General features: G+C 32.2%; 12 protein-coding genes and 1 non-coding gene across 20 annotated transcripts in view; 9 read left to right on the top strand and 4 right to left on the bottom strand.

The window, feature by feature from the left end:
* LOC130804723 (vacuolar cation/proton exchanger 3) overlaps nucleotides 1-10793 on the bottom strand; it is a 13528-nt gene extending 2735 nt beyond the window's left edge. Inside the window, exons 1-7 of the mRNA XM_057669278.1 lie at nucleotides 10417-10793; nucleotides 8546-8613; nucleotides 3098-3126; nucleotides 2205-2401; nucleotides 1911-2123; nucleotides 1527-1649; nucleotides 874-990 (exon numbers count right to left, since the gene is read on the bottom strand). Of these exons, the coding sequence (XP_057525261.1) occupies nucleotides 874-990; nucleotides 1527-1649; nucleotides 1911-2123; nucleotides 2205-2401; nucleotides 3098-3126; nucleotides 8546-8613; nucleotides 10417-10698 (1029 nt within the window). The 5' untranslated portion in view covers nucleotides 10699-10793. The remainder of the gene's footprint in view (nucleotides 1-873; nucleotides 991-1526; nucleotides 1650-1910; nucleotides 2124-2204; nucleotides 2402-3097; nucleotides 3127-8545; nucleotides 8614-10416) is intronic.
* A 9436-nt stretch (nucleotides 10794-20229) lies between these two features.
* On the bottom strand, nucleotides 20230-21665 carry LOC130804548 (uncharacterized). The gene is made up of 3 exons (XM_057669017.1): nucleotides 21644-21665; nucleotides 20844-21539; nucleotides 20230-20264 (listed from the first exon to the last, which is right to left on the bottom strand). The coding sequence occupies exons 1-3, from the start codon at nucleotides 21663-21665 to the stop codon at nucleotides 20230-20232; spliced, it is 753 nt and encodes a 250-aa protein (XP_057525000.1).
* A 14851-nt stretch (nucleotides 21666-36516) lies between these two features.
* On the top strand, nucleotides 36517-41887 carry LOC130804722 (outer envelope pore protein 16, chloroplastic). The gene is made up of 6 exons (XM_057669277.1): nucleotides 36517-36748; nucleotides 36823-36874; nucleotides 37030-37061; nucleotides 37683-37716; nucleotides 37810-37877; nucleotides 41182-41887. The coding sequence occupies exons 1-6, from the start codon at nucleotides 36653-36655 to the stop codon at nucleotides 41320-41322; spliced, it is 423 nt and encodes a 140-aa protein (XP_057525260.1). The 5' UTR covers nucleotides 36517-36652; the 3' UTR covers nucleotides 41323-41887.
* Nucleotides 41888-44380: 2493 nt separating this feature from the next.
* On the bottom strand, nucleotides 44381-47970 carry LOC130804721 (suppressor of disruption of TFIIS). Of its 2 annotated transcripts, none has more exons than XM_057669275.1 (8): nucleotides 47814-47970; nucleotides 47593-47648; nucleotides 46779-46844; nucleotides 46601-46698; nucleotides 46079-46204; nucleotides 45758-45958; nucleotides 45403-45468; nucleotides 44381-44860 (listed from the first exon to the last, which is right to left on the bottom strand). In XM_057669275.1, exons 1-8 carry the CDS (start codon nucleotides 47822-47824, stop codon nucleotides 44705-44707), a joined length of 780 nt encoding a protein of 259 aa, XP_057525258.1. In that variant the 5' UTR covers nucleotides 47825-47970; the 3' UTR covers nucleotides 44381-44704. The 2 variants fall into 2 exon arrangements, with proteins under 2 accessions (XP_057525258.1, XP_057525259.1); XM_057669276.1 differs by having other exon boundaries at nucleotides 47593-47713; nucleotides 47814-47968.
* Nucleotides 47971-48124: 154 nt separating this feature from the next.
* TRNAL-UAA (transfer RNA leucine (anticodon UAA)) lies at nucleotides 48125-48207 on the top strand. The gene has a single exon. It is a non-coding gene; the product is annotated as a tRNA-Leu (tRNA).
* Nucleotides 48208-56289: 8082 nt separating this feature from the next.
* Nucleotides 56290-70538, top strand: LOC130804720 (WAT1-related protein At4g19185). 2 transcript variants are annotated; one of them, XM_057669274.1, is made up of 8 exons: nucleotides 56290-56648; nucleotides 60789-60851; nucleotides 60942-61058; nucleotides 61133-61415; nucleotides 65358-65513; nucleotides 66654-66805; nucleotides 67026-67215; nucleotides 69353-70538. In XM_057669274.1, the coding sequence occupies exons 1-7, from the start codon at nucleotides 56446-56448 to the stop codon at nucleotides 67213-67215; spliced, it is 1164 nt and encodes a 387-aa protein (XP_057525257.1). In that variant the 5' UTR covers nucleotides 56290-56445; the 3' UTR covers nucleotides 69353-70538. The 2 variants fall into 2 exon arrangements, with proteins under 2 accessions (XP_057525257.1, XP_057525256.1); XM_057669273.1 differs by having other exon boundaries at nucleotides 56291-56648; nucleotides 69409-70517.
* A 12561-nt stretch (nucleotides 70539-83099) lies between these two features.
* On the top strand, nucleotides 83100-88359 carry LOC130804719 (uncharacterized). Of its 4 annotated transcripts, XM_057669267.1 has the most exons (9): nucleotides 83100-83826; nucleotides 84943-85150; nucleotides 85669-85746; nucleotides 86008-86371; nucleotides 86665-86777; nucleotides 86870-87034; nucleotides 87153-87292; nucleotides 87882-87974; nucleotides 88056-88359. In XM_057669267.1, exons 1-9 carry the CDS (start codon nucleotides 83693-83695, stop codon nucleotides 88213-88215), a joined length of 1455 nt encoding a protein of 484 aa, XP_057525250.1. In that variant the 5' UTR covers nucleotides 83100-83692; the 3' UTR covers nucleotides 88216-88359. The 4 variants fall into 4 exon arrangements, with proteins under 4 accessions (XP_057525250.1, XP_057525251.1, XP_057525255.1 ...); XM_057669268.1 differs by lacking the exon at nucleotides 84943-85150 and having other exon boundaries at nucleotides 83688-83826; XM_057669272.1 differs by lacking the exon at nucleotides 84943-85150 and having other exon boundaries at nucleotides 83688-83826; nucleotides 85669-85792.
* A 5896-nt stretch (nucleotides 88360-94255) lies between these two features.
* LOC130804718 (uncharacterized) lies at nucleotides 94256-100700 on the top strand. Its single transcript, XM_057669266.1, has 4 exons — nucleotides 94256-94864; nucleotides 95521-95574; nucleotides 96960-97085; nucleotides 100119-100700. Exons 1-4 carry the CDS (start codon nucleotides 94472-94474, stop codon nucleotides 100302-100304), a joined length of 759 nt encoding a protein of 252 aa, XP_057525249.1. The 5' UTR covers nucleotides 94256-94471; the 3' UTR covers nucleotides 100305-100700.
* A 1629-nt stretch (nucleotides 100701-102329) lies between these two features.
* LOC130804716 (glucuronoxylan 4-O-methyltransferase 1) lies at nucleotides 102330-103530 on the top strand. Its single transcript, XM_057669265.1, has one exon. It carries the CDS (start codon nucleotides 102495-102497, stop codon nucleotides 103347-103349), a length of 855 nt encoding a protein of 284 aa, XP_057525248.1. The 5' UTR covers nucleotides 102330-102494; the 3' UTR covers nucleotides 103350-103530.
* Nucleotides 103531-105624: 2094 nt separating this feature from the next.
* On the top strand, nucleotides 105625-110767 carry LOC130804715 (superoxide dismutase [Fe], chloroplastic-like). 2 transcript variants are annotated; one of them, XM_057669264.1, is made up of 9 exons: nucleotides 105625-105864; nucleotides 105993-106045; nucleotides 107394-107465; nucleotides 107897-108085; nucleotides 108175-108346; nucleotides 109062-109147; nucleotides 109268-109318; nucleotides 109432-109577; nucleotides 110472-110767. In XM_057669264.1, exons 1-8 carry the CDS (start codon nucleotides 105804-105806, stop codon nucleotides 109531-109533), a joined length of 786 nt encoding a protein of 261 aa, XP_057525247.1. In that variant the 5' UTR covers nucleotides 105625-105803; the 3' UTR covers nucleotides 109534-109577; nucleotides 110472-110767. The 2 variants fall into 2 exon arrangements, with proteins under 2 accessions (XP_057525247.1, XP_057525246.1); XM_057669263.1 differs by having other exon boundaries at nucleotides 109029-109147.
* A 2511-nt stretch (nucleotides 110768-113278) lies between these two features.
* LOC130804714 (F-box protein SKIP31) lies at nucleotides 113279-120759 on the top strand. Its single transcript, XM_057669262.1, has 9 exons — nucleotides 113279-113600; nucleotides 114425-114643; nucleotides 114751-114824; nucleotides 116499-116574; nucleotides 116684-116794; nucleotides 118072-118246; nucleotides 118330-118445; nucleotides 120188-120254; nucleotides 120334-120759. The coding sequence occupies exons 1-9, from the start codon at nucleotides 113523-113525 to the stop codon at nucleotides 120402-120404; spliced, it is 987 nt and encodes a 328-aa protein (XP_057525245.1). The 5' UTR covers nucleotides 113279-113522; the 3' UTR covers nucleotides 120405-120759.
* Nucleotides 120760-123437: 2678 nt separating this feature from the next.
* On the top strand, nucleotides 123438-125604 carry LOC130804713 (glycine-rich protein A3). Of its 2 annotated transcripts, none has more exons than XM_057669261.1 (3): nucleotides 123438-123565; nucleotides 124652-124972; nucleotides 125104-125604. In XM_057669261.1, the coding sequence occupies exons 2-3, from the start codon at nucleotides 124666-124668 to the stop codon at nucleotides 125367-125369; spliced, it is 573 nt and encodes a 190-aa protein (XP_057525244.1). In that variant the 5' UTR covers nucleotides 123438-123565; nucleotides 124652-124665; the 3' UTR covers nucleotides 125370-125604. The 2 variants fall into 2 exon arrangements, with proteins under 2 accessions (XP_057525244.1, XP_057525243.1); XM_057669260.1 differs by having other exon boundaries at nucleotides 123478-123618.
* Nucleotides 125605-126825: 1221 nt separating this feature from the next.
* Nucleotides 126826-144179, bottom strand: part of LOC130804712 (arabinosyltransferase XEG113) — a 21450-nt gene continuing 4096 nt past the window's right edge. Inside the window, exons 3-13 of the mRNA XM_057669259.1 lie at nucleotides 143664-143869; nucleotides 138959-139064; nucleotides 137983-138239; nucleotides 135976-136111; nucleotides 135467-135561; nucleotides 135333-135386; nucleotides 129546-129659; nucleotides 128658-128756; nucleotides 128454-128573; nucleotides 127413-127499; nucleotides 126826-127320 (exon numbers count right to left, since the gene is read on the bottom strand). Coding sequence (XP_057525242.1) covers nucleotides 127153-127320; nucleotides 127413-127499; nucleotides 128454-128573; nucleotides 128658-128756; nucleotides 129546-129659; nucleotides 135333-135386; nucleotides 135467-135561; nucleotides 135976-136111; nucleotides 137983-138239; nucleotides 138959-139064; nucleotides 143664-143869 — 1442 coding nt within the window. The 3' untranslated portion in view covers nucleotides 126826-127152. The remainder of the gene's footprint in view (nucleotides 127321-127412; nucleotides 127500-128453; nucleotides 128574-128657; nucleotides 128757-129545; nucleotides 129660-135332; nucleotides 135387-135466; nucleotides 135562-135975; nucleotides 136112-137982; nucleotides 138240-138958; nucleotides 139065-143663; nucleotides 143870-144179) is intronic.

Raw genomic sequence — 144179 nt, 5'->3', positions numbered from 1 at the left:
TAATTTTAATTTTGAGTTTTTAAAAATTCTAAATAGTTGATATTTAAAAAATATATATTGAGACGAATCTATCAAAATTCCACATGAATATGTTTTTTTATAGATCGATAAAAAATCATAATCAAAGTTTGATACTAAAATTCGTAAATTTTATTTGAAAAGATCATATGAAGACGAAAAAAATATTATTTTTATCTTTATTTTGTTTCCTAATTTAATCTTTCAAATACGTTACTCCTATTATTTTTGTTAACAAACACCCATGAACACTCATTAGCTTTTGCCTTTTGATGATTTTTAAACTATTATATTGTTATATAGCATGATGAGTATTACTACTGAAATATTACACCCAACAATATTTTCTGTATAGTATATTAATTAATATACTATATATTACATTATCCGTTTTATTTTATTTATTACATTTATTAAAAGAGAAATTAATTTAACATAATTTTTCATAAATATATGAATTTAAATATGTCAATTAATGTGAAATCTTGCTATATTTGCTTTAAAGTATAAAATTCTAATATATTACTTTTATAATTTTTATAAAACTTATATACTAGGAGTAATATTAAGACTTGAATAATAATTTGAAAATTGTGAAAACAAAAATAAAAAACAAAACAAAACAAAAGGAGTAAAAGAAAAACCAGAATGACACGCAATATATATACTCTTGGAGTACAATTTTTTTCTCAACCAAATGTTACAAATAACTATTTAAACCTTTTAAAAAATTTGGATTTTATATTTCAAATTTTATACCAATATTTGATCACACAAAAAATTTGGTGGATCTCTAATTTTAAGTATATATTTTGTTAGAAGTTCCTAAAAGGTGTAGAAGACAAGACTGATTACCAATTTATTCTTGAAGGCAAAAATGATAGCTCCGGCATGTTCTGCTGCATTTCCTACAATTGGCAGCAATATTATGCTGATAAAACTTACTGATACTCCCCATGACTCTGAAGCATTCTGTCACCACAATGAACAACAAATAATTACAAATTTATTAATTGCCTTTTTGTTAATCAATATGTTAAGTAATGTTCACAACTCTTATAATAGCAATGGCGAATGTAACGTGATGTCACTTACTCTAAATGAGTAGGTTGGTGTATTGTATTCCACATATGTAACCAAGGGTCAAAATCTAATAGGTGCGTTTTACTTATACTGACATTACTTTTTTTTTTTTTTTTATGGATCTGCCACAGTATAATATGTATAGTATTTCAATTGAAGTCATTGGGTCCATTTATGTCATGTGTTTACGGTCTGCAATTACAATCGAGTCTTGTATCCTTATTGGTTTTTGCATTGTTGTAACTCTGTTTTTAAAATCGGGTTTTAAGTCGAATTAATAATATAAGGTCATATAAATATGAGATTGAGTCTATTTTAAACACTTGTAGTTAATTAGTATTGTTTTTGTTTTTAGAGTAGCACTTAAAAATAACAGCATTATTCTTAAATACTCTAAAAAGTAGGTTGATGAAGAATAAAATTACCTCAATAGTACCAACGATGTATTCAGATAATAATGCAATTATAGCAGTCATTCCCACTAACCATGCAAACCCACTCCAAAAACCAATCACAGCTTCTTCTTCTGCTTCTTCATCGTCAGAATCCTGCTTGTTTTACCATTATAATACCATAAATCAACATATATAAATTTATATTAATCGATCAAAAATTTATATTTCTTTGATTAAAATCACTATATTATCTGTACTTTTTATTCATATGAAATCGTACATAATACATACAAGTAAAATTACATATATTCATCTTTTAAATTATCGTATGCATTTAGATAGGAGCATTAGGGTAACGAAATATTATCGTATAAATAAAAGTAATAAAATCAGATATAAAAAGAAAATGATAACCTGTTGAGCTTCAAAGAATTGCCTATGAGTCCATAATTGGAAGACAAGATAAGCACAATAAGCAACCAGCATTACAATACTGCTTACTCTTGATAGACTCAGCGTTGGTACACCAATTACTTCACTTGATTTTGCACCATACTTGAACAACAATGGCAATATGTGACAGAACAATCCCAACAGCAACAGGAAGCAATTAACATCTGCTTGCTTCTGTTAAATTAATTATATATTATTAAATAATTATTAATTAATTAATTAATTAAAAAAATAATAAAAAAAAAAAATATATACCCTATCAAATTTTTGTTCCTTGTTGAGGTTGGCAAGACCACCACAGAAGAGAGAAGTACCAAGAACCAAAAGAAGGTTAGAGAGTATGGAACCAAGAAGGGAGTATTTGACCACATCTATTTTGTTTTGGCTTAGGGCAAATATTGCTATGATTAGCTCTGTTGCATTTCCACATGTTGCATTCAAAAGCCCTCCCACTGTATCATATAAATCCACCAACTTTATGAGTATGAAATATATATTATTATCAGTAAATTAATCAAATACATGATTTTTGTAATTTAAAAATTAAATACTGATTTTTTAAATTATTTATTAAACACATTACTTTTTCATTCAATTAAATGTATCAAATTAAATTTTAATTTAAGTATGTAGAATAGTTTTAATAAATTATATATATACTTTGCCTAATTCAGCTCCAATTTAAAAAAAATATTTTTTAATTAGATAAATATTATCATTTAATCAACTATCATCCTCTAAAATAATCTCATTTGTCAAGCTTTCTAAGGTTGATATTTATCATTTTTAAGCATATTTATTAGTTTGATATGATGATTATCAAATTATATATGTATGAAGTTGCAGATATTTTATACGAACGATAATATTAGTGGGAAAGCATCTATTTTCTATTATAAGTATAAAGTTTTGTATAATTTGACCTCATAATTCCACATACTAAGAGCCAATTAATAATATTTAGGATAGTTCTACTAAAAAAATATTTATATATATATGTACAATAAAAAAATGTCTAAATAAGATTTGTTCATACTAGTTCATATATATTATTATTATCCTAGAATTTTTATCAACATAATTATATATTTATATTTAATAATGATCAATTACATAGAATTCATGATTATGATTATAGATTAATATACCTGTTGGACCAGTGAAATAAGCAATTTGTCTGCAAAATAACAACCACAGTTTAAATTTAATTGACTATAGAAAATAGAAAAATATAAATTCAGCGCCAAAAACTTTGATCTACAATTATACTCGGTAACAAAAGTGGCACTTACTTTTCAACAGAGAAAAGATATAATTGATCTCTATACTCCAGTTCGGTTATCGGATCGGTTTCGGACGGGTGTAATTCGGCTCGGTCGGATTTTGAATCCGTAAATTTTCGGTTGTATGCAACAACGGGTCATACTTGGGTCAGATCGGTTAGTTACGGGTCGGTTTAACAACTGTTGTTCGCATTATCGGGTTCAAACTGGTTTGTTATCGGTTGAAATTCGAGTCGCGTGTCAATCGAGCTCGGGTTGTCATCAGTCTAACATTAGTTCGGTTTTTTCGGGCACAAATCGGGTTCGAGCTTTATTTTTCGAGTAGTTATCGGTTACGGACAACTATTGATGGGGTCAATATCGAAATAAGTTAATAGTCGGGTTTTTAATTGATGTATGCAGTATACTCATTTACTTACAAAAAATAATTATCCATTGTTTTATCTAATATGGCAGATCAATTTATTTCAATTAGTTTATATATATATATAATATATATATATATATATACATATATATATATATACATACATATATATATACATACATATATATATATACATACATATATATATATACATATATATATATATATACATATATATATATATACATATATATATATATATATATACACATATATATATATATACACATATATATATATATACACATATATATATATATATATACACATATATATATATATACACATATATATATATATACACATATATATATATATACACATATATATATATATACATATATATATATATATATATACATATATATATATATATACATATATATATATATATACATATATATATATATATATATATATATGAGACTATTATTTAACAATGCATCATGTTGCTACTTTTGATAATTGATTGAATATTAAAACTCGATAATTGAAACTCGATTTGTTTGAATGAATAAGAATAATCTAAACTATCTTATAGGCTATTACATACTTAGACAATAGTGTTATTGAGTACTCTAAACTAATAGTCCCTCAAATTCAGAATAATTCTGTCGATTTCTTTTTAGGCTTGTAATTAAATTATTAGAAATTTAGAATATATTACTAGAGAGAGAATTTATGCAAATTCCAAATGAGACATTTGTTTTTAATTAGAGGAAGTATAAGCTATTAGAATATACATTACTCTATTACACTAATAATCGATCGTATTTCTAAGTTTGATAATTGAAACTTATTATAACAAAGTGAATTAGATTAATCAAGTAATCATAACCATTTTATATGATATTATGTATTTATACTTATTAGTGACCTTGAATACATTAAACTAATAAATCTATTACACTAATAATTGATTGTATTTAATTTAAAGCTTAATAATGTTCGAAACTAGACCTAATGGAGTGAATGAAACTAATACAAACTATCTTATAGTTATAGACTATCATTGACAGTTAACTCAACGTTATTACTTATTTCTTAAACTGATCTTGAATATTCTAAAGTAATTTATAGGCTATTATTAATAATCGATCGTAATTCAAAATTCACTTATCGTAATTCGATCTATTATAGTAAATGAAACTAATACTCTACCTTTTTTGTTACTTTGAATTAAATAGCCTAAATTATGCAATTTGACCAAATTCAATAACAAAAATATAATATTTGATATACAATATTTATATTACTCAAATAAATTATTTTAGATAACTAATTGTCCAATTTGATGAATATATTACTCAATTGATACATTATTTATTCTAAGTTGTTGATCATTGTATATAGACGTGTGAGATCTTACCATCTTAGCAATCTATGAGTTGTACTTGCACAAAATGTTATTGGTTATTAAGATAGCACACGGATAAGGTGTTTTAGGCGTTGGATTTATAATGCTAATATCAGATCAGCAATCAAGAAATTGTCATGTCACTCTCAATTGAAAAAAAAAAAAACTTCGTTGGCTTCTTCAACCTGAAATTGTGAAATGAAACCCTTTCCCATATTTTGATATTCATTAAAACTTCCCAAATCCCGCTTTAATAAACTCTAACCTAACTCTCTCTTCTTCATCCTCTCACTGTAACTGGCGGCCCTGTTACAATCCCATCTGTTCTCTTCCAATCCGGCCGGTAGAACACGTTCATCTCCGGCAGCCTGTAGTACCGTAGCCTGTAGGTATGAAATTCATGTTTTTTTTTCAGTTTACACTTCACACTCTCGCAGCCCAATTACCCAACAATCTTAAGGCAGTCGAAGAAACCCTAGTTTCTTCACCTTCACCGTCATAGCCACACTGATTGAGTTTTGCTTTGAGTAAATTGCTTTGAATTTTGAGTTTTGTTTTGAGTAAATTTCTTTGAGTTTTGACGATAGCCTTTCATAAAATTTATACCAGGTACTTTCGGATAGGATTGATCTTCCATGTATGCTTGTGAAAGGGAGTTTATTCACAGGCATTGATGAGGGGGCTATGAACTTGATTAAATTTGGTGAAGGGAGGTAAGGGCTGATGCTGTTGTCTTTGAAAGTTATATTCATTGGGGTCAGTTTTTACTTTCTTGGTATGCTTGAAGTCTGTATTTATGAAGATTTAGTTCAATTCTCTTCTATATGCAACCTTATCTGCTTTGGAAGGAGCCCCATCGTGTAATTGATGTCTGTATTTATGAAGATTTACTTTCTGTATGCAATTCTCTTCTGTATGCAATCTTGAATATATATTAGTGTATGATTTTGTTCGAACAATGTTCAATACTTCTTTTGAAATTTGAAGATGGTTTTGAATTTGTTCAATTTCTCATTCTTAATTGTAGGAAGATGAATGCTAATGAGGCAAATAAAGCTAATGGTTTTCAATTTGACAATATTTCTAACACGAGTAATTTGTTAATCTAATGGTTTAAGTACCTTATATGTTTTGTGTACTTTATCATTGTTTTGCATTGTGTTCAATATTGAGATAAATTACTAGCATGTGTATTATTTTTGTTGAAATTAACAGCGTTTGAAGAGTTACAAACTAGTGTATCCACTCCAAGGAATGTGAACCCGAACCCTAGACAAGTTGTCCAAGTAATTTAACCTTACAAGTCACATGGAAACTTGATAGTCGTTGGGTTGGGTGAATGTTATCCATGAGTCTTAGTTTTATAGGCAACTTTCTAATAGCCTTGTTTACTTGAGATCAGGCAATTAGAAATGTTTCCTTAGCTATGATTCATGTTGGTAGCTTGCTGAACATGCGGCGTTTGTTGACCTTGAGAGGCATTACAATGATCTCACCCGACATGTGATACATATTCTGGTAGCAAAATTTTAGGCGTTTCTTTTTTGTATCTTTCTTATAAGAATGAATTACTTTCTTTTAATACTTTTTTTGTTTGTTTTTGTTCAAGATTGAAATATGGTACCACAAGCAAAGCAGCAGTACGTGAGAGATTTTTGTGCTCGTTGTCGACTTTTATGTTTCATTTTGGAGAAAGTATTTAATGGTGGACATACTCACGTACATTTGATGGATGATACTTATATGGTGGATATATAACTATACATAGTTGCTGATTGAATGTTAATTTTTGGGGTTAAAAACATGATATTTGTATATTTACATTAGGTGGATGTATAAGTGATGGATGTAAATTTTTGGGGTAAAAAACTTGATATTTGTATATATAAATTTGGTGGATGTATAAGTGATGGATGTAAATTTTTGGGGTTAAAAACTTAATATTTGTATATTTAAATTTGGTGGATGTATAAGTGATGAATGTAAATTTTTGGGGCTTAAAGCTTGAAGAATTGGTGGATTACTAACATGAAATATATAATTATTAATTAGCAATAGAAAGCAAGATAAGTCTAGATTGAAGTGTTGAAGAAACATCTAAATTTTTGTGTTGTTCAACTTCAGTATGTTTCTAAGGTTTTTGTAATGTGCTTATTGGTTTATAATTGATATTAACATCATGGGGAATCTTATTTATTTATATATAATCTTGTTTACAATGTTTTAATATTAGAAATTAGTTTTCAAATATTCAAAAAATCATAATTAGAAAACTGGAATTGGACCTAATTTGCTGAAATTAGGTGAAAAATTGATTCGGATTTATAACAGTTTGATAACAATTGGTTCGGGTTTGTATCAGTTCGGGTTAAAAATAGTTCGATTAATAATCGATTCGGGTTTGTATCAGTTCGGGTTAAAAGCAGTTCAATCTTAATCGGTTTTAGTCAGGTTGCATTCGGTTACGTGCATAATTCAGGTCGGATTTGACTCGGGTCGATCACTGTTGAGTTCGGGTAACATCGGTTAACGTTTATATGTCGGTTATAAAATTCGGTTGCAGTTCGAGTTCGATTTCGCCCTTTTCAGTTATCAAACGGTTCGAGTGCAGTATCGGTTCGGATAATTTCGGTTCGGTAAACCTAAAAAATTAACATTTTTTCGGGTCGAATTTTCGGGTTGGGTTAGATTTGAACAGCTCTAACTCCATGAAATTTTAATAAGATATATACACCAAAACAAAATTAACTTTTTGTCACATAGTTAAGATTTATTGACCTTAAAAAATATAACTAATTTATATTTTAATGTAATAATTATTTATTTTTATTTTAAGTTTTATTATTATAAAGTGATTTAGTAGCACTTTATTTGACTTTAAAGACTTGTATCATTGTGACTAATTTATAGTGGCATTTATGAGAAATATCATTAGATTTTATATCGTGAAAAGTTCTAGTGTGATTTTTATTATAGTGCTAAATTTATTATGTATACCATTAGAAATTTAAAATAGTGACATTTAAGTTAAATGTCAATAAAAAATAAATCCCACTGAAAGCATATTATCTTGTAGTGATAAAAGCTTATATATAGTACATGTACTTTCAATGTCATTTTAAATTTGCTACCGATCTGATATCTATATTTTTTTCTTATAACATACTTCCTCTGGTTTTTAATAATTGTTAGGCTTCTTTTTTCACGCTATCCAATATACGATTTTGATCTTTAGTATTTTTAATTTAATATGATAAAAAGTTTTAAAAAGTTAATATTATTAAATTTGTATTGAGCCGAAATCTTACTTGACCATATTTTACATTAATACATGGAGAAATATATACCATATAAGATCAGTATATAAATTGTAACTGTGGTTATTAAAATCCAGAGGGAATATCATTATTAGTTCATTAAAAGACATAAAAATAATTTAAAACTTAACTATATCACTATTAATGACAATCTTAGTTAGTTCATTAATTCTCAAGCAAGTAGAAGAACATGAAAAGGTAAGCAAACTTACTCAGTCAAAAAGCTCACTCGCTCCGCGAGTGGGGCAAGGGCAAGCAAGCTCAAAGCAAAAACCCATTCCTGCAATTATAAATTAATAACCATATGAAAAGTTCTTTACTTATGTATATAATAATTCTAACTTAAAAATCAAAAATAAATTAAAAACACAAAAACTTAATTAAAAATAGATCTTGTCAAAAAATAAAATTAAAAATAGATAAATTTAACATTAATTAAAAACACAAAGCATTACATGCACTTTTTTTTTTAAATATTTATAGCAAGTTTGATTATTGATATTAAATGGTGCTATTGAAAAAATAGTGTAATTTTGGTTGAAAAATTTATTCAGAAGTTTAATAGTCATGTTTACTCTATTAGAATCATTTTATTTTCTTTACAAATTTCATTATAATGCATTATTATTTCACAAGTCATAAATTGTAATTCTTTTTATAATCAAAAGTTTAATCTCCATAAAAATGACATTGTATCTTCACAATAACTTGCATTAGTTTTATTTTCCCTTACATATATTCTAAAATAGGATGGAGAATATCTAAAAAATTCTTGCTTTATCAACTCAATTGCTTATAATCGTTTAATTGCTCATAATTGTTAGACGAACAAACTCAACCAAAAGTTTAAACTGATGGTTGAGCCCAAGATATGTTATAAAAGTATACTCTAACACGCTAAATATTCCACTTTAAATAAATGGTGGTTGAGATTTAAACCCGTGACCTCTTATTACGTTAGCTTTTGATACCATGTCAAGGAACCAGCTCAACTAAAAACTTAAGCTTATAGTTGAGGGCTCAAAATATGTTATACTCTAACAATAATTAAATATGAAAATCCACAATATGCTAGTTTGTGTTGTTTTATGTAGCTGATCACAATTTTTCGGAATTAAAACTTTGACATTATTATTATTGTTGATGACAGATCTTTTTATTGATGGATAGGATAATTTAGGAGTCATATATATTCCTACGCGTGTAATTTTTTCCCGTGCATGTAAATATAGATAGTAGAAGATAAGTTGTTGCCATACTTCTCATTCATGAGCAATGTAGAAGATAAAATAAATTAAAAAATAGTTTTATATTATTACTCTCCTAATACTTAGTGTATTATGCTCTTTCTAATTATTACTACTCTCCCTTTAATTATTTTTTATGAGAGCGTTTTTATCAAATCAAACAAACTTTAAAAACGAAGAAAGTAATTATAATTACCAATACTATATTTACTATCCTTATAATTAGGCAAATATCGCTTTTATTTAATATATTTACTGATCAATCATTTTAAGTGCACGGGGAATTTGTAATGGACAACTTAAAAAATACTCCCCCTATTTACCTACTTATTCCATTTATTTTTGGACGCTATTTATTTATCACTCTTAATTTGTACTTTACTCTTAATTTATAAGTTAAAACATAGTCATGTGGGATGTTTGATTCGTCTCAGTACAATGATTATTAATATCAACTTTTTATAATTTTTAATTAAGAATAATTTGAGATATTAAGAGTTAAAATATTGTCTCGACAAGTGTGAAAAACTAAATGGGACAAGTAGGGTGAATAGGAGGGAGTAATAAATATATTTAAAAAAGTAATAATGAAAAATAATAAGCAACCCTAAAGATGGTCTCTCGGTTACACGATCTTAAAAAAATTCATATTTTTATAATATGCATAAGATAGACTATTTAACTTATATATAATACGTTTCTATCAATGAGACTGTTTCATACGACAATTTGTAAAAAATAATTAGTATAAAAGTGTATATCATTATCATCATCACCCTATCCAATATATCGTGGCAAAAAAAAGTCCCCAACTCGAATAGTATAAAAGTATATACCTTTCCAAAACTATAGAATTGAGCAGTAATAGCTAAAGGAATAGCAGGAAAAAGGACAGAAAGTTTGGTCCCCAATATAACTTCTTGAAGATTACTAAGAATATTTCTCATAACTCCACTCCGAACTTTGGATATGAGTTGAAGATCCGACTTCTTTCGGAGCGAAGAGGAGGACATACTATGAGCTGTTCTTCCGGGTCGGGTCTCCTTATTATTCCCCTTAAATTCTCCATTTTCAATACCCACGGAAACTTCCAGCAAATGGCTACTTCGCGAATCCATTTTCTCTATTTTCCTTTTCTTTTCTTACAAATAATAATAATAATAATATGGTTGAAATAATATGAGTATATTGTTCAGTATATATATGCACTTTTCTATGATGTTTCCTCGAAATTTCTTTTGATTTGTATGTATATATAATATATGTATGTCTGAGTATTAGATTATATATAGCAGTTACATATATAGCAGTTACATGTATAGCAGTTATTTAGTATAGTAATTAATATAACAGTTATTTTAGAAGCAGTTTTTTGAACTCCTATATATATTATCACCATTACAGTTGAATGAGATAACACACAGAATTATTAATCCAAAATAAGTGTTAAACCAGAAATCATGGCATCAGAGCCGATGGTTCGATCAAAAACAAAAAATGGTAGGTCCGAAAAGAATGACGATCCTACTCTCACATACGAACTTGATGGGGGTTTGCATGTGAAAGGGGGGTTGGGATGATTTATCCCGCATCGACAAATTGAACATGGTGTGCACACTTGATAAGTTATTGAAGTTCTTCTTCCCATAGCCATATGGTTTTGGGGCGGTATATATCTCTTTGGCTTATGAAGTGTGTGCACCTCGTGTTCACTCGTTAATATGCTGACATTCACAATAAATCCAGCCTAATTTAACATAAGTTTTTTGACACTGTGGTTCTGCAAGTGATTGTGAATTATAAGTTTTTGTTATTTTGTTAATCGATGTTACATATTATGCATTTATTAATGAACGTAACATCCTACTAAACTTGAAGTGAAAATAAAAATTACTTGATTTATAATAAAAAGTAGATGACATTACTATAAGCAGTTTGATCAATTATTACTTTCGCTATCACAAATGACACGTAACATTTTGTATAATGGTAAAAGTACCATTGACCAATTCACATAAATATATGCAATTCATATATTTATTTAGAGCTTGCAATGGCCAAATTATATATAATTTAACAATAAAAGTCAAAGTAATAAAAACAAGAATAATAAGACTATCACATTTTAAAAGTCCATACATATAAAATTATTTTTTAAAGCAAAATCATGTTTCATTAGCATATGTCTAATACATATGAGTCCATAAATAATTAACTCTATCGTTAAAAAATTATAATAATACATTATTGTTCAAGTTAGTATTACTACCTCCGTTTCTTTATATTTGTCCACTTTATTTTTTGCACAAGCAAACTTTGAGCCTTAATATCTTTGGATACGCATCACAAAAAATTGTAAAAATTATACATTAAAAAACTTGCATCAACACAAATCTGACAACATCCCACATAAATATATTTTATCTTCGATATATACTTCAAAAATCAAATTTAAATTTCCCTTTCCTAAAGTGAAAATACGTAAAGTGGACAAATTAAAAGAAACGGAGGGAGTAGAATGAATGCATTATCTTAATTGTTTGAACTTTTAAACTATCACACTTTTTAAGGGAAAAATAGAGTATTAAGTTATTAATTTAAAATAAAAGTAAGTATAAAAAGTTAGTTTAATGGTTTGTGTGGAGACTTAAACTTTAAACTATATATATTTTGGATAACAATACTCTAATCACTAAATTATCTTTGTTTTGTGATGTTTGAATTGTCTTAATATATAACGGCATAAATTAATTAAAGGGGTACACGTGTTTCGATCGAGGGGTGGGTCGGGCCTCCTCCAGCCCCCTCTCCCTTCGCACAAAGCACATCCAAGATTAATTGAAATATATTTGGTTGATTGGGTTGACTTGCCTTCAACATATTATTACTTGACGATGAATTTAAGTTGGTAAGTGGTTGTATTTAAAATATAGAATAATTAATAGTGGTTTATATTCACAACAACAAAACTTAATTATACCAAAATAAAACTCTACATATATATTACGTTACTTTCAATTAGAAATACAACGTGCTCATTACACCTGTATTTCGTTCTCTATTAGGGTTCAAGATCCTATCAACGCTTTGTTAATTGACTGATCATGATGCTATCCTTCTAGATTATTGTCTAATCTCAGCTTGACACATTATAATTCATATCTTTTGTAATTAAAATTCTATCATTCTAGTTATTAATATCTTTGTAAACATAATTAGTTTTTTAGGTTATAGTAATTCTTTCATTTATATTTTTTATTGGGTAGACTAAGGAAAAAAGGATTAAAAAGGACGACAACCAGAAATTCTTTAGGGAGAAAACGGTGCATACTCCCATTAATACAACTTTGTTCTCTCTTTCTTTTCATGTTGAGATTCTCTAATATTATTAAACACATAATGAAATATAAATCTTTAACATGCATATAAATCAAGTCAAACATATCAATTATTCGGTGGTATTAGACACTATTATTCACAACTAATTTTATGCTAAGATCAAAATTTAATCTTTTAACATGCATATAGATCATTTGTTTCCATTACTTATGAAACTCTTTTGCATGAATGGTAAAAAAAAATAATTAATTAATATACAATCAAGTGCTTACTTAAGTTGAGAATCGACTCTTAAATTATATTAATTGGAGTAAATATCATTATAACATGACACTATACGTCAATAGTTAAAGTTTTAGTTCGATTCTCATTTAATCTTCTTTTTTCCCGGCCCAACCTATTTGACAGACATCAATATTGAATTTTCTATATAAACATATACTTTATATATTGATTTAGATAGAGAATTCATGTGGTAATCATAAGACTTATATGTATTGATTAATGTAACAGATTTTTATATGTCTTTTATTTTGATGAGGCTAAAGTGTTATAGTATATTATTTAATTTTGTATTTATAATAAACTATTGTAAAGCGACTTATTAAATTATATGCATTTTTTATTTATATGAATTTATAAATGATATTTATTGGCTTGTTTCCAAGGGTCAATAGATACAACATATTTGTTATCACTAAAAAGTACGATTATGTTTTATATGTCTGATCCTTTAAACCTCACTCTAAGTCAGAGTCACTTAATAACATTAGATTATACAGGCAATGCGCCTTGTTCGATTTAGTGAGTAAGATTTACGAACCCATATTATCTGAGCCTTGAGGAGATATGCTAGTTCCTATTGGAAATGATTTTTGCTTGCCATTTCATTTCATGAGAATAGAATATATACAAAATACAATCAAGAATTTTAGGAAACTAAATATTTGCAAAATAATATCTAAGATATGAATTTTTACAAAATATTCTAATAATTCTATTCTAGTAATGATAATATTCTAGCACACCCCCGCAGTCGAATCGGGAGGTTTGCGGACGCTGAGACTGAAGCGAAAGTCATCGAAGAGGACTTGCGGAAGACCCTTGGTAAAAATGTCGGCAATCTGAAACCGAGAGAGAACATGAAGAACGCGAACAGCACCACACTTGAATTTTTCACGAACAAAGTGGATATCCATCTCAATGTGTTTAGTGCATTGATGATGAACAGGGTTTTCTGATAAATAAACAACACTAACATTGTCGCAGTAAACTAGAGTAGCCGTATAAATAGGACAATGGAGCTCGAGTAGTAAGTTGCGAACCCAACAAGTTTCAGAGATAACATTAGCAACACCCCGGTATTCCGCTTCGGCACTGGATTTAGAGACTGTAGGTTGACGAAAAGATCAGATTATTATTCAAGAAAACACAGTAGCCAAAAGCAGAGTGGCGGGTATCAGGACAACCACCCCAATCAACATCAGTATAGGACAAGAGAGAAGAGATGGGTGACTTATATAATTGTAGACCGTAATTAAGAGTGCCTTGAATGTATCGAAGAATATGGTGAATAGCAGCCATATGTTCAACCCGAGGATAATGCATGAATAGACAAACTTATTGAGCAACATAAGAAATATCTGGGCGAGTGAAAGTAAGATACTGCAGGGCGCTAGCCAGACTTCGATACAAAGTGGGATTATCGCACGGAGAACCAGCATTGGCACAAAGTTTTCCAGAAGTAACAGCTGGAGTAGGAGCAAGCTTGCATTGAGACATGCCAGCTTTGTCAAGGATCTCAGAAGCATATTTGTGTTGAGAGAGAAAAAGGCTTGCAGAATTCTGAGAAACAGCAATACCCAAAAAATAACTAAGAGGACCCAAGTCCTTCATTGCAAATTCTGAACTCAATGTAAACATAATGGACTGACGAAGAGAATCAGATGAGGCAGTAAGTATAATGTCATCCACATATAAGAGAATATATGCAATGTCAGAGCCATGGAAATAAACAAATAAAAAGTTATTAGAAATTCTATTACGAAAACTGATGGTAGCCACAAAATCAGCAAACTGTTGATACCACGCTCGAGGGGACTGCTTTAGACCATAAAGAAACTTACGAAGTAGACACACATGATCAGGTCGAGTGCGATCCCGGAAACCCAAAGGTTGATGCATATACACAGTTTCATTCAAGTGACCATGGAGAAATGCATTTTTAACATCCAGTTGATGAATAGGCCAAGATTTGGACAAAACAATGCTTAAAACAATACGAATAGATATGGGTTTGACAACCGGGCTAAAAGTCTCAGCACAATCAATTCCCTCCTCTTGAGACTTACCGTCACCAATAAGACACGCTTTATAGCGCTCAAAAGTACCATCAGACTTAGTCTTCACCCAGAATATCCATAATGACCGAATAATATTATCATGAGGGGGCTTAGGTACAAGCTCCCAAGTACGATTCTCAAGTAAAGCATCAAACTCTTCCTCCATAACCTGTTTTCAGTTTGGGTCCTGAAGGGCATGGACGAGATTTTTGGGAATGGGAGAAAAAGAAACAGATAGGGCTTGGGAGATATATTTGGGGTTGGGTTTAAAAATACCATGCTAACTACGGGTAACCATGCCAGGAGGGGAGGGAGGAGTGGGAGGTGATGGGGGGGATGGTGGGCTAGAGGGAGATGGGGTTTGGCCATCACAAGCAGGCCCAGCAGGGGTATGGGGGATAGGGAAATTAGGTGGGCTGGATGGAGGTGGGGGCCCAGAAACAAAAGAAGGAGGAGAAAAGAGGAGTCCGGGCTGGGTTAGTGTCCGCTGGGCTGGATGCTGGCCTAGTAGGTGAGGATGGGGGATGGTATGTGTTGGGCTGGAGCTGTGCTGGTGCTGGGCCGGATGAAAGAAGCAAAAGGGAAGGAGGATTATTATCTAAAAAATTGTATTGGGAGGTAAGAGTGTGTATTAATGGGCCAAAGTAAAATAGGCCTCATCAAAAAGCACATGACGAGAAATGATTATTTTGTGCGAGGAGAGATCATAGCACTTGTAACCTCGATGCGAAGAGGGATAACCCAAAAAGACACATGGAGAGGAGCGAGGTTGTAATTTATGAATTTTTGTGGAAGAAATAAGGGGAAAACATAGACACCCAAAAACCTGGAGATGAGAGTAAGAAGGAGATTTGCGGTAGAGAAGATGTGTGGGAGTTAAATTTGCAAAGCAACTTAGATGGGAGAATGTTGAGAAGATAGGTGGCCGTATTTAAGGCGTGAGGCCAAAAGGATGGTGGAAGAGAAGCATGACATAATAAGGTACGAGTGATGTTATTAATGGTGCGAATTTTTCATTCAGACTTTCCATTTTGAGATGAGGTTTGAGGACAAGAATAATGAAGAACAATACCCCGAGTAGCACAAAATTGGTGACAAAGTTTATTATCGAATTCACCTCTATGATCACATTGAAATGATTTGATTTTAAGATCAAATTGAGTATTGACGAATGTATTAAAATTCACAAATTGAGATTTGCGGAATAAAGGAAAAGTCCATAAAAAATTAGAATAATGATCAAGGAAAAGAACATAATATTTGTAACCTGAAGGACTTGAAACTGGGAAAGTCCATATATCACTATGAAGAATCTCAAATGGTTGAGTGCTTAAAAATTTAGAGTTGACAAAAGGCAAGTTGACATGTTTTCCCAAAGAACAAGAATGATAAACAAAAGATGGATTTTTATTACATTTAATAGAATTTGAAGAATACAAGAAATCTAAAATTGCATTACCCGGATGACCCAAACGAGAATGCCAAATACTAGAAGATAAAACAGAAAAGGCTAAAGATGTGGTTGATGGGATGGAAGCTCCATGTGTTGGGTGAAACGGATAAAGATCACCAGTGCTGTTAGATCTCAAAACGATGTTCCCCGTGGCCAAATCCTTCACAGAAAAGCCAAAAGGATGAAATTCAATAGAATTCATATTATCATGAGTAAATTTGCGAACGGAGATGAGATTTTTAATAAGACAAGGGGCATGTAAAATATTGTTAAGGGTAAGGGATTTAGGAGATGAGGAGAGAGGGAGATGCCCGTGACCATGAACCGGAATCATGTGACCATTAGCAATAATAATAGCATGACTTAAATGACGCTTGAAAGGAGAATAATGCATTAAAGTACATTGAGAACGAGTCATGTGGGAAGTTGCACCGGTGTCCATATAGAATTGCTCATCCGGAGAAGATAAGGAGAGGGTGTGCATGGCTTGATCAATATCCGTAAGAGAGTAGTTCATAGACGAAGTAGACCCCGAACAATAATTTTGGGCTGGTCTTGGACCAAGAAGCCCAGCAGCTGAAGTATTGGTATGAGAACCTTGCTTTGGAGGAGTCCAAAAAGAACTAGGAAAAGGGGGAGGAGACTGGGCCCAAGGGGGAAGCCCAGTAAGGCCAAGGGCCCTGCTACCAAGGAAAGAAATGTGGGCCTGAAGAGTAAGAGTTAGAAAATTTGAAAAAAATAAGATTATTTAACAACTTTATTCAAAAAACAAACTTCGTTTAAACTTTATTCCCAAAATAAGCGTCCTTGCCTCCAAACCTAGGCTTGGTGTATACTCGCACTTACTAATAACGAAATGTAACAAAATGGTCAAAAATTTATTCCAGGGTCAAGTCGTTGTTACTAACAGTGACTTCATGCGTTCTAAATTTGTGCTGAAGCTCCTTCTTCCTCATTTCACTTACTTCGTTGAGAGCCCTAACAACCCACGAAAATCTCCCTCTTCTTTCCACCATTAAAATAAACTTCAATCCTTCAATTAATCTCATCAAATTTCAAGTTTGTACTACCAATTAGTCCCGTCATCTTACTACATTCACTTCAGGTAATATTTTTTTTTCTTTTTTCGAAAATTTAGGGTTTATATTTATTCATGAAGTTTCAATTAAATGCAGGTTCATAAACTTGCAAATTACTACTCCTTGGTGATCTACAGCTTATTAAGGTACCTTTTTATTATAAATTTTTTAGTTTTTTTTATTTTTTAAAAGTATTTCATTTAAAGTGGTCATCTATACTTAAACTCTATAAATATGTCAAATGTACTTGTTATTTGTTATGATTTTCATAATGTGGTTGTTTGTTCATGAATTTAATGTAGAAAATGTTTGAATTTAATGTAGAGAATATTTGAATGCAAACCCTAATTTTGAACAATATACTTGCTTTCTTATGAACTTGATGGTGATGTTGATTTTGTACGTATTATTGTAGAAATGGCTTCATTTCGTGTGACTGTTGTATGTTTTTGGAATAGTTCAATTCTATCAAGTAGTAGCAATGTTAAGTATGTTGGGGGAAGACGTAAACTGTTTGCATGCAACTCAAACATGGATTTGAATGAATTTAAACATCTTATATGCTCTAAGATTGGCATTGACACTACAAGAAGTACTTTTAATGTAAGTTTTAAGTACACTATGAGTGGAGAATTGTTAGCTCATCCGATTGAGGATGAGGAGGCTATAGATGTAATGTGGGAGTATTAAAAGTCTACCTCTATTCCTTCTTTAGAGTTATATGTAGACGCTTTACATGTTAACTTTACATGTTAACGATTTTCTCTTAATTTGTTTTTGAGAGTCGTTTACTCACTTATATATGCAATTCATAGCTTTGGGCGTGGGAGCACGTTCTCATTGGGCAACCGATGAGGATTGTGGGACGTAGTGCATTTTTGCCACCAATTCTTCCACCCCCACATGTGCCGTATGGATCGCGGTGGTCCTTTGATAGTCGTACAAGGACCCACAAAAGATCAGGCGTGGGGTTCTACCGCGATCAACTCGATCTACTTCGAGCTGACCAGGTAAAAACTTCACTACAACTTGTCTTGTAACTATCATATTGCGTAATTTATTAATTACACTTTCACGTGTAGTTTCGATGGGACCCTTACCCCGCTGAGGCATACGCTGCATTGCCTCAGAACTCAGGGATCTTGTCAGGGGCGTGAAGAGCCTCTGTACCTTGGATATGCTTCGACATAGTCAAAGTGCATCTCCCTGAGCGCGTACTGCGCCAATTCGGGATGGTACAGGGCATCCCGCCGCCTTGTGACACAATGGCGGATCTCCATCACAGCTCACGCAAGGGTAAGGAGCCCAAGAACTGGTTGGAGATCAACTGGCGCCAGATAGCTCGTTGGGATCACAGGCTGGAGCTGTTGGCCCAAGGTGCGCCGATCGAGGCTATAGGCGCACCTACTTCAGCGGAATACATACCGTGGTTCCTCTCCATCACTCGTCGATGGATGACACCACGAGGTATCATCGTGGCAGCCCAGTACGCTCCCGCAGCACCGACGATGACACACTTTATAAGTATTCGTCAACGTTGATTATTATCCTAGGGACTTAATGCAAGCACAGGGCATTGCATCTGTCATCAGTTTTAATGCAAACACAGTTTCAGAACTTCATTCCAGAAGTCGCTGTGCCCGACACCACTATGGACGAGCAGGGGTCATCTTCTTATCATGCCGACATTCATCTTGAGGAGGTAGACTTAACGTGCCCCGACTATTGTGTCAGGTCCTCACAAGGTGCTGGATCATCACAGTATCAATCACCTCCCCTACCCCGAGCATCATGCGACGGCCTCTTACTATCGTAGGAGGCGTCGTAAACCGTCACAGTTAGACAGGGTACAGGAGGAGGATTAGCATTAGTATACTGTTTGTATATATTAAACATTAGTGACATTTTGTATATATTGAACATTTGTGCATATTTAATATTTGTAACATTTGGACTTTTGTGTATAATTTGTAATATACATGTAGATGTATATATTTTTATCGTATTTTCACACATTTATTATGAATGAAATGATGTTAAGTACTCAGAGTTTTCGGCAATGAATCATTCCGCCAAGAATGCAGTATGAATTTAATCAAAAACAAACAGACAATCATATTCAAATAGGGAAAATGCTCTCGAAAATTCAACACAATTTCATTCATGTTCTACGAATCCACATCAAATTACATAGTTCATTCGTTAAGTTAAACCACCGCCGTTAACTAATATTGCTTCTTCAACTTTCTCATAATTCTTTCAGTCTCTTCTTTCCTATGTTCCATTTCATCTATTTGTCTCTTGAGATTCAATACCTCATCTTTAAGCTCTTGTTTTTCATTTTCAAGCGATTTGGTACCCTTCGGAGCAACCCACCTAAAGTACGTGCATCCAAATCCTTCATCCAAGTAGAAAGGACAAGCAACAAAATCACGGCTAGGATCGACGTCGCTGCAATCTGTACATCTCAACTTCATAACCACAATCACAAAACTCTTCAATAGAATGCTCCTGTGACATCTACGGAACACATATGATATAGTAACATAAGTAAACATTCAAAAATAATATTAATATTTATAAATTGAGAATAATACTAACATAATACTTTATATTACCTTCAAAATCGATTAACTAGAACAAGAATGATGGAGTTTTGATACAATGAAGTAGGGAGATGATGGAGTTATTTATAGAACATAATAACAACGGCAATTTTCAACTTCATAACGGCAATTTTTCAATTTTACAACGATTAGTTTAAATCATACAAAAAGATCAACAAAAGTCAAACCAAGTCAAGGGATATGTTGCTGTTAGTAAAAGCGACATTATGTTTGACCAGTCAAACATTAGGTCGCTGTTATTAACAGTATCTCTTGACTAAATTTTTGACTATTTCTTTTAATTTGCTGTTAGTAGTGCGAGTATACACCAAGCCTAGGTTTAGAGGCAAGGACGCTTATTTTGAGAATAAAGTTTGAACGAAGCTTTTTTTTTGAATAAAGTTGTTAAATAATCTTTTTTTTTCAAATTTTCGTAAGAGTTACGGCTGGGCTTGAGAGGAGGCTGTTGATTTTTGTATCTTGGCCCTTGATGACCATAGTTGCTGGGGTTGAAGCCGTGGTGGTTGCCTCGACTGTTCCGGTCACCACGACGGTGGTGGCGGGGGCCACCACGGTGATGAAAGCCACCACAAGAGTCATAAGTATCGGAACGGTCCACTGATGGTTTGGAAGTAGTGACGAGAGCTAAGTCATGAGGGGAAGAGACATCTTGGTGGTGAGAATGTTCTTCCAATTCTAACATAGAGCGAAGAGTATCAAAGGATGGCACGGGACTCATGTGTTGTACCAAGGAACGAAAAGTACGGTAGTTCCGAGTCAAACCATGGAGAACTTGAAGAGTCAATCGATTGTCGGAGATAGAAGCACCAAGATTGTTAAGAGAAGTAGCAATATTCTCAAGTTCATTACAATAGGCCTTCACAGTGGGGAAGTTAGCAAGAGAAATATCATTGAATTGAGACTCAAGGTGAAGAATACGAGAAGTTTTGTTGTTTTGAAAATTATTCTCAATGCGAGTCCAAGCATCAAAAGCATTATCATTGGGACGGACAATCGATTCAAGAAGGGAGGGACTATTAGTACCATAAATCCATGTACGAACAATATTATCAAGACATTGCCAATCGGAATTTTTGGTGACCGATACTTTAAAAGAGTCATCGGGAATGATATGAGAATCTACAAGATTGGCCCGACAATAAAGTTGAAAGAGGCTGACCCAAGTGTAGAAGTTGGAACCATCTTCATCAAGTTGAATAAAAACACAAGTTTTTATATGTTACTGACCAAAACAGCGGGATGCATTCTAATGTATTCGATAGCGGCTGGTTTTGTTTTTGTTTAAAGAGGAAATGTAGTTAAGAAGCCTTACGGTGGGTCCCACTTGCGAACTTTCATCGAAGTTTCATTCATGCATAATGGTAACTCAAGTGGCGGTTAAAGAAGTGTATACGTACTACACTACTATGACTATCATCTCCGCCTCATTTGTTTTGCTATATTTTTTATTTTAATACTTAATTTGTTTTAAATTACTTGTAATAATATATTTATTATACTATTTATTTAGCATTCTTAAGTTGTAATTAGTTTTCAATCTATGAATTAAAATATATACAAATGAGATTTTATTTGATTCGTCTCAATACAAAGATTATTAATATTAAATTCTTAAATTTTTTTTATCATACATAATTAGATATATGATGAATTGAACTAATGCATTGAATTGCGTAAAAAATCAAATGTTACAGATATTTTTAAACGTGGAAATTATGTCTTATAAAATTTGCTACATTTTTATTTTTAAGTCATGATCCACAATTTTTATTTAATTCCCATCTATAAATTTTATTTATCTTTTGATCTAATTCATAAGTATTTCTGCTATTTTTCATAAATCACATTTTTTCACTTTTATTTTTTTTGGTTTATAGCAAATGCTACCGACTTAGGAGTAGAGGTGTTCATTCGGGTGATCAAGTCGGTTTTGGACGGGTGTCATTCGGTTTGCTTGTATTTCGGATCGGTTATTTTTCGGGAGTATGTTACAATGGGTTACACTCGAGTCGAGTCGGTTAGTCACGGTTCGATTGGAGATCAATTATTCAAGCTATCGGGTTAGCATCGGTTCGGTGTCGGTTGAAGTTCGTGTCGAATGTCAATCGGTCTCAGGTTGTCATCGGTTACTAATTGGTTCGATTTTGTCGGGTACAAATCGGGTTCGGATTTTTTTTTTTTGAAACAGAATTCGGCTACGTATTACTAATTACAATCGATCGAATCAATATCAAATTAAGTTGTTAGTTATTTTTTAATTAATAACAAGATTCCCTTTACTTAAAGCAAAATAGTTAAAATGCAAATCAATTAGTAATCATTATTACTTTGTTACTTTTACTTATTTGACTGGAAATTAAAATTATAAGCTCTATCAATTTTCATCTAATTCGATTAAAAGTAGTTAAATAAACATTGACCATTGATTATTAACTCTAAATATATGAAACCATGTATTTATAAAATTTAATTTATTAAAATATCTAACACTTTATTAGATTAACTAATAAGATGATTAAATATGAGTCTATCATATTTCTATGTTAAAAATTGGTTCAGGTTTACAGCAGTTCGATCTAAAATTCGTTTGGGTTAAGTCGGTTTTAGCAGGATCAAATTCGATTTCGAGCATGATTTGGGTCGGATATGACTCGGAACGGTCAATATTAGGTTCGAGTAATCTCGGTTAACGGTTATGTGTCGGTTACAAAAATCGGTTACAGCTCGGGTTGAGCTTTCCAATTTTCGGTTGTCAACAGGTTCGGGTACAATTTCGATTCGACAACTGTCGGTTTAATAAACCTTAAAAAGGAACACATTTTCAAGTCGGTTTACTTTCAGTTTCAGCTTGAATTTTCGAATCGGATCACTTTTGAACAGCTGTACTTTGGAGTTTGTATTTATCTTTGCAAGGGGAAAAAAACAAAGAAATGAGCTTACAATAAGAAGCCATAATCACCTCTTCAATATTGTTATAGAAACAAATTATATTCACATGGTTTCATCTTCTTTCAGCTTTCATTTGTCATTTGTCACTTGCTCCATTGCAAAAATGTCAGAGAATCTGTCAATCCCTTGTTAAAGCTGGGAAAGGAAACCACATTGTATTTTATGAATTAAAATTTATGAGTGCTTTTTGATCGGTTATATGGTGAAAACTTAATATATAAAATGTAAACTTAAAGAGATTGAGGGTTGAGAGAATATTACGTTAGAGGCTCAACATATACTCTTTTGTCTAATTATTTATGGCCCGTTTGGTAATCGATACTAAATGGTGGAAATGATAATGAAAAGTTAGTGTAATTTTTATTGAAATATCTCTTAAAAAATTTAATGAACATGCTTATTTTCCTTCAAAAATCTCATTTTCTTCACAAATTCTATTCCAATGCATTACCATTTGAATATTTCGTATTAGGTGGTAATGAAAATTTGTAAACAAAAAAACTTTTTTACGATCAAATTTTCATTACCATGGGAATGACATGATACAAATCATGAATATTTACATTACAAATTATTTCTATTACCACTAATTAGTACCTTTAACCAAACAGGCCGTTAGTCCTATTAATTTTGTTTTGGCACATAGATAGAAAATTGGGAATAATGTATTAAGCAGTGGGGTATTAAAAATAAAAGAGTAAGAATGTAGAATGTATAAGTGATGGGTCATTATCTTAAAATATAAATAAAACAAATTTATTGGAATAAACTAAAATGAAGCAAATTAAATGGATTATAAAAGTATTGTACATATATGAATGCATGATCCAATGTTAAAATGTTCAAAATAGGAAATTTACATGGGGTATCCCAAAGTACTTGACATGTTTCTTTGTTTTGGCAAGTTTTCACCCTTGAACGTGATCAACAAACATACTCTTTGAAGTGTATTAACAAACATACATAATTGTTCATTCCATCTTAACATATTACTCGAGCAAGGGCAGGTTAGGTATATCAGTATATGTGCATAGAGTCTATAAAATATTAGATAAAAATTGCTTTTTGAGGAATTTAAGTTGAGACCTCATTTACTTAAGTTATACTTTTAATCACCCATCAAACTTAATGATAATTATTATCTTATTTAGTAATTATAGAATTAAAATGCACGATTATCAAACAAAAAGTGGATTATATAGAGCTCAATTGTTGAACTTGAATTAGTAATTAATATTTCTATTTTTTTTTTGTTTTTACTTTTTCTGTGATGAATTCCCTAAATATATTTTTCAATATTTTATCCTTTTTTCGTAATGGTGTACTTTTATTTTTATTTGATCGATTTTATGTTTGTTGGTTTTAGCAAATCAAATTTGTAAGTGTTACATATTTTTTCTTCATTTTTATATGAATAAAATGAATAAATAGAGTTCTTTTGGAGTTGCTTGTGTAATTTTAGAAGATCATACTTAAGATTTCAAATACTCCCTTCCTTCGTCATTGATTAATTAGATTAATTATCTACGTTTAAATCTTTTTTTTTTTTTTTACAGATTTTTGGTCCAAAATGGACAATAAAAGAGGAAAAAAGGAATATATAAAATGTATAATTTTCCCCTGCCTAGTGTTAAAGCAATTTTAAGTTATGCATCTACAATTTTCAAATCCTAGATCTATTTTTGATGTTGTAAGTATTTGAGGTGGAAAAGTTTTAGGATATTTGTCTTGTCCTTTTTAATATAATGGAAGTTATTTTATTAAAATTAATTTATACTTTTCAATTATTAGTGTTGGAATATTATATTAAATCAAACATTGCTATTACTGATTTTGTATAAATCTTATTTGAATTTGTATTATGTGTTTGTGAAATTTCTTTCGACATTATAAATTTTCTATTTATTAACGTATATTTATCAAATGATCAGTTATAATTTTTAAAAGAAATCAATTTTGACCTTTAAAGTATCAAATACGACCATAAATTGATCAATTATATTAAAGGAATAAATTATGACCATAAATTGATTAATTATAACCATAGATTGATCATTTTTTGATTACATATTGTAAAAAATTATAATTAAGTCGATTGAGCTATTTGTCTCAAGATAAAATAGTTCCTCACAAGACCTACTATTACTTTTTTAGGTCTAAAATTATAATAAAATATAAAATAAACAGAATCTCAAAAAATATTGTGTATGTTTGTTTAACCCTTAAATCAATTACATGATCAAACATATTGAATTCATAGCCATGGTCCTACTAAGGTACCTTAATAAGGCATTTAGATTATTCGAGTGGATTTAGCTCATAAGTCATAAGTAGATAAAGCTAGTTGTTGAGGTGGGGTGATGAAGTTGGATAAAGATTTAAGATTACTTTTATTGGTTGTTACTCCTATCTATTAGATAATGTGATAATAATTCATTATACGGAGTACCACTTTGTTTCTTTCAATTAACATTAACAAGAAATGAATGTATTTTTTAAAAAGAAAATGAATATTCAGTAATAAATAAAGAGACAAAATAAATTATATAGATGAAATTAAAATTGAAGTAAAATATATGAAAATATTAAAAGATTATAATGTGATGAACTACTGTCTAAAAATAAAAATAATGTAAAAAAGTTAAAATTAGGCAAAATAGTAAATGATCATGCTAAATGAGAAGGACCAAAGAAAAAAAAAGTAGTACAAAACTTGTTCATGTACTATGAATAAACCCTAGCCATTATTGTTTGAAAATGACACGAAAAAAATTAAAAATTCATTGTTAATTACATTTTCACAAAAAACTTGTTTGCATGGGTGCAACAACATATGAGCCAAATAGACTGGGCCTAGTTTTTTTTAAAATTTTTTTTATACTTTTATATTAATAAAAGACTTGAAAGATCAAATTCAAGGCTGAATGGCCAAAATCTAAGACTTAAAAACCAATATCATGACTTAAGTCGATTTGGTTTATCTTAGTTTAGTATTATAATTTTTCAAAAGAAATTTTCAAAATGCAAGACTTAAAAACACAATTTCAACGTTATTTTAGATTTGGTCTTTTAATTCTCAAATTTGGATTGAAAAATAAAATTACATATATATATATATATATATATATATATATATATATATATATATATATATATATATATATATATATATAAATAGGAAGAAGTTCAGGTGAAAACCATGCATATATGAGAACCGTGAAAACCATAAAAAGGTGTTACTTTTTATACAAAAAGGTGTTACTTTTTTCATATACATATATATATATATATATATATATATATATATATATATATACATATATATATATATATACATACATATATATATATATATATATATATATATTACTAGTTGGGCCTTTGTTGAAATTAATGCTTGAAATTGACAATTTAAGTATTGAAAATGGCATTTAATTAATTCTCACAGGAGATTTGCTATTACTTTTTTACTTTCTATTATTGAAAATTTCTATTATGATACATATAGAAGGCTCTTTCAAGAAGGATTTACATCTGGTGTTCATTGACCTGGAGAAAGCGTACGATATCATACCACAAAGCATCGTTAGGGATAGCCTCAAGAATAGAGGTATTTCACGAAGGTACATTGAGGTAATACAGGACATGTATGACAGAATGTCGACTAACATACATACACCGGTGGGTATGACATAGTCTTTCCCAATTAAAGTGGGACTACATCAGGAATCAACACTAAGTCCTTTCATTTTTACGGTCATTATGGAAGAAATCTCTAAATCCATCTGGGAAACCGTACCATGGTGCATGCTTTTCGCCGACGATATAGTTTTGGTCGCAGAAACCAAGGAGGAGGTTAATAGTAATTGGAAGAGTGGAGGGAAGCCTTGGAGGGTAAGGGGTTGCGCATAACCCGTACGAAGACAGAATACTTGCGATGCAATTTTAGTGGACAAAATCAATAGGGGAGCTAGAGGTGACCATAGGGGGAGAAGTTGTTGCATGCACGTCCAAATTCAAAAATTTGGGATCCATGATTCAGAGTAATAGGGAGATTGATGGAGATGTTACTAATCGTATACAAGCAGGTTGGCTTAAGTGGCGAGAAACAATCGGCTGCTTAGTGATAAAAAGTTCCCGAGGAGATTAAATGGTCAATTTTACTGCATTGCAATTAGCCGGCGTTGTTATATGGGACAGAATGTTGGCCCGTAAAGAAGGTTTTCAAACAGAGGATGGAAGTAACTAAAATGCGTATGCTGAGGTGGATGTGTAGTAATACTATGATGGATAGGATAAGAAACTAGGAGTTCAGGAAGAAGTTAGGGGTTGCACCTCTCTCCGCAAAGATGCGGCAGAACATGTTGAGATGGTTTGGGCATGTGCAGAGAAAGACACATGACACCCCAGTAAGAAGGATCGAATGCATCATAGTGGAGGGCAAGAGAAGTCGAGGAAGACCTAGGAGAACGTGGGAGGAAACAGATTAAAAGTGACATGCATGAACTTCACCTCTCCAAGGACCTGACCAGGGATAGGCGTAGTTGGCGGCGTCTTATCTGCGTCTTAGATTACTAAACCCGTCCCTTTCACACTTCGTTTATTATTGTTCATTGACTTTAATTATCGCTCTTTACCTCCGTCATTACTTTTATCTTTATTTTTAGTTATTTATACATATTATATTTATTCTATTTGTAAGTTGCAGGTTTCTTTCTCTTTGAAGACCTTTCTCGAGCCGAGAGACTCTTTGACCGCACTCTCCTCTATGGGTATGAGCTGTCGTCGTTCTTCCCTCCCCAAATCCTGATCATAGTTCTTTATAAGTGGGATACACTGGGTATGATGATGATGATTTCCCTCATGGGCATACATTAAGAGACGAGGGGAGTATAATGAAGAGAAACAATAAAGAAAGTAAAAATAGTGGAGTCATATTTAAAAATAAAAAATAAAAAAAATTATTTAAACGAACTAAAATAAAAAATAAAACAAATAAAGTGGGATTATAAATTTAGTATTTGGTGCCCCACCTATTCTATTGCATAATAGATAACTTTTTAAAATCTTGTTCGATAAATATTTATATGATTATATCATGAATAATTTTTTAAAAAATATGAACATAATGATTGTGAGGGCTTGTCTTTGGTAAAATAATTTAATGGACATTTTTAATTTATTTCACTACAAATAGATGGTTAAGTTGTCAAGTCATCTAATGTTGGTGTTAGCTTGATGAAACACCTTACTATCAATGATCAACTATTGTTGAACAAGTTGCTCCTGACATCAAGTTCAAAATCAACGAATCAAATCAATTAATAAAACAATTGATCAAATTATCGTTTACTGTCTATATATATCAACTGTCAACCATTTGTCAAATACTCTTTCGGCCAGTTAAGTAATCGGTACTAAATGGTAGAAATGGTAATGAAATATTAGTGTAATTTTAGTAAGACTATCTCTTAACAAATTTAAAGACTATACTTACTGTCATTCAACAAACTCATTTCTTTACAAAATTCATTCCAATGTATTACCACTTAAACATGTGATATTAGGTGTTAATGGAAAAATTATGAACAAAAAAACTTTTTTATGATCAACTTTCATTATCATGGTAATGATATAATATAAATTATTAAAATTTACACTATAAATCATTATTATTAATTATTATCATTAATCAAACAGGCCGTTTATCCTTTTGTGATTTTTAAAAACTTGTACACATCCATATTTGATATACCTCAAGAATTTATAGTTGTAGGTCTCTATACAAATGTTGTGCTCTAAATTTCCATCTATCAAATGGAGTATGGAGTATGTAAGTGCATACAGTGGAGTGATGATTAATAGTGAAAGGTAGAGTACTAGAGAGGACAACTTATCACAGAAATAGAAACTTCTATGAAATTGCTGTGATTAAAGCCAACATCACCTTCATATTCATATAAATATTTTTTTGGCATAACTTGTTTGAGTATAAAACGCCTTTCGTCAGTATTTGCAAGAAGACGTACAATTTATTTCATGAACGTAAGGTTGAAGTATTATGGCCTATAATTGGCTTTTTGTTCATCAAAATGAAGTCATGATAAGGGTTGTCAATTATTCCAATCTTCAGACTCAATCTTATTAGATTTCCATCCATTTTTTTTATTATTCGGATACAAAACTTTTTTTTATTTTATACTTTATCATCAAACTCACTTTAAACTTAATGTTATTATTAGACTAAGAAAAAATAATGACATGGGTCCTACTCTAACGGCCCGTTTGGTTAGTGGTACTAAATGATGGTAATGGTAATGATTTATAGTGTAAGATTTTATCAAAAGTTTCATATCATTCCCATGGTAATGAAATTTTGATCACAAAAAAGTTTTTGTTTACAAATTTTCATTACCACCTAATACCACATCTTTAATAGTAATGCATTAAAATTAATTTTGTAAAGAAAATGAGATTATTGAAGTTGGACAAGTATGGCCATCAAGGTAGCCAAGAGATTTTTCAACCAAAATTACACTAGTTTTTCATTCTCATTACCATCGCTTATTATAACCTACCAAACAGACTGTAAGAGTACTAGAGGGGTCTTTATAACTAGCCGAAAGCATCATATCCGCTTTTAGACTTTTGATAGTTTTGGTCTAGCTTTTCTTTTCTTCCAGAGTATTAATTTTTTTATTTTATTTACATTTTGTGCCTCTCATTTGCTTTTGTTATCTTGACTTGTTGGTAACAATTTTAATGTGTGTTGGAAGTGACGTGTGTCTTCCCAAGCATGTTGCATATCACTCACCGTCTCTTACAATAAGCAATCCTTTTCGAGGATAATTTTGAGTGTGCGAATTTCACCTAGCTTGCCCTTTTCGTTGAGGAGGCACGAAACTTGACTTGTGGGGATCTGAATATTGAATTGCTGGCTATTAGTATGACTTATCCAACCTTCACAAGTACTCTTCAATAGAGATCATTTTGCTGATTGAGATGAGATTTTGAATCTGACAAATGATACGTAACCACATACAGACATACAAAATCTCTATATGTCGCAATTCAAAGATTGTAGAGGCAATTGAGGGCTTCGTGGAGATTACTGATTTTAAAGGCGCTGCTTGGTCTTGTTAGTTGTTAATTAGTATGTAGTTAGTTGTTACTCAAATTTTAACTCTTGTAATGGATATATGTCTATAATTTAAAGTTTCTAGTTAAGTCTAGTTATGCCTAAGAACATTATATATATTCTTCCGGTCTAATGATTAGCCTTATTTACTTTTGACTTGGAAATTAAAAAGTTTAGTATAATAAATTAAAATAGTGAAGTATTTAGAAATAAGAGAGAATACACAGACTAAAACTAGCGGAATCATATCCAAAAATAAAATGAGACAAATTTATTAGGATAAATTAAATGAATAATGAGATAAATTCATTAGGACAAAGCGTAGTAATCACATATAGAGCCTTCTTAAGAGACCTTGTTCTAAGTATGAAAATTAGGCTTCAAAAATGAATTTTGAAGGTAAAAATATGAAGTATATACAACAACAGCATATACCATAAGTTATCAAAACATGAAGGACGTCGTCTAAATTGTTATTGATAATAGTCAAAGTAAATATTTTCCTTCAAATTATAGCAAGGAAAAATCGTTTCTACATAGAAAAAGCATCCTAGTATAAATATAGATTAAGTAACAAAAAAGGAATCTCTTAAGGTAGCGTTTGGAAACACGAATTTCATTTGAATTTTTGTAATTCAATTCAAAAAATTGAAATTATGGATTTAAATTCCAATTCCAATTCCTCAATCTCGTTTGGAAATCAAAGAATTGAATTCTTATATTTTAAATCCACATAGTTGTTTGGAAAATATTGGAATTGAATTCCCAAATTTAAATTCTATAGCATTGTTTGGATAACCTTGTAATTACATTCAACCAAAAATATTAAATTTAAATTTTTAATGATTAAACGTTCATTATCATGGGAATGACATGATACATATCATGAAAATTTACACTACAAAATTATTTTCATTGCCACTAATTATTCAGTTAGTCTACTGAGAGACATATTTTAAGCCCAGCCCATTAAAAATTAATGTTTAGTTACATTATTCTTAATGCTTACAGACTATATCCTTAATGCCTACTTTTAATATCTTAAATGTTTACTTACATTATTCTTAATGTCTATTTACAATATTTTAAAAAATATATAATGGATTGGCCTAATTAGAAATGGTGTCTCAAAGAGACCGCCTCTCACAAGAATTTGTGCTAATTATTACCGTTGATCAAACAGGCCCATTGCTATCTGTTAAGCATAAGTAGTTGCTTTACCAGAGTAAACAACTATTCTTATAAGAGACCGTTTTTCAAAGAAGCGACCTCAAAACAAGAAGTTCACATTTTTATATTCACTTTAATTTGTATTGGTTGGGTTATTTAGCCCATATATTTAATGCATCTATCAGAGAGACCGTCTATCACAAAAATTTGTGGAGTAAATGGTAACTGGCTATTACTCCTCTAAAACCTTATTACTCCTAGAAAATTTGAAAAAAATAAGATTATTTAACAACTTTATTCCAAAAACAAGCTTCGTGAAAACTTTATTTCCAAAATAAGCGTCCGTACATCCAAATCTAGGCTTGGTGTAATGTCACAGTTATTAACAGCGAATTAAAAAAATTAAAAATAAATTAGTAAAACCTCAAGTAGCTGTTACTAACAGCGACTTAATGCGCTACTTAATGCGTTTTAAGTTTCTTCTTCGTCATTTCAGTTACTTCCTCATTCCAACCTACGAGATTAAGGAGTTGACCATTCAACCTTAAAGTCGCTGTTACTAATAGCGACTTGAGACTTTACTAATTTTTTTTATTTCACTGTTAGTAACAGTGACATTACACCAAGCCTAGGTTTGGATGTATGGACGCTTATTTTGGGAATAAAATTTTCACAGAGCTTATTTTTGGAATAAAGTTGTTAAATAATCTTATTTTTTTAAATTTTCTTACTCCCAAGGGATTTATGGCTTATTCTTGTTGGTGATCATGAAGTCCAATTCACTATCCCATTCACTGGAAATTTGTAGCTTTTTAGACTGGTCGACCCAAATGCTTAAATGGGCCCATTTTGTACCTTTTTTTAAAAAAAATTGAAATGAAAAGCAAAAAAAATGAAAAATTTACATAATAGCCAAAGTGTCAAAATATTTCCCAAGATAAGCAATTTTAATATATATTTAATATAAAAAAAATAAAAAATATTTGGGCTGAAATGGAATTGAAATTAGGGCAGGTATGGGTTGAAAATAAAAAGTTTGTTTTTTACTTGGGTTGGAATTGTGTTGGAATTGAACCAATTTCAATTTCAATTTTTCAGCTTAGTCAAACAATGGAATTGGGCCAATTCCATCAATTCAAATGAAATGACCCAATTCAAACATATCCTAAAGGTTAAGAATTAAGAACACTTGAAATTAAACACGTAAATTTCAATTTTTATGAGTTATAGTCACTATAAATAGAAAAATTCTTCGATTGTAACCATATCACGGATATTGGATAATCGAACTTTTTAATGACCATTTGAATTGAATTTTTAACCTTGACTTTCCTTGTTTACCTTGACCAACTAACATAAATTTTGGGCATTGCTATTTGTCGCTACCCTTTTTATTTTATCGCCACCCCCTCTTAATGAAATTACGAATTTGCCCCTAAACTTTAAAAATTTACAAATATGCCATTGGAGTTAATAACTTTTCATTTTCATTTTTTTTAATTTTTTTTTATTATTTTTATTTATATTATTATTGTTATTATAATTATTATTATTTTTGATATTATTATTATTATTAATATAATTAAACCACAATAATAATAATAATAATAATAATAACAAAAATAATAATTATTATAATAACAATAATAATAATAGTTTTTTAAAAAACAAAAATAAAATAAAAAAAAAATAGTCGCACAAAACGTGCGACTCCAGTCGCACGGTCGAGTCGCACGTTCTGTGCGACTGGTTTTTTTTTTCTTTTAAATTTTTTTTTTTTTTTGAATTTCGACTTATAAAATTTCTTTTGTTTAATTAATTCATTTTTTAAGTTATTATTATTATTATTATTATTATTATTATTATTATTATTATTGTGGTTGTTATTATTATTATTATTAAATTATTATTTTTGTTTTAATTATTATATTTAATTTATATTTTTAAATGTTATTATTATTATTATTATTATTATTGTGGTTTAATAATAATAATAATTATTATTATTATAATAACAGTAATAATAAAAATTTTTAAAAAAAAATAAAAATTTAAATGAGGTGGAATAGTTGTCCACGTAGGACGGTGTGGTCGGCTTGAAGTCATCAATCTTACTGGGGCCGTAAACAATATTACCGCCATATTCATTTGGGTTAATAACATTTAAAAATATAAATTAAATATAATAATTAAAACAAAAATAATAATTTAATAATAATAATAATAATAATAACAACCACAATAATAATAATAATAATAATAATAATAATAATAATAATAATAATAATAATAATAATAATAATAATAATAATAATAACATTTAAAAATATAAATTAAATATAATAATTAAAACAAAAATAATAATTTAATAATAATAATAATAACAACCACAATAATAATAATAATAATAATAATAATAATAATAATAATAATAATAATAATAATAATAATAATAATAATAACTTAAAAATGAATTAATTAAACAAAAGAAAATTTATAAGTCAAAATTCAAAAAAAAAAAATTAAAAAAAAAAATAACCAGTCATACAAAACGTGCGACTCGACCGTGCGACTGTTTTTTTTATTTTTATTTTTGTTTTTTATAAAATTATTGTTATTATTGTTATTATAATTATTATTATTTTTGTTATTATTATTATTATTATTGTGGTTTAATAATAATAATAATAATAATAATAATAATAACAAAAATAATAATAATTATAATAACAATAATAATATAAATAAAAATAATAAAAAAAAATTAAAAAAATGAAAATGAAAAGTTATTAACTCCAATGACATATTTGTAAATTTTTAAAGTTCAGGGGCAAATTCGTAATTTCATTAGGAGGGGGTGGCGATAAAATAAAAAGAGTGGCGACAAATAAGAATCGGGTAAATTTTTCCCTCCCCTTTGTCTTTTTCACCCAACCATTCTCTTTCACTACAAATCAATCATTGTTATGGGTAAGTTCCTCAAACTGATACTAAAATTCATCTTCTTTAACTTTAAAAGGGACTTCAATTTTATTGAAACACCCAAATTGAAACAAAACCCTAACCCTAAAAAAATATTATCAATTGAAACCCAATTGGGGATCGTTGAGTCATATTGTTAAGTATGAGCAATTGAAACTCAATCTGGATATCAGTTTCGTATCTTTTTGATTTGAATATTGCAGTTTCATTAGCAATTTCATCATCCCATGACACAGAATCATAATCCTATAATTTAGCATGAGCATGAAAGTTGGAATCAATTGGAGCTGCAACTATGACTCTTGATAATGGAATCAGCTGGCCAGGCCTTATATCTATTCGATCAAAAGCATACTCTCCTTTAATAACTCTGGTATTCACAGCTAATATATTACCGTGAACTTGGACCGGGTCTCCCTCATCACCAGGAGCCTAGCAATCAATTTCGAGGCTTTATTTTTTTTTCTTAAATTTCTAAAATTGAGGCTCTTGCCCGTTAAAAAAGAAATCTTCTTAAAATAAAATAATAAATTGATTGCATAGAATAAAAAGAGTAAAAGTTTAAATGATTGAAAAATTAAGAAATAAAATATTGATTATTTTTATAATTTAAGTTGATCATAATTGATGTTTAATGAATGAGTATAAGTTAAATGATATAAGGAATAAATAATATTTGAAAATTAAAAAGTTATTTTGGAAAGAGTTAAAAAAAGATAAAAAAAATATAATTAATAAGATTTGAACATATAACAAATAAAATGTTAAATAAAACTCCAACTAACTACTCTACTTCAATAGTATATTATTATAATATGAGTTTTTTATGTGGCGCACTTTAGATTTGGGGGCCATGTGCAATTTGGCACCTCGCACATCCCCAGAACCGTTCATGTTCATCACCATTAATAAGTTCAACCTCCACTACATTGAGTACATGGAATTGAAAGAAAACGAAGAAAGGAGATGAAATTTAGTTTCAGTGTGAGGAACTTACCTTCAACATAGGCTGATTTACAATGAGAGATATGGTTCGTTGTAGAAGATGAAGGAGACAAAAGAATTGGAGGGGGGTTAACTAGGATTCAGTCAGGGTTATGTTAATTAGTCAAAGGTAAACAAGTGAAGTTAAAGGTTAAAATTGCAACTTGAAGGTCCTTAACAAGTGAAGTTATGGTTAAAATAGATGCATTTTTCATTCATAGTTACTACTTATAACTCACAAAGGAATTACACTGCTCTCTCCGTTTTCATATGTTCTTATCAAATAAAATTTTCGAATTTTAGTGTTAAACTTTAGTTATAATTTCTCATCTATCTATATGAAAAAACATATTTATGTGAGTTCTTCGTAGATTTGTCTTAATATCTATTTTCTAGTATCAATTTTTTAGGATTTTTAAAAGCTCACATATAAAATCATTTGACTTTTAAGTTCACATTAGAATCTGCGTAAAAAATAAATGGGAAGAATAAATAAAAACATAAAAAGTATATTTATTTTTTTTGACATAAAATGAGTAAAATGAGTACTCCATCCAATTCAGCACTAACGTCTCATTTACTTTATGCACTCTATCCAATGCACTTATTCAATCTTTAACATCTCTAATTGTGCATTATTAAAAATTATGGAAAGTTGATATGAATAATCCTTGCATTGAGACTAATCAAATAAGATTCCACATAACTATGTTTTAACTTGTAGATTAATAATAAAATGCAAATTAAAAGTAATAGATAAATAGTGTCCAAAAAGCAAATGAGACATTAGTGCTGAATTGAGGGATTATTATTTTATTCATTGATTAATTATTTAAAAAAATGTAAAACGAGTGATACATTGAGCCGTCCAAATTCCATCACACATTTCAATATTTCATCATTCTCAAATCTCAATTCTCAATGATCAAACATCAATTCAAAGCCACTTCTCGATTCCCGCACAGCTCTCACCCCCCACTATACACACAGGAAAAATCGAAGGAACAAAATGCCGAGAAGCAGCTTTGCCAAGGTTGACGTCGTTATTGACACTGGAAGTCCATTGCTGGATCGTACCGTTGATGGCTTCTTCAAGATTGGCACTGTAATCATTTCTCTTTTTCTTTTTTCTTACAATTCCCTTCTTTTCCTATTTAATTTCTGGGTTTTGCTTCTTAGGTTGCAGCCACTAGAGCAGTTGCTGAAGATGCATACCACATTGCCAAAAGAGGTTTTTTCTGATTATTATCTGATTCTTACATTTTTAGTTATATATTCGTTCTATATTATTGTAATTTTGGTAAATTGTTTGATTCTCAAGAGCTATTGGTGATATGAATTTTAATTGATGAATGTTTGTAATCACATTTTTTGGTTTCTGGGCAGGAACCATTTCAACTAAGAACGTAGAGGAATCGGTAAGTTATTAATATTATGATGTGTCAATCGTTTTAGGTAGCTGGGGATTTTTGAACTAACTGGGTAGGATTAGAAATTTGTGAAGAACAAGAAAATTAATTGTTTTTATACGCATTATGAATTCTGGGTAACATCAATGTCAAACTTGATGATTTAGCTAATGTGGATTGCAAATTTGCAATGAATATTTGGAAATTTGGAAATTGGTTGTGCATTTATTATATTGTTGCCATGTTAAACGCATATGAAAGTTCTGATCGTTTGGCACATAATCAATTTGTTATTCTGGAGAGTACCCAATTATACTCCCTCCGTTCTTTTTCTTCTTCCCATTTAATTTTTGCAAAGTTTTTAAAGCAATTTTTTAGTCTTAATATCTCTAAATATACTTAAGAAGAATTTAATAAGATCTCACATAGACATATTTTATCTTCAATATATCTCTAAGAAACCTTAATTAAATTTCTCTCTTTAAAGTGGAATATTCCGAATGAGAAGAACATTAGAGAATGGAGGGAGTAGTTTGCAAAATCATCCTGTGTCTTGTGATTCAATCCATGAGAAATTTGTTAAATACTTTGTAGTTTTATATTCTGATAGACAAATTTGTGTGTTTCCAGTTGAAAAAGATGTGCAAAGAAGGAGCATACTGGGGTATGTGAGAACTTAATTTCTACCATCAATTTATCGCAGAATCTGGCGATATGTATGTAAACTTAACCACTCAGTTAATTTCCTATTCCACAGGAACTGTAGCTGGTGTTTATGCTGGGATGGAGTATGGAGTAAAAAGGATTCGGGGTACCAGTGATTGGGTAATTTCTTCTTCCAATGATTACAACTTACAAGCTATTTATTATAATCCTCAAATGACAGAGATAATCCCAGTGCATATAGATGATATATTGTCCTTCTTTTGATATTATTTGGGTTGCATTTTCCTTATTATGTCACATATCATGGACTTTATATTGTTTGTAAATGGTGCTCTATATGGCGTTAAAGTTTCGAATTATATACATTATGTGAACTTACCAAAACTTATTTGACTTTATTAGCCAAATTTTGAGTTTATTACCATCAATTAATGGGAATACAAGATTACCACCTTATTGGTCTTTATTTGATGTTTTTGGCCCTTGTCTAAGCTGGTTTTTACTAAAATAAGTCAAATAAAGTACGGCCTAGTCTCCCCTCATAATGGGTTGTATACAAGCTAGTTGATGATGCACTCTTATCTTTCAATCCTTGACCACACTATGTTGCTAGCATCTTCAAGTTTTGGGACCTTCTCGAGATAACGGATCATAGGTCTCTATGGAAAATGATATACTAGGAAACTTTACTTTTATTTTAGTTCAGAGTATATGAACTGAATATGTTGCCTCTCATCAATATAGTGTTATCTATCTGAGTATCAAACTTATAGGTACTAACCAAGTAAGGCTATGACCTATGAATGGGTTTATGAGGAGAAGAAGACATATCATCTATTTTGATGAATCAAGCCTAGCATGCATGCGCAAAGAGGATTATGTTAATGTTTGATTATGGGCCATAGAAAGGGTTAGAAGCAAGATAGGGATTTCCCTCTCAACAGTATCCAAACGGGTTGATTGTGTGGTGGCCATACTTGAATCTGATACCAAATGATAAAGAATTACAGAACCTAAAGGAAGTAAAAGAATGGAAATGTATTATTATTGAAATTGATAAAAACAGAAACCTTTGAGTGGTTTCCAAACTCCTCAACAAGACTAATTTCTTAATTTTTCACACTGTCTAACAAAGCACATTACCCGTATATATACAAGGAAACTATTTTAAACCAACCAAAACAATCAAACATACAAAGATCAAACTTGCTTACTTATTACCCCTCTCCTTTTTCCAGCTATAAGTATATTGCAAGGGGAGAGGAGGCACGTGGGTCATATCAAGGTGAAATGGGAGTAGACGGCACAGATGACAATGCCCAACGATGACTCGCCGCCTATTCTGTACGGTGGTGTAGGAACAAAGGTAGGAACTTATCTGGTGAAAACACGTTGGTTGTTCGGAAGTTTAGGGCTCTAGACTCCAGTGGTAAGTTAAAAGAAACAAGAAACAAGGATATAGAATTTTTCTACTCCTCTGCTAATGACTCTTCGCTGGTTCTGGAAAACACAAGGGAGTCCTGCAACTAGAGTGAGAATGTTATTATAATTAGTTTAGGAATGGAAATTTGTTGGTTTGTGCTAGTTGTATTTACATAGAATTAGCTTTTTTGTAGAATTTGATTAGATTTACAGTTAGAGTTAATTTAAGACTGCAAGTTCGTTATAAGTAGCAGTAGTACTTCCACAATAGTCTTATTCTATTAGGCACATATTAGTATTAACGAAAAAATTGTAGAGTTTATGAAGGAGATTACTCGGTCAAAATTTGTTTTGTAAGAAGCAAATACAAGTCCGAGCAAAGGAGGAGACATCCCATATTAATTCTAACCTTTATGATTTAGGTGTGGATGTAACGAAAAAAGCTAAACAAAAAGTAGGCATAGACGAATTAGAGGTGTTTGGGATGTTTTGTCAAGTTGGGTGTAGATGCAAACCCATAAATAAATTTTTAATTATGTTTTTTATCAATGAAGATAAGTTGAGAAACTCGTGGGTTGATATAAAATCGGTGCATTCTATATCAGAATGGAAATGTTTCATGAAGGACTTTGTGTGACCGATTGTAGGCGTATGAGTACGCAAGTGATGTTGACATTAATGTATCAGTATGATCATGAGGAGCCATTGAAGTTGACTAGGAGTGAAGATGAGTTCTTTGCTAATGAGTATTCTTAGTATGGCTTGTGAAGTAAAAGAGGTGAAAGTGGTAGTCATAGCAAGCAATTGCAAAGATTGAATACTTGCTTGCATAGCCCAAGATCCTCATGAACAAGGGTGAAGAATATTTTCTACTCCAAATGTGAGCTCGAAGGCATGGTTTTTTGTCTTATTGAAGATGGAAGCAGCTTTTGGAACGTAGTTGTAGTTGCAGTGGTGAATAAGCTATTATCATCTACGTGATAGTTGGATAATTCATATACAATGAAGTCGCTAGATGATGCCAATGAGGCAAGGGTGCGTAGGACAGTGTTGCATAAAAAAGTGTTGTTGAGTTTTTCTATTAGTCTATAAACTAATCAGGCATCAGCTAAGAAGTGATGCGGTACCAATATTGTATGTCATGTAATATTTGGCGAACATGACATTACATAAGCTAAGTTAAGAGTTGACTAAGTTGGATTGGGCGAGAAAGCAGCAAAGACGACGACTTGTCATGCGCCTAAAGATGACTCGTCGCCTACTCTGCAACAACTGCACTCAAACATGAGAAAATTTAGAAGTAGATTAGTGTTAATACACCTTAATATACATGAAAAAATTTAGAGTTTTTCAGGGAGATATCGAGTCAAAATTGTGTTTGTAAGAAAATTACCTTTCGAAGTTGGTAGCACTAGCAGAAGCTGTTGTTGCATCCTAAAAAATTCACTGGTTTACATTCTGTTTTGACAAAAACTTTATGTAATACTCCTTCCGTCGGAAAATCAATGACAAAGAAAATATGAGTTGGATTGAACACCATCAAATTTGGTTGCAAATTGTTGTTATTTCTGAAAAAAGTCATTTGAGACCTTGTTAGATCATTTTAATGGTAATTGTTGAAATAGGAAAACTGACATTTCCAACTTTTTCTTACCTGCTTCTGAAATATTGGATTGTGGTGATATAGCATTTTTTTGTTTTTTGTCATCCTATTTGTTAACAGCTCATCATGAGACGGGTCCATGTAATAGCTCATTTCTTCAATTGATTACTTTAAGATTATAAGTAATCGTTTTAAGTTATAAGTAATCACACTCTAATACTATAAAAGTAATTATATTAAAATTATAAGTGATCTAAGAATTAGTGATTTGTTAAAAGATTTGGTCTCTCCTGCATGGAAGAAGGTTATATAGCATTTTTTTTTTGTTTTCTTCATATTAATGATTATATAATTTGTTCTTTAGCTAAAACTTATTTTTACATAATGACTTCTTGATTAATATTTTGTTCTAATTTTTTTCAATTAAAATATGAGCAGAAAAATGCAATGATTGGGGGTGCTTTGACCGGAGCTCTGGTATCTGCAGTGAACAACGGCAACAAAGACAAAATTGTGATGGATGCTCTTACGGGAGGTGCAGTCGCCACTGCTGCAGAATTTATCAGCTATCTCAACTGAGACTTCCATGCCTGCTATGTATATAGGGAAGAAAAACGTCTTATTTCATTTCTTCCTTAGGTTTCAAGATTACCTCAATAATTGAGCGTTTTTTAACTAGCATATATTGAATTCGATTACGAAATTAGTTTGTGATTCAAACTGATTGTTCCCATATGACTACAAGGTCATCCCTTTTTTGGTCATATGTGTTGACTATGCTTCTTGCTTATAATAAGAGAATAAATTACAACATTGTGAAAGGAAAATGAACATGGCTAAGGCTTAACGTAGTATTTCCTGATCATATAAATTTCTGTCTACCTTGCATTGGCTTGACATGAGCAAGGATATACCGAATATAGTCTCCCTCACACTCTATCATACAAGCAAGTGCGCTGTATGCCCATGATCTGTAGTCCCTTACGTCTGTTTTGGCTGGTGCAGCAGGATACTTGCATGCTTCGAGTTCGTGTTTTGGGGGGCGTCAACACCGTCTTTATGTTAGAATGTGAATGTATTTGATTTTTAGAAGTGTAAAAGCTTTTTTAACAGTAGGGAAGCTTCTGAGTTCTGAATTAGAAAATGTATTCCAGTTTGATGAATTGCTGATACAGTGATGGTGCTTTTTTGTTATCCACTTTTCAACTGTAGAAAAGCTTCTGAACCAATATTTTTCAAGTTATAAAGGTTTACGAATATCACATTTCGGAATGTTTCAAGAAATATCCCGTGCTTTTGATCGATAAATCAATTTCATTACCGCGAACGCATATGTTGCCCGTTTTGCATTATATAGAGAGAAAGTCTTCTATGGACTTAGTACATAATATTTTAGTAGGCATTAATTTTAAAAGTTATTAAAATAGTAAGTTTTTTCTTTTTTTTTTTGACATGTAAAATCAAGTATTTTCATTAGAAAACATTTGTTTTTATAAGGTTGATGTATACTTAAATAGTGTAGATAAACTAACCAAGTTTACAGAAGAGAAAAGTAGAGAGATGTCATTTTCAAGGAAGTGTGGGCGGCGAGTCAGCCACAGCACTTAAGCTATCATTCTCATTGTGCTTGGTTGTGTCAGCTACCCATATATCTGCCTGTGCTTGTGCGTCTAGGATGCTCTCATAAAGAAGGAAAACAACTACTAATAAAGTTCAATTGAATTTATCATATTCTAGAATTGGAGTATTATTTTAGGTCGGTGCATTTTGAATCACTTTTCCGTTTTAACCATCTAGCTTCATTTATTTTCGTCACGGAAACTAAGAAATTAGATGTAGTGGATTAAATATTTAGAAATAATAAAAAGAACATAAAAAGTAAAAGTAATACTGTCATATTCAGAAACATAAATTTAGAAAATTTTATTAGAACAGATTAAAATGAAAAAATGAGACAAATTAAGTTAGATAGAATATAATTTAATACCTGAATGATTAGTTGATTAGTTCATTAGTAGGAACTCCTGGTGGTCCTCAATTATATGCAATCATTATGCATATTTTAATCACTAGCTACAATAAGTTTGTTTGGAAAAATTTTGATACAGGTGTTCTGTGTCATTTGGATGATGGTACTCGTGTTTGCTTCTTGTAATCTTGCGTGCTCACCGGAAAGTTGTTGTTGTTATTATTATTATTATTATTATTATTATAATTATTATTATTATTATTATAGGGTAGGCCGAGAGGAGAAGACTAGGTGAGAATTGTTATTATTACCTAACCTGAAAAAATAATACTTACTCCTAATTGAGATAAGATTTAATTCTCACGAGAAAGCCCATTTGAATTGCTTATGCTTTTGGCGGATGAATTTCTATTTATGTCAATGAATGTATTGATGTATAAAATATTTAATCTGATATTTGATATAAATATTTAATCTGATAGTAGTGTTAAATGGACAAACGTTTCAAGTATTAAAAGCAGAAGTATATTAGCTAATTATAGAGCAACCAATAAAGCAATAATATTGTCAAAGTCTTAATTTCAAAAAATTAAAAATCCGCTGTCTATTCAATAGAATAAGAAGGTAATGAAACTCAAATCGAGAAACCGTAGCTGAGATAAGCTGTCATAGGGGGAGACGAGTTTATGGCATTACAAGGAACTAGGAAGGAAGGAACCAAATCACTTTCAAGTAGTCTGAATAACCTGCAGATGTGTGCATAGTTGAGTGTTGACTAGAGGTGCTCAAAGGGCGGGGGCGGGTCAAAAATTTAACGGAGAGGGGTTAGGGCGGGTCATGTCAAATGTTAAATGAATTGTGCGGGTCAAAGTCCATTTAAATCCGACCCACTTTGACCCCATTTTTAAAAGTTCATAAAATAGTTTTTTTATTATACTTTATGGCCCTTTGGATCGACCCACGTACGTATATAATAACATTATTTAAAAATATAAAAAAAGTGATAAATTTATTTTCGCAATTAATTCTTATAATTATCCGGCCCGGCTTGGCCAGACCCTTTTACACCAAGCCCTGTTATTAACCCGACCCGCTAATGATTCTTAAAATGTGACCCGACCTTTAACCCGTTGGATCTACCCGCCCCCTTGAACACCTCTAATGCTGACCATATCAGTCTCATAAATGCAAGAGCATGGTGCTTGATGTGAAACCTTACGCTTCACATATCAACCCCTGCGACAAAGCACTGCATGATGCGCATGTGCGCACTTACACACACACCATTCTGCTCTAAACTCGAATTAATTTGTGTACGCTCTATATAAACAAGCATATTGCAAACGTGCATAACTCAGAGAGTTGGCTGCAAATAAACTTGATGAGGTTCCATTCTAAAGTAATTGGTATTAGGACGAGTAGCCTACAAGTATATATATGTTACTCAGCCTCTTTCTAATTCTTCGATGTGATCACATGCAAGTTATTTTCCAATACAGTCAACCATTAAATTCAAACAGAAACAATAAACATCTCTTATTTGGTCAGTTTCTCATGGATTAGATATTATGTTCTGATCAGAACTTTATTTGGTAGCTTTTTTTGCTTTTTTCTGCTTGTGTTTGCCTGCCTTTATATAGAAGCTTCGGTGGGTATTACATAATGATATTGGAATAATGAAATGTTGTTGGCTAAAATAACGAAGCAATTATTTCCAATTGACCAGTTCGTTACATGTTACAACATGTTTCATAATTTTTACTAGATCAACAGAAATCACTGCAATGCTTCATATACACCTTGACAGTGAACACTTATTCAAGCTTTTCAAGCTAAGCTGTTACAATTTACTTATATTTTGTCATGATCTTACTATTAAAACTAAAATGTTTTATAAACTTGGCCTTTCTGCCTCCCTCTCCTCCTGATGATGCCTTTTACATAAATCCAACATTCTCAGGGGCGTTTGGATGGTGGCGTGTGCCAACGCGATCATGCTTGTACAAAGGTTTCAACAGTAGCGGACTGAAGAACTTGATCATGGCGCTCCTTCGCTTCCATTTCCCAGATTTTGGGAAGTGCTTCTTTCATGTTGTGGATGCTCCGTAATGCATAATCTGCTCCGGGTACCAGCTCTGATCTTCCGACCTGTATTCCAAAATTTCCGAGACTTAAGGTCATGGGCTATAACTTAGTTCAATTGACAACAATTAAGTACTTTGAGTTCAATTCATAACTTCCATAAGTTTCCCTACCATGGACGAGTTGCGTATAGAAGTTTTAACATTTAGTGGTTTATCTAGGTAGTTATTTTCAGAACGTTACAATTGGTAGCATTCCAAATCAAAAATCACATGTTAAGAATATTTTTTCCGTATTTTACTCAACAAATTATACTGCAACAACTATTATAACTATTATTTTTACCGAAATATACGCAACTAACAATTATAGAATTAGTTAGCTACAGCTATCCACAGCTATCAGCTAACAATTACCACACAACTATTTTATGCCGAACGGACCCATGTATAAAACACTTTTACCTATAATAAGCATATGTAAGTTCTAGCCTCATATTTACTCTCGTGCTATCCTCTCAATTTTCATTGAGACTATGCTAAAGAACAATATTAGCACATAGAATATTCCTTTTACATCTTCTTAAGATTCTATAAGAATATACTTACAATAACTGTGTGAAGTCCAGCTGCTTTTCCACTTGCAATGTTTCTGACACTATCATCAAAGAATATCTGAGAGAAGACAATATTTCACATCAACTTGTGAACCAAAACACCCAAATTGCACTATTTTAATCCGCATCATTATCATATTCAGTGTATTCCGCTTATAGGAACTATGGTCAGGATCTGAGAAGGGAAGGAAGACGACAACTCATATCCATATAGGAGAGTGCGGACAAGGAGTCCCTCAACTCAAGAAAGATCCACAAATGAAACTATTTTAGGCATACATTAACTAAATTTTGGTGTTTTTTTGTGTAATACTCCTAACTAAGTTAGTTGATCATTTGATGCTTACTGTTCTTTTAGGATCCAAATTGGCAATACTAATAGCAGCTTCAATAGATTCAACTGAAGGTTTGCACAAAATACGCGATTTTGAGGATGGATTGTCTGGTTGATTGAGTGTCTCGAAACATATTATGCCCTCGAAACAATCTTCCAGCCCGAGTTTTCTGAGTGCGCGAGCTGCGTGTGCCTTGTCCGAGTTCGTAAATACCTGAAGTATAACATAGATTCAAATCAAATGAATAGGGCTCTCAGGTGAATGAACGTGATAGAGTATATAACATATCAAACGACATGAAATTAAACTCTTCGGATTGAGAGTTATACGTACAATTTTGCGTTGGGGAGTCGAGAGGAGAAGGTTTCTCAACACAGGATCAGGCTTCAATTTTTCATAGGGTAAACTTCCATGAACATATTGGTGAAATTCATCATTGTCAAATTCATATCCAAGTGCCTAAAAATCATACCATACACATCATTAGATCAATCTTAGTACAATTAAATATTTTCATATGAAACTCAACTTAGACTATGTTTGGCAAATAATTGTTGGTCGGAGTTGTTATCTGATTTGACAAGTCGGAAATATGAATGTTTTGCTAGCTGTTAAGTCAACTATTATAGAGATGTTTTGTAATAACCAATTGTTAGTTATTGATTATTTATAAGATAAAAAGTGGGTTATAAAGCCAAAAACTAATTTAAAAGTTGTCTGTTGCAGATTTTTAATTTTGACTTAAAAACTATTTAGAAAAAATTTATTTAACGGGCTAGACCAACTTAAAAAATAAAAGCAAAGAAAAAGACATTTGCCAAACACACCCTTACTTGTTTATATGAAGTTTATTACCTTGAGACCAGCCATAGTTGTGCCATATTCTATGTATAGCTCTAAACATAACCTTGGTACCTCACTTTCTTCTATATTTAAGTATTTAAGCATGTATTCTGTCACAAACAGGGTAACAAGTTTAATTTCTTTTATTATTGAAGGGTTATACTGTTTTTATTTACTAATAAAAAAATACCTTCGATATTCTTTCTGCAAGCTTTGTTGATTCCAGAACTCAGTGGGTACAAAGTATCATCCAAATCTAAAAAAATAAAAAAAAATTCCATCAAATTAATAAAAAAAAAATCAGTCATTAAAAATTAAAGGATGAATTCCATTCTATTTTATTTTCTATATTTCTTTTGAATTTGCTACATAAGATGATGTTGTTATGATATTTATAACAAATTTCAAAAAGAAAAAGGACTTATATATAAACATATATAAAGAGACAATCATCTAAAAACCAAAAGATAGTGAAAACTACGAAAACGGGTGCAAATGAGTATTAAAAGGATGTTAAATTTGGGCATATACTCAAAACCCACATAAGAGAAGCGATGGAAATGAAGTTATTAAATAATTGTGATAGAGGTACAATGAGAGAAAATAAAAAAAGATGAATAAAAAGGAGGTTGATTTTTCTCATTAGGAGGTAAAGAATTTATATAAGAGAATTAATTGTTATATTCTCTATTTTTTATTACCTTCTAATCAATTCTTTCATCTTTCTAACAATCAAATCTCTTTAATTATTTATCTAATTAACTTTTTTTCTAGTTTGACTTTTATTTACTCTATAAATGTTTGCTCTCAATTCAAGCGACCCTTAAAACCAATTGGCGATAAGAGAAATAGCTCATCAAGCGTATGCATTAATCAATCTCCTTTTAATTGTTCGATACGGAATTACATATAGATTATTTTTGGATTTTCTTAGGATGCACGTTTTCAGCTTATATTAATTTTCAAGTTATACTTCCGTTTAAAATTAAAATATAACCACTCACCAAAAAGTAGGCAATCATACTTGGCTCCATTGAAGTTCACAACAGAATCCATTAATCTTTAGAACAATAACAATGTTAAAATTTTAACTGCGAACAGATTGCAATACTAGAGATCTTCTACCTTATAGCAGCAAAAACATAAATAATTAAATAATGTAAACAATACAAAGGAAAAAAATATAATTAAGGAGAAAATAATAAATGAAGAGCATGAAAGTTACCTTAATATCATACAAACATGAAAAACTTGAAGGAATACACAACTTAGAACATACAGAAAAGGGTATATATACACATAATTTCATGGATGAAAGATTCTTTTAATAATAATAAAAAAAATACAATTATATGAATTATCTGGGGTTAGCAATATATGATGAGCATATTTTCCACTTTGATTCATGCCCATACAATTCTCCAGTAATTACTTTAATATGCGTTCTGTTATCAGTCGCTTTCAACCCCCAAATTGTGCTGTTTTATATGATTTGTTTTTTAATAAATTTAAATTATGTTTTATGTATCATTAACAGCTGGTTTGCCCGAGTGGTTAAGGGGGCAGACTTAAGATCTGCTGCACATAAGTGCGCGTGGGTTCGAACCCCACAGCCAGCATTTTTTTTATTTTAATTTATTTATGGATCTCATAAATGAATGAGAAAAAAAACTAAAATGAAATATTACTCTTATTTAATTATTGACGTGGAAAATAATTATTTTAAAAAAGCATATTGTTATTGTAAACTAGATATGAAAGCTTCGAGCGAAGATCCATAGGGATTGATTTGATTCCTTCGCCACTAACACAAATTAGTAATTTAGTTGGTTTTGAAAGGTATAAATTCTGATTACTTATCCTCGTATAATAAGTTAGTAAGGATATTAATATGAAAACTAAAGAACATATGAAAACTTGAAAGGTTAACATCATATATTAATATATACTTTGTTTATGTTTGATTTATGTCGAAATTATCAATGTTTAATTGGTTTATTTATTTTCAATAATTACATTTAATAGGTAAATTTATTTAAATTTTAAATTATAAACGAGTAAATATTAATTTATTATGCACTAGTTTACCATATAATTATTAAAATAAAAGATGTACAAAGTGAATTTAATGTATTCACTTATTTTGTTATCCATGCTAGCTTATAACCTACAAATCAACTAGAGTTTCCATTACTTGCATTGACCAAACATAGCAATTAATAATTTAGAAGAATAAATTCCCAAAATTAAATAAAAACTTAAACAATATAAAGAATATACAGTATGATGGAATAAAGTTTATTTTCAAGAGTATACTTATAAATTGTATACGGATTTACTAAGATATATGCTTGATCATTGTGGAAGAATCCCTCAAAGTGCCAAAGCTTACTTCTAAAAATAGCTTGGTATTTGGGGCGGCCTTTTAGAATTTATACTTCAACAATAATGTCCAAGAATACATGTAAATTCATAAAATAATATATAAAAATATTATAAACAACATGTCTTATTTACGATCCATGGCATCAGTTTTAGAAAACCTCTTGATCAAAAGCATAAGTCAGGCCTTTCAGATGCAGCGTATTGTATTTTGTGTGATTCTCTCCTTAAGACTCTAATAATAAAAAATAGAGACAAAGTTGTATATTCCATATGAAATGTTGTCACCACATTTTTTTCTCTCTTGTGAGAACTAAAAAAAGTGTCTTTTCACTTAAAACGAAATGTTTCTTTTATCTTACAAGCTAAAAATATAGCATAACTTCCTTAGACAATTCAATCTTGCAGCGTTTATCATGATAATCAAAATCACACCATCAATGATCACAAGTACTAACAAAAACAAACGACTTAGATCAATCATGAAACGTGTAGCACGGAAACTTACATGATGTGGTTTGTACATGTCTTTTTAATTGGCCCTACTTTGCACAACTTGTATAACTTCAGCACTTGACTGCCAACTTTCTAAATGCATAACCTTTTTCTGATCAATGGATTAAATTAATTTAACATGTATTTAGTTTTAATCGACAATAACTCTCACAGAAGTTAAGATTCCTTATATTCTAACATGGAGTTTGTGCTAAATTTTATTATTGATATATTTCTTTATGTTGAAGCCTTTCTTTGGTAGTTCAGTACTTAATCCTAATGTGCTTTGCTTTAGTCAAACTATTAGCATCATTGGAATAAAGCACTGCAGACGACCTATTATCATAATAAATCTTTATTGGTCTTTAAACCTCATTCAATATATGTTGCACAATGACAAAGTTACATAAACATATTTCTTAGTTTGATGTCTCATAACATACAATTAATTCTACTTTCATACTAGAAATAGCTATATCTCATGTTTAGCACTCCTCTATGAAATAACACCATTTGTTAGTAGATAAGATCAACTAGAAGTTGTTCTACAAGTATCTTTGCATCCCGCATGTTAGAGTAAGCTAACGAATGCATAAGCGTGAGCTTAAAGGTGGCACAAAAGATTAATGACCATGGTTTGAAGGTGCACTAATGAACCTGGTTATATGCAAGTATTAAGATGATTTAAGCAATAAAGTAAAGCAAACATTAACATCAAGATTTAAGGTGGTTCACCATTAATGAGGCTACATCCATCATCCTAGGCTAGTGTATCATTATGTGTTTAAAGGATAGTGGTGCTTGAAAGCTAATTACAATGTTAATGGAATTACATCAATGAACTTTGTATGTGTGAGCTATACATTGAGTGGAGAATAAAGAGAATGGTAAGGATAGATGGGAGGCTCAAGCTCTTAGCTTGGCTCTACAACTAATAAACATAGCACTTCACATTAGGGGTGTTCAAAACCGGATGCCGGGTGGACCCGGATCCAGAAATTCGAGTATCTGGTTTTTCGGATACCTAAAAATGCGACCCGATTCTGACCCGGATTAAATCAAGTATCCGAAATCCAAATACCCGGTTTAATCAGGGTCGAATCCGGATACCTGATTTAATTAGAATGTTTTTTTATTATTTTTTTGTCTTTTTTCGTTCAACCATATGTTTGTTTATCTCTATTTTTATTTAGAATTTTTTTTATATAAAATTCAAATACTAACTCTCTAAAAATATTTAACTTAATTAGTCATAAAAAATTAATTAAGAAAATTAAAGAATAATATTATTGTTCATTGGTTTAAGAAAGACCAATCATAAAATTCAAATACTAACTCTTTAAAAATATTTTAACTCGAGGTTAGCTTAAGAGATACTATCATCATTTTATTTACGAAAAAATTAAAAATAAATAAAATTGGACACCGGATATCCGCTTTTTAAAAATATGAGACCCGGATCCAGATTCGGTATCCGGTTTCAAAATCGGATACCCGATCCAGTTTATCCGGTTTGCGAAAATCGGATAAATTATCCGATTTTTAAATCTGATATCTCGGATCGGATTTTTATGAACACTCCTACTACACATATATATATATAGGCAAAAAGGGAACTAAGGGCATGTATACAAAGCTGCAGCAAGAGACAAAAATAGCCAGAATAACATCTGACCAGGCTGCTCGTTCGAGCAAGCTAGCCGCTCGTTCTAGCAGCTGGTCCCCAACAATTTCTAGTTGTTGTTCTGTGCTCCCATGTGATCCATTTGGCCCCCTTTTTACTCCATAGGTTGTTCCAGCTAGTATTGTATACTTTTATACCTTAATTGTCAATGATAAACCCATGTGACACACTCCATACACTTGTTTTATGCACACAATAAGAGTGTGAACTACTTCATGAATTAGAGTGCCCTTTACCACTCAATAATATATGATTAAGATCTAGTAGTCATAGCTTATTACTTCTAACCTTTAAGCCATAATTATTATACACTTTAATTGTCATTTAACATATGACTAATTAACACAAGACTCAAGTCACACTTCTTTCACCGCAAAACTAGGGTTAGAGTATCCAACGACCTTTAACTTCTCTAATATTCTATAAGTAAGCATATAATCCCTTGTTCTCTTTCTTTTTCACATCGATTTAGGGTATTAATGGAGACCAAATTTGTCTTCTTCAGAGATAGGGTAATTTCGCGTCTCAAATCTCTTCAAGATCTTATCGATATAATTTGTTTGTGATAACTTTAGAGTATCTCATGATCTATCACAATTCACAAAGTTATGATACATTTTTGTTTGATTCAACATATTTATATTGTTGGTTGCTAACAAAATATCATTGATATACAAAACCAAGAAAATTATTTTGCTCCCACTGAACTTATGATACATATACAATCATCAAGAAGGTTCACCACCTTAAAGCCAAACGAGATGATGACTTAAAGAAATTTACAACATTGTCTTGATGAGGTTACTTATGTCTTTTGAAAAATATCTATATGATTTGATTTAGAAATTATGATTGATTCTTTCTCAAAGACATTGTTTCTTACTATTTTGCTTCCCCTAAGCTCAACATTTCATCCTCATATAACATGTAAATCCATAAAACAATATATAATAATATCATAAATAACATATCTTAGCTTGTTTAAAAACCATAGTGACCATGTCAATTATAAAAAACCTTTTGATTAGAAGTGTAAAGTTAGATCTTCCAAATGTAATGTAGTGGCGTCTTTTGATTTTATAAATTACTTTGGCTATACAAATGATGATTATTACATTTTTTTATAACATATAACGCCCAAATAAAATATTTCAATACAATTATAGGTTGGGTTACCTGCACGTAAACCGGACTCAAACCATTACAAAATCAGAACCATATCATAATTGATCAAACCACTGGTTCTTCTAAGTTCTTATGATAAAAATGACTAGACTGCAAAATCACCAAACGAGCTAAACTGAACTTGGACAAATTAAGTAATTCGAATCGACCTGTCCAAATTATTATTATTGTTAATTCATCCAATACAATAAATCCAATAACATCTTACACATTATGTATAGCTTTATGGGATTATGAATCAAGAAGTATATATAACTACAATTTTCTACAACGTAAGTTTGAATTTGAGGGAAAAATAAGAAATATAAATACAATTTTTCCCCGTTTCTTTTTAAACGCTTTTTGTACGTTTGCCAATGTACTAATTTAATCTTTAATATCTCTAAATGTGTAATTAAAAATTATAAATAATAGATATTAATACATCTTATGTTGAGATAAATCAAACAAGATCACATTTGACTATGTTTTAATTCATGAATTAAGAATAAATTACAAATTAAGAGTAACTAATGAATAGTATTCAAAAAGCAAACAAGACGTTTGAAAAGAAACGGAGGTAGTATTTTAGTACAAATTGACCCGACAAATATAAATAAATATATAATATTAGGTTTACTGTTTTTTTGGAAGAATTTTTTTTTTTTTTTTTTTTGAAATCCATGGATTTAATATGATTTTCTTAGTTTTAATCCGTATAGATTATCTACCATCAATTAGGTACCAATTCTTTTATCCCATATCTATTTAAATATTATCTTTCTAAAATTATTTTTACGTGTTCAATTCTAACTATTAAAAACATATTATTTTATATATTGATATTAATTTGTTTTATATTTATGATTAGTGAGTAGTTTTTTTTGGGCTAGGGAATTAGATGAATGTTCTTAAATAGAGTGACGAATTTTATGGTTGGATTTATATAATTCGCAATTGTGAAAGAATGAATGCATGAATGTCTTTAAGGCTAGATTGATAGTGTTGGTCATATGATTTTATATTATTATAATTTTATATTAAGTTGTTTGTGTTTATTCATTAAATCTCTACTATGGCTTTAAGATTGTAATTTAACTTATACTCCCTCCGAATCAATTTAAATGTCCTATTTGTTTGGGCACGGTTATTAAGGATGGTGTGGAGTCCATTAAAAAGGGTAAGTAGTAAATGGTAAGTAGTGAAGGGTAGTTGGGTAAGTAAGGTATATGGGGTTATATTCGTAATTACTTGTGTGAACTAAGGATATTTAGGTAAAAAAAGATTGATAAAAATAGAAATGGGACAACTAAAAAGACTTTGCCAAATAAAGAAATGGAACAACTAAATTGGTTCGGAGGGAGTACAATGGGAGTAGATAATTAATTAGGTCAGGGCTACTTAACAATTAAAACAATAATAATACCCGAGATGGTTAATATTGAGAATTAATTCTATAAAATATTTGAGAATGGAACGAGATAATAATTGACGTAAGAATAAGAGTAATTTTTCAACTTAATAATAATATTGCACTTAAAACTTCTAACAATCTAATTTAAATTGAATTTGAGAAAAAGTAATCGAAATTGTTACTGGCCCACTTATTTATATTTAAATTTTTAGTTTAGTTATGTGAAATCAATAAGGAAAATCTTAAATATTTACTGGCCTATTCGATTACTTGTTAATGTTCTTGTATTCTAGCTTTTTTTCGTTTCTATCAGTTTTATTTGTATTATTGTTTTATTTTTATTTTTCTTTTTATTTATTTATTTATTTTTATTTTTATTTTTTATTTTTTTATTTATTATTTATTATTTTTTTAATTGTTTTTACTTATTTATTTTTATCTTCAGATATTTTTTATCTTTTTTGTTGCGAAAATTTCTCTTTATCTTTCTCGAGTTGGAGAACTCTTTTGGCCGCGCTCTCTTTTATAGGTATGAGTTGTCGTCATGCTTTTCTTTCCAAACCCTGACTATAATTTTCTATAAGCGTGATAAACTGAATATGTTGATGGTAGCGTAAATTTATGGTTTAAAAGGCTTTCATCCGATAATAAGTAGTAAAATCCCGTTTGATATAATATCATCCGATGCGATTTGATGTAGTCTGTTCTGATTTTGTTATATTTTTTCTAGTATAATCTGATAAGACAGTGACCAAAATAATTAAAATGTAGTGAATTGAAGAGAACAAAGATCTTAAGACTGAGGGACCATTAACAAAGTGACTCGGTGCTCTTCATGATTTTGTAATTAGTGGGTTTTCCAACATGGTGACCCCAACATGAACTTGAAAAACATTAATATGAAATGTTTTTTTATATACTTTCTTCGTTTTTATTGATGTTTAAACAAAGAACATTTAAGATAATTAAAAAAAAATTTTAGATGATAAAAATAATTATTGAATAATAAAGGTAATGGAGTAAAAGTGAGGATCCTAAGCTTTATAAAAATATTAAAACAAAATTGTTGGAAAAAATATGGGATCCACGATTATTTTGAAAAATGTTTAAATAAAGTTGATGGGAAACATGTGGAGACCATAAGCCGTATATAAAAATGTTAAAATAAAATTAGTTGAAAATAAACACAAATCATAGACATTAATAAAATATTAAAATTAGGATAAACAAGATTAATTATGTTTAAAATTTGTGATATAAATAGAAATATTATTTAATAAAATAACAAATAAAATAACCCAAATAATAAATGAGAACATCATTTAAAAACAAATAAAGTAATAAATTACAAACATTAAATATGATTTTTGGTTTAGTCCGATCTAAAAAATCTATACCTATAACTAAAATAAAATACGCTGACATCATTTGACCCTCAAACTTATGAGGTGTCACTTTGTGCAGTAGAATTTTCCCTCCAATATTAGATGATAATGTCATCTTAATATATATTGATTAATCCTAATGAATACATTAGCATAATAATCAATACATTGAATTTGGTTAATTTTTTGAATAATGCCTAAATCTATACATTTGAATTTTGACAAAGTGAATTGGAATCAACGTAAAAAAAAAAAAGCTATTAACAAAGTGAATTGGAATTACAATGGCTATTTGAATCTTGACCTTTCATTTTTACATTGCAAAATAAAATAATGTAGGACATAATAATAAATCTATACATTTTATACTAATAAATATTATCATAACAATAATAAATTTCATTTCTTCAAAAAAAAAACAATAATAAATCTATACATTTTATACTAATAAATATTATCATTTTTACATTGCAAAGTAAAATAATATAGAAGTAGGACAGAAAAATAAATCAAATATTAGCTATTATATGCAATTATTAATTCATTGAAAATCAATAACCAATAATTTACAATTTATTTTCTTTATTTATTTTTTAAAATTACAAAAAACAATAAAATGAAAAAAAATCGTTTTAAAAATAAACCAAAACGAAATTCACCAAATAAACAATACTCCTTTTAATTCACTATAATTGTCTCAATTTTATCATTGGTTAGTTAATCTTAATTGTCCCCTTTTCATTTTAAGCCATAAATTTTTTACCAAATTGTCCATGCGAACTATTTATATTAGACAAATATCGTTTGTTTTTTTGAAGGAACTTAATAATTCATTAATAAATACGTCATACCACATCTATAACAGAAATAATCGATCACAAAAATGTCCTAAGTGATAGATATGATGGATTAAAATTTAGATGGTATATTATGTCAAAATACTACGTGAGAGTAGGAGTTTATGTGATAGGTACCTTAATTTTTAATTTTTGTGTTCAGTTTAAAAAGGATATTTATAACAAATGGAAGGAAGTATAGACTTAGCATGACACTCCAATTGGTTTGGGTCTACACAATAGACTTTTCATCCTCCAATCCATTCTCATACTCCTAGTCCTTAAATCCTTTTGTATAAGATTGGTAGTACATGATAAATCCACTAATAAGTTCATACTACACCAAGTGACCAACTAATATAAATATCCGCCGACTTTTCGAAAATGTCACGCATTCTTCCTTCCCTTCTTTTCTACGCAAAATTTTCAACTTTAGACTTACCAAACTTACATAATTAAACTTCAAAAAAGTCCTTGTTCATGACATAGACACAGAAATGGCGAATGGTGTTAATGGCTTCAATGGCGGCGACTCATGGAAGGCTCATGGAGCTATGGTTCTAGTTCAGCTGTTCAATGGAGGCTATCATGTTATTACTAAACTCGCTCTCAACGATGGCGTCAATCAGATCGTTTTCTGCGTTTTCCGTGACCTTCTCGCTCTTTCCATCCTCGCTCCTCTCGCTTATTTTCGCGAAAAGTTAGTTTATTTTTCTCTTTTTCCCGTTGTTTTCCCTATTGCAGTCAATTTTTTGACCAGTTTGTAGTTTTGTACTGTTATGATTTCGAATTTTTAATTATGATGCTGCTTGAGATTGATTTGTGTTTGTAATGTCAGGAAAAGTGTTTCTGATTTTTTTTTTTTGTCAATTTTATACTCTGAGAGATCGAGAAAATTTTAATTTTTTTGATTGTTTGAGAGAGATGGAAAGTTGATAAACGTGGAAAACTCGACAATGTACTCTGAATCCAGTGGTGCCGATACAGGAGGTTTTTAGCCATTTTACAAGCTCTGTTAAAGTTTATTTACGGCTTACTGATTGTAGAAGGAACTAGATTGAATGGTGATAGAATAGATTTGTACCTGTGTATCGACGTCTTGCTAATGCCAATGGAATAAGCTTTAAATCCGAAAATATGAGATGTTCACTCTGATTTCGGTGGTTTAGCAATTGTTGAGTTCAGTTTCTTGATTTTTAGTTAAACCTTGTCGTCTTGAGAAGAATAATAATTGGAGCTATTTTTTTTACCTAAATGTTGATCCATGAACTCCTTGGTTGATTAAGTGCTGAATAACAACTTTTTATAAGGTGTACAAACCCTTGAATAAAAGTCGGGATTTCTAATAAAAATGGATTTTTTCCGACCCTTTTATCAAAATACTAAACATAGTTGTACCATGCTTCTCACTTAAAACACAAGTACACAACTTCATTGTCAACCTAGAAGTAGGAGTGTTTTAGCAATAAGGTTGTCCGTACTTACAATTCCCAAGGTCTAGCTATCAAAGGGTTTCCTCTAGGGTAGTTTCTTTTGTTGTTTGAGTTGATGGATTGCTGATGGCATACTACTAATCTAGAGGGCATTTTGATAAATTGAAAGAAATTTGAAAGAATATAGAATCACTTATCAGAAGAAAGGTTTTTAAAAAGCTAGGTATTGATAGTTCTTCTTATGACAGAGAATGCATTTCCCTTGAGGCATTATAGCATTGTGCTAATTTTGTTTTCAGATTTATAGGAATTGCTACAAATAGTGCCAAATCTTTTGCAATTGAGAGTTGAGATTTAAAAGGAGAATAGTCGAGATTTGAGAAGTATTGTGCTTCTACGAAGAGGCTTCCTTCATCAGTGCATCTCAAAGGTATTGAAGAATACCAACAACAAAAATTCCAAGAAAACGCAATAAGACCTATTTTTTATCTGTATGGAACAACAATAACGATGTTGGTAGAGGTGTTCAAAACAATCTTGTTGATCATATTTACTAGATCTTGTAATCGAACCTAATTTGATCCAACTTCTTAAATGGATTTACAATGATATAAATATCAACATGGACACACGATACTCGAAATACCTAACCCAGAACAAACCCGATGACCCAATGAACCCCTCTAAAGGCTAGAGCTTTAATACCAAAAGATTGAATTTAGGTACATAAACCAATGTATCATTTGCAATGTTCGTCCACATGAATTCTTTTTCTCCATGAATTAGGTGAAATGAAATCTTAAGAAGTTGTTGAATTGTGTTAGTAATTAATGGTTTTTATTTTAAAAAAATGTTTTTATTTGATGTTTCTTTGAGTGTTATATGCAATGTAAGCTTATCAATGAATGAAAATTTGCTTGACTTTCCTATGACTGAATGTGCCATTTCTATGCTGTCTCGCATTTAATTTTGATATTTGAGAATAAGTATGTATGAAATTGTATAAAATTTAAACCTAAATAAATTTTATCTAAAATTATATACATACTTATTTTCAATTTTCAAATTTAAAATTTGAATGTGAGACAATGTAATATTTACACATTCAAATTCAATCTTAGGAAAACACGAGAAAATTTTCATTCATTGATAAACTTACACTTACCATTTATAGAAACATCAGATAAAAACGTTTTAAACTAACTACCAGCACAATTCAAAAGCTTCAAAGATTTCATTTCACCTAATTTTTAAACTAACGAATAAATGTCAAATTCAAACATCATAGGGCTCCTCCTTGGAATAATTTTCCATATCTTAGGCCTAGTTTGATTATTTAACCAAATTATACCCGATACTATGTAACCTAAATTTGTATTGATCATATCTTAGACCTTAAACCAAACCTTAAAATTTTGAGGACAAAGTTGCAGTTGTGTTTTCCAAAGCAATTTGTTGGCTGTTACTTCAATCTTACACAGTAGCCTACCTTCTGTTGTGCTTAATACAATATCGTCTTCCAATCCAATCTTGAAGGTGAGTTATTTCCGTGGCTTCATTTTTTTGATGCTTAAGTGGAAATGTTTTGACAAAAGAAATATTAGATAATGAGATGAGATTGATGATGGAAATTGGCAATTTAGCTCAGTTTCGTTTTATAATTGGTTCCCTCGTGAGGATGCAATTAGAGTGTTTTCTTGTGTGAGAGCAAATTTGGAGGACTAAGGGTTACCATAGGATCGTGCTTGTTTGGATGAAAGTTTGAACTGAATTTATTTATTGAGGAAGGGAGATAATGCATATTCTTTTCTATTGCGCTAGGAAAGTAGTTGTGACTTGATGATGATGTGGTTTATAACAAACTTAGTGAAATTCTGTGAGGACAGGTTATTGATTAGAATGCAAAGCGGTTGAGGATTTCAAGATATTAGTCTGGTTTGATTTGTGTGGAGTTTGGAGTTTCCAAAGTTTTTCTCTAAAAGTTTTTTTTTTTTTTTTTTTTTTTTTTTTTTTTTTTTTTTTGCAGAAGTGCTTCTAGGTCCTTCAGACCTTGATGAGGTGCTTTTAGTGAGGCATAACCCTTAAAATGTACATTGAGGCTCACTTAAGTCGTATTGTCTGCATTTTTTGTGGCTGCAACGTGAATTAAGACATAGAAGTTTTGTTTTAATGGATTTCGAGGCATGTGCCTCTCACCAACCATTTTGCATTTAAAACTATGATCCCTATAGACTATCACCTACATCGTCTTGACTCCTTTTCAACATTGGATAGTTGTGAAGAAAGTGGTGCCCAACAAAAATAATTTTTATTAAAAGACGAATGTGTTGGTGAAAGCTTTATTGGGCAGGAGATGGATGGATGGTTGCTGCAGTTTTTATTTAAAATTTTTTTTTGCATGTGCTTTTTATTTTTGGTCTCATCACATATTGATTTTTCTAATATAATTGCTTGAAGTCACTACACCATTCAAAGAATAGTGTAGTCTTAATTTGGGAGAGTTGCAAAATGATGTTTATCTTGTATACCTGGTTTGAGCATGAGCAACGGGTCTCTAGCTAGATGTGAGTCATGATAGAGAAAAGTGGAACTGGAACGGTCACTTAAGAACTGTATCCCATGCGTTAAGCCGCTTACGTTGCAGCAGTAGTGGACTAGGCATTGTTGATCTGGTATCCAGGTTTTTGGGTTGTTTTGTGAGATTAGTGGTTAGTATTGCTCAACATGTTTATGGGTGTTTTGAGGCTAAAAAAGTAGGCGCAGTGGCACTACAAAAGACCTTGCAATTTACAGCAAGATGAGGTTTAACTAGATTGGTGGTATAAGATGTGCTTCAGCCATGAGGAAGAAGTATAAGCTTTAAATGAATTTTGGTCCAGGGTGTTTGACAGATTCAATGCTCTTTCTTTATTTTGGTGTTGTAATTATGTTCGTATGAAGCAGATGTTAAAGCTGCACAAGATTGGCCAAGTGTTCTTCTAGTTATGGATGTTTTTTGTCTTGCTAGAATGTTAATCTGTTACTGAATGCGTTGCATAATTTGAGTTAATGTAGAAATTGTTGACACATAAAGTAAAAGAAGCTGCTATAGTGCATATAAATAACAGATTTTGAATTATAGTGCAAAGATATGGATTTGGTCGGGTCGTAGTAACAATTGTGAAACAGCTTTCATGATCAATGCGGATGGAAAGTCATTTTACAGTTATTTTTTGTCCTATATTTCGGCTGCGTTAAGCTCCAAGACCTTCGCAATACGGTGTTGCGGATGCTATTTTTCACTATATTCTGAATTCCTATTTAACGTCCAAAGTGTTGAAATATGACGAAGGGTTTATTATTTTCCAAAACACTGTTATTCTAGATTTTTTTGTAGTGATCTGATGTTTTATATTTGGTTTTTGTAGGCAAGTTCGTCCTCCAATCACAAAAAGTCTTCTCATCACATTTTTCTTCCTTGGATTGACCGGGTATGTAAGTAAATTTTGCTTTCTTTACGCTTTCCTTCTAAACCTTTCCTTTCAATCACCTTGGTTTTTTTTTTTTTTTTACTTCATTAGGATATTTGGAAACCAACTTTTGTTCCTTTTTGGTCTGAGCTACACAAATCCAACATATGCTGCAGCTATTCAACCTTCAATTCCAGTTTTTACTTTTCTCCTGGCTGCAATGATGGGGTCAGTTTGATGATATTTGGCCGAATTAAATTTTTAAAAGATCAAAATTGCTGATTTCAATCTCTTCCATGCAGCACAGAAACAGTGAACTTGTTGAAAATTGAAGGGCAACTGAAGGTCGCAGGCACACTTTCTTGTGTTTCTGGTGCTGTTTTGATGGTTTTATGGAAAGGACCATCAATATTTGGAGATAAAGAAACAATAAGATTTCATGGTGAAATCAGTGCCAAAGGACAACCAGAACCAGTTGGATGGTTTGCTGCTAAATTTATGGAATTTGGGTTTGAGACTTTCCACCTTGGTGTACTATGTCTTTTTGGAAACTGTATGTGCATGGCCACTTATCTTGCAATTCAGGTACCATTTCACTTCTTTTGCTGTAATGAAACTACTTAGTGAAAAGTTAGAAGTAGACCCTTAGGATGCAAGTATTGATGCAAAAATGTACATAAGAATTTCTCTGGTTGAGATATCAGACTATTCTTTTTGACGTATCTCTATTTTATGGGCATGATTTGCATACAACTTTAGCCTTATAAGGGTCGATTGCAATTAGAACTGGTTATTGTTTGAAGTTTGAACGGGTTGGTGTGGGTCAATAGCAAGGTGGATTGATAGCGGGTTTATTAGCAGGATGGACCAGGTCATAGGTGGTTCGGGGACTAAGGCAGGCCAGTAGTGGTAATTGTGGATCATGTTTTTTTTGAGTAACTTTTGTGAGATACCAAAAGTTACACTTTCTGTATAATATGGATTGAACAGAGCAGGAGAGGATCCAAAGAGGGAGCATGAGCAAAAATGGAAAGAGCATTTAGTGAATTTTTACCTTCTACTTGATATTCATATTAGTAAAATGAACAGAGCGTGAAAGAGACCGGTTGGGTAGTAGTTTGGTTTTATTTTTGAATAGTTTGGCTAATTTTCTTAAACCAGTTGATATAAGCACAAGACATATGCTACTATTTGAGTAAATCCCCCTCCTCACCCCACCCTACATGGATAGAGAGCTTATAAAGGGATTTTGGAAGCTCGGAGCTGAGTTAAAAATCTTCTGTGATGAGTCTATGACTCAATCTCCATGTTTCAGTGTCACTCTAGCTTTTTTGAAATCTGATAGAACTGGGCGCATAGCAACAAATATGTGTTAACATGATAAAATCTTGGGTTAGTTCACGTGGCTTGGAGATTGGCCACCTTTTGCCTGTCGTTAAATATAGCTGTATCTAGTACCATGATTACCATCAATTTAACTAATGAATTTATTCCCTAATCTGTTTGTTAGCCCGGTATCGTCCCTATTTTGATGTTTCACTATTTGCCAATGCCCATTGACATTTTTCATTACTTTGATCCTTCACCATTGAGCTATCCTTTTCAGTATCTGTGAACCTCCTATTAGCAACACGAGAGCTTAATGATTGTAGCTATTCATAAAACTAACAAAAAATGATCTTATGGTGGACACATACGCTCGAAAGAAAACAATAAATTGTAAACTAGACAAGAAAATTGTTTATAAGAGGACATGCCTTATAGTCCCTGAACAAGAAGGCACGTTTCATTAATAAGTTGGTGCAGACATAACCATAGAAAGCTGAATGTTTGATCTCATATTCTTTCCAAGGATTTTCCTTGTGACTTTTGCTATTGCTTGTCATTATTTACTGATATGAGATGGAGATGGAGGGAAGAGGGTTTCTTTTTTTTTTTGGGGGGGAGGGGGAGGGGATGGAGACTTGGGAGACTTCCCTTGGTGATCTGTAGCTCCTGGGGTAATGTTATGTTTTCTCAAAAGCACACTTTCATCAGGTTACTTAAAAATAGTGTTGTCAAATCATTGTATTTTTGTGCTGAATGATATTAGATTAGTGTAACACCCCGGCCGGGGTGTTACAAATGATATCAGAGTAACCCTACGACCGTGGCTGATTGTGTGTTCAGTGCACCTAGCGGGGGAAAAGATCTTGAAACTACGGTCCAACGAGGACGTTGTATTCTTAAGTGGGGATGAGTGTGATACCCCGGATTTAGCTTGAAAAAGGATTGATAGACTACTCATATCAACAAGGTGCATCTTCTTTTCATGGGAGCCCATTTGCTAAGACCTCCACAGTTAAGCGTGCTTGGTGGGGAGCAATCTTAGGATGGGTGACCTCCTAGGAAGTTTTCCCGGGCGCGCATGAGTGAGGCCAAAGTGTGCTGGAAAGACTTGTGTTGGTCTGTGGGACCAGTCTACAGTCTCCATGAGTAGTCACCGGCGGTCCGAGGGGCCGGGGTGTTACAATGGATGCCTCGTTGCTTTGCCGAGTTTTATTTGAATTTTGTAATTATTTTAGTTGAAATTATTAAAAATTATAAAATATGTAGCAAACCTGGCGTCGATGTGAATTAACTCAAATTTTGCTTTAGTGCATAATTAGAGATATGCTAGGGATAGATGATAAGCTCAAGATCCCTGATGGATACAGATAGTTCTGGCTTCTGGCTGCTGTTGATATTTCCAATTTCTTTGAGCTCAATCTTTTGGGATGGAGGCTTTGGCATTGTTGTTTTTGTTGTTGTAGGCTTGTAGCTCATCCAACAATTTGGCTGGTAGTATTAGTTTTCTCAATCTTAAGTCACCTGTGAAGGGAAGCTTTCTGGTGTTCCTTTCACTTTTTACTAGGTTTTTACCCTCACTAATTTTTGACTTTGCGCTGTCAAAAGTTGTAGACAACTGGAATCCTTCTAGGCTGCAATCAGAGGTGTCAAAATTGAGCAGAACCAAAAATCAATCACTTTTTTGAACCTAAAGTGACCAGAAACAAAAGTTGACTCACTTATAGATAATGACCTGGCATCACCCTTCTATGTAGGCATGACCTAGACAATGAAGACCCAATTTGAAAATTCTAAAGCTATTGGGGCTTTAGCCTGTTAGAGTTTTGCAAAAATTGAGATTAAGGAATACCTCTAGACTTTTAGGGCATAAAATCACTGGCGACCAGCTTCCTGTTCAAGCATTTTGCAGAGAAGAGATAATAGCATTCGAGAGGGAATCAGTTGGCAGTAAGGAAGGAAGGTGAATGAAAGCATAGTGCAAAAATAAGGCCACATCGGCCGCATTGTAAGGCTTTCAGAAAAACCGAACTGATATATTCTGCAGTATAAAGGTGTACAAAAATCGTGACTGAACTGATATATTCTGCAGTGTAAAGGTGTACAAAAATCGTGTTTTGGGTCATTTTAAGGAATTTTTATGCTTTAGGACGATTTAGAGTTTCGTGTCACTCTTAATACCGCATTATTGTATCGTTACCATAACCGCGATTTTTACCGCATTTTTGCATATTTAATAAAAGTCAATTTTTTTGATTTTTATCTTGACTGGTAGCTTGTTTACCATATTTTCGAAAAAGATTCCTTGTCTTTAATCTTTAACCAACAATTAAGTCAAATGTGACGAAGGAAGATATAAGTCAATCAATTACATAGGAATATTTAAGAAAAAGATTCATTTGCCTCTTAATTCATATTCTCTTACTATACCTTTCCTTTATTACAACTCATTTTGTGTGTGCTGTGCACTTTTTTACTAAATGTGCTCTGTATTTTTTTAATGAATTCAAAAAATAATAATAAGATTTGTACCATTAAAAATAAAATATAATTCTTATTCATTGTGGTATCACGGAGTTTAAGTTTGCTTTTTGAACACTTCCTGAATGTGTCCTTGTAATCACAACTGCACAGTCGAACACCTACACCCATACCTGAATTAGATATCCCTTGCCCGAGTCTGAATATCACAGCTGTGTAGTATCTTTGCTTCCATCTTTGATGATTGGTAAGAAGAAAAAAAAGTGAGGATTGTACAATTATCAAGGAGAAAAAAAGAATTGAAGAAAATCAAACTCCTAATCCCAAATCCCTATGCATGATGGAGTGGGATATGTAGCCTGCTCTTACCTTATATATAAACAATGTATCATTTTGATTGATTTGCTATCAATTTTCTTTGTTCTCTTTGATGGAGGGTTGACAAAGAATGTCTGTTGTGGCTGTTTCATGGTGGATTCCTTACCTTTATACTTATTATTTGCTGTCTAAAAGGTTGTAAGGGGGTCTAACTCATCAGAAGGGATGAGTGAGAAAAACCTCCCATTGCTCTGGTAGATACTTGAATTTGTAACCATAAGCTCACAATGCTATCCACCTACCACTAGACTTGCTATATGGGGTTCATTCTTAATGAAACTGTGCAACTTCTCTTTTTCTTTCTGTTGTCAATAAAAGCTTGTTTTTGTGTTGATTTTGTAGGCCCCGCTGCTAAAGAGGTATCCAGCGAGCCTATCGGTGACAGCATATTCATATTTTTTTGGTGCTCTTCTTATGGTTACGAGTGCGCTGGTTATGACCAATGATTCAACAGGTTGGGGACTGAACCAGGCTGAACTTCTTGCTATTATTTACGCTGTAAGTTTCTTGACCATTTAAAGGAAAATTGGAAATAAAAAAAGGAACTTTAAAATGGTTAGTTACTTGGGTTCTTGCTGCATGCTTGTTAGAGTTATAACTTAAAAATGAACAGAGAACAATGTCAAAGCCTTATCCCAACAATATGGGATCAGCCACACGAACCAAAACAATAATATGAGAAATTATCGTTTACAAATATTATAATTATTTGGCTCTATCTAATACTAACTTACAACTAAAAAACTCAATTCCTATGATTATCATCTTAACTTCTCCCCAATTCATTCTTACCTATTGTCAGATACTCAGATCCCGCTTCTTCATGTCATTCTTCAGTCTTGTTGTCCAATTTTGGCCTACATCTTGCGCTTCTAAGCTCCTTGAAGTTTCAACCTTCTACTTTTATAACAAAACCAATTTAAATTTTTCTCTCAACCCGTTCTTGGGCGACAAATGCAATATGAAGCCCAAAATTAAAATTATGGGCAACAAACACAATTGACATCCCAATCTTAGTCTTGGGCGTCAACTATTAAATGTGGCCAATGATTTTTTACATGGGAAAAACCAATGGGGCTACACAAAAGGTGACAAAAATAATTTTAACGCACATTCCTTGGGCAACAACTTTTGATACAATGGGTTACAGTAATGGTTGTCACCCAAAACTATTTTTCTTGTAGTGATGTTACTGCACAAGAAGATATATCACACCTTGTTATGCTGAAAACTTCAATCATAACCAATTAGCCACAAAATAGTGAGATTATGAATTACACTCAATCTGAAGTTTACGAGTCAAGGTGCCTGGTTGCATTGGGATTCGTTCAACCACCCTACTACAAATGCTATGGCTTCAAGATTCAGTTGAGATCAAAAAAAAAAAGCAAAAGGTCACCTGATTTATGCAGAGATACTATATTTTGGGATTTATGTATATACGTGATGCTTGCTAATAATGACGATTCAATTAATCATTGGATTCACGATGGGATGTGCATTTGTGCACGCAATATAATTGTATATTATTGTTTAGGCTTCTCCAGTGGTGGTTTCTTAAATTACACTTCTAATAAATAATCTTTAATTAAAATTTTAGGATGTCATTCTTTTATTTATATATTTATTTATTATCAGGGAATTGTTGCATCTGCCCTCAACTATGGACTTATCACATGGTCCAATAAAATACTGGGACCTGCATTGGTTGCTCTGTACAATCCACTTCAGCCTGCAGCATCTGCCTTCCTGTCACTGCTCTTTCTAGGAAGCCCCATATACTTGGGAAGGTTTGTTTCTAATTTTCATAATGTAAGCCTTGGGGATGTTTCACTTGTGTCAGAAACAAAATGGTGTATTACAAGAAGACTGGCCTCAGTGGTTATAATCCAAGTTTTTGTTTGGTCTTATTTTTAGAGTTTCTTTTTGTGTTAAAGTTTTATTTATTAGATATTTTTCATGAAATTCTTTAGCGTCAAGCGTACCTTATAATGTCGATCACATTTGCAGCGTTTTGGGAGGCTCTTTAATTATTGCCGGCTTGTACTTGGTCACCTGGGCAATCTTTAAAGAAAAGCAAACAGCTATAGGGTTATCTTCTGAAGCTCTCATTCACAAAGATCCTTCTCTCAGCAAGATGCACCAGCATGGGCTGATTTTTCCTGGAACATCATCTTCAATAAACAAGGTTTTGGATTAGGTGAATATCTTAGTCCAAGGTTTTGGCTTACATTTCCATAAAATCATATTCATTGCTTCTAATAGGACATTCATACAGCAGTGTCAGGTGGACTCATTCTAAGCTATAGTTATAACTCCTGCTTGTTTCCTTGTCATTTTAGGTTGATTTAATGTCTTTTTTATTTATATATATATATATATGGAGTTTGGATCACGTGAAAACCACTTAAAGTGGTGAAAACTGAAAACCAATTTTAGGGTATACATAGTCACTAAAACAGCGGTGAAAACAGTGTATTCAGTTAAAAAAGGTTGCGCTTTTCTGAGCTACAATTTCTTCTATAATTTTAATATAAATTCAAAATATCTTTTAGTTGAGAAACACGGCACCCTTTTTAGCCGAAATGTATACGCTTTAACTGAATATGTGCACCTTGAAATTGTGTTTCAGTTTTTACCACTTTAGTAATTTAAACCTAATCGTGTCCATATATATATATATATATATATATATATATATATATATTTGTGTGTGTGTTTGAATATGTAGGGTCAAGATTAAGTGAGAATTATATGAGAGCCATAATCTCTTAAAAGTTACACTTTTTTGTCAAAAAGTTAACACCTTTTTATGTAAAAAAAACAAAACTTCTTTCTTGTTAATTTGTTAGTTTCTAAAAATTTTTTGGTGGAAAAGAAATATTTTGTCTACATAGTAACATCTTTTTATATAAAAGCAACAATTTTTTGACATGCTCATTAGTTTTTTTCCTTAACTTTCTGTTTAGGGGAAAAAATTATTGTAGAAAGTAGCACAATCAAAAGGTAACACGTTTTTATGTAAAAAGAAACACTTTTTGGTCTTTTTTTTTCATTTTTCTGAGCTTTTTTTCTAAAAAATAATATTTTGTTGCCAAAAAGTAACATGTGTCTTACGGTTCTCATATAAGCTTGGTTGTCACCTAAACTTCTTTCTATATATATATATATTTTCCCATGCGTACTTCAACTACATCTTTAGATGTTCGTTCATCCATAATGACACCAACTCCATTTAATTTCTCTCTTATCTCGAGCACCACAATTTATATTATTTTCTTTCACCTACTATTGTTTTGGCCCTATTTCTTACCCATTTTGTCTCTTGTAGCATAAAATGTATCTGTAAATAAGTTAGCTATAGGATAAGAATTTGATCTAAATTTGCATGTTGGTTTGTAGAATTGACTCTGTGACAGATGATAAATGCAGAATAGAATTGAAACCAAGTCTAAATCTGTCTCAACATTTGCATTAGAGTTTGGCCTTAGGTAAATACCAGGAACATCTCTTTTGGAATTATTCTTGTCTAATGAATTGGGACTCTTGGATTCTGATGTGGCACACACATTTCTTGAAATTTGGGTATATTATTGGTTACCTACCAGTAATACATTTGATTGGATTTAAGTATGCAGCAATTGAAGGCAGCCAGTAGTTTGGACGAAAATGCTGCAATGAAGAGTTTAGTTGTGCTCATTTTGCAACTTGTAGCATATCAGTTGCAAAGAGTGACCTTGCACATAATTTGAAGCCCTAGGTCATGACATTCTTATCAAATCAGACTGAACTATTCTAGTGCTGTTAGGTATCCATCGTCGATATTGGTCCAGTCAAGACATCAAGATGTGGAAATCCGTAAACTGATAGAACAAGTTCATATGCTTGAGCATTCTATGAGACAAAACTTGAACCACAATGGTTTTCCCTTTAGAGCAGAAGCCTTTTGTGGTTGTACTGAAGGATTAAGCTTCAATAAATCTTTTCGTCCTCACTGTTATTGAACTCTCAAATAGTAGAGAAAATATCGGTTGGAGGTTTTTGATTCTTTTCAATGACATCTCTCTAAGTGTCCGAGTTTCAAATGGGAGCACGAGTTATAATTTAAACTGCTCAAGGTTACCCTAGTTTTTAGTGTTTGCTTGGTGTGGTCCTGTAGCATTGATATTTATAGCACTAGATGTTATTTACAGTGGATAATTCTATAATAATCAAAAGAACAAAAAACTAGAACAATACTTTTATTATGATTTTTATTATTTTTATTTAGTTACAAGAAATATTTGAGTTGAAAATTCATTCATTTTCTTTTGTGACATGTCATCAAATAATTTCAGATGAAAATTTGCTCATTCTGATGTGAAGTACAAGCTAACAAAGGAGTGTGTTTCAGGTGAATAACAATACAGATCCAGATTTACAACTGCAGGCATAATTGTTCCAATAGAATGTATTGTCATTTCCCTGGAACTCTTTGAGAACATCCATGGCTTACGTCTCCGGTGGAGTACTGGCAGCATTGTGGAAACTGTGTATATCATATCGAAGAGACTCCATACCGGTGGACATACCTATGTGAGGCACGGAGGCATCAAGGTTTTACTTTTACTGTATTTTTGTTTAAAACCATATTTGAACTCATACGATACAGATACACACATACAATATAATTTTTCCATCCTTTATTTTTCCTTATTTTTTATTTTAATCCGTTTAATAAATTTGTTTCACTATAAAAATACAAATGGTCACTCAACTAACAACTCAAAAAAAAAAACTAATATCAAACCACCTCTCCACATCACCACCCAAATACCAAATTAAAAGTACCACACTATTCTCAATACTTGACTAATGCAATGGGTTAGGGACCTGTTGCTTGTTGGAGACATGGATTTAACCCTTAAATTTGTGGCAGTAGTAAAGGTTGAATCTTGAACTATTAAAAAATAATCATTTTCGTCATCATCGAATTTAGTATATTGCACTTATAGAAACTATGCTCAGGCTCTGGGGAGGGATGGAAGATGACAACTAATGCCCATAAAAGATAGTGCGGTTAAAAAGTCCTTCGACTCTTAACATATGCCCATATTGTGAGATTCATACAATGAGAGAGAGTAGGTGAGAGTAGACCTGCAAGCCTGCATTTAAATTTGTGATATAAAATATTTTTAAAATTTGTGGGTATGTCACGAGCAAATATAAAGTAAATTTATTCAAGCCTGAATGATTGTATTCGGAATTAACCTTTCCGATATATTGAACGATGTTGCAGAAATTTTCGGTGACCAACCAACTAAATTTTCCATCTTTATTAAATGCACAAAAGGGCCAAAAACATTTATGCTTAGCTCAACTTAACTCTAGTTAATAAAGTGAATCTATTACTCCAATGTTACATATTCATTGACATACAATTTGCTGCATATTATAAATTTATTGACCAAACCAACTAAATTTTTCGAGAATATCATCAATCATCAATCTATATTTTATTGCACCACCTAAGTGAGTCATCATATATCAGGCCTAATTTATTACTTCGTTTGGCTCATAGAAGTATAAATTGCTATAAATAGTGATATTTCTTTTTATAAAATGTTAATATTTATAGCAATTACTAAAAATCAGAGGAAATACAAATTTTAGAGTATAAAAGCATCTCATTATGACAAACAATTAAATAATTTCTCTAATTAATCTCTTTAAGATTATAATTGAACTTTAAAGTTACAAGTGATAATTTAAGACTGTGAGTGTATATTATGTTAGCCTAATAGAAATATTCTCACCGTAAGACAGTCTCATTTGAGAATTTATAGATTTATTAAGCACCATATCAAACATTCAGGCAAACTAATTGATAAAATAAATTAAAATAAATATAATTATATTAGGAATTTTTTACATAATCGACATCACAATTTTTTTTTCCTCAATAGATAAATTAATTTCTATGATAAATTGGAAGATTGGAGGGCAGTCCTAGAGAGTAGAGGGTTGCACATAAACCGTGTGAAAACTAAATATTAGCGATGCGAATTCAGTGGGACAGAACTAATAGGTGAGCCAGAGGTGATCATAGGTTGTGAAGTTGTTGCATGTACGACCAAGTTCAAGTATCTAGGATAGGTAATTCAAAGTAATGGAGAGATTGATAGAGATGTTACCCATCGTATACAAGCGGGTTGGCTTAAGCGGCGAGCAGCAACTCGGGTGCTTTGTGATAAAAAGTTTCCTAGTAGATTAAAAGGTAAATTTGACCGTGTTGCAATTAGACCGGCTTTGTTGTAAGGACAGAATGTTGGCCCGTGAAGAAGGTTTTTGAACAAAGGATGAAAATTATAGAAATGCGTATGCTAAGGTGGATGTGTGGTCACACTATGATGGATAGGATTAAAAACTAGAAGTTTATGGAGAAGGTAGGGGTTGCACTTCTCACTCCGAAGATGCATGAGAATAGGTTGAGATGGTTTAGGCATATGCAAAGAAAGACTTATGACGCCCCAGTGAGAAGGATCGAAAACATCATAGTGGAAGGTAAGAGAAGTCGAGGGAGACCTAGGAGAATGTGGGAAGCACAGATAAAAAGTGACCTGCATGAGCTACACCTCTCTAAGGATCTGACCAGGGATATGGGTAGTTGGAGGCGCCTCATTCACGTCTTAAATTACTGACTATGTCCCACTAACCTGTCATTTTATTGTTTCTTATCCTTTACACAACATTCTCTTACTACCTTCTTGTTTTTACTTTTTATTTTTACTTTTATTTTCTTTATATGTAGTTATTTATTTATTTATTTATTATCCTTTCTTACATTATTGTTAATGATCAATATGTGCTGTAAGTTGCAGGCTTTCGGGTAGCTACATTCTCTCTAAAGTTTTTTTGTTGAGTCGAGGGACTTTTTGACCGCACTCTCATTATGGGTATGAGTAGAGGTGTACATTCGGGTGATCGGGTCGGTTTCGGATGGGTGTCATTCGGTTCGGTTGGATTTCAGATCAGTTATTTTTCGGATGCATGTTACGACGGGTCACACTCGAGTCGGGTCGATTAGTCACGTTCGGTTGAAGATTGATTATTCGAGCTATCGGGTTAGCATCGGTTCAGTGTCAGTTGAAGTTCGAGTCGAGTGCCAATCGATCTCGGGTTGTCATCGGTTAATAATTGGTACCAGGTACAGATTGGGTTAGGGTATTTTTCAAGTAGAATTCGTTTATGAATTACTAATTAATATCGATCAAGTTAATATCATATTAAGTTGTTAGTCATTTCTTAATTGATGATAAGATTCTCTTTACGTAAAGCAATTTAATTAAAATGCAAATCAATTAGTGATTATTACTTTATTACTTTTACTTGTTTGACTGTAATTTAAAATTAAATAACTATCAATTTTCATCTAATTTGATTAAAAGTAGTTAAATAAACATTGACCATTAATTATTAACTCTAATATATGAAGCCATGGATTTATAAAATTTAATTTATTAAAATATCTATTATTTTATTAGATTAACTAATAAGATGATTGAATATGAGTCGATTATACTTCTATGTTAAAAATTGGTTCAGGTTTACAGTAGTTCAATTAAAAATTCCTTCGGATTTAGTTCAATGTTAAGTCGGTTTTAGTCGGATTGAGTTCAATTTCGAGCATGATTCGGTTCGGATATGACTCGGGTTGGTCACTATTAGATTCGGGTAATATCGGTTAACGGTTATTTGTCGATTATAAAAATCGGTCGCAGCTCGGGTTCGATTTTCCCTTTTTTGGTTGTGTACCGATTCGGGTACAACTTCGATTCGGATTATGTCGATTCGATAAACCTACAAAAGAAACACATTTTCAGGTCAGTTTACTTTCGGGTTCGGTTTGAATTTTCGGGTCGGGTCACATTTGAACAGCTCTAGGTATGAGTTGCCGTCTTTCTTTCCTCCCCAGACCCTGACCATAGTTCCTATGAACGAGATATACTGAATATGATTAGAATGAAGTTTATTTCTATGTAAATCAGCGATTAATTTTCAAATGATGAAATAAAATGAACGTTCAATATTTGTTTATAACACTTATGTTTTTCTTAAATTATAAGATAGTTAATATTACAAATTATATATAGAAAATGTTGGTTCAACAAAAATTGAATTCTTTTTTAGGCACATTTAGTTTATTGCTACTTTACAATTTCCCATTTAATTATACTCCGTCAGTTCATATTTAAATGTTTCTATTTATTGTCTTTTAAAAAATATTTCTATTTATATCACTTTTTTAACAAAAGTAGCATCGATTATCCTTATTTTCATATTTTTTAATAGTTATGGTTCCAATATATTTTTCACTAGCTTAATTTTAATATTTCTATAATGCTTATGGTTTCCACGTGTTTTCACTAACTTTATTTTAACATGTTTTAATGTTCTTGGTATTCATATATTTATCACTAACTTTATTTTAATATTTTTATAATATTTATGGTCCCTACTTTTCTCCTTAAACTTTATTACTTAATAGAATAGTATTTTTATTAAGTGAAAGAATTAATTCTTTTTAATCTGTGTGAATATTCTTAATGAGTACATCAAATAAAAATGAAGGGAATACTTTTTTAAAAAAGAGGCCATAATTTTTTTCTCCTAATATTTTTAGTATAAAATAAATAATTCATCTGATGGTATTTTTATGTATTGAGGATAGTATAAGATCTCTAAAAGTGTAAAAGTTATATTTATTAGTTCATGATAATCTTACTTTGATTTAGTTCATTATTTTTAGACCTTAATTTCTTAAAAAATGTAAAATAAACAAAAATTTCAACAATTAATATGCGTTTTTACCCCACCACCAAATCTGCATGATTGTTGCACAAAGAACTTCTCTCTACTTGATTTCGTTAAATTTTATTTTTGATGGGTAACTAGTAAGTGAAATAATAAGATAATGTTAAGAGGTTGGGAGAATATAAGGAGAAAAGTAGTATAAACTTATATCAGTTTATCTTAGCTTCTATTACCTTATTTCAGCATTCAAGATCTTGCACATATATATAGTGCAAGATGTTGTAAGGAGACAAATATATTACTATTGCAAGAGATAGAATCCCACAAATCTATGCATTCAGGGTATTGTTCCATCACAACACTCCCCCTTGAATGCATTACATATATGTGGAAATTTTATTATGGCATTCATAATCCTAAAACTGTCTCATTAAAAACCTTTATCAGGAAAAACCCTGTGGGAAAAAAACTGATCAAAGAAAAAAAGAGTACAGTGAGCATATTTCTCCCCCTAAAGTTAACATATGTCTCGAAAATGGCACATCCCAATCTCGCGTACCAAATACTCGAATTGCTTTGACGGTAGTGACTTTGTGAACAAATCCGCGGGGTTTTCACAAGATTGAATTTCTTGGACTTTCATCTTTTTATCTCTCTGTAGATCATGTGCGAAGAATAATTTTGGTGACAAATGTTTTGTTCTGTCTCCCTTGATGTATCCTTCTTTGACTTGGTTGATACATGCATCATTATCTTCATACACTGTAGTTTGTGCCCTAGTTGTATCGTTTAAACCACAATCCTTTTGGAGTTGGCCGATCATGGATCTCAACCATACACACTCTCGGCTGGCTTCATATAAAGCTATCAGTTCTGCATGATTTGAGGATGTAGCCGTTAGAGTTTGTTTTGTTGATTTCCAAGATATTGCGGTTCCTGCATATGTAAATACATATCCAGTTTGTGACTTGGCCGTATGTGGATCAGATAGATACCCTGCATCAGCATACCCAGTGAGTATGGTATCATTTCCTGACCTGAAAAATAATCCAAGGTCTACAGTTCCCTTTAGGTATCGAAGCAGATGTTTTATCCCATTCCAATGTCTTTCTGTTGGTGCATTGCTATACCTAGCTAATAAATTTACAGAAAATGCTATATCAGGTCTTGTATTATTTACTAAGTACATTAAAGCACCAATGGCACTCAAGTATGGCACTTCCGGGCCTAAAATTTCTTCGTCTTCTTCTTATGGACGGAATGGGTCATCTTTTATATTTAGTGATCGTATCACCATTGGGGAACTTAGTGGATGAGCCTTGTCCATGTAAAATCGTTTCAAAACTTTCTCAGTATAATTGCTCTGATGGACAAATATTTCACTTTTCAAATGTTCAATTTGTAGACCAAGACAGAATTTAGTTTTCTCCAAATCCTTCATCTCAAATTCTCTCATCAAATATTTAGCTGTTATCTCAATTTCTCTTGGGGTTACAATCAAATTTAAGTCATCTACATACACAGCAATTATTACGAAACCTACTTGAGATCGTTTGATGAATACACATGCGCTAATTTGGTCGTTTTTGAATCCTGCTTTCATAAGATATTCACTCAAACGATTATACCACATTCGCCCAGATTGCTTTAACCCATACAATGATTTCTTTAATTTTATAGAAAACATTTCTCTGGGTACATTTTTTATTGGTAAGTTTAGCCCTTCAGGGACCTTCATATAGATGTCTGTGTCGAGTGACCCATATAAATATGCAGTTACGACATCCATCAATCTCATGTGTAGGGATTGAGAAACTGTTAAACTTACCAAAAATCTAAGTGTGGTTGCATCAACTACTGGGGAATAGGTTTCTTCATAATCAACTCCTGGCATTTGAGAAAAATCTTGAGCTACAAGTCTTGCCTTGTATCTAACAATTTCATTTTTCTCATTTCTTTTTCTTACGAATACCCATTTGAAGCCTACGGGTTTTATGCCGTTTGGAGTTTGTGAAATTTGCCAAAAACTTCCCTTTTTTCTAATGATTTTAATTCTGCCTCAATTGCTTCTTTCCATCTTGGCCAATCAGATCTTTTTCTGCATTCATTTATCGATATTGGCTCAAGATCATTTTCATTATTTATTATTTCAATAGCTACGGAATAAGGAAATCTAGCTTGAAATTGATCACCAGTTAATGGTTCAAAATATCGAATAATTGATGTAGATTCAAAACCGACATATATTCCCATTCTTCTTTGTGGACCCATTTTTGTACGTTGAGGGGGAGCAATGGGCACATATACAGCGCATCCAAAGATTTTCAAATGTGAAATATTTGGTTCATGACCAGCTACTAATTGCATTGGCGAATATTTGTGATAAGCTGTAGGTCTTAGCCTAATCAATGATGCTGCATGTAATATTGCATAACCCCAGGCCGATGATGGTAAGTTTGATTTCATTAGCAGTGGTCTTGCAATTAATTGCAATCTCTTAATTAAAGATTCAGCAAGACCATTTTGTGTGTGAACATGTGGCACAGGGTGTTCTACTTTAATTCCAATTGACATGCAATAATCATTAAAAGTTTGAGATGTGAATTCGCCAGCATTGTCCAATCTAATACTTTTTATTGTATAATCAGGAAAATGACTTTTCAATTTGATGATTTGTACAAGTAGTTTTGCAAATGCATTGTTTCTACTTGATAGAAGGCTTACATGTGACCATCTTGTGGAAGCATCTATTAAGACCATGAAGTAACTAAAAGGTCCACATGGTGGATTAATTGGACCACATATATCTCCTTGAATTCTTTCAAGAAATATAGGAGATTCATTAACAATCTTATTTACTGATGGTCTAGTAATAAATTTGCCAAGAGAACAAGAGGTGCATTAGAGCTCATTCGACTGGGAAATCTTAATATTTCTTAGTGGGTGCCCGACTGAACTTTCTATTATTTTATACATCATCCCAGTGCCAGGATGACCTAAGCGGTCATGCCATAAAGTGAATAGCTCCTTATTGTCTAATCTTATCATATTTATTTCAATCGGGCGGATATGGGTGAGATACAACCCCGATGAATATGCTGGCATCCTTTCAAGGATAATTTTCGTTCCATTTCTTTCTGCTGTAAGGCATAAGAATTCTTTTTCATTTATACTTTTGGTTTCCATATGGTAACCATTTTGTCTTATTGCCTTGAAACTGATAAGATTTCTTCGAGATTTACTCGAGTATAGTGCATCATTTATTTCTAATTTTGTCCCCATAGGGAGTATGATGCATGCTTTTCCAGTGCCTTCGATTAATTTTACTGTTTCTGATATGGTATTGACATTTGCCTCAAGCAATGTTAGGTTTGAAAAATATTCTCGATTTTTCAATATCGTATGTATTGCTCCACTGTCCAGGAGGCAAGGAAATGTTGATCCATTTACTGACATTTTCTTTTCTAAGATAAGAAAAAAAAAATTATATTATTAATATAAAGCTAGAATACTGAATACAAAAACATAAGTAGAGAATTACAACTTAAAATGAAAAACAAGTTAGATAAACAGAAAAATGCATCTAGTCATCTCAAAAGATGTAATTATCTTCTTCTTGGGGATCAAGTTTGTGGAGGTTCACATCCTCAGCAAAGAAATCGGAGACATCTAAGGTGGGCCCAGATGTACTTGCTTCATTTACAAAATTTGCTTCTGCCCCTTTTCCTTTGTTTTTCTGGGAAGCTTGATATAAATCCACTAAATGTTTGGCGGTACGACAAGTTCGCCCCCAATGTCCAGTCATGCCACATCTATTACATGTGCTTTTGTATTTCTGGACTTGTTTAAAATTATCATTTCAGGGGGGAAATATATTTCTTTCATAAACGTGGCTTCGTCCACGGCCACGACTAAGTCCATGACCACGACCACGACCAAGACTATGGCCATAGAAATTTCCTTGTTCGAAAGTATTCATGCCGCTCTTTTCGTGATATTTTCCACGACCTTTGCCTCTTATAAAATAGTTCCCACGACCTCGATGGCGCACATTCCTCTCAATCATATTTGTTTCATTAAAGGGCATAGTCCCAACCGGTCTCCTGTTGTGATTTTTCAATAATAGTTCATTATTTTGCTCCGCAACAAGAAGTGTTTTCAGCAATTCATGATATTTCCGGAAATGCCTTTCACGATATTGTTGTTGTAACAAAATGCTATTTACGTGAAAGGTTGATAATGTTTTTTCTATCATTTCTTCATCTGTTATTATTTGTCCACAATAGACTAATTTTGATTTTATCAGATGAAGGGCTGAATTATAATCACTAATTGATTTGAAATTTTGAAATCTTAACTCTCGCCATTCATCTATGGCTTTTGGGAGAAGTACACTTTTATTATGGCCAAATCTTTCATTTAGCTCTTCCCAAAGTAATTTTGGGTCCTCATAATTGGTGTATTCATGTTTGAGACTGTCGGTTAAATGATGTCTCAAAATTGATGCAGCTTTTGCCTTATCTTCCTCAATTTTTATGGGATCTTTTTCAATACCCTTTCCTTTGTCTGTGGGATTAAGTTTAATTATTGTGCATAATAAACTTTTTCCTTTTAGATATAATTTGACATCTGAAGCCCATTGTATAAAATTGTTTCCTGTTAATTCCAGGGCATTGAATTCTCTCTTTTTGAGATCAGCCATTATTTTCTACAATTGAGAAAATGACAAGGTTATTTATTAGGGATATGAAAGCATATTAGTCTTATCTCCCCCTGTTTTAATATCTCAAATATAATAAGCGTAATATAATCATAAATAAAAATAAAATAGATAATATTAATAGATGATAAAATAGACAAAAAAAAAAAAATAAATACATATTGCTAAACAAATGCAAGATTTATAATTTATTTTTGGATAATTAGGTAGATCATTAATGCTACGAGTAATACAATTAAACCCATAATAATAAGAAATGCATCTAGTATTTTACTTATATTGTCGACAATTGGATTGATGTGGGTGTTTGTAGATGTATTATTTGCCATGGATGGTTGAAGGAAGATGAAGATGAAGGAGAAAAAAAAATTTATTATGTTTGGGATAAGGTGTGAGTGGTGTGTGTGAGTTTGTGACGGTAGAAGTCCCTATTTATAGGGGGTAAAAAGGTAAAAATTTTATTTATTTATTTATTTATTGTTATTATTTTTTTTATTATTTTTTTATTTATTTATTTTTTATTTATTTATTTATTTATTTATTTATTTATTTTTAGAATCGAACCCTTGACGATTTACTTAAATTATAATTTTCGGACCACTCTGGCATTCATTCCAGGGTGATATTTTACAATTTAGAAAAGGATTTTATGTTATGTAGAAATAATGTGGTCATGTTTGCTAATAATCTGTGTTATAGGTAAATTAAGACAATTTATTATTATATTGTTAAACAAAATAGAATCAAATATTACTTAAATTATAATCGTTATTTATTATTATTTGAAGGTGAAATTAAATTTTATGAGTTTATTAAGTGATTATATAATTTATAGACTAAAATAACCAAATGTGTATGCACATAATATGATGACATGATCAGATAAATAGAGATAAAATCGTCCATAAAGGTGATAACAATGCTAAATTAACCAGTCCATAAAGACGGTCATTACAAAATAATATTAGCCAGTCTATAAAGGCAGCTGGAAAAGTAAAAACGAACATAAAGATTAAATGACATTATTAAAATAAATTATTTTATGGGTCATTTAAATTTATCTTGCAACGTTTAGTACTTGTTCCTCTTTCATCATCTTTGGTTCTTTTATTACTTGATGAGGGTTTATTTTCAGCTGTTGTTGTTGGAGCATTATTAGTTGGTTGCGTTGATGGATTATTTGTTGGCCGTACCGGTGGAATATTAGTCGGTGGAACTGGTGGATTATTAGTTGGTCGTACATGTGAATTACGAGTTGGTGGTACAGGTGGACCATTGGTATTATTGGGATTATTATATCGGAGCTGATTTAAATCAGTCCTTGCTGGGTTTGTAGTGAAGGGTATGGAATTATGTTCAATTATAAAATATAAAAATGTGTTAGAAACACTTTGGATGATGATGTTGACACCATTTGATTGTTGGTCCATTTGTGGGTACCGATGAAGGAAAAAAAAATGCTTAATTAGGTTTTTAAAAATATTACCTTCTTGATTATTAAGGGTAGAGCTCGTGCTGATAACGTGTTAAGAGGTAGGGAGAATATAAGGAGAAAAGTAATATAAACTTATATCAGTTTATTTTAGCTTCTATTACCTTATTTCAGCATTCAAGATCTTGCACATATATATAGTGCAAGATGTTGTAAGGAGACAAATATATTACTATTGCAAGAGATAGAATCCCACAAATCTATGAATCCCACAAATCTATGCATTCAGGGTATTGTTCCATCACAACAGATAACAAAAACTAGTGAAAAAATAAATACGTAAATAAAATAAAAAGATAAATTTTTGGTTGATATAACACTCTAACAAAAAAAATGAAAGTACCTTACCTTAAAGATGGACTCCATTAAATTAACTTAACATTTCACTTGCTAACAACTATTGGAAAGATAATCCCACATGTGATTTCACATTGAAAAATTAGAGAGAGATTGACTAATATATAAGCTTGATGGACTACTCCTCTTGTTACCAATTGATTTTAGGATTGAACCTCATTGAGTTTGCGTGCAGTTAATTCTCCTCTTATGTGAGTCTTGTGTACAAGCCTAAAAATTTATCATGATATCAAAGCCGACATTTTTTGATCAACTGAAAATAACAAATCTCAATATTTAATAAGAAATTGTGTGAGGATTGAAAAGTATAACGTTACCGCCCAACTATAAATGGACTAACATGTGAGGGGGAGAGTTGGAAAAATAACCTCACGTGTGATCCCACATCGAAAAATTAGAGAGAGATTCTAACATAAAAGGTTGATGGACTACTCTTCCTATTACTAATTGTTTTAAGATGGAACTTTATTGGATTGTGTGCAGTCAACTCTTCCATCATGCGAGTCTTGTGTACAAGCACATAAGCAATAATAAAAACTTTTTTTTCCTTTTTTTTAATAACTATTCTTCTTTCAAATACTCAAGCTTTTTTTTTCTTAAAAAATATAACTACTAAATAAAGGAAGATTGGTATGAAGTATCCATTATGGAATCATGAAAGAAGCCTTTGTAGTTGCAAACAAGAAGTGAATGGTAGTGCGTGTAGTAGAGTACAAAAGTAAAGGATAATAGGAACCAGCATATTTCATTATAAAAATTTCTAATCAATCACGCTATTTATAATTCTCTATAAAAAAATAATAATAATAAAATAGATAAAGTTAAAAAAGATAATTAAAATAATAAAATTTTCGTCCTATTAAATTCTAACACATAAAAATAATTTGTTAACTTTACAAATAATCAATAAATCTAAAATATTATCCTTTCCATTATTGGTGATATCAAAATCACTCATTTCCAAGTTGTCGGACCTAATCCCAATTCCCTCTCTTTTCTATCAATTGTCATCATTGTCAGACCTCATACTACACTACACTACACCATCTCTTAATAATTCACTTAAATATTATAGAAGTAATTATAATTTTGCATTTTTTAGATATATTCTCTAGTTGTCATGAGAATGCATATCTATAACTTTTTGATGGATTTTTGTGAAAAAAAAAATTAGTTTGAAAAATAAGACAAAAAATAAATAGATGATAGAATTGAATGGTTAAAATGAAAAAAGGTAGTAATAAATTTGTAAATGAAATTAAAAAAAAGAAAATAAAATTAATAAAAAAAAATAATGTAAAATAAATTTAACAAACTAAAATGAAAAGCGGTATAAATTAAGAGTCGCAAAAAGAGTATTTTACTATGAAGGGAGTATATGTCTCGTTCACTTTATCTGTCATAGAGTGAAAACATTTCATTTACTCTTCTATCCAATTGGATTTAATTTGTTGGAGTGATAGGGAGTACTTTGTTGTCCCAACTATGTAGATATTATTAATAATTCAATTTAAGTAAAAGCTTAAGTTAGATGGTTATAATCTTAAGATAAAATATAATTTATTACTCATTTTCACATTATCATTGACATCATCAAACTGAGGGATTGTTTAGGGAAAGTACTCACAACTACGTGTACACCATCTGAACATAAGGATTTTAAACCGTGTTTTGATGTAACTCTTTTTGAACCAACACATTACTTGGTCCAACTTTATAATTGTAGTAAAAGTATCAAATCATAGTAGTTTTCTACGAAATCCTTTTTCAATAAAAGATCTCTAACGAGTTATGGAGCCCCACTCTACGATTATCACACCATTTACACGGACATCTTATCTTGAACTCTAAATTATTTTTCTTTGCAAATTGTATTTATTCTTTAATCCCATCCAAATATCTAACACTATACACTCTTTTGAACTTCACTTATACATCTACCTTCTATCATAAACTAAATTTATTTTGCGGAAATGTTAAATTAGTCAAACAAAATAGTCCTAAGCCCTTTTCATTTTGCGGTGATCTTAGATAAGATGACTTAATCATTTTAAAACGACTTATTTGATGCATGTTGTTTCCTAACGATATTATTTAGGAACTGAGACATGAGAGAAGGTAAATACTAAATTATTATGATCGAGACTAGAATTAAAGCTACGAGGTTTAAACTATCTAAAAATCAGATGAAATATAAAAAGTGTCATCACAAAACAAATGATACAACTAGAAGAGCTATAAAGTTAAAAGACAAAGACACTGTTGTAAGTTAAGTTTTATGCAACTGAAGTGTAATCCTAAAACGTTGTGGACCTTGTAGCATGATACGAAAGATAAAAAGTTGAAATTTAAATGATTTTTAAGTGAAAGAGTGAAGATTAAACTTAAAGGCAGAGATGATAATATATCAAAACTAATAATTATTCTAGCCTACCTTAATAAAATTGATATTTTGACGTTATTATTTCTTTTGAAAATACCTTTGATATTATTGAGGGTTTTTGACAAATAGTTATTAACGACCACTAATTATTTTATAGGTAAATTACACGTGACTTGTACATACTACAACTAATCAGCTACACTTAACTGAAATTTGAATATCTATCATTAACTACTAATCTTTTAAGAAAAAAGATTTATTGATAATTTTTGACAAAAGCATTACTATGTAGTTTGTAAATTGTGACAAATTTTTATTTCATCAAACACGCCAAGATCGTTCTCTCCCGGAAAATTGGCTTAATTTCTCAACTTTCTCATTTTGTTGTATAAGTATACATCCATTCATTCATCCTAACACCACTGAACTATAGACAAAAAATAAGTGTCATATTTTTTAGAGAGAGAAACAGTTTCTTTACACGCCATTGTTAATCTAATCATTTCTCTCTCCTCATCCTTCTTGTCTTCTTCTTCTTCTTCTTCTTCTTAATGGTTCCTTCTTGACTTAAATCATCAAATCAAAATCAATTCCTTTTTTCTCTTTCAAATTTGCTCTGTTTTCATATAATGGAATTGAGTTCTTTACCATTTGATAGGTTTTCCCTCTCCTCTTTTTCTTACTCTATGTTTATTGTTACTGATTCTTTCTCTAAATTTTCTGATTCTTCTTATACCAAAACTATTACTTTCTTCGATTCTCTATCAAATTTCGCCTTCATTTACATAATTTCCGCCATTAGTGCATGATTTTTCTCTCTATTTTGTTTTCTTTAAACAAATTGATGACTGATTTGAAGCGATTTGTGTTCAATTCCTGGCTGTAAATCGGAGATTTTTTGTGCGAGTAGTAGTAAAAAAAAGGGTAAAACAATGATGTGTACTACTTCTTTGCCGTTATTTACTCTACCTAAAGTGAGCAGTGAAATTAATAGTATTGCTGTTACTACTGCTGCTTCTATGGCTGCAATTTCTTCAACGAATTGTTCCAGTGATTTAATATCTAGGTAATTAACAAATTTATGTCGTTTTTGTTTATTGTTTTATTGATTTATTTCGAATTTTGTAATTGGTTAATTATTTGTGTCACTCGGTTGATTCTTGATGGAGATGTATGCTTGATAATTTAGGGGATTAAATTTAGATAATTTCTAGAAGTGGGTTATTTTGGAAAGAGGAAATTAATTATTAATTGATTAAGAAAAAAAGTTGTATCAATTATTTACTTTGTTTATTCATGTGAGACTTTTGTTACATAATGACATCACCATTTGTTGCATAGATCATTTTATGTTATGTTAGTGATGTTTGATTCAAACTTAAGTGGAGATTCTGATTAAAAAGTATTAGCTTTGGTTGGAGGTGGAAGCATCAGATAAAAAAAGTATGAAATATTACTTTTTAAAGAAGGATTATTGGGAGATGACTTCAGAAAATTATTAGAAATAGTTTGCAGGAAAAGATTAATATAATGACTTTCTATGTCAAATTATATAGTGGTTCTGGTTCGCAATTGACTTGTTCAATAAAATTTGACCCCCTTTTGTTTAAGTAAGTATTATTGAATTTATAGGATATGATCAGATATACAGTCATCATGATTCATGCTTGTTTAGGTCATTGATTCAAATTCACGCACAAGTTAAATGTGCCTATGATTTGAGTTGGAGGCAGTAATTATTTTGTAGAATTTGATGTACTAAGTAATTTTGCATTGTGATTCTTGTTTCTTATATTGGATATAGCTTGTTTCATTGAACAAAAAATCTGGTTGAAAAAGTTCCGTAATTGTTGGATGCTGAGGAGATGGAGTTTTGAATACTTGCATTGCATTGTGATATTTAGTTCAGTGATCCGCTATCTACTTTACCTTGCATGAGAAGAATCGGTGGTAGATTTGGGAAGATTTGATAAGATTTTAGTGACAGCATTTAGGAAATTGGGGTTGACAATTGAAAAGATGTTCTAGATAGGATGAACATGCTCGTTTTCTGCGACAATAAGGGTGGCTTGATGCTAGTTCAAATCTTTATGGTTGTGCTGACTTGGCAGCTAGTTTAAGTTGATCTGTTTAGATACTTGTTTTAGGATGCTATTGTTTAAGAACTCAAAATCATGATTAGGTGCTCCAATGACAAGGCTGGCTATCTTTCGAATGTAAATGGGATGAAGATGCCACTCTTGAAATCACTGCTGGTGGCGACGACCAGGCACCAAAGTAAGAGGAGGTTTAGCACCAGCTATCCTATTTCCGTAGCAGCTGCTTCTGCTTCTCCACTTTTCTGTGGTCAAGTGACAAAGGATTCTTATGGCCCTAAATTTTATCAGGATGTATGTAATTCTCTCTTTTGGCAATCTGACTGTATGGAATCCAACTTCAATGTTGTGATACAGTCATATTGCCAATGTATTTATTGTATTCTAATCTTGGTAGATTTCATACCTTCCTGATCTTTGTTCTGCATTTTGTGTCTGACATTTGGCTAATTCTCCTTGCAATCTTACTTTGTGTTTGCTTATATGCTTGCTTTGTCACTGCTTGAATGCTTTCTTTCTATTAGCAGGAATAAGTCATTCTTCTAATGCTCGTCTGGTTATATCCTTTGATTGTTGTCTAAAGTCAGCACATACTATCTGCGTGCAGATTTATTTTTTCTTGAATCTAACTGATAACTTTTAAGATAATTGCGTGAAGCATTATGTTTCTTACCATGCTTGAATTGGGATGTCTGTGGCAGACTTTTCTTTTGTGATTTGCACAATTAGTTAAATTCCCAGCATCTCGGGGTTTGTGTTGAACTTGCAATTCTAATGGTAGAACAAGATTTAATTGCAGTTGTGATTTCCAGGTTCTCAAGGCTGCAAGGGAGAAGTTTACTGAGGAGATCTCTTTTCAATCTAAGGACAAAGATATCTCCCTTGCCAAGGTAATACTGATGAGCAACTTCGCTCATTCACTGTTCATCCTTTGAGGTGAGGAGCTGATAGTATTTCTCAAATACTTAAATTTGTTTTATCCCCATGGATATATTAGCTTATCCCATTGGATTATTGGAAGCGTAAATTATAGATCCTGTGATCTATTATTACATAATTTTCTGTAGTTCTAGTATAATGCAAGGCTGTGAACAGTGTTAGAAATTAGAATTATATTAATTCTGCCGCTCCTTTTGTCTTGCAATTTGCAGACTCTTCTATATGTTGCTGCTGAAGATGAAGCATTTATGGCTTTTAACAGAGAGATGGATGCTCGTTCTGTTCTGAATGAAAGGAAAGATGTTCCAACAGCAGCGGATAGTCACAATGTAGGTTCTTTGGAGCTTTTAACTCTTGCTGGAAAGACTATAACAGAGTGGCTTAATGAGTTGGATGCTATTGTTAGAGAAGTTGAGGCCGAGTTAGTACCTAGAGATATAGGCTGCCATTTGGTTGAAGTTATTGAGGCAGTGAATGTAGTTCTATTTGAATCGAGATGCTTCAAGAGGGTGTCAATAGCTGTGGAGCCTAAGGGTTGTTACTTGCATGGGGTTTTGAGTTCTGGATATGGGAGTGGTAAAGCTCTGTTCCTATGAATGTTTCTCCGTTGCTTTCTATTTCTTTCCCAATATAACATGTTTTGCTTGTGCTGCTGTAAGTAGTAATTTACCGAATAAGCTGATCTTGTTGCAAATTACAAATTAATTTGAGAAACTTAGTCGTTTTAGGTATCTTTTTGGCCCATTTGGACCGGATTTCTTATTCAAAAAGCTAAATGTATACAAATTAGTCATCACCGTCTTAGTCTCAGGATAAATCTCTTATTAATCAAATTACTGATTCTTAAGCTTTGATTACTTTGTGAACAGCTATATTGCTGAGCATTATATACATAGAAGTTTGTCAGAGACTTGGTTTAACCATGTTGGGATCTCGAGTAGGTGAGGACTTTCTAATATGGCCTCGAACAGAAAACCCAGAGGTATATTGACTTTGTGCCTTTAATAATACTTCTGTAATGTGCAACATAACCATGTCTATTCATAAATTTCTTTTGAAATATTTTCTGAACAGGAGCTCTTCAAGGTGACTTCAGGGCATAGTTTGTTCGCTGTAGTTAATGGGAGGTGTGTGGAGGATCCAAGGTCGATGGCCTCCGACCTGAATGGTGACTCACTTTCAAGTCTCGATATTGTCTCTAACCGTGATATTATTGGGATAGCTTTGGCAAATCTGATTGTAAGATAACTTTCCATAATTTTTTAAATGTGTTGCTACAAATACTTGATCTTTTTTAGAACTTACATATTTATATTAACTTGTCTGCGACCTTACTGTAGAAATGTTGTTGGTGCAGAGACTGCATTGGAAACGTGCTTCAAGGTCAAATCATGGGTTAATGTTGACTTCAGCATTGAGACTTGTTCACGATGCTGACAAGAAGCATGAGAAGATGAATGGATCAAATCAACCTTTATTGCGTCCTAAAGATTTGAGGTTTTATACTAGCTCTGTTTCCGCAAGCTGTTTTTATGATCATTATAATGTGCATTTTAGTTTGAAATCTGCATTCCTTCAGTTGGCTATGTTTTTTTTATATGCTGTGCTGTGATGTTGCTCTGGAGCTTGGGATATTTGTTTGTTTCATTATGTGCACATGTAAAATGAGAATTTTCGATTGTGTTGTAAAATGCAACGTCTTATTTGCAAATGTTGGGACTTGATCTGTCAAAATTTGACTCATTGGTGCACAGAGTCCATCTCTCTGAATATTGGGTTCCTTTGGTTCTTTAAGCAAATTATTTAGTGAACATTGGTTGCTTGTGGTTAGTACAAATGCATGATACCATAGTCTTACCTTTATCCTTTTCTACTATATCAATGTGCATTCAACAAAACGAAGATGAGCTATACCCGATGATTCAGACTCTCACCGTTGATTCTTGTCGACCATATGACTGATTTATCAATTCATGTAGCCGACGCTCAATCTTGTAGGGTCAACGCTTTGTCAATACTGTCATTATTTCACCTCTAAATTCTCCATGCTCGCTCTTAAATAACTTTTATTCTTCTCTGCTTACAGGTTAGCAATTATGGCTTCGGAGAGATTGTTGATCCTACAACCTCATAATTGGTCCTTGAGGAGAGACAATGGCATGATGTTGTACTACAATAGGTATTTACCTTTTTTTTTTTACATTTCATTGACTATCTCTGCCTTATGGGCATTTTAATATAATGAAACTTGAATTTGCAGACAATATGGAGAAGCAGTCCAAGAGTTGAGCATATGTATGGCCTTTGCACCAGAGGAAGAGGCAGCTCTCTTGGAACCGTTTGTTGAGAAACTGCACCTTATGCGATTAGAATCCACTTGGAAATCTTTCGGTCATGCTGGCCAATTGACAGCCCTTTGATTTGTACATAGTTAGAATCACTATCCAGTCTCCTGGTCTGTTTAATTTTAAGCCAATAGTTCGAGTGTATGATCATTTGTTCAAACTATATGACCGCTTAAGATGTTTAATCAAATAGAAGCTAATGTAGTTGAGGATTGTGAATTTGTGATAGTGATATGTTTAGCCCATTTAAAGGTGTTTATTCGGGTTATCAGGTCGATTTTAGATTATGTGTTTTTAGGTCTGTCATACAGATCAGGTTGGGTCGGGTTTAGGTTCAGGTCATATATAAACAAGTCAGAGAACCCTTGACTCAAACCCAACCCATTTAGTTAATTGGGCCGAAAATTACAACCTTGACCGGACCTGCAACAGATCAGGTTGACCTAATTTCGACCCATTTAACCCGTTTATTATTTTTTGTTTTCGTTTTAAGATTTTTAATGTTGATTAAATTTAATTTTTTAGGCTTTAATTTTAACTTTATGTTTTTTTGTTGTTCATTTTGTATTTACTATGAAAAATAAGAAAATATTAAATAAACTAAGTTTAGCTTATACTTATTGATTTAACTTGAAATTAACACATTTAATTAAATGGATTATACAGGTTTTTTTCAGGTTTAAAATTTTGACCTAAACCTAACTCATTTAATAAACAGATCAGGTCGGGTCGACCATTGAATTAATTGGGTCAAAAGTCTCAACCCAAACCCATTTATTTCGAGTTAGATTTAGGTCGGGTTAGCAGGTGGAGTCAACTTTTGCCAGCCCTAGGTGTTTCTGGTCAGTTTAGATCTTGTATACATGTTGATTTTTACATATTTGTAAATTTTTTTTTAAGTTGAGTAAAGTTAAATTCGGTTACTTAATCGGGTAAATGTTAGGATCATGGGGTCTTGAACACCTCTAACTACTCATGGTGGCTGCTTGATTATCCTAAGCTTTATATCCAGACATCTAGTTGCAATGCATTTATGAAGTGCAATTGTGATATCAGTTCCGAGTTGGAATGGTAGGTCAAGTCTGAAGGTGTTATATCTAATAAGAAGTCAAATCATTGAGTCATAATTATTATCCTCATCTTTATATCCAGAAATCTAGTTACAGTGCGTTTGTGAAGAGCCGAGTGCAATTTATTCAAGTGTTAAGATGTAGGAGAATATAAGGAGAAACGTAGTAATGAGATGAACTTATATCAGTTTTCTTATATTACCTTATCTCAGCATTCAAGATCTTGCACATATATATAGTGCAAGATGATCAAAAGAGACAAATATATTACTATTGCAAGAGATAGAATTCCACAAAACAATGCATTCAATGTATTGTCTCATCACAACAATAAGTCTATTTGTTTGAAAGGATTTATTCATAGGTCTATCAATTGAGTTTAGTTTGAAAAGAGATTCTTTTCCCATAATATTGCCCCCAAAAAAATAATTCCCACTTTGCATTAAATGGGAAAGTATTTCCCACATTACCGTCCACGTGGCAAATTTTTTTTTTTTTTTAAATATTTCAGAGAAAACAGTCATGTGAGAGGGCGGTTTCCCTTAACCAGTAAACCGCCACATGTAGTGGCGGTTTGGTCAGGGCAAACCGCCATTTCACATGGCGGTTTTGTCCTCACCAAACCGCCACTTCCTCTGTGCTCGTGCAACGTTTTATTTTTTTCTTTCAATTCCCATAAATAGTTAGCACAACCTGCATTAAACTAATTCAATACCATCTATTCCATAATAATCAACTACGAACCAGCTTGATTTGAAAACATTAATTATGAAAATAATGCGAAGATATATTACAATCATGGAAAGTGATACAAGAAGTTCAAATCATATAAGTTGATACAAAGTTTGTTAAACTACAATCCCCGACCCCCTTTTGTTTTGCGCACCGGTGGATGATGATGGTGTATACTCGTCAACCTCCGCAATGACATTAAGAGCAGGAGCTCGTCGTTGACTAGCACGCTGATATGTGATGATCCTTTGCGGAGGCGATGGATTTGGAGGAGGAGTGGTCATGGAAGCTGGAGGAACGAACCTTTTGTTTTCCAAATAAGTTTTTAACTATTATGTTTTTGAACTTCTTATGCACGTTCGAAGCTAGATGACGTTTACAAAACCGATGGAATGCAAATGGCTCTTCCCAACCTTTTCCAACTCTATTCATTGAATGTAAAATTCCCTAGTGACGATAAGATATAACACATAAGTCGTCCCTCTTAATGACATAATGTCTTATACAATCCAAGAACCAACTCCATGTGTCGTTACTCTCTCCCTCCACAACGGCAAAGGCAAGTGGGAACAACTGAGAATTTGCATCTATCGCCATATCAATTATAAGTGTGCCTCTATACTTTCCGTACAAATGTGTACCATCTATAGAAATAAGGGGGCGACAGTGGAGAAAACCCTTAATGGATGGTCCAAAAGCCCAAAAAATTCGCTGAAACATCACTCTGGTAGGATCCATTGTCGGTTGGACTTCCCATTGCACTACTGTTCCTGGATTAGATTGCATTAATGCCTGCAGGTACCTTGGAAGCTCCTCAAAGGACTTATCCCAATCCCATACTTTTGTTATAGCCTTTTTTTGGCCAACCCAGCTCTCTTATATGTTATAACAAATCCGTATTTATTTTTAACAAAATTAACGATTGACTTCACCTTGAACGCTGGATCAACTCTGATCATATCCACGATAAGATCAGCAACAAATTCAGAACTAAGGAGGGGATGGTCTTTACTGTAATGTGCCGAGCAATCTTGATTATGACCCTTATATCACACAATCTTAAATGATCCTGTGGCGGTCATAACAGCTCGCATCCTCCATTCACAACCTATATCCTCCGCATTAGTGCATTGGATAACATACTTTGAAGGCTCCGACTCAATTACACGAAAGTTTCTATTGTTAGAAATCGCCCATGCTTTAACATTCTTCTTAAGGTGGTCTAAGGAGCTAAACTCTTGCCCTATCCTAAAGTCTCCATTTTCATTCATGGAGTTGTCATCGTTCTAGGTCATCCATGCATTAATCAATCTTTGATCAACCTCATCAATTCTAAGCTAGTCTTGAGATGGAGCACCATCTCTAATCGTTACATCTAGAGCTTCTCTTCTTTCATCATCCTCCTCTGAATTAGAATCAATATGCTCATCCTCCTGGTCTAAAGAGTCAACCTCGTTCGCATTACGCCTACCCAAGTGACTTGTGGATAAGCTGTTCATTACACCACCACTAATGCCACGTGAATGAGTTGGAGAGGTAAGCTCATCCAAGTGCTCATTAACGTAATTTGGGTTACTTAACATTTCTGTGAATGTATCATGGCGTACACTAGGACCTGATTCTGGAAGTTCCATGCTAGTCATGACTTCCCTCGCATTATCCAAATTTGCAACCAATTCAACATAAACCTCCATTGTCGTTCCAAGGGCTAGTGATGCCGCATAAGCAAGAGCACTTATGCTTTCATCATTCTTAATCAGGACTAACACATTTTTTCCAGTCACCGGATATTTCATCTTCATTTTTAACATAAAAGAGTTGCGATCACAACCAATTACATCACAAATTTTGCTATAAAACACCTCAAAATTAGTATTTTGACGATGGATAAACAAAACTGTATTTTCCTCCATTATACACAACATCGGATCCAGTATAACTTACTTCACCACCCCAATACACTATAACAGGATAATGATCCATATTCTGCAAACACAAACATGTTTTTCATGTGATTTCACATACACTTTATTGTTGATTGTGAGTAAGGAAAATGTAAATGTGAATACAAGAATTTGTGATATTTAGGTATTAGAACACTTATTAGAATGTTCAATTCAAATATAAAGCTAAAAATAACATGAATATATACTAAAACCATTAAACTAACCCTACAAAGTAATAAACTTTCATTGAAGCATTTCATCAAAAACTATATGCATACAAACCAAATCATAAAATTCAACTACAAATGTGTAAAATGTAAGCTTAAATCATGAAATCAAAAGAATGTAACAAACAATCAATGTATTTATAACTTCAAATGACAACAATAATGAAAAAGAAATCAATTTACAAATTGAAAAAAATTAGGGTTATATTCATACCTTAAATGAGGTTGAAAATGAACAAGTAAAGAAGGAGAAGATGAGAATGTAGTTGATTAATTTAGTTGAATGAGAGGAATTGTGAATATGAAGTAAATGAGGAGTGTAGAAATTTTTTTTTAAGTTCACCGGCAGCAAGCAAAGGAGGAAGAACTAAAATGAATTGAACAAAACAGGAAGCTGTTGCTGCCGTTTTGTACAGCTACAAAACCGCCACTTCAAGTGGCGGTTTTCTTTATAATTTTTTTTAAAAAAAATGAAATTCATGAAAACCGCCATTTCATCTAACGGTTTACTTCAGATTCTTAAACAAAACCGCCATTTCATCTAGCGGTTATATTAAAAAAAAAAGAAAAAATTTTTTTTGTCACACCTATCCTACGTGGACGGTATTGTGGGAAATACTTTCCCATTTAATGCAAAGTGGGAATTATTTTTTTTAGGCAATATTATGAGAAAAGATTCTTGAAAAGATAAACCCACATCAAATTAGTTTTCTGGGAAACTCCACATGTAGCATCGAACTTTGTGAAACGCCAGTGGTAGTAATTTTTGTAAGATTTTTTTACATGGTAGCATCTAGTTTTTTCCTTATCTGACTGCTGTTGCGTTTTTTGTTAAATTCTTGTTAATTTCCGTTTAATTCACCATTTTGATGTTTTCACCCTTATTAAGTGTTGGTTGTTGTTCTATAATTTGTCCTAAACAATTTTATGCTCTCAAATGTTTAATTCACCATTTTAATATTTAATTTACTGTTTAATTTTTATTAGACTAGGACCCTTAATCTGCTTATTGTGCATTGAAAAGTAAGAATAAAATTATTAAATGGTCATGGCTCGAGTAATTGGGTCCAAGTTAAAGGGTTGAACCACAATTGAATAGGTTTAAAATAGGTTATGATTTAAACATAGTAGATGAATATCGATTATCTATTTATGGGATTAAGAACGGAGTTTATTCTGTGGAATCTCCGAAAATAAGATTTAGACTCATCAAATCTATATTGGTTTACAGGTCGGGCTAGGTTGGGTCTATAATGCTAAAGTAGGCTCCAAAATTTGGTTTTATTAGTTCCTAATATGTCAGTTAATTCAATGGGGCCAAGGATTTATAGTTTTTTGGTATTGAATTATAGTGGACTATAGTAAAATTGTTCATTAAATCATGTGCACTTCTTACTAATGTGAACTTTGCATATGACATTTGATACTAAGAGTCAATCAGAAACAACTTTTGTGTTAGTTTTATCATTAATAAGGGTACAATTTTGTACATTCGACCTTTCAAACCTTTTACAATACTCTAGGTGGAAGTTACTTAATGATATTAGGTTAATGAAATATTATTATTGTTGTTGGTTGTATTAGTGTCAATTTATTTCCAAGTGTTTAGCAAGTTGTGGTTGCTTGGTTTTAGAAAGGTTTGTTAGTTGCATTTCCATTTAAAAGGTCCTTTAAAATTTGTTATTCATTTGATAAATAATAGTTTATTAGTTTTCTCTATGATGTAGCTTCTTCTTCTGTAATCACTTTTATTTTATTTGTTCATTATAATATAAATATACATATATAGGTTTTGCTTTTATGAATTGAGAATGAGTTAAGTATAATTGATCAAGTTTAGTGTAAGAATATTGAAATTAGTTTTTTATTAGACTAAGGATTGATCATAACTTATTGGGTCTGACTCTAACTACTTTTTACAAAGAACTTTCTCAAACCAATTTTAGACTTTTAATTTTTTTTTCTATCTTTAAAAATAAAAAACAAGACACCAAAACGATACCAAAGGACACCTTATTTTATTAAACTCAAATGAAGACTTGAAAGGGCTCAAGTAAGAAATTTGATCTTTTTTTCTCTCATTTTGTTTATATGAACTTGTTCAAGTTGTTATTTTTTTATATAAAAAAATGGTCTTATTGTTTATTTTTAAAAGAGAATTTATGATATCCTTGAAAATTATAGATAAAAAATCAAAATCACGTGAAAAGCACGTGCAGAGCTAGTGGCTTAGCAGCAACGTTGTGAACGGCCAAACGAAGGCGCAGAAGCGGTAAGCAACACATAAGGTTGAAGAAGAACAACTGAACAACACGCAGAAAGAAAGATACTTCTGGGAGCTTCTCTCCTTCCATCAATGGCGACTGCCTTTCTCCCTCCTCTTTCTTTCTCTAAAATACTCTTCCTCAAACACCATAACCACTCTCCATCTTATCTTTCTCGGCGACCTCATCGTATTCCTCTTCGAGTAGTAGCGTTTCAAAGAGAAGACTTCGAGTCCTTCAAAAAGCGCGTTTTGTCAGGAGATGCTTGGAAGGAAGCATGGCGTTCTGCTAATGATGGCTTCGAACAGCTTGTTTATGATGCTAAAAAAGCCGCTGAGCGTTTTGACCGCCGCTACTCTGTCTCTCGCCGTCTCTCTTCGGCTGTTGAAGTTGCCTCTATTCGTGCTCGTGAGCTTGATCGCGAATTCGAGGTTTCTCAGAAATGGCGGGATTTTTCTCTTGATTTCTCCCGCAATTGGCCTAGGGTTTGTCTCTCTCTCTCTCTCTGCATTTTTCATTGAGTATTTGTTTTTTTTTTAATTGATTGAATTTAAAGATTTTTTCTGTTTTAATGTTCTGAATAAACTACTTCATATTATCTGATTATGAGTAGTGTTTGAGTTGGAAAAATGGAGAAATGTTTAATGTGATAATTGATGTCGGGTGATGTATCACTTCAATATTCATTTTTCATGGAGTTTTTGACTGCAATATGGTTTAGACTGAGGATAGTTAATAGAAACTTATTAGTGTATCTGCTTGCTTTTGGTCGGTAAATTGCTAAGTTGTATTTGTTTGGAAATCATTTCATACCATAACATTATCTCTATGCAATTATTGATCTTAGTTGAGATTGAAAGTGTGCTCTGTTGTACATTTATCATGTGCCATAGTTTTATTATACTTCTATCATATATCCTATCCTTTGTTCTGTAAGGTTCTTCCCTTGTACATTAGCATAGATGAATTGGTGAAAGAAAAGTATGTGCTAAGAAATGAATAGAGTCAAGTAGGCAAAGCATTATGCAATGGAGTAAAAGAACGACAGAAGAACTTCAAGGGATAGAGAGGGTACTTTTCTGTTCTTGGTGCAGGAATTTGAAAAATTGTATTAATTTACCCATTTGACTTGTTCTTGCAGTACAGAAAGCAATTCAATGATCTCTTGGATACTCCCCTTGGAAGGAGTTCTGCGGTAAGTAACATCTTAAGCTATTTTTTCACTGTTTTATTCTATGCTTCTCTGTGAAGGTCTTATTTATTATGTGCATGTGCCTGCCTGCATGTTTTTGCCTTGAACCTTGACCTGAATACCTTGTAGATTGTAGAGTTCAAGAAACGAATTGGATTGAACTGATAGATCTTAGTAATCCATTGCATTTGCTTGGGAATGGAAACAAGCATGGAAATTAGAAACCTGGTAAAAGTTGAACATGGAAGAATTGAGTGTCTCGTAGTGGTGCTTTCTTCTTTAGAATCTGTTCAGCAAGCTCTGAGATGTTTCTTAGTAATATATTTCTATTTGTTTGAAACTGTTTCCAGAAAAGTAGCAAGGTTGTTTAGTTGAAATTTTTAGAAGCATTGCCATTTTTAAATAACATGACCAGTTTTACATTATTTTTCCCACTGTCAATTCCAAAGAGTTTTACCATGGTTTATTTTGAAACAAAAATACAAGGAACTTTTTTGGAAGGAATCACAAGTTCTTAACCCTTGGATTTACAATTAATGGTCCAAAACAATTAGCTAACCTCTTTAAGTTGTAATACCCTTTTCTTCCATCTCACTATCTCGATTTTAATTGTTTTCGCGATAAGTGTAGCCAGTCAGTCTTCCCCCCTTTCTTCTACCTTCATATTAACTTCAATAGATTGACAACCAAGGCACTCCTCGTCCCCACTACCTCCTTGATATTGTGACTTAGCCACAAAGATGAATCAACTCACCTAATGTGTTATCTAAAAAGATACATCCCCACTTTCCTTTAAAACTTGAGATTTGAGAGCCTTTACAATGCGACCATTACAATACAACGTAGTCTTATTTTTGCACTATGGGGCTTGTTCCTAGAGAATTCTATTCTATGTCCCTAGAGAAGTACCCTTTCCCCCAAAAAAATATCACTTGTACTCTGAAAAGGGATCTTCTTAACTGATGTCTACAAACTGAAACAATAATTTCATTTGGCAACTTCAATTAGCTTTTCTCTTACAGAAAAGAATGTCCAGGACATATAATTTAATCAATATCAGAATTTACAAAACTAAGTCGCTACCGGTACAAGTGCAACATACTTAACGAAATAAATCTATTTCAAATCCATGATTTCCATCATTGGCTGTAGCTATTTCCAAATAGATAACAGTGTTTGCCTATGGATATTGGTCCACTATGTTGCTGTTATTTTCTATACATTTGTTTATTGCTTATGATGAAGAAGACTGATCTTGGAAAGTTTACCCATTTGATAACTTATTGCTGTGGTAGACTGGTAGTGATTGTCTATCCTTTACCAAGTCCTCATTTGTCGTACGTTGGCTTATTGGTCACACTAACTATAGAATCTTGATTGTGTTTCAGACGATCTTTTTCTTATGGTTTGCTTTGTCTGGATGGCTATTTCGATGTTTAATTTTTGCCACTTGGGTATTGCCAATCGCTGGTCCTCTTCTTCTCACGGCTGTTGCCAACAACATGACTGTGAAGGTAAATAGTTATTCCCTTGAGTTGAATAATTCTGAACATGTTTATACAATTTAGTTGCCTCTTTATAATCACAATCCTATGCTTAGTATTATGATTCTTAAATTTTGCCATTAATATCCCGTTACTTAGGATTTGCTGAATTTTGTTCTGTACAAATTATTGTTGGTGCCTAATTTTAGATTACATCATGTTCATTGAAACTTGATACCATTGGTATGCATAGGGAGTAAGGAGAGATTTTAAGTGATCATTTTACGTGAATTCTGGTATTTGTTGGTTGTCTATATTTGCTGTTATGAGGGTTCAGGTACATCTCAATTTTGTTTACTTTAAAGAAAATTAAATGGTGTTAAAGGAAGCCATAAGGGGTGTATGTTTTGAATACCTATAATCAGGTAGTTAGGCATTGGTCCTCTTTAGTTCCCGTTATCATTACTTTCTCTAGATACAACAACAATGCTAAAGCCTTAATCCCGACATATGGAGTCAGGTACGTGAACCAAAACAAATCAATATGAATAACAATCAATGATAAAGATTATTATACGTTATTCAACTGTATCTAATACTAATGTACTACTAAGTAAATCACTCCTAATGATCTGTCCTATATATTGTCATGTGGTCCTCCAAATCTCAATGCATGTTCTTCACTCTTGCTATTAAACATCGACATCATCTTTGGATTACCTATTTCTCTTTTACGCTCCTTAAGGTTCTAACCTCCACTTTTCTAACTAGTGCATTTTTTTGTCTTCTATGTACATAACCTAACCAACACATAGGTTTGACTCATTTTTTCTTCAATATTTGTGTCTCCAACATATTTTCTTCAATCTTTATTTTGAATCTATCATATAAAGTGTCCACTTCCTTTCTTAAATACACATCTCATCTACTACCTTCTTTCTACAACAATCTCTACGCATTCTAACTCATTAGATGTGTTGTTCTAATGACAGTCTGATAATGTTAACCTTAGTGGCAAACTTCAGTCACATGATATATTAGTCGCAACTCAGATTCACCGTTACTGAATTCTTTCCTTAATCTTTTAATCAATATCTCCTTGTAAAAAATTAAGCACTTTAAACTCTTGCTTAGAAGGAGATCCTATGTATATAACTTTACAACTCCTTTGTTTTGAATCGAAGAAGCTCGTATATAGTAGGGAAGTGCCAAGGTTCTTGAAAGTTTTAAAGTTTGTCATTTGTGATCATTGCTTAAGAAGTTATTGTTCTGGTTGTTTGAATGGAATCTATATGATTATACCGAAGTAGTATATAAGCAAAGGAAGTGAAAGTGGATAATTATGTCGAGAATTCTATTGTGTTAATTCACTATGGAGTTTTGTGTTGCTTGAAACGCTTACGTTTTTACACTATGCAATACAGTATCCTTAGCTTCCTCTATATTCTACTTGTTACTTACTGTATTTTTAGATTTCGTGCCATAATTAACTCAAAGAAACCCACCCCCATCCCCTCCAAGCACCTATACCCAACTGGTACACCATCAAGAAAATTACTCATGCAATCAATTATGATCCTCCATGTCAAAACAACATTCTCTATCCTCTTTCTTACTTCGACATACTATGACTCTTAATTTTAATGTTTCCCTCCACATCTCTAGTTTATCATCTACATCTACATCATTGCTAGTTCGTCCACTGATACAATATCATTAACGAACAAAATACACCATGATATGGTAACAAGTTTTTTTGAAAGCTACTCAATGTTGCGTTATTTTCCTTTTTGTTTTCCTTTCCCTAAATAAAGAACTATCAATTGTGTTAGACGATGAGAGTATGATAGAAATACTCCCAAAGGTCACGTATTGGCAAAATGCTTGTTTTAAGCTTTTGTTCGCAAATATTGCATTGGTTCATTGCATGGTTTTTTCATTTTGAATTGAGTAATGAATTCATTTTGCAAGGGATTGTAAGATTAATTCATACATTGACGCCTACAGAACTAATTATTCAAGAACTTTGCAAACTCTTTGGATATTATTTGCTAGATTCTCAATTATATTAAACACATCATCATTTGGACTCTGAGATTTTAGTTTTGTAATTTGTAATTCATTGTGTATTTCAATATTCACCTTAGTACCTTATGGGGAGAAACAGAAAAGGAAAGCATATACCAATATTAAATTTCCGTTAGATTTAAGTGTCTTAAAACTGATCTTCAAATGCTATGAAGTTTTGTTGGTCAAGTTTGAGATTATCTTGTCAATTACAATGGTGCCAACAACATTTACTATATGTACATATTGGTGTAAATTGCTTGTTTACGTGAAGTAGGATTTGTTTTCTTGGGTTTGTAATCTCATGTTCGCTCCCTGTTTTTCCATACGCAAATGCACGGTTTTGTTTTGTTGGATCGGAACTACAAAAGCTTCGTTTGGTAGAAACTTTTTGGCATGTTTTCTGTGCTTCCCCAGTTTCCCGTTATAAACAGAATAATCCTTGATTCAGAGGTCTTGAGTCTTGTTCCTATTGAGCTATGCTTTAGTGAATCTTTATGTGAAACCTATCTGGAGATGAATGTCTTGAAAGGCAGATGTAGAACAGTATGGTAATAATTATCATTTGTAAAGATATGAGGTGTATTAGTTACTCCCATAGTTCCACGAATGTTGGTTACAGTCATCTAGGAGAGGTTATTGATGTTTCTGGTATCTGGAATTAAATCTGTTCCGCTCAAGGGAGTGGTTTTTTTTTTGTAATATGTATGTTGATAGTAGCTCCAGGTTGTAGGATTGGATGAAATGTTTTGGTTCTTACTTTGACAAAATTTCCATGCTGTTTGTTATCTTGCAACATACTTCTGTAATTTGTCCCTGAGCTTCTTCGCTGTAGTTGTATACATTAATGATTGGAAACATAGATGGCTGCCTAGCTTTTACTTCCCATCAACTTGTGAGAAAAATACTTAATGGGATATGCATTTATAAATTACCATTTGGTTTCCGCAAGTATTCTCATGCACGTTTTGTATTCTGAATGGAAATCTTCGACAGGGTGCTTGCCCAGCATGCAAGAGGGAATTTGTAGGTGTTAAGAACAGTATGATATGTTGTCAAGGTTGCGGCAACATTGTCTGGCAACCACAAGGTGATTTCTTCTCAAAAGGTGACAAAAAAAATCCATGGTCGAAATCCAAGTCCAAGTCTGAAATTATAGATGTTGAATTTGAGGAAAAGTAACAAAAAGTGATATATACTCAATATGGATACGATGTCAATTTATTTCCTTTGCATCTACAAGTTGGGTTTATGGGATTGCTCGGGAGCTGATGAAAACAACTTTGTAGCCTCTTAGGAAACCTGCACTACTGGTATTGGATTTGGTTAAGAAGTTGCATTAAATGTTGGTTCCGATATAGTAACATTTGAGTAGCATAATGCTGTTACCCCTTTTTAGACATTCGTTTCTTTTTATAGAAAGCTGATAGGCTGGTGATTGGTATGTAATAATTTGTTCTGCTGGTGAAACCGGCACTCTGAGTCCTTTGTACAGCAAAAGATCTCATTATACTTCTCGTGTTGATAGTTTGTTGTAGTTGTATTGTTGGATTTTAATGTTCTGATGTTACTTGCTAACTTTTCTTTGTCCCACTTCATCTTAATTTGAAAGAGTAGGAACGTAAGATCGAGACATGTATTCCTAAGTTGAAGTTATGCCAACTACTGAAATTGCTCCTGACGATGACATAGATCTACAAGTTAGGGACTTTTGGTACTAGTTCTATTATTTTTTTTGTGGTTACTAAAATGGGTGTATCTGTGGTACCATGCTGCTTGTGATAGCGGTGTACCTTACCCTAATCATAATAAAGGACTTAGAGCCTAGAGGATGGTAGATTAGTCTAGTGATGAAGTGTTTTTTCTTTCATCCTAGTTATAGGAGTTTAATTTTCACCAAGCGGGAGAGTACACCTTGTTTATTTAGAAAGGAAGAGAAGAGAAAGGAAAAGAAAGAAAAATAAGTGTTTTTTTTTTAAATCTTTTCACTTTAAGAGAGATTGTATTTTTAACAAAAGTTATAATATTTTTTCTTCAAATTTTATCCCCTTCAAATTTCTTTCCTTCCTTTTTATTATCCAAATAAGAGGACCTTCATTCTTATAAATCCTTCATCTTTTTTTTCCTCTTCATTTCTCTCTATCCAAACAAGAGTTAACAATTTATGCCAGTATTTTTAACTTTAAAAATATTGTAAAATGCCATCAGCCCATTTGGTTGTTAGATAAAAATAAATTTTAGTGCTTATTTTTTATCATCCAGGTAATAATGAAAATTTTATTTAGAAACATGTGTTCTTCTTTCTAATTTTTTAATATTAAAACTGATAAAACTTGAGTTAAAAATTAAGAAGTGTGAAAATTACAATAAAAATTTCAAATAAAAATATGGAGCAAAGTTTGTACCTATGACCTCTTAGTTATTATAAGATTAGTTGTAACACTAAGTTTAGCATTTTTACTTGAATTTACTATGTGTCATCATGTATATATTATATTATCAAAAAATTTAGGGGAAGGGTTTGCCCCTCCGACCCAACCTAAGTTTTACCACTGAATATTATTAGGGTATTATCTAAGATCACCTTCTCAAGTGATATGGATAAGATGAATTTTTCGAAAAAAAATTAATAGGGTAAGACGAACAATATCATAAACTTTAACATGTAACTTTGCAAGAAAAATTACGATCAAATTTATATTACTAATGACACCATAAATTACCCATAATAACTTTTTCTTTGATTATAGGAGAAAAAAAATGCTAGGTCAATCGAACTCGACATCTATTATGAAAAGTGATATTTACTCTCCAATTGAAACAAAACCTCAATTTTTTATTAATAGGTGGTATATATTACATTTAATTAGTACAAAGTTCTTTTGTTTAGATAGTAATGAAAAGGTAGAACACCAAGCTAGGTTAACCAAAAAGCAACAACTTCAAACTTTTTATGTGAATTCCAAGCAATGATTATGATATCGAATACTACCCACTAAAACCTTAAGAAGTACTCCTAAAATATAAGCACCAGCCCATTACATCTGGGTGTGAAGCATAAGCTTTCTTATAAGTTACTACTTGACACACGATACAATCAAAATCTTACAAATCTCACAATAATATCAAATAATTAAACTATAATCAAACATTACTATCATAATCCAAATAAAAATAAGCCACCAAACAAGCAGATAGATCCACCAAATAGTATTTGCTTCATCATAACTCAATATATGGTTGTTCCTTTGTCTTGATCACTTCACCAATTTGGCTATTTCCCCTTAAATTGATCTTGTTTCCTTATCCACACCTTACCACCATTCGCTTCTAACTTCTAACATTCATCGATTCATCCCCTACTCGATTCATATGATCATGAGGCCGAAACCTCAAAACCCTGTTAACATCAAGCTGATTATACTTGGAGTTACTGTCGGTTTTCTTGTGCTCTTCGTTTTGAGATCAAGCTTTTCGTCTTCTGATATGAATACTTCGGGTTTACAAACACTAGTGAAAAAAGATTCCGATTGTTTATCAACTTGTACGAAACTCCCATCTTCCTTATCTCATGCCCTTATTCACTACACAACCTCAAGCATAACACCCCAACAAACACTCCAAGAAATTTCAGTCACAGCCCAAATCCTACTAAACAAGTCTCCTTGTAACTTTCTAGTTTTCGGGCTAGGCCATGATAGTCTTATGTGGAACGCGCTCAACTATGGAGGACGTACTATCTTCCTAGAAGAAGATCAAGCATGGATTCACCAAATTAAACGACGATTTCCTATGTTAAATTCATACCATGTTGTATATGACACTAAGGTTAATCAAGCTCATAATTTGATGGATTTGAGTAAAGGCCTAGAATGCACTTCAATTACTCATCCTAAACATTCTATGTGTCAACTTGCATTGAAAACTTTGCCTAAGGAAGTTTATGAAACCGAGTGGGATTTGATTATGGTGGATGCACCCACAGGGTATTATGATGAGGCACCGGGTAGGATGACCGCGATTTATACTGCAGGGATGATTGCTAGGAATAAGAAGGAAGGTGAAACTCATGTGTTTGTTCATGATGTCAATAGAGAAGTAGAGGATGAATTCTCTAAGGCTTTTTTGTGTGAAGGTTATATGAAGGAACAACAAGGAAGGTTGAGGCACTTTACTATTCCAAGTCATAGGGATGATGCCTTAGGATCAAAGCCATTTTGTCCTTAATTTTCTTTTTAAATTTGGACTTTTCTTGCTTTTTCCCCATTATTTGGCAGTCAAGATCAAGTTTTGCTCTACAATTTTATGTATGATGATATATACCGTTTAATAACATAATATACCATTTTTCCATGTTCTCAAATTGTTTTAAATTTATGTTTTTTATGAGTATATAATATATTATAGGGTTTCTATCAAAAGCATAAATTTATGTTTGAGTTAAATACTTAACATGATATCAGAAGTCAACATGATAAAAGGTCACAGATTAGTCTGTATTGCGCAATATATAACTTATCAGGAGCCTTTAATTGTCAACTTATGTGAACTTATTTGTTGGGGTTGGAATTTCATATCATAAAATCAAGTTTTGTATTGTATTATTGTAGTGGTTGATTTAAAAGTCAAAGATCATATATTTTTTTGTTGGTTTTACCATTGTTAGGTTCAAAAATATTTTCTTCTTTTTACAAATGAAATTCTTTATTCAATTATTATTGTATAATAAAATTACAAACATTTGTTCAAACACAATTACTAAATAGTATATATTACAAACTTACTAAACTCAAAAATTTGAAATGATTAAGACAAATTAACAATAAAATGAACGAAATAAGATAAGTTTCAACTTATTTCCAAAAGTAAGCATGCAATTCTCAAATCTGTGGTTTGGGGCTGTTAACAGGTTAAAAAAAACAAACTAGCTATTTTCAGTTACTAACTGCGAACAACTTTGACTTTTTTTATTTGACCTGTTCGCAGTTTGTAATTGGGAACAGCATGCTCCACAAATTTGCACAAGTCAAAAAAAAAAAGTGAAGTAGTTGTTCGCAGTTATCAAAAAAAAGTCAAAGTTGTTCCCAGTTACTAACTGGGAACAGATAGTTTGTTTTTTTTGACCTGTTCGCAGTTATTAACTGCGAACAACTCCAAATCACAGATTTGAGAATTACACGCTTTTAAAACTTATCTTATTTCGTTCATTTTGTTGATAATTTATCTTATTCATTTTAAATTTTCATTAAACTCATCTTAAAATTTTGAATGTTTTTCCTTAATAGTGTCAGAAAAGATTTGAATTTTCCATAATATTTTTAATTTTTCAAATATAATGCATGTTTGATTAGAATTTTAGGGGGAATAAAGAAGCTAAAAAACAGCTAATATTATTGTAACGATTTTTTATTCATCACTTGCAATGTTAAATCGATTTTCAAATGTACTCGTTAGTCTCTTTGATTTTGCATCATGAAGGAATCACATGGAGTTTAAGGATTCGTGTTGGATGGGATGATATTTTGTCCTTTTGAGAGTTCATGAGAAAACATTAGATCAAAACATTTACCCTTCTAAAAAGGAATAACTCAAATATAAACATAGTGCAGACTGTATTCTTGTTGTATCATTCGTTAATTGTTTATTCACCAGCAGCCTACATTTCTCATCCTTCACCCCACTACCCCACATCCTCTAACTCGTCATATTTCCTAATAATTTAGGTTGGTGCACGTAATTCCTTTTATTCCTCTTAATTAGCACCATTTGATTTTTAAGTGAAATTAGTAAAAATAAAAATTAAGTTGGAAAATAACTTAAAAATCAAGTGGATGATAAAAATAAATAATTAATATCAAAACAAAGATTAAATTTATGTATGAGACGAAATTATTAAAAAGTGGAGAGCTCATTGTCAAAAAAGTGTAAAATTACTAAGGCTTGCTAAACTCAAAAGTGTTGTTAAGCAAGAGAAACAATGATTGTAATATTTTGATACACCGTGAATCTCTTTTATTTTGCACTATTTCTTATTTTAATTTTTCGTATTGGCTTTTCATTTTTTTAATTCCACCTATAAAATTATACTTTCTCTATCTTAACCATTTATTATATCCTTCACTTAATTTTGTTTCATTATCAAACTCAATGTCTCTTTTCACTAAATTTCATTTATTTTACATTGGGTGTAAAATAAGAGGGACAAATAAAATATATATTAAGGGCATGTTTGGTTGATTCTTTTTTAATGGTATGGAATGGTATCACAACCATTCCAATGTTTGGTTAGGCATTTTTACATTGGGATGTCATACCCTCTGAATTCTCATCCCATTCCAATCCTCTAGAATCGCATACCCTCCTACCCCTGTGGGCACAGAGCTATTTATACAAGTTATCTTTATAATTAATTTAAAATCAATCTTTATATCCACCTGAATTTTTACATAATAATAAATATATTTTGAAGTGGGATGAAAGTCCACTTGAATTGGAGTCTATGGGCTATGGTAGAGAGGCATTATCAATATGAATATGAATATCAAGTATCAAGGGCTATATACCACGAGTCTATGATTGGAGAGTGTGTCTGGCACACCCATCTGTCAAGGGCATAGTCTCTCAAACAAACACTAATATTCTACAGACTAGATAACTTTTTCTCCCAGCACCAACGTGAAAATGTCCGCTGTTTCTGCAACTTCTGGAATTTCCTTGTCTTCTACAATCATCCCCCATGAAGGTCTGTTTTACCCTCTTCATTTCTTCTCTTCTAAATATATTTTTCTAGATAACAAATCAATTAGATGTTAATATTAAAGTTTGCAAAACTTATGAATCAATGTTTTAACCCTTTTTCGATATTTGTAGGGTTCAAAGGAGGATTGAAATCTATCCCCGTCTCACCATGGAAATCCCATGAAGTGGGTGTTTTCATCACATATGCTCTCTCTCTTGCTTTTGTCTTAATCTTAATACTTGCTTTTTGTATTAACTTTTTAAAAATTCTGTTTTCTTTTTGATTTTGTGGTTGATTTGATTAGGGATAGTTCTTGGGTGAGTAATTGGTGAACAATTTCTTGGTGACTATGTGTTCATTTAGTTGAAAATAGTGCCTTTCTTCCTGGTTGGTATTACTTGTGGATTGACTTTTTTTTTTTTTGTGGTGAAGTGTGGATTCCAATGTTTTGTGATAGGATTTTGTTAGGAGTTTACTGTGATAGCTAAAGTCTAAGCTTTTATACAAGAATTGGTGGGGAGGGTTTAGTGTGTTTATACTACTATTAGCATTCAACTTAAAGTTAGTTCAGTGGAGTTGGAATTGGAGCATGCTTCATGGGACTCTTGTTTAGTCAAATTTGATATTGAGTTTTCTTATACTACCTATTTGCTTTTGTCTAGGGAGATTTGAAGTGCTGGCAATACTTTCCCCTACTATAAGGGGATGTTTGTTTTGGCGGATAATAATGAGTATTTTTCAGTGGAAAATGCTAATGATACATTGTTTGGTTTGATGTAAAACTTTCGGGGGGGAATGGAGGATTTGGGAATGGAAGGGTGGAGGAAAATTGGTTTCCTTTTATTCTCATTAGAAAATGTTCTTAAAGTGATTGAAAAACTTTTTCGACCAATTTATCCATTTTATATTTTAATTCCCATGTTGAATGTAGGGAAAAAAGTTTCTAAAGAAACTGTTTTCTCCAAACCTAACACCCCCTTAGATTTTAGAACTTGCCAATTTTGGTTGCTTGAGTTGGTAGTTTTCTAGAGCACAACAACACAACAATGTCAGAACCTCAATCCCAAAAGTTATTTGAGCACTAAAAAGAATTTGAGTGGCTAGATGACGTTGAAGATTTTGGTTTGTGTTTCACTTCTATTAAGCTCAACAGAGTGACTGATCAATTATGATTACCACAAGCTCCATTACTTTATACCATCTTTGTTTTTTTCGTTACAATATTTAAGCAATAGATGTGTCAGTTTTGATGATCAAATGTTGCAACTAGAATAAAATGGATTAAGTAAAATGGAATGGGTTAAATTTAATTTCAGTTCCACCATGAGAAGAAGCAATAGCATATGGAGCATTATGTTCTTTTCTGTTTTATTATGGGTTTCTCAATGAAATTGCATCCTTTTTTCATGTTTTGCTGTAAATCTTGAAGGTATTTATCATATTCTCTTTTCTACCCGCCATTAGCTGAAGTTTTGGTCTTGATGTCATAACTACTTGAATTTGCTTTTGATAGTTGTTGTATAATGCTGCAGACACGAGTAAGAAGAGGTGGTGCAACTGTTGTTACGGCAAAGTTTGACTTGAAGCCCCCTCCGTATCCATTCGTAAGACTCAAATTACACAAAAACTCATATATCTAATCTGATACTTCTTGCATATAGCTAGTACACATTTTTGCAATATGATGTATCGTTGTGAAAACATTCTCTATAATGTATATTCCACTTTTTCGTATAGCATCTTAATTATCATTTATCACATAGACTATAAAGAAGTTGAATCCATTTTTGTATGTAGCTCAATTCAGATAACATTATCTTGTATGATGGCTAAAATTCTTGGGGTTTTTTTCGGAGAATGAAAGTTTTCTATAAATCCAAACGAACTCTACAAACAGTTAGAACAACTAACCAACCTAGTTTGCATCAGTATGGAGAGAGGAGCCCACCATCTAGGAAGGGTTTCTCCCCGTCCACTCTATTTAGGCGTATAAAGTTTGCCTTTTACTGCTGAAAAATGGCTTACTACTTTACAGGATGCCTTGGAGCCTATCATGAGCAAACAGACATTTGACTTTCATTGGGGGAAGCATCACAGAGCATATGTGGATAACTTGAACAAGCAGATAGTTGGTACAGAACTAGACGAGTTGCCACTCGAAGAAGTCATACGTATCACATATAACAAAGGCGATTTTCTTCCGTCTTTCAATAATGCAGCTCAGGTATGAATTTAGAACTTTCTTCTGATGAAAACTGTCGTTCATAGAATCTCAATTGCGGACGTAGTAAACTAATAACACTTTATTTGTAGGCCTGGAACCATGAATTCTTTTGGGAGTCGATGAAGCCTGGTGGTGGAGGAAAGCCTTCTGGCGAGCTTTTGGCGCAAATTGAAAAGGATTTTGGTTCTTTTGAAACATTTACTTCTGAATTCAAGACTGCTGCAGCTACACAGTTTGGATCTGGCTGGGCTTGGCTAGTTTGTGAGTCCATATTTCAAAGTTTTTGGTCATGAACATGATTTCCACGCTGAAAAAAAAAACTCCCCCGTTACATTACGTAACTCCTGTTATATAACCTGTTTGAAAGTTGTCGCGATGTTAAATCCCGTTATAAAATGGTGCATGAAATTTCACAGCCAAAATGCCGCGTTGACTGTTACTTAACGTGTAACACCCGTTAATTTACTGTTATAATGATATTTCACCGTTAAGATGTTATTTGTCTTCCCATTAAAATTTCATTAATACCCATTAACTTTAATTATTTCGATCACTTAAATTATAGTTATTCATAATTGTAGTTGATAAATAAAATAACTAACTAAATAACTAATAAGTTAATTAATTATACACTAAAAGAATCTCAAATATTGCACTTATAATAGCTAGTTGCATATTATTGCATAATAATTATAGTTCAACAACAAAAATGCAATTATAAGTTCAAATACCTCCTTATGTGACATTTATTTCAAAAATCACACCGCATCGGCTGCGATTCGCGTTATTTCTCCATTATAGTTGTTTTCCGCGACACCACAAATGTTTTCGCAAACACATCCACTGACGCGATTTTTTTCCATATTATTCCACGTGAATTTCTTTGTCTTGATTATCCCGCTATCGTAGTTATGAGGTCCATTTGTACATCCTTGGAATGCAGACAAATCTAACACGTTGGATGTCGGAAATGCAGTAAATCCCAAGCCATCAGAAGATGACAAGAAGCTCTTAATTGTCAAGACCCCAAATGCTGTAACCCCTCTTGTTTGGGATTACTATGTGAGTAGAATGCCTTAAGTCCTTCACTAGCATATTTTTGTGAGCTAACAATTACAAGTACTTTCCTCGGATCTTATAACCTTATCTTCATTTTGATGTATGTGGAATTATATGGTGCAGCCTCTTCTTACCATTGATGTTTGGGAGCATGCATACTATTTGGACTACCAGGTTAGCCCGACTTTGTAAACTTGCAATTTACAATGCCTTCTTCCACGAACCTCAAAAAATGAAAAGAAAACTCATCTCGGTTGGTGAATAAATCTCCTTCTGTCTTTTTGCAGAACCGAAGGCCTGATTACATTTCGATCTTCATGGAAAAACTTGTTTCCTGGGATGCTGTAAATGCAAGATATGAGGCAGCAAAGGCTTGTGCTGCTGAGTAAGAGAAAGCTGCAGCATGGGAATCAACAAATGGGCTAGTAAGATGGTAAGTAGTAGTATTGATGGTTTACTATCAGATTGACTCTGTGTAACATAATTCGTTAGTCAATTCGCTTTTTGAATTCGCGATCCGCTCAAAATGACCCTAAAATAACCCAAAATCGACAATAATTTGCTTTTTTTGATTCGCGATTTGCAAGGAGATTAGTGAATCATGTGACAATGGATTGAGCGTTTGGAGTTTAGGATAGTTGTTTTCACCAATTCTCGATTAGGACAGCTTTATGATAGAGGTGGATCTTTTATTAGTCCCAATGGGGTTCGCCCCCTGAAAATTATTGGGTCATTATATAAATCCAAAATATTGTCTTATATTAAAATGATGTGGAGAATCCTAGGTTGGCCTATACCAAAGGCTTTCCTTTCACTCTTGTAGCAACGATTCGATTCTTCATGACCTACAACCATAATTACATGGAACATGGACGTAGCCACGTTCCGCGATCCGTAAACTTTCGTCCCCAATCACCATGAAACGCAACCCAAATCGTTCAAGGTGACATCCTGGTTTAGAAGACCTTTAAAAGGTAATTTGGCCTTCATTTATAAATTAAAGATAAAAGAAGGTAGAAAAAACGAAATGAAACCTAGAAATCTAAAAAAATTCCAATTGAAAATAATTTCTTAAAGCAAAATAATCATTTTAATTTAATTTTGTTTTCAAATTTATATTTTCTACATAATGTATCTCGTACCCAGTCGTTTCTGAGTCAATCTAGGTTGCGTTCTGTGTTCCCGTTTCCCGTTCCAAATCGAATATCGTCCAGGTTACAATGCCTACAACAACAATCCGTTACCCGATAAACATCTATAATGTGGATAGGATATTTTTTTTTCTTGGATGTAATTCCCTTAATCTTCATTTATCTTGTCTTGATAGGTCCGAATGGTGACCGTGTGATCAAATTAGCCGATGGCACGAGTGACTAATTGATGTGCACTCTACTGTCTAAAGCCTAGCCAAACTGTTGTAGTTGAACCATAGCATTTGCTAATGCAGAATGTATGTCTGAATCTAAAGGGTGCATTTTAGTTTCCATTGTAACGCCTGCCATGCATGTAAAATAAAAGCATCGCATGACTTCATAGAGGTACTTGTTTGAACCTATAATAATGCGGAGTTATTGAGAATGTCTTGTTAAAGCTTTTGATATTGTTATCATTGAAGTTGTTAAAGCTTTTGATATTGTTATCATTGAAGTTCTCGATTTCGGTTTTGTATGATCGGAGCTAACTGCTTAGCCAGTGAGCCTCACCAAACAAGGCTGACCACAATTGCCACCATTTAAGTTTACTGAGCGTATTCATGAAAAAGGTTGTGGAAGTATTCCCATCATGTAGTTTTTATGGTTGTAAATTGTGAACAAAATAACTTTTTTATGATTAAATTTTCATTTCCTGACATGATGCATATTATGAAAGTATATACTACAAATTATTCTCATTACTACCAATTTGTAGTGATAACCAAACGGGCTGTAAATACAGTCACTTAGACTTTGCTAGATATGTGTGTTAACTATTCAGGTATCAAACAAGGCAAGGCAAGAACCATTTGTTCACTACTCAGGTATCATAACTGGGCAATGCATTGCAAGATTCACAATTTCATATGCATATCAATTACATGTACTTAGTTTGATCGATTCCATTAAGATTTTGATGACATTTATAGTAGGTGAAGATTATACTTCTAAGACTTAGACTTGAGAGTAATAGACAATCAACATGAAGGAAATAATTTGAGATTGGGCTACTCTTATAAGAGACCGTTTTTTGGTGAAATGACCTCAAATCAAGTATTCACATGCTACTAATTTGTATTATTGGGCTTTTAACCCATATATGAAGCGCGTTTCATGTTGAGATTGTCTCTAACAAGAATTTATGTTTGAGATAAATGCCAAAATGACAAGTAGGAAAATATTTGGATATCAATATTGGAGAGAAGGAAGAGAAAGAGAAGGGGGAAGGGAAATGACAAGAAAACCGGAGTAAATGGAAGGAAAGTAGCTCTTTGTTTAGGAGATAAGAGGAGGAAAAAGGAAGAAGAATATATACGAGTTTTCCCTTAAAATTTTTACAACTATAGAAGATCGAAACATTAACAAAAATTAATCATCTAATCCTTTCAAATCTCTCCCATTCAATTTCCTTCCCTCTCATATAGTTATTTAAAAAAATTAGTTCTCTTCGTTTCCCATAATATCCATCCATAGTTCCATCCAAAGACAACATGCTAATTAAGTCGCATTGAAGTTTTTCTTTTCTAAATGGAGCTTAATTATGATCTCTTTTCAACCGTTTACCTAAAGTAACTACAAACTAATGTTTCATAATGAAAGAATGAACATGCAACAAATTAACGACCTCGAATACCGATCATATATCAACTTTGTAAACTAAAATATATCACTTATTTTCACCGATAACAATAATTGACATCTAAACAAAAATGTCATCAATATTAATCAACTTACTAAATTAACTAAAACAGATGATAATATATAATTATATATTTATTAAAATAATTAAATCATAAACATGAGAATTAGAGATATACCTTAGCTTAACTTGAGAGATGTAATTTGTATTAGAACACTTGACAGAAGAATGAGAATTTGAGCGGAATAAAGCGAGATAATCAAATTTGATTTTATAGAACACTTGTTTGTTGTTACTAACACCGAAAATAGTAATAACTAGTTTAAATAGTCATCATGACCAGTTTGGGTGCCTAGGATAGTTGGTTAAAATAGTCAAAATGTCTTTCTTCGGTGTATCCAACAACGAACAAAGGAAAGATGGACAAACAAAGTCAACAAGGCCCTTGTTATCTGTTACTAACACTCAATAAAAATTTGCTCCCCTTTATTTGTTGTAGTGACAACGAACAAAGGTTTTACCGACTGTTTTTACTAACATTTTCTTTATTTACTGTTAGTAATAGTAAACAAGCGATACCATAGGCTCGGGTCAAGAAGTGCTAAACTGCTTATTTTGAGATTTTTTTTAACAACACAAAAAATTCCAAATATACAAGGACCCAAAATATTAGAAAACGCAAATTACTGTGAGAGACCATCTTTTAAAGAAACAGTCTCAATTGGGTCGGCCTATTAGATTTTTTAAAAATACATTAATGGAAAATGTAGTATAATTGCACGTTTACTCGGTAGGGGTTTAGGATACCTAAATAGGCATTTAAGATACGTCAAGTAGGGGTTCACAATATATTAAGTAGGTCTTTTAAAAAAATTAAGATATTGAAGTTGTCAAGTAGGTGTTACGTGCTGTAGATGTTTTTGTTATGTGTTGCCGGTATTTTTGTCATGTACTGTAGATGTTTAGGTTATTTGTTGTTGGTATTTAAATTATGTGCTATAAGAGTTTATATTATGTGCTGTAGGTGTTTAGGTTATTGGGTGTTATGTGTTGTAGATGTTTTTGTTAAGTGTTATAAGAGTTTATATTTGAAGTTGTCAAGTAGGTGTTATGTGTTGTATGCATTTATATGTCTACTTCAATATGCAAAAATACTTCGATAACTCGTTTAAAATGCGTACATCAACTATTTAAAATGTGTACTCCGCTATGCTAAAATAACTACAAAAATTAGTTTACCGTATTTTTTTAAATGAATGTGCGTAATAAGTGTTTTTTTTTAAATTGAGTTGAGTTTGCCGTCTCTTAAAAAAAGGGTACTGAACGATGGGTAATCAATGACACGATATTCGATAAGCACCTAAGCGGCCAGCACCCAAGTTGCAGGAATATCTTTTCACTTCCTTATTTCATAGATTCACATATATATATATATACCCTCTCTCTCTCTTCGCCGGCCAATTTTCCCGGTTGCCGGAAATTGGAAGGTAGAAATTTCTTGATAATTGCCGACGAAAACCCTAATATATTTAACAATCAATCAATCATGTCCAATTTAAACGAGGAAGAGGAAAGTCTCGCACAATTTCTCGAATCTGAGGTCCTCTCCGTAGTTTCCGATCAGGTTTAAAACCCCTCTTTCTCTCTTATTCTCTTTAATCTTATGTAATTTTATAATTTTCAAATTTCAGCTATGGTTTTGCTCTTGAATTTCGTCTGTTTTTAATTTGCGATGAATTATTTCCTGAAATAATCCGAGTGAGAATCAAATTCCTTAATTTGAAGTTATCCATAATTCAACAGTTTTGCCCTCAAAAAAAAATATTTCTGAATCATCATAAAAATCTTTCTCTAGATTATATCACTTCATTTAGCATTGCTAGTGTATAACATGGGGTAAGGGGGTAAGGTTGCATACATTTATATTATATTGCCAATTAATGGCATCGGGAAATGAAATGATGTTGTTGTTCATATAGCATTGCAAAATATTATATTGCCGTTACTTGTTATATTATAGCTGATAATTTCACGCTTATATTTTTTTTGTGAGGCTCTTCTTATCAAGAAATTATCTGTAAAGACAGAATTATTATTGATTAATTTTGTGAATGTTTTTAATTTAGTTATTTTTGGTCGATTTGCTTGCATTCATTAATTATATTTTATAGATGTATTCAAAAGATTCTAATTTTTTTTGAAGATGTTGTGAGTGTTGGTGGAAACTAGAGAGTAACTTTTTATTTATGTGAGGAGAACTGATTTGATTTTGCAAATTGATAACAGTACATGTGAATGAAGTGCTAAGAGCTTTGAAATTTTCATTATTCATATGTGTTGTTATCAATTTGCGAATTATCATGTGTTATTAGTTCTAATTTTTCCTGTGTTATGAGTGATTAGGATAGAAAGACGGATAATTGAAATATGTGTATTTCTAATGTGTAGGAAGAAGACCCAAACGAGGAGAGACCACTGAAGAGGATGTGTGCAGAGGATATTTGTAGAGGTATTGAAAATGATGCTCGTGCTACCCATGAAGATATGGAGTCGAAGATTGAGGGTAATAATGCTTACAAAATGGCTAGTAGGAGGATTGAAATGGGTTTGTTAAGCAAGATACCTCCCGAGCTATTCCCACATATTTTCAAGTTCTTGTCTTCTGAAGTATGTGAATTTGGACCCGAAGTTGGATGACTACTTTGCTTCTTTAGATTTTTGTTCATCCCGTAAAATTGAACAGACCTTTATTTGTTAATTCATGAAACTTGCAGGATCTAGTATCATGTTCTCAAGTATGCAAGTTTTTGAGTTATGCAGCATCTGAAGAATCCCTTTGGTGTCGTTTGTGAGTGTTTATTTTGTTAGTGCTTTTGTCTTATATTTTTAGTTGCAAAACTTTTGTTCGTGCTTAGCTGTGTGCAATCCCTAGTTGCATTGTTATTGACTCAATTAACTACTTGATGTTCTTCTCTTCATATGATCGTAAATTACATTGGTCTATTTGAGGAGATGAACATCAAGTAGTTAATTGATCCTCATCTAATTTATGATCATGAAGCCCTGACAGTTCAAAATACAGGTTTAGGGGTGCATGTCGTGCATCAGGTAAAGACCCGAGAGTTCAAATAGACCAATGCAAATTACAATGTCTCAAATGAGCTGATTTGCTGGTATTGTCGTGGAAGTATGTCATATTAATGCTGAAATCAGCTATCATAATGTTCAACATGTAGATAACATTTCAAAACAAGAGTCTATCTGTTTGGTACTCATTACACCTAATAGTCAATAAGTATTCCAAAGAAAGGAAACAGAAAATTAACATTAAGTTCTTTTAAGCATCTAAAAGCATATGAAGTTTTGACAATAGATATATAACTCATGATGAGGATCAAGGATAAAAGAAAGCGCCAAAAACATGTAAGGATTGCTCATTTGAACTCTCGGGTTTTTGCTTGATGCACCCCTAACTAAACCTGTATTTTGAGCTATTATTCAAATTCTAGTAGAACATTGGACAAATTTGACCCGTCTTTGTCAGATTCTTTGAATATTTCTCTACATTTCTAGTCTCTAGCAGTTCTCTGCACTGTGTATCTGATAAAATGGCTAGTAGGACCTGTCTTTTCACCAATTGTTCCGCTGTGAATACAATACATAATTCAAGCATGGTTGTTATTATGGTTGTAGTAGATTTGCTTTACTTTGAACTCTGTGCCAACTTTAGTAATATGCTGAGATATTTAGCCAGCTGTTATATTAATAGTTAGGTTAAGCCACTTCTTTGTTAAATTTGCTTGGTCGATAAAGAATGTAGGCAAACTATTTGATTTTTAATTTTAGAAGTCAGAAGCACTGTTTGTTGTTTTACCTAGTAAATGAAGTAAATATAAAGCTATCAGTCTTTGATGCATCTCTTTCTTGGATCAATTATGCTTAGTAAATGCAATAATACTTGCTACATTGGTTATGTGGTGTTGTGGTACCATTTTTCATCGGTGAATATATCTTATACTTTTTTCTATACCATTGTTACAAAAGCCTGATTTTGTGCTCTTTGAGTGATCAACATTTAATTTTGGAGACAACTAGTGTTATTTATAACTTAAATTACCTTCAAATCGTAGTAAATGGACAGGTTGAGCAACTTAGACGTGGCTTACAAAAGGGAAAAAGTAGAAAAAGACTTCAAATGTAATTGAAACATCACATTTTTAACATTTGAGGTGTCTAAGCTATATTTGAAAAAGATGTCCAACCTTTTCTTAAACTCAATTTAATATAATTTGATGAATCGAAGGAGCAGAAAAATTTGCGATACTTGAGATTGTGCTTTACCTCTTTTCTTGATTAAAAATAAAGAATCACCTGAATAAATAGAACCCATGATGAGATTTGAAAATGAAAGATAATGTGGAGTTAATTGGGAGAAGGCATTATTGGAAAAACCAATGCCTGTTTATGAATAGTAAACAATTTGCCAAATTTGTACTCAACTCATTCATTTATTCTAACTCAGGTATCGCTTGCGTTGGGGATTGTTGCCGTGTAGAAAAAATATGAGGGACTGTGCCTGGAAAAAGCTGTATATACAAGTATGTTTTGCATATTTTATTTAGACTACATTGTGTAATGTACGCAGATTGTTTTCCCTGAAGCCTTTGTTCTAACCATTTACTGATCTACACATTTTGCTCTTTCCAGCGTGATGAAGAGGATATGGTTCAATCTGTGAGGAACTGTCCTCCTGAGTTTAAAGAGTATTATCTCCAAATGTATGCTGCTAAAAGAAGTCAAGCTCCACTACTTTCTCAGGTAACAATTCATTTTAACTTCCCAACGTTTTCTCCTTGATGAGAGACATCAGCGTGAAGTTTCCTTGTAGTCACTGTTTGCAAGCTAGAATAGGTGACAGAGTGATGATGTACGTACAAGTCTGTAATGACTCGGGTCAAAGGGGCCCAAGGGCATTATCGACATTTCACATTTAATTAGTCTTGATATTTTGTAATTAGATTAGTTGTTATTTTTTAGCAGTCTTGAGGTTTAGGCTATATATAGAGCCACCCTTGTAATAATTGATTAGCTTTTGAATATTAATAAAGAAGGAATTGGTCTTTGGGAGTTAGTGGACAGACTCGAAGTGTCCATACTATCTAGTTTCGGTAACGGGTCTTGGCGATCTGTTACAAAGTCATATCTCTCTTCTTATCATCCATATCTTCACTAACGTCATCAATTTTATGAACCAAATCAGCCATCTAAAATGATTTGATAGCAGGACAAAAGGTTGAGACTTTTCAAAACTTGGATGGAGATTAGTAGAAAGTGTTGTTGATTGGGCTTATACTTAGCTAATACAGGGCCATTGTGGCCATAGTGGTTGGGGTGTTATAGGCGAGACAGTGGACAGAGTTTGCATTTAGGTTATCGGGATGACGGTGAATCTCTAAGGTAGTTGTGCAATGAGTCGTAGTGGGTTGTTTAGAACTTGTAAACTGGAAGGTGGTGTTTGTTTAACTGTGTGTGCTGGTTAGAGGGCTGGAAGAACGTCATAGTGAGCTATGGGCTATACGGTTGGGGCTAGGCAGTGAAAAACTAACCCGACCAGGACCAGCTAACTTGACCCAAACCTAACTCGAAATTAGGTCGATTCGACCACATCTGTTTGTTAAATGTGTTAGTCCATGACTTTTTTGAATAACAGGAAAATGAATTCACTGTGAGTCCATGATGTTTTTTCACCATGGTTTGAGGTGATTTTACGCTTAAATATCGGAAAATGAATTTAGCCATACATTAATACAAATAAGGCACTCGATTACCTTTCTCGTTCTTGAAATTCCAATTCCAAATGCCTCCCAAAGATTATGGATAACAAAAAATTTCAACGTTTTTGTAGTTAGAGTGTTAACATGTTTTGTCATGAAAAATGAATTTAAATTCAATGTTGATGTTTGGGATTTCTGGTCTGGTGTTTGTTAATTGTTCTTTGTTCCATGTGTATGGTATGTTTTGTTGAATGGAAAGCATTCTTGTATACCTGTGTTATATATCTGCTCACTTTTTCCTCTCCTTTTCTTGTTGTCAAGGTCAATGACGATTACAATATTCTTGATGAAACGATTGCTGATCAAGTGTCTATATGGAAGAGAAAGAAAGGCTTCAGTGATAAGATCGTTACTGACCATACTTGTTCTGGGGATGTCTGCTCATACTTTCAAATTGGGGATGCTTTTATCTGTGAAAAGACTGGCAATGTCCATGGTAATACTTTTCTATGATCGTGCAAGTCCATAAATTGTACTACATACTCAGAATGCTGAGGTGATGTTTTTCCCTGGTTGCAGTTTGTGATGACACATGTAAGGAACTTATCACTCCTGAAGACCCGCTTTTGGTTTGTACTATAACAGGCCGCTGCTTTGACCGCGTTGTGTCGCTTTCTGAAACGGATGGAGAAACTGTAAGTAGATTTGATATATATATGTATAGGGAAGTTTTAGTGAAAACCATCATATGAGAACCGTGAGAACCAATCTATCTGACAGAAAAGTGTTACTTTTCCATACAAAGGTTTTTACTTTTAGGCAAAAAAGTGTTTTTTTTTGTTCAAAAAAATGACATTGTTCCACAAAAGAGTGTTACATTAAAAAAAAATTCTGGACAAAACTCACAAAAAGTTACTTTTTACATAAAAAAAGTGTTACTTTTCAGAAAAAACATGTTACTCTGTATAATTTAATTTTTGAAAATTTTTCTTACAGTAACACTTTTTTGCTATAAAGTAACAATTTTTTTTTCTAAAAAGAATGTAACGTTTTTTGGCCCAAAAGTAACACATTTTCTGTAAAAAGTAACAGTTTTTTCTCATGTAGATTGGTTCTCACGTTTTTCATATAAGTCTGGTTCTCAGTGGAACTTGACCCTATATATATAGAAAGAAGTTTAAGTGAAAACCAACTTTATATGAGAACCGTGAAAACCAATCTGCCTAATAAAAAAATGTTACTTTTTTTACTAAAAAGGTGTTACTTTTAGGCAAAAAAGTGTTACTTTTTTTTGAAAAAAAATGATACTTTTAGGCAAAAAAGCTACTTTAAGAAAAAAATTTTGAAAAAAACTCACAGAATGGTTACTTTTTACATAAAATGGTGATACTTTTCGAAAAAAAACGTGTTACTTTGTATTTATTTATTTTTTTTCATAAAGTAACACTTTTTGCTAAATAGTACCAGATTTAAAAACAAAAGTACCATTTTCTTGTCCAAAAGTAACCCATTTTTATCAAAGAGATTGGTTCTCACGGTTCTCATATAAGGTTGGTTTTCACTGAAAGTTGACCATATGATATATATATATATATATATATATATATATATATATATATATATATATATATATATATATATATATATATTATATTCCCTAGCAAAGATTTGCAGTGAGCCCCAACCCGCTCCTTTGCTCACAAAAAGAAATTGATTCTTCTATGGACTTTCTATTAACTAAAACGTGTGAGTTGCAACTTTGTCACTAGTTCTTGAAGTTGAAATTTGAGTTTTTGTAGTTTCCGAACAAGCTAATTGACATATTTGCTTTGACTTGGCTACTTCTTCACTTGCTGTCGGTGTTTTTTCTTTGTATTCTTCCCTTTTGTCATATTAATATTGATCTTATTGTGTAGAGTAATTGTTCTATAGCCGGTTTCACAGATTCTTTTAATTGTTTTAACCAAAAAAAATTGGTATGATAGCCATTATATAATGTAGACATGATCTGATTGTGTTGAGTATTTGTCCTGGACAATGCTTACCCCAGAAGATTGTAATTGGTTTAACCAAAAATTTTTGGTACGATAGCCATTATATGATGTAGACATGATCACATAGAACTCTCTGTTGAAGTACTTGTTTCTGATGTTAAAAAGTTGCTTGGAGTCTTGAGATTCCAATGGTATTCCGATCGATGTACACAAAAGTGGCTGATAGGTCTATAAAGATTAATGTCACTATTTTGTTTTAAAAAAATTACTAGTTGCATTCTTTAACTCAACCCCTTCTTTTTTCTTTTTTGCTCTTTTGAATTCTTGGTTTAGTCGATGGTCAATCTAGTAGTATAACAACCAGAATTTGAAGGGTGCATTATCGACACAACTATTCATTTCCATTACTGCTGTAATTTATGTCGTTATCTGCTTTCACGCAGGAGGAGGAGCAACAGGAAGGTGTTGTAACCGACGAAGCTGAACCGTTCATGGGAGCAGGCCGTTTTGGTATCGATAATATCCTTGGTTTCACTTTTCCCGACAAATTCAGTTTCCGTTAAGTCTAATGTCGTATTGTCTTTCGCAGCAAGAGCTTATCTGTTGGGATATAACTGTGATGATGAGAAGGAGCTTGAAGCTGCCTTGAGATTTTGCTGATAATCTTGTATCATTTGGAGACCCAAGATTTTATAGTTTCTATCTTGATGATAAATAACGCCTCAAAGTAGTTAAAAGTAGGGATATATGGGATTATATAGTTGGTGAAGGCTTTTCCGTCCACCTTTGTTAATAGGGCTTTGATTTTCATCTCTTACAGAAAGATTAATTCTCCTTCCTCTTGATCGAAGAGGATTTTCATACCCGGAATTAAAAAAAAGCCTGTTTATTGACTATATTTAGTTGAGTTTAACCACCTTAGTTAGTAAAATCTCAAATATTTGTTTTAATGTGATCTCTACTAGCTAGACTTTTTTAGAGCAAAATTGTTTTCATTTTTAAATTTAACAACTATCCTATACTCTTTAAAGAACCAAATTGGTCCCATTTTAATAAATACAATTTGGTTATAATTAATAGGAAAAATTTACCTAAAATAATCTAATCTTTTACTAATTTTCCTTTAATAATCTCAATTATCAATTAACCATGAATAATTTCATGTATAGGCATTTAATCTATAATGTTGTTTGATGACCTAGAACTGGTTATCAAACTTTAAAATCATTTTCTTTTTTATTAAACCTTAATAAAGTAATTTTTCAAACTCCCCTCCTCATTGAAGACAATTACACTTTCTTCCATTGAAGACAACGTACAGTAGTCCACCATTGAAGTTGAAGATGGAAGCTCGCTTTCAGGCCCGGCTCGATCACCAGAGATTCGTGAGCATAGCTCAGGCCCCAGTTTTTAAGAGGACCAAAAATTCTTAATATTTATCCTCCATTAATGAGCAAATTTTCTTAAATTCTTTCTCTGATTTCTTTCCCATTTCATTTTCCTTAGGTTCCAAAGTCTAACTCCTTATCCCATAAATTCTTGAACTTCCATTCTCCATTAAACTCGACTTTACTTAGAGTGCTTTCCCATCAAATTTTAGGTTTCAAAAATAATAATTTAATCATTTTTAATGTTGGTATTTGGTGAAATCAATTAAACTGTTGTAGCATTCTTCATCTTCTACCTTTTTCTATACCATTTGTATTGTTCCTTTGTTTCTCTCTTTATCTCTTTTTTTTCTGGCTTTCTATTCTTATCAAGAAAAACATAATATAAGAAATTATTAACACTTTTAATTAACAATCTACTACAATGTTTTCTTTTTACCTAATTTCTTGGTTCAGTAAGTAATAGTTTTGATCTTTTTTCTTTTCCTTTTTCGATTCTTAACTTGTAACTTTATCTTTTTCATGTTCTAATTTAATTTATTTAGGTTGGATTTTTATATTTAGTTAATAGATTTTACTGTAAAAGTAGTCACAACTTATCAATCTTGAAGATTTTGAAATTTTGGTTGAAATTATGTTGCTCTAATTTTGATTTTTCTCCCAAAACAAAGGAGAAAGCTTGTTTTTTGGCTGATATTAATGGATGACTAAAATTTAGTATAAGGAAGAAGAAGGTCTTCCAAAAGTCATAAGGTTACCTCAACAACCGGTTAAAAATGACCAAACAACACCACAAGTTAAATAACTCAATAAATAGTATTCATGGTTAATCGATAGTTGAAAATGTTATAGAAAAATCGTCAAAAGATTGAATTATTCTAAGTAAGTTTTCCTAACATCGTCTTGAGAAAATTTCATCTATATGATATTAAGTAATATAAGTTACTCCATAACTTTCTATTGAACAGAGTTATTAACTCTATTATTTTAGTTTGTCCCAACAACTTACTACTCTTTAAATTATCATCATACTCAAATATAATTATTTTTCATCTCATCTAGAAACATGGCTAGTTCTAGGGTATTTCAGGTAGCCAACTGCCTAAGATCCTTGAAATAAAGAGTCTTAAACATTAAATGATGCTATTCAGATTTAATTCTGAGCAATACGTTTTTAGTGATTTGTTTGTAAACCTTTTTTATATTGGAAGTAATATAATGTTACAATACATTTGCCTTGAACTATTTTTTTTAAAGAGAAAAAAATCATCTTTTAATATAATAAAAACCTCGTTTTAAAAGACATTGGTTTAATTAATATCTCCTACTATTTCTTCCTACTCATTTTCTTTGATCTTTTTTTTTTCGTGAATAAGTATAAAGAAAAAGAAGCAAAGGTAGATGAGGACCAGAGTTTTTAGCTACTCATATTTGCAATCTTAAAAATTGTCTAGAAAGGAAAAAGATTAGAACCGTGTTCAATGCGCGTTACAATGCCGCGTAGTACGTAGAATAGAATCATTATATTTATTCCCCACGTCCTACATAATTTACCTTGTCTTTTCTCCTTAGGAGTCGCTTGAATTGAGAGTAAATATTTAAGGGAAGAAAAAAATGAAAAAAATCAAACTAATATAACAAATGTAATTAAAAATGCAAATGAAGTTATGAAAATAATTATAATAGAGGAAGAATGAGAGTAAATTAAAAATGATAACTAAAAAAAAATGTTGATTTTTCTCATTTGGAGGTAAAGGATTCCCCTACCCTCCCTAACGTAAATTTATACCCCAAAATAAGAAAATTGATGTTCATTTTCTCTATTTTTCATTACTTTCTAATTAATTCTTCTACCTTTCTAACAATCAAATTTTTTTAATCATCTATCTAACTAATATTATTTTCTTAGTTTGACTTTTATTTACCTTGTAAATATTTGCTCTCAATCTATTTATTCATTTACAAATTTTACTTGTATATTACTTAAAATTAATATTAGGTTGCTTTTGAATATTTCTTCCGTTCCAAATTACTTATAACGTTTGACTTTTTACATACTTCATTATATTAATCTTCAATATACTTAAATATACATATTAAAAAAATAGGAGTATAAAAAATGGATAGTAGTAATCATTGTATTTAAACAAATCCAACAAAGTTTCATTGTCTATGTTATAAGTCAAAACAAATTAATGAGATAAACAAATAATATAAAAATCAAAATTAATTTGAAACAATGAAGTATTAAAAATTTGACTTTTACCTCATTTAAAGTGAAATATATATTTTCAAATAAGGATATTTGGATTGAATCTCATATACCCTTTAAAAAACATATATAAAAAAAGTGAATATATACCCGTTACCCGCTTACAAATATCATTCCGGGATTCCCCTGTTTTGACATTTGACTTCCTCTTCTCATTTTAGGTCAGCATCCTTTTCCCCTTCAATCCTCTTATCTTTAATTCTACAATTTTATGGTATATTTTCTGCATCCTTCTTGTTATCATTGATTGTTGAATGTTATTCTCTTACCTTTATCATTGATCATGATCAACCTTTTCTTTCGCTGCAATCTAGAGAATTTGATCTCTTCCAAATTACCCAATTTTTAAATTTTAATTTGCATTTTATTTTTTATATTCGTTTTTATTTGGTTTGAGATATATTTGTGATTTTGTGTTTGACTTACAAGAATCATCTTTGATGTGATTTGATACATGATGACATACGATGGTTTCCATTTTCTTTGGTATATTAAAGTTTATATGACACTTTCCTTAATTGGATGATAAGGATAAAGGAGTAATTGATTGATCATATGAAATGGCCAGAAATTGCTGTATATGAATGCTGTTCCGTTTTCCCCAAATTGAAAGGGATATTTGTTGCTGAGGCCCGAGAGAAATTCACGATTAACATTGGAATTTGTTTTTAAGGAGAAATGTTCATTTAATTTGTTATTAATTTTGAAAATGGTTTAATTTAAGCTTTATCTATATCATTCCTGCTTTATCTATATCATTCCTGCTTTGATCCATATCTGCTTTAAGGTGCAATTTCTACTTGTTTTTGTTCATTAATTCTTGGTTTCTGCTTTGTTTTGGATCTGGTTTGACTTTTTGGAAGTGCTTGGAAATTTTCAAGGAGTTGACATAGCTTTTGATTTTATTGAATGGCTTTTTTTCTATTTCTAAATAATGTGGCTTGAATATGACCTATAACTATCTTGTGCTAATATGATCTCGGATTAAATTGTTGCTTTTAATTCTAGTTTCTAGTTGAATGTTTTTACTGTGTCACCTAGAAATATGTGACAAGGTTGTTCCAAGCAAACTTATTTGATTGTGGATGAATACCTTTTTCGGTTTATATATTTTGTGGTTCTTGTACATACAAGGTTGGCATTTATGTCTTTCAAGCTTTGTATTTTGGTAGTTGGTCATTCTTCCTTTATATTGTCTCCATTAATAGATTCTTACTGACTACATAATTTTGTGTTGAATGCATCAGTTAATTGAAACAACATGGGGGGTGGAAAAGATAAACATCATGATGAATCCGACAAAGGGCTGTTCTCAAATCTCGCTCATGGTATGGCTGGTGCTTATGGGGGGCATCATGCTCCAGGGGGTTACCCTCCACATCAGGGCTACCCTCCACAACAGGGCTACCCTCCTGCAGGCGGTTATCCTCCCTCTGGCTACCCTCCTGCAGGCGGGTATCCTCCCTCTGGCTATCCCCCTGCTGGTGGATATCCTCCATCTGGTTATCCTCCTGCCGGTGGGTATCCACCAGGTGGCTATCCTGGTGCTCACGGCTCACATCACGCAGGTATTTTATTTTTACTTATTTGCGGTATTTGGAGTTGCAGCTATCCATTTGTGGTTCATATATCCTTTATGCAATATGTTCCAAGTGGAATTTTCTTTTCCTAAATGTTTGGGTCATATGCCTTTGTTCAGGTGGCTCAGGTATGGGAGGCATGGGAGCAATGCTGGCTGGAGGAGCCGCAGCTGCTGCTGCAGCTTATGGAGCTCATCATCTGGCACATGGTTCCCATGGCCATCACGGTGGTGGCATTGGTCATATGGCTGGTGGATTCGCTCATGGTGGAAAGTTTAAGCATGGGAAGCATGGAAAGTTCAAGCATGGTAAGTTTGGCAAGCATGGGATGTTTGGTGGTAAAAAAGGTCATTTTGGGGGCGGAAAGTTCAAGAAGTGGAAGTAATTTGCCTGTCTTCTGAGCTTCTGTACACATAGCTAATAACTTTGATGGCTAATTGGTACTGCTTAGCTTGATGATTAAGTCGTGATTTCATTATCTATCGTACTTAAGGATTATGTTTGGATGTAGTTATAAATTTCTTGTCTTGTATTGTTCTCTCGTTCGTGCCAGAACCAGTTGTTGTGTCCTCTTCTCCATAACGCTATAGATATGTTTTATATATATACATAATTAAACATGGCTTGTGGCTTGTCTTTCCTGTTTGTACAGGATTTTTGGTTCTTTTGCTCAATTCTTTTGAGTTCAATGACAGGATAATCACAGATAAACAGGAAATGATCACTATAAGAAAAAAAAAAAAAAAAAGCTTGTGATTTAGTGTTTTTATTAAAAATTTTGATTTATTTTTGGGCTTTTAGATTTATAATTTTATCAATAACTTTTGAAAGATTGAAATAATTAGGCAATTTGAACCAAAAAAAAAAAAACTTCTGGGTAAACTTAATTTCAAAAATAGGCATTTTTATATCCAAGCTAAAATTAGGTATTGACTGCGAACATAAAAATTGGTCAAAAAACATCAAAATTGTTTGTCCACAGTTAGTAACTGCGAACAAAAGGGAGATACTGTCATAATGTTAGAAGGAACTGAAAAAGTGAAAGTCATATTTATTCGCAGTTAATTGCGAACAATGTTTTTGTTTTTTCCCGTCCCTTCTAACGTTATGTCGTTGTCTCTCTTTAATAACTGCGAACAAACAATTTTGACTGTTCTTGACCAATTTTTTTGTTCGCAGATAATAATTACAAACATACCTAACCTTAGGCTATTTTTTAATTTTTAAATTTTTTTTGTTAAAATTGCTTAATTGTTTCAAATTTTCACAACTTTTTAACTTATTTTTGGTAGTGAGGATGCAGTGCACCCCATGAACCATTAATGTACCAAAATTCACTGATGATAAAGGTATAGGTAAAAAGACATAACAATTGACCCAGGTTTCTCGGCCATCTCCGAATGTGGTTCTAACCTCAACAGGAATAGAGGAGTTTAAATGTACATAACCTCGACTTCCCAAAAGCGCTAGAGTCGAAGAATCATTAATTTCTCATCAATTCAATAAATTCTCTTGAATAATCCACAATCGAATACTGCTTCTCAAGTTGATAAGGCAACATATAATAAACACCTTCCTGTACTCCTTTTTGAAAGAGTTCTATAAAGATCTGGAAATCTGTGGGGGAAAGTGTAGTCAATTTGCAAAGAGAATCATACGGAAGATGCATGATGCATCCTCTTGCAACTCTTTAGACAATATAGTCTCTGTGGATGATTCTATTACCGGTTCAAGATCGGTGAGTCTGAACTCTGAATGTAATGGTTTGAACTAGGAACACCAAAGTCAGAAATCCAAATGTGAAAACATATCGTGTATTCGTGTTCAGCTACAACTGAGCATAAACTAAAAGGATGATTTTATTGAATATAACTTGTATTCAGCTACAACTCACACAGATCTTACCAAGCTCAATATTAAACAATAATTTTACACAAAGAAAGTAGAATCCCTTGGCTTATATAGGAAGAGGGCGCCGAATCTCATAATCTGTCTGAGTTGCAGCATGTATTTAACCAAAATTGAAGAACCTGCAATTTGCGAGCTGATTTTGTGTGGTCCGTAAACGTATGTTAACTGACCTGCAATGCGTTTCATGATTTCTACTCGAAGGAATGTGCTGTCCATACTTGACGCAAAACTGTTGGGTTCCATACTCCACTAGGAAGTTAAACTGGAGGGTGATCATCCTCCGGCTTCTGTGGAGGTAACGGTTTCCATCCAGGTTTCTCATCCCAATACATGTCATAATATATATGACCCGGGGTGCGATTCGTAACACAGCACCATAAACCTACATAACGCTTAACACGATGCCTAAATTTCTGCTCTCTTTCCTGAAGACATAGTTTTACATTCAAGTATTACACCAACAATGTAGTAAGCAGAAGACATTAGGCATATATTAAAATTGTCGGTGCAAACTTGCCTTATCAGCAAACCCAGTGAAGGCATCTCGGATTGATAAGAAGTTTATGACTTTGATATGCTTGAATGCAAAGAATACTTTCATCAGCTATCAAACAGTCAAACACAAGTACATCAGTTTAATCATTGTTACCTAGAACGACATTCAGTTTAAATCATTGTTACCTTCACTTTTTTTTTAGTTTTAGGTTTTATCTCGTTTTTCCTCTCTTCTTTTTTGCTTAATTTGTAAATGAAGGACAAAACACCTTTTAGAAAGGTCTGTACTCTTTACAGTTACACACAAAAAATCCCAGCAATTAAACAAGACAAAAAGAGATGAGCGACATAAAAGGAAATTATAAACAAACTTTGAAGATTAACATAGTGATATGTATAAAGACATAAAGAATATTTAAAAATAAAGTTACTCACAGTAACACACATGAAATAACCAAATAAAAAACCAATTTTGAAAATGATGTGGTCAAACTTGAGTTATGGTCCCACAATAATAAACAGCTCCAAAAAAATATAGTCTTGTAATCTTTGAGAAGTAGAAACAAGAAACAAGAAACAGAAAAAACAAAAAAAAAAAAAAAAAAAAAAAAAAAAAAAAAGGAGAACAGAAGACGAGAAGAAGAAACAGAGAAGAGAATAAGTAAATCGTGAAAAAGAAGAAACGAGGAAGAAATAACAGAGAAGAAAAAGAAGCAAGAAGAGGAAATGAAAAGTACCTATTATTCAAATTAAAATGGAGGGAGCCATGTGAAGACGATGTTCTTGTCTTCTCACTTTTTGATTTAGTTTAGGGCAAAAAAGGTACCTTTTCTCTTCCAAATTAATTAGAAGGATATAACTTAAAGGAAACTAGTAATATCATGCAAAGGTAAGAATTTTTAACACCTAGAACATAAATCATACAAGAGTACATCTGCCATACAAGAAGCGCATAAGACGCAAAAAGCGCGAGGCACATAAGGCGCCCTAAAGAGCGCCTCATGCCAAGGCGTGCCTCAGATGCGCTTTTTATAACTAAGCTCTAACAATCATAAATCAATACCGTTTCTTCACTGCTATATTTGGGAAATCTTAGCACTCCACCAGCAATTGACTCATTAGCAATGCGACAATTTTTTGATCCCACTTGGCAAAGCTGCACATCAAGCCACGACTCCTTTATCTGCACAGATACTTGGGCAATTAATCTTTTAAAACCTGCTGTTTATATTTGCTGAATCACTCACTTCTTTACAAATAAACGTACTTCTTGAGGCAGTGCCGGATTATCCAGGAATGTGTACTCTCTGATGTCAATATGTGGGCCAAATTCTTGTTGTGGTAAGTTTTGCAACATCACATTCACCTGCAATAATTAATTAAAAATATGATAAATTTGGTAGATTGTTATGAAATGGTATGACGGTGAAATAGGAATATCTTGAGTTTAATACAATATGAGCACAAAAGGCTGCAGAATTAGCAAGAAATAATCTTGGCTTATTAATACGAATTGAGCATTAATGAAGAAGCAAGAATTATGGAACTAATATAATTTGTCGTTTTCATTTGGGAGAGTTTCTTGCCTCTAGAATGCAAATTATACTGTGCTAGCCAAGGTTTTACTTTGCTAATAGTAGGTTCTATCCCCTGTCACTAATCTTTTCATGCAAACAATTACTAAAAGATTTTACTGTTTATCTTTATGGTTTTGGATGGTCTAAATTTCCAGTTTATGGCGCATTTACATGCAAAATATCAGCAACCAGTTTTAAGAAGCTCATTTATTCTGCTTTCCACTTCATGAGTAGTCAGTGTTTCACTTTAGTTTAGTTCATCTTTTCACCAAATGCTTGTTTTTAACCAAACCCCCATCCCCTCTCAAAATCTTCTGTCAAATTAAATATTTAGCTTCAATGTGAAAGCTTTACAGTAAAAATGAATTATAGAAACACTACATAGAATCTTCAGATTACGAATGCTTATAAGCCAGAATTTTAACATAGGAACTTTATGATCCAATTACCAAAATTATTTCACACACATAGCAGTGCCTAAAAACAACAGGAAACCATATACTGAAAGTATATATATGAACACACAAACATAAGTTAAACAAAGGATTAAATCGAAAGAAATTCACCCAAAGCTCTACCTCAAAAACATGATCCAAAGGGCATATGAAAGGTTGCCTTGTCCTGGTACCCTCCAGGATTCCTGGATGCCCAAACCAAAGCCTATCCAATCTGCACCAAATTGGAGGCATAACCTATGAAACATAACAAGAAGTAATTAAAAATCAACAACAAATTTCGAGTAAAGAAATGTCAAATGACATATCTTGCTTTCAACAATAATATATTTATTGTATCTAGTAGAAGTTACAAAAAATATTCATTCAGTTTCACATAGATCTTAAAGATGCAAAGCAAGGAAGTCATGGATAAGGCAAATTCATATGACATATCCTGCTTTCAACAATGTCTTTAGTGTGTACACCCACCTTCTAGGAAGCGTTGCCAAGAGCCACTTCATGCTTTCCATGTGATGAACCAAAAAAAATTTTAAAAAGAAAACACCAAATCCTAGCATAAAGATACAATGACCACTCAAAAGAACTGACTAAACCTAGGGGAGGTTCTGACAGCAATCTCAACAAAATGTTCCTGGAAGCCTGAATGGCTGATTCATATCTGTGTGAAGCAGTGTTGCATGGTTGCAAATTTCCATGGAAAGGGAAGGTTTCAGCTTCTTGCTGAAGATCTACACATTTCTACTTCTCACATCAATAGTGTAATAGCAACTATTAAAAAGGTGATCATGGTCCTCAACACAGGATTTGCATAAAGCACAACCAGAATCAACCTGCAGACCTCAAGCAATTAATCTATATCCTTAGTGAAGAGCTTACCTTGAATAAGAAGCCATAGGATGAAGAAACTTTTTGGAGATGCGTTGTTGAGGCAACAAGATAATAAAGCACCCTTGGAAGACACACTTACCAAGAGCTTAAAACACCTTCAAGATGTCACAAAGAGCCCTTATAAGATGATCTGAGCTACACAGTTTGCTCAAATAGATTTCACAAAGCAAATAAGTTTTGGTCTCATAATTCAACCTCTAAATGCATGTCTTGTGCTCTATTTGTAGAAGTATTAGACATGTACAGGACATGCACGTCTAACCTATGATTCCATCTGCAATCTGTGACTCCTAACTTAGAACTTAAGACCCTAACTTAAAGCTACTAAATACTAGATTAACTCCCAAGGACACACGGTTCCTAGGAGACTCCTTACAGCAAGCTTAACTAAAAATAGTTTCCTAAATATACTATGAGCATTGGTAGCTCTTATTACACGTAATTTACGCCTTATAGTTTCAAAATTTGACTGCCCTAAAATCTTCCAACTAAGGATGGTCTTTACACTTTCCCATGGACTCTTCAACATAACAAAAGGTTTATCTCATATGAATTAGTAGAACTCTTTTCAAATCAGAATTGAACTAGATATATACTGTTACAAAGGCAGCCTAAATGGCGTCCAAATTAAATCCAATGAGACATTCATTCCTTGGCTATTTACTACCCCCGCTTGTTGTTTGAAACTGACATATTGAATTATTCATTGAGTGGCTAATTAGCTTGATGCTGCTATATTTCAAAGGCTCTTCGAGTTGCCAAAAGAGTACAAATTTTCCTTTTTGAATTGTCATCAACAAAGTAATCAACATTAAACGACTATGAAGACCTTAACTTCAGTGAATAATTTAGCACTCCATTATAAATGCTTGGATCTTCTTCATTAGCTATGACTTCGCTTGATGAACTTGAACTGAAATTAGCTCCCTTATTCATATAAAGCCAATCAAAATAAAACATGTTCTTTCCCTTCTTATCATAAGCATGATATCAATGACAATTACTAGACGGATATTTTCCACCATTTCAATGGACAAACATTAAGACCTCTTTGTGATCTATTAAACGATATGATTCTTTAGCATACAACTAATATTTTGAACTTGCCTATCGTGTTGGATGCAAGAACTAACATAGTTTGTATTTTTTTAGCGGATCACTAAAAATAGAATCATCTTAAAGAATTTGGTCCTTGACTCTAATTTCACGTGTTAGTTTTGCATCATTCTACCCCCCAAAATAATGTTTGAGCTCAAACATTGCTTGGGTGAAAGAGGATACATCACAACTTTGGCTTCATTGGAAAAAATCGGATTCTTCCCTTGCTAAGTCATTTCAAGCCATTTTTCATGCATCTCGTTCATCAGTGCGTATTCCTTCATGAACATGTAAATTTTTATAACATCGTCTTCCTTGCAAAGAAAAACATAATATTGATAAAGTTTCTTCATAGCTATATACTTTTTCATATTGAAGACTTGATCGTGCGACTGATTGACTAACGAGAGACTTGGTTGTCTTGTCAATATCTTATCTTAAGACTACACCTTATCTTTAGTGTTGTTAGGAAAATATTATCTTCTAGTATTTATTTTATCTTATTTGTACATTATAAATGAAAATATTGCCCATCATTTTTGAATTCAGAGAAAGTTATTCACTTTTCAAACAAAAAACGAAAGTATTGAAGCATGCAACCCATTGAACTTTAAATTTCAGAAGTGATTTCATGACAAAGAAAGCTTCGGCGGTAGTGATTTTGTGAGCGAAGAAAGCTTCAACACTAGTTCATGACAAAGTAATATGTTAATAATGTTGAAAACAAAATACCACTAAGAAAGCAGTAAGCTCAAGTAATGTTGTGAAGTTCATGATGATCTAAGTCAAATTTATATATCAAACTAAATGAGAGGCAGCAGCATTGGCCTGAAAAACCGAAAAAATTACTTCCATGAATCTTCAATTTCATTATCGTTCAGATTCAAATTGGAGAACTATATACGGCATAATTGTGCTTTTAGTACATTAAAAAATTAGTCTGTAGTTGATAACAACAATGACAAAGCATATTTTCATGGTAGCAATGCTGCGGTGGGGAGTTTGTCTACGATAAGGAAGATGGTTTTCACTTTTATGAAACTTCTTTTTGTTTTCTTTTCATTTTCTTGCATAAATGACCTACCATAGACGGTGAATAATTTTGTGAATCTACTCTTGGCGAACCTACTCAATACTTAAGTTTATTAAAAGATAATTGATAGGTTGACTCATTATGAGTAAATCAACAACAAATTAGAATTTTGAAAAATGTTTCCTTATCTTTAGTACTAAAACTATCATCAGTATTCATGTTACTATTAATATAAAATGTAAACTTTTAGTCGATCGTGGTTAAGCAATGTAGTTATCGGTGCTCCTATGTTCATCACTTCATTGTCAAGTAAAGGAAGTTAATGATATATAATGATTTAATTATAATCACATCTTTATTTAGTTATAGTAGATAAATCATACTTACACGATCACTTTCGGTCCATTATTGTTAGTTAAGATATATTCAGTCTATGATAGTGGACAATTAGCAGTCAATACTCAAGTTCTACATCATAAGTGGCAAATCGTATTTGATTAATCACAACTAGTCATAGTTAATCAATCATTGATTCATAGTGTTATTAAATGAGACATTTATTATAGCTGAAGATTCTTAGTATGCCTTCCAAGATAAAGTACATGTATAAATCTAGATTCATAAATGAATATGAAAAGTTAGAGTTATCATGTGCATGTGAAAGGTCAAAGGTTCTAACTCTTCAAAGGCCACCACTATTAGTAGATCTGTTTTAGCCCCTATATAGAAGGATTTTGAATTCATCGTTTCAAACATAAATAAACACAATCTTTCTATTAGTTTAATCTTCTTTACTTACAAAAATCCCATACACAAGGCTTCTTTGTCTTCAACTTCTCAGACATTCAGCCATAATATAATTTATATTTTCAATGGAGAAATTTATGATTTTGTAGTATCAAAAATCATAATAAGACTAGTTTAAGAGCTAGAGATTTGTGAGAAGAAGAGGAAAATGATCCTAAGGCTGAAACCACATTTTCACAGATTGCAAGTAGCACATCACCAAAGTGGGCTTCTCCATCAAAGGAGGTAATCATCAAAAATCAAAGCCTTCAAAATAATATCATTTTTCCAAGAATAGTTCTTGCAAGTTAATCGTTGGAAGCTTGGGATACTTTGCCGAAAGAATTTTAAAAAAATCAAGACAATCGAGACCATCAAACTTCTAAGTCTAGTCACCAATAAAAAGAATGACAAGAAAGAGATCGGAACACTTCTAAGTCTATTTCTGATAAAGGAGAAAATACAATTGAAAAGAAAGACAAATTTTCTCCATGTGTAGTTACAAGAGAACTAATCACAGAGAGAGTGATTGTAAATGGATAGGCAAGCGGAAAGCCTCAGTGTAACCATTGCAAGTAGTTTGGCCATGAGGAGAAAGATGACGAATTGTCGAATGATAGTGGGTGCACTAACCACATGACCTAAGATTCATCCGGTTTTACTCAACTTGACACATCAGTCAAGATCCTATCAGATTTTGATCAAATGACAAAAGTAGCATTGCACTAGAGATTTACAAAGAAGTAAAACACATCAAGGAAGCCTTTTATGTACTAAGTTTAAGTAAGAATTTGAGCAAGAATTTGATCAATGTCCAATTGATGAGAAATGGATATATCATTCATTTCAAAAGTAATACTTGTCATATTTTAGATTCATCTGAAAAAGAAATCACAAGTATTTTTACAAAAGATCTTGTATTCATCACTTCAAACAACAACACAAGGTTAGATTATGTTAAGACACGCCCAACATAACCACAAACTAGTGATGGCAATCTTGATGTCTTTAAACATTAAGTCTGGTAGCAATGTACTATTTCAAATGTCTTTTAGGAGAATAAGTTTTTGAGCCCCAACTAGGGAAAATAATGCAAGGCGATACTAATAACTTTGTTTGCTTATGTTATTTGTGTTGGAAGAGTAGACACGTTTGTTTGCTTGGCTATTTGATAGAATAAGCTTTTATGTACATATTATGTGAAAATGAAACCTTAAATAGTACAGTTTGACTTTGGTGAAGGATTTGTTGACTTAATAGGCATTAATTTAGAAAATTTTCATGTAAATTAATGGGGAGTTTGCTTTTGTTGATAATAATGTAATACAATTCCACAAATAGTGTCCTTGGATGAATAGATGAATAGATTAATTATGTTGATTAAGTGCTTTAGTTAGGAAGGGGGTCTAACGTGTGGGGATGGGGAAGCATGGGAGGAGAAGGGTTCTAACCAGGAGTGATCTCGCTAGAGGTGGTGGCCGAAGGGGAGGGAGAGCAGGCCAGGATGATGGTCTTGATGGATGGAGGAAAAGGAAGCAAGAGAGGATCGGGGTGGGTTAGTTTTTTAATTTCTTTTTTACTTTTCTTTTTAAAAGGTTTATTGAATTTTCTTTTTTTAATACATTTTACCTGTTGTAGCAAATTAATTTTTTGCTAGGTATGTTCCAGTTGAACAACACTTAAAGTTGGGATTCAATATTAATCAAAAGTTACGATTATTGTAGAAAAATCGGTAATTATTAAAATAAATTAATAATATAAATGAATTAATGTAATATAATTTATTCCATCAGAAATTAAAGTATACTATTTAACAATGAAAATAAAAAGTCCAAAACTGGTTTATATGCTGGTTCTGAATACGTTCCAAAACCAGTTGATAACCAATTTTGAAGCGGTTTATAAATGTTTTTTATTTTTATTATTGCACTTTGACTTTTCTAACCCACTCTTTCACCTATATATATTTAGCATATTTTAGTTTGCAAATTTATCACAAATGGCGATGACCTAGAGAATGAAAAGCAAAGGGGCATGCATAGTAAATTTATACGAACAAAAGAAATTCGTTCAAAACAGCTGAATGTTCGATTAGTTCTCACCAGAGTACGATTCAACAATGATGCAATAGCAAGTGCAGTTCGTATCTGCTTAATCTGAAGAGAAGCATTGAAGCATTAAGCACATGCAATAATTAATAGTTAGAAACAACAGACATCAGCAGTTCACGTCATACCTGGTAATTAACAACAGCAAAGTGTGATTCAACATCATGCTCGCCTTCTAATAATAATTTCCCTGGAATTGCTGGCTTAAATGATAAGAAACCTCCTGGCTCAAATTCAACATAGCAGACAGGTCATGCAAGTTCCAAAACTTAAAATCCAAGACAAATGGAAAACATTAAAAAACTAAGCATTCTCTTAATTCAATATGTTTGTCCCTCCTTCAACTCATAAGCATAAAACACGACTTCAGTAACTTCTATGATCAAAGCGAAAATTTGACTATACTTGATGTATGGCCTGCCAAAATCTAACATGAAAAACATGTGTATTTCTTCTAGAAAATAAACGCACATGTAGGTTTTTGACATGAAGGGAAAACATATAAGCAAGCAAGCACGATAACTTGCCTGGGAGAGGAAATTTCTTGACCATGTCAACGGAAAGAAAAAAAATGAAGTACATGCATGATTTTCGACATGGAATGCAGCACAATTCATGCCAAGTCTGAATGAGTTACCTGGAGAGCTATAATAATCTGGTGAGTCATAGAACAACATTCCTTCTCGTAATCGATGTCTCTTTCCATCAGTACCAGAATATTGGAATGTAGTATGCACTGCATAAGGTTTCAGTTTGAATTGTTCGTGCATGGCCTGTCAATGATGTACAATGATGCAAGTCAGGCTCGAAATACATGCTAAATACTACAGGATGAAAGCCTGCATATGTATAAATTTAATATGCAGCAGGTGATTTACATTTGGACATAAAGTTGATAGTCCACAAATTATTAGAGCAATCGACACATAAATGGCATATATAACCAATGAGAGTTTGCTGAAAAGAGAAATTAGAAAGTTTACAGTGCTCTCTAATCAGGTGGATCATTCACTTAATGAGATAACCAGAGAAATTTGGTCTTGAATTCAAGAGAATTAACGAACAAGTGTTCTCCTCTTGCCAATGCCCATGTTGGTCCATGTCTCTTCTTCCATTAAAACTTTTTGGAGCTTTTGTAAATTTGGAGTAGTAAACCCTTGAAATTCTATTGCATGCATCCAACAATTAATCCACCTCTCACAAGGTCAAGTTGACCTTGATTCCCCTAACTTTTTCCATGGCAAGGGAAGGAATCTTAAGTAAAGTGTTATGTAATCTTCGTATGCATTAGCTAAGACTATCCATCATTCTTAGAGACAATCAGACAATCAACCATTTAGTAGTAGAAATTTTTATTTTTACCAAGAGAAAGTGGAAAATTCAAGTTGTAGATTAGTTTATCTTCTTAGTAGCTCTTGCTTTGTAATCTTTATTGTAACCATTCCTTAATATATTTCTTTAGATATTGTGATTTACAACTTTTAGTTGTACATTTGTTATCCCTTGTTGTGATCTTTTGTTGATAACAATTCGAGCTTTGTAGGTTAATTAGTTGAAGTTCATCTTTGTCCATCCATCTTCAAACTAGTACCTTCTTCAATTCTTCATTTATTCATGTTCATGTTATTATTTTGTTGTAGTATTTTGAATTCATGTTAGTATGTGATTATTTTCTTGTTTGTGAAATTTGTTTTCTTAATTACTTTATTAGTGTTGTTGATCTTAATTAACTAGTTCAATCCTTGATTAATTAGTTAACTCTTTGCTTAATTAGTTGTTAATCATACTTAGTCTAATTATGTTCTCTTTCATTATTCTTCATGTTATTGAAATAATTATGTGCGAGTATTTAATTTCTAGGGTTAGGGCCAAATGACCCATTAACATAAATTAAAGGATAATTAGAATTAATTAATGTGAGTTTGGCTTTCATGTGACCTATTAAAGGTGGTTAGAACGTCATGCTCTTGGACCTAGAAGCTTGGTTCATGAATGAGGAAAGGCAAGCCCTAGAAGGTATGCCTTACCTCTCCCGATAGCCGTTCATAAACAATCTTGCTTGATGTGTTGAATACCGTAGATGTATACTCATGGAATAAAAATAAGGTTGTTCCGTCACATAATGGCCGCTATATAACGGATTTTAAGCTTACCGATCCACGAAATCCCGTTATGTAACCTGTGATATTGAATTATGGAATAACCTTTTAGAGTAACAGCCATTACAAATTATTATTCTAACAAATTAACCATTATACTTTTTTTTAGTATCTAAACTCTTCTTTCAAGGATGCTCTTCAAATCTCATAGTACACATCAAGATGATCACAGCTGTATATGAACTAAAAAAACTGTACCTGAACAAAATATGTATGCCCACTACAAGATATGATGTCCTTTCTGATGGTAGATGGAGAAAGAAATATGAATGGAAACTTCAATATTCAGTGACTAATAAAGGCTTGTCAAATAACTGCGAACAGTCTTTGATAAACAAACCTAAAGCACCCAACTTTGCATCCAAGTTTAGTTTCTTGTAAGAAGCTACACCAATCTAAACTCTTCTTTTCAAGTATTCTCTTCAAATCTCACACTAAGCATCAAGATGCTGACTGCCGTATATGAAATAAAAAAGAAAGTGTACCTGAACAAAATATGTATGTCCATTACAGAATATGCTTGCTGGAAGGAGCCCCAGTTTGAGATTGCCATCATAAGCATAGACAAGACCACTTTCATCATCTACGGAGGGGCCAAGCTGCCTTCGTACAATATCATTAAATCCATTCTGATCCCATATCTTGTCATCAGCCAGAAGTAACTCTTTCCATTGTTTAGCCAACTTCATAGAAGATTCTGTAGGTCTCCAATGAAATATTCCTATATTGTATGCACCACTAGCTGTTTGACAGAAATTATCAATGAGTACCATTAGAATAGTTGGATAAATCTCATATGATATAATTTAATTAAATATACATCAACTAACATTTAATGGCTAATTTACTTTAACATTCTATTAAAGGCTTTATATACATCAAGAAAAGGAGAATGGCTCCAAGGCGCAACAGATGCAAAAAACCCAATTAACTTTTTTTTTTTTGCAATGAAAAACCCAATTAACTTGGTGGGAAGCTTAGGCGTTGATTTTCCAGCTGATAGAAAGGAGAAATGAAACAGCTAACTAGGAGTAAAAGAAATTCTTCCAAAAAAATGTCAAGGTGTAAAGTCAGCGGGAGCTGGTCTATGACAAAAGAAGTTGCTATTACAGCATAAATACAACAGTAAACATTGTTCAAAATCTATAATATATTATCATCCTAGTATTGGTTTCCAAAACACAAGCAACTATCATTGCTTTTGAATTGATTCTTAATTTCATGGCGCATGAAAATATAGATATTTAAGAAAACTGGACCAGAAATATTGATGAAATTTAACTTTTAGGAAATCTACATCCACAGTATTGTATAAAATACAGAGGTAAGAACCAAAAAAATTATAACAGAACCTAGTTTGTTTGATATATTTCATTAGAGAGGGTGTATTTAGATCTATATTTAGTACATAATAAGAGGATTTTAAGAAACCACAAAAATTAAAATTTCCTGCAGGCTCACCTAGCTGCCAAACATCCAAACTGTCATCAACCACTGTTGGGACAACTTGATCAGTGGATGTCAAAACATCTGCTTCAGGAAAACGGGCAAAGTATGGAAGAGGATTCTGTTACATGAAGATGGAAGGTTATGAAAGGAAATTTTTACTTGGTATACAAATACAGAACGCTATACAAAATAATGATTTCGTGGGAAAGCTACGGCAGGCATAGGAGAGGCAAGCATAACGTTTTTTTATCACTGCAAAATATCGCCCGCATATGTGTATCATCGCCCATATTGTAAAGCGTTTTGAGCGTGCTATGACCGAAATATAAGCCAATACAACAGCAAACTAACCGGATCCACCGCAAAATCCACTTTGCAACCAATACAACTATTACCGAAATTGTATAATTGCACCATGGCCCTTACAGCAACAAGCTCAAGGGGGGAACTCGGGAGGCAGGTGGGAGCCCCAACTTCCTCCAATTTCCGTAATTCTAAGCCTTTAGTACGAATTTAAAAAGATTTTGATCCCCCATGAATAAACTTCTTGGTTCTGCTACACAGGATACCAAGAGAAGACTCAAGGAACACAATCTTTATGAAACAGAAATATATATATCAGGCCCTTGGATCAATCTCTATGAGAATGGAGGGGTATGTGAATACAAAAACAGAACACAATAAAGCATAATACTGTTAACCACAAACACAGAAACATATAATTGCATAGTACTCAGACACACACCCCTCAAGCGAACTATTACTTCTCAATATATTTCTTTAGCAAACTCTGGAAAGTAGCAGACTAATTTCCAATTATTTGATCAAACTTAAAGTTCTATTGGTATATTGTTGACAATGAACTTCGATAGAATGATAGAATAACATATTCTTTCTACATGAGAATATTCAAGTCAGTGATAAGCACATAGTTCATCAAAAACTATGGCAATAGAAGCATCAAAAGATTTTAGGCAGTATCCGCACTTCAACCATTAAAATGAGACATGTAGAATCTCAAACCATAATCACATCATGCTTAAATATAACAATCCCATAGCCTTATTACCACAAATTGGAATTGGGCTACATGAACAAAAAGATCATTTCCAGTGGTCTTCCACATGATTTTCCTTCGCTATTCATTTTGGTTTTTTACTATCTTGACCAGTAAATCTAAATCTTTCATATCTTTTACAACTCTAGCCTCTAGTCATCTTGGATATTCCTCGCCGTTTTAAAAGTCCCTCGTGTTTCAACTCTATCTTCCTTACAAATTTAACTAATACCCCATATCTGCATATGCCCAAACCATCTCAAGGATTCTCTTTCCTCTTCACCTCAATATTTTCACTTCTAAACCCTTTCTTATATCTTCGTTTTAAATTTCATCCCTTGCCATATGTTCGCTCATCCATCGAAGCATTCAGCTTTTTGATACTCTCATGACTAATATTCTTACAATTATCATTTCTAAAATTGCAACATTCTGATCCATATAGTAACATAAGCATAATCATCTTCCGACACACTTTCCTTTCGGATTCAGAGTCCTCAATCACATAATGTCTTAATAGTCACTCTCAATTTTTGCCACAATTATTTCTAACGGTCACACCTCTATGGATATCCTCACTATCTTGGAATAAGGATCCAAAGTATTTGAAGCATCAACTTGGAGCCATAGCTTTCTTTTTCAACTTCATAGTGTCTCTACTTAAGTAATTCATTCTAAAGTGACAGTTCATGTACTCGGTCACAATTTAAAACCTCATAACTCTAACTGTTGTATCCATTGTTCAAAATTAGCATTTACCCCCTCTATGATCTCATCTAACAAAACAATATTGTCGGCAATCAACATGCACCAAGTCACATCTCTTTAGAAAGTCCTTAGTAATCTTATACAGGACCACATCAAAAAGAAAAGGACTTAGGGTTGAACCTTAGTGAAGGCCAATTATGATTCGAAAATCCTCTATTGCCGCTCACATGTCCTTCACATATCTTGGCATTTGGTTTTCCTTAATATGTCAAGTTATCTTTTCCTACGGTCTTTCTTATAAACATATCAAACTATCAATGTTTCGAGATCCCAATCTTAACTTGGTGCCCTTGGCTTTCCTTAACCTCACGTGTTCAAAACCTGTGCCCTTACTCATTTGACACCAAACTCGAGCAACGTGGCACATTGCTTTTAGGCGATGACCTAACAATGGTTCCATACTTAACCTCCTCCCGTAATTTAGAATTTCAATGATCGGTACAAAACTTGAAATAAATCAGAAGTCTTAAGCCCAATGCATGAGTCTATGGTACAAAAAAATATAATTAAGACATCACCAACCTAAAATGCCTATAAGAAAGACATTAAAATATGTCTCATAATTCTTACAACCATTCACTTTCCATGTGCTTTAGATTGCATTTCATGATTTGATCCATGTGACATACTATCTTCAATTTTTATAATAGTTACACTTCTCTTACAAAAGCTCTCATAAAAAGTGAAGATGTAGTTACTACGTGGATAGTACATGAATATTTAGCTCATCAAATAAGATTAGAACGATGATTAATGTGATCAAACTAGTAATAAAGAAAAATAAAGAGGAAAAATCATGCAACCACCAAAATCCTAGACTCTTTAAGCGTTTAGAACGAGATCATACCAAATGTATTCCTTTTCATTCCTTTACGTTGTTGAATTTTTCCATTTAGGGTTACTCCTTGAATTTCACATCCCTTTTTCTTTTCCATATTCATAAACTTCTATTCCCTTCTACACTCTTTTAATCCACTTGGTGGAACCACTTCAATTTCATATTTTTGTGGCTATAAGCTAACAAAGACATCAAGGATTTAAGTGAATCTTTGAAAGCAGACTCAATTAGTTCCCTAAAAACATACCGCATGCATAGTTTAAGATCAAATAGAGTGATTTAAACAAACTACTAATTAAGCTAGAAATTGAGGTGCCCTTAATCTACAGTAAACTGAAATAAACCCTCAATGCTTAATAATGTTAAATACTCCCTTGGAGCCCCAAACTTACTTCCACTTTTCAAAAAAGATTAAAATAGTATGTTTACCTAATCTTATATCACCTTCATTATGTAAAACAAAGCAAATCTTGGCCAATGAATTCGAGGGGAGGGGATCATAGTCATTATTTACACAAAAAAATTGGGGGTTGGGGGGATTGAACCCCCAACCTCTAGATTAAAAACTATACTCCTAACCACTAAGCCACATCTTTATATTGTAATGGTGATTTAAATTTTAACTTTTATATAATGATCCAAAAATTTCAGAAGTTGAGCCTTATTAAGCCTTAGTTAAGACATGTAAACTCAAGTCTCAAACCTAACTCGTCTATGTATTAAGTAACAACCCTAAAATCTTAGCAAAAATATGTGTAAAAAATCATGTTTTTAGATTGGATCACATAGAAGAAGACATTTTGGCTTTTAATTTCAAATTTGTCTTCGAATCAAGCTTCATGAGATGAGCCAATATTGTAATGGTGTTACGCTGTGGAAATTTTTTTAAGAAATACTACCACTTGCGTTAATTAAAAATTAAGTGGTACCATGTAGAATATCCCTTGTAGTTATTATCAAAATTTTACACACATAAAAAGTTAAAAATAAATAAGCTCCCTCCAAATAAGTTGTTTAATTTTTCAAAAGAATGGAAACCTTGGTTGGGATGTTTAGTTTAGGATATAAATGAGATGGATTGAACGGAGTTGCAGCCGACGGGGTGCTCACTACAGTTCAAGGGACCAACATTACTATATAGGTCAGAGATCATTGTCGAATGATGAGGATATTTGAAATGTGTATATTAATATTGATAAATGCATATACGCTAAAGAATAAAATTTGAAATAAATACATAAGATTAGAACTTGGAGTCGCGAATATTGAAGACAAGATGAGAGAAAATTGTCTACATTGTTTTAGTCATGTGCAAAGACCGAAAAATGCACTAGTTAGAAGAATACAAGGTTATACCTTCGAAGTGTTTAAAATGAAAAAGGTAAGTCGAAGATGACTAATAGGAATGAAGAATATCATAAACAATTGCAACTTGTTGGGACATATGTCAAACAAAAAGGCATGAATTGAGGAGGATATAAATGTGGATGATCATAAAATTAATTTTGTTGGTTATTGATTTGTACTACATATTATTACTAGTATTAAATAGGGTTGAATAATCTTTTTAAGTCACAATTTCCCACAATAATTTGCTTTGATTTATGTAACCGTCCTTATATTGTTGGGATTAAGGTCTTGCCATTGTTGTGATAGAGTGTACAATATCAAACTTAAGATGTTCTAACTTATAATATGTTGTTCCTTATTCGTCTATAGAGGGCAAGTTTCCCAAGGAGGTTGTGGGTGCACTAGATCCATTTCCTCCTTTGCAAGTAAAATTAACATAATAATACATTCTATTTTCTAGCCTAACTTGGTGGTGGAGTGCCTATTAATCAATATTAACATCTAATGATCTAATTGATTAGAAACAGCCAAAGTGAATTAGATGAATTTAAATAAAAACAGAAACTCTTCCCTTCAATACAATCAAAAAGCTATAACCCCATATAATGAATTCCAAAACTCTCTAACTAATGATAGGAGAAAAATATACTAGAACATTTCAACTCAAACATAAAAAGCACTTTAGGATGAGTCGCTAGGAGTACCTTCAACCAAACCATGTCTGTGTCACACATGAGTAGCTCATAACCAAATGGGAGAATCGAATTGATTAAGATAACCTTTTCCCTTCCCATTTTATGAAAAGTTGGTGTTCCCCATCCTACATCAATTGTGCTCATGTGGCTTTCCATATCAAAAACTGGAACTCCCTTCCAATACAAAGCTTCCAATAATTTAGTATCCATTGCACCTACACAAAAAAATTCAAAAATATGGAGATTAGAGTTTAGCATACTATTATGCAATTAATGAAGTACCTATAACAACTCAAAAAATAAAATTAAAAATTAAAAAACTATTATTAAGAGATTATAAACTTCATAAGCTTTTCAGAATATATAATTCCTCCATCCTTTAACTTCAACCTCTATAATCAAAAGAAGAAACAATGCCACACCTTTAATCTCGAGCGATGGGGTTCGCTACATCAATACAAGAATCGGAAACAAACAACTTCTTACAAATACTTGAAAGGGTCAAAATTGGTATATTTTTTAGCT

The sequence above is a fragment of the Amaranthus tricolor genome, chromosome 17 (genome assembly GCF_026212465.1).
Source record: "Amaranthus tricolor cultivar Red isolate AtriRed21 chromosome 17, ASM2621246v1, whole genome shotgun sequence".
Taxonomy (NCBI): domain Eukaryota; kingdom Viridiplantae; phylum Streptophyta; class Magnoliopsida; order Caryophyllales; family Amaranthaceae; genus Amaranthus; species Amaranthus tricolor.
This window is presented reverse-complemented; position numbering and strand designations above follow the sequence as displayed.

Excerpts from the sequence above, each read along its gene's own strand:
- LOC130804722 (XM_057669277.1), top strand. The coding sequence starts at position 36,653 with ATGCCGAGAAGCAGCTTTGCCAAGGTTGACGTCGTTATTGACACTGGA. Across the intron at positions 36,875-37,029 it reads ATACCACATTGCCAAAAGAG|GAACCATTTCAACTAAGAAC; the intron begins GTTTTTTCTGAT and ends GTTTCTGGGCAG. Across the intron at positions 37,062-37,682 it reads CTAAGAACGTAGAGGAATCG|TTGAAAAAGATGTGCAAAGA; the intron begins GTAAGTTATTAA and ends GTGTGTTTCCAG.
- LOC130804721 (XM_057669275.1), bottom strand. Across the intron at positions 45,959-46,078 it reads CGACTCCCCAACGCAAAATT|GTATTTACGAACTCGGACAA; the intron begins GTACGTATAACT and ends GTTATACTTCAG. Across the intron at positions 44,861-45,402 it reads CTGGACTTCACACAGTTATT|GTCGGAAGATCAGAGCTGGT; the intron begins GTAAGTATATTC and ends TTTGGAATACAG.
- LOC130804720 (XM_057669274.1), top strand. The coding sequence starts at position 56,446 with ATGGCGAATGGTGTTAATGGCTTCAATGGCGGCGACTCATGGAAGGCT. Across the intron at positions 56,649-60,788 it reads CTCGCTTATTTTCGCGAAAA|GCAAGTTCGTCCTCCAATCA; the intron begins GTTAGTTTATTT and ends TGGTTTTTGTAG. Across the intron at positions 61,059-61,132 it reads CTCCTGGCTGCAATGATGGG|CACAGAAACAGTGAACTTGT; the intron begins GTCAGTTTGATG and ends TCTTCCATGCAG.
- LOC130804713 (XM_057669261.1), top strand. The coding sequence starts at position 124,666 with ATGGGGGGTGGAAAAGATAAACATCATGATGAATCCGACAAAGGGCTG. Across the intron at positions 124,973-125,103 it reads TCACGGCTCACATCACGCAG|GTGGCTCAGGTATGGGAGGC; the intron begins GTATTTTATTTT and ends GCCTTTGTTCAG.
- LOC130804548 (XM_057669017.1), bottom strand. The coding sequence starts at position 21,665 with ATGCATCCCGCTGTTTTGGTCA. Across the intron at positions 21,540-21,643 it reads GCATCCCGCTGTTTTGGTCA|ATTCTCATATCATTCCCGAT; the intron begins GTAACATATAAA and ends CCAATCTTGTAG. Across the intron at positions 20,265-20,843 it reads GCCTCCTCTCAAGCCCAGCC|TTGAGATGTACAGATTGCAG; the intron begins GTAACTCTTACG and ends GTGGTTATGAAG.
- LOC130804715 (XM_057669263.1), top strand. The coding sequence starts at position 105,804 with ATGTCCGCTGTTTCTGCAACTTCTGGAATTTCCTTGTCTTCTACAATC. Across the intron at positions 106,046-107,393 it reads CACCATGGAAATCCCATGAA|ACACGAGTAAGAAGAGGTGG; the intron begins GTGGGTGTTTTC and ends ATAATGCTGCAG. Across the intron at positions 108,347-109,028 it reads TGGCTGGGCTTGGCTAGTTT|ACAAATCTAACACGTTGGAT; the intron begins GTGAGTCCATAT and ends CTTGGAATGCAG.
- LOC130804718 (XM_057669266.1), top strand. The coding sequence starts at position 94,472 with ATGGCGACTGCCTTTCTCCCTCCTCTTTCTTTCTCTAAAATACTCTTC. Across the intron at positions 95,575-96,959 it reads CCCTTGGAAGGAGTTCTGCG|ACGATCTTTTTCTTATGGTT; the intron begins GTAAGTAACATC and ends ATTGTGTTTCAG. Across the intron at positions 97,086-100,118 it reads CCAACAACATGACTGTGAAG|GGTGCTTGCCCAGCATGCAA; the intron begins GTAAATAGTTAT and ends AATCTTCGACAG.
- LOC130804716 (XM_057669265.1), top strand. The coding sequence starts at position 102,495 with ATGATCATGAGGCCGAAACCTCAAAACCCTGTTAACATCAAGCTGATT.
- LOC130804719 (XM_057669267.1), top strand. The coding sequence starts at position 83,693 with ATGATGTGTACTACTTCTTTGCCGTTATTTACTCTACCTAAAGTGAGC. Across the intron at positions 85,747-86,007 it reads AAGATATCTCCCTTGCCAAG|ACTCTTCTATATGTTGCTGC; the intron begins GTAATACTGATG and ends TGCAATTTGCAG. Across the intron at positions 87,035-87,152 it reads TAGCTTTGGCAAATCTGATT|AGACTGCATTGGAAACGTGC; the intron begins GTAAGATAACTT and ends TTGTTGGTGCAG.
- LOC130804714 (XM_057669262.1), top strand. The coding sequence starts at position 113,523 with ATGTCCAATTTAAACGAGGAAGAGGAAAGTCTCGCACAATTTCTCGAA. Across the intron at positions 113,601-114,424 it reads TCTCCGTAGTTTCCGATCAG|GAAGAAGACCCAAACGAGGA; the intron begins GTTTAAAACCCC and ends TCTAATGTGTAG. Across the intron at positions 116,575-116,683 it reads GGAAAAAGCTGTATATACAA|CGTGATGAAGAGGATATGGT; the intron begins GTATGTTTTGCA and ends TGCTCTTTCCAG.